This window comes from Bactrocera tryoni, chromosome 1 (genome assembly GCF_016617805.1).
Source record: "Bactrocera tryoni isolate S06 chromosome 1, CSIRO_BtryS06_freeze2, whole genome shotgun sequence".
Classification (NCBI taxonomy): domain Eukaryota; kingdom Metazoa; phylum Arthropoda; class Insecta; order Diptera; family Tephritidae; genus Bactrocera; species Bactrocera tryoni.
This window is the reverse complement of record NC_052499.1, coordinates 38,351,183-38,495,361: the sequence shown is the minus strand read 5'-3', so window position 1 is coordinate 38,495,361 and position 144,179 is coordinate 38,351,183. Positions and strand designations below refer to the sequence as shown.

At 36.4% G+C, this 144,179-nt stretch overlaps 8 protein-coding genes across 23 annotated transcripts; 7 read left to right on the top strand and 1 right to left on the bottom strand.

Moving 5' to 3' along the window:
- The first annotated feature begins 50,867 nt into the window (after window positions 1-50,867).
- Window positions 50,868-54,739, top strand: LOC120766476. Its single transcript, XM_040092018.1, has 2 exons — window positions 50,868-50,887; window positions 54,215-54,739. Exons 1-2 carry the CDS (start codon window positions 50,885-50,887, stop codon window positions 54,656-54,658), a joined length of 447 nt encoding a protein of 148 aa, XP_039947952.1. The 5' UTR covers window positions 50,868-50,884; the 3' UTR covers window positions 54,659-54,739.
- Window positions 54,740-63,633: 8,894 nt separating this feature from the next.
- LOC120766928 lies at window positions 63,634-65,575 on the top strand. The gene is made up of 3 exons (XM_040092675.1): window positions 63,634-64,285; window positions 64,769-64,934; window positions 65,515-65,575. Exons 1-3 carry the CDS (start codon window positions 63,634-63,636, stop codon window positions 65,573-65,575), a joined length of 879 nt encoding a protein of 292 aa, XP_039948609.1.
- Window positions 65,576-65,735: 160 nt separating this feature from the next.
- Window positions 65,736-69,932, top strand: LOC120772371 (DNA-directed RNA polymerase II subunit RPB2). Its single transcript, XM_040100948.1, has 7 exons — window positions 65,736-65,894; window positions 65,993-66,216; window positions 66,288-67,209; window positions 67,275-68,297; window positions 68,357-68,808; window positions 68,866-69,187; window positions 69,252-69,932. Exons 1-7 carry the CDS (start codon window positions 65,876-65,878, stop codon window positions 69,818-69,820), a joined length of 3,531 nt encoding a protein of 1,176 aa, XP_039956882.1. The 5' UTR covers window positions 65,736-65,875; the 3' UTR covers window positions 69,821-69,932.
- A 3,525-nt stretch (window positions 69,933-73,457) lies between these two features.
- Window positions 73,458-78,210, top strand: LOC120771146 (nicastrin). 2 transcript variants are annotated; one of them, XM_040099021.1, is made up of 7 exons: window positions 73,458-73,606; window positions 73,849-73,950; window positions 74,035-74,748; window positions 74,824-75,631; window positions 75,691-75,902; window positions 75,998-76,208; window positions 77,978-78,210. In XM_040099021.1, the coding sequence occupies exons 1-7, from the start codon at window positions 73,546-73,548 to the stop codon at window positions 77,997-77,999; spliced, it is 2,130 nt and encodes a 709-aa protein (XP_039954955.1). In that variant the 5' UTR covers window positions 73,458-73,545; the 3' UTR covers window positions 78,000-78,210. The 2 variants fall into 2 exon arrangements, with proteins under 2 accessions (XP_039954955.1, XP_039954950.1); XM_040099016.1 differs by having other exon boundaries at window positions 77,195-78,210.
- An 864-nt stretch (window positions 78,211-79,074) lies between these two features.
- On the bottom strand, window positions 79,075-80,939 carry LOC120771128 (histone deacetylase 11). 3 transcript variants are annotated; one of them, XM_040098988.1, is made up of 5 exons: window positions 80,570-80,939; window positions 80,404-80,514; window positions 79,879-80,345; window positions 79,608-79,734; window positions 79,075-79,551 (listed from the first exon to the last, which is right to left on the bottom strand). In XM_040098988.1, the coding sequence occupies exons 1-5, from the start codon at window positions 80,804-80,806 to the stop codon at window positions 79,396-79,398; spliced, it is 1,098 nt and encodes a 365-aa protein (XP_039954922.1). In that variant the 5' UTR covers window positions 80,807-80,939; the 3' UTR covers window positions 79,075-79,395. The 3 variants fall into 3 exon arrangements, with proteins under 3 accessions (XP_039954922.1, XP_039954932.1, XP_039954941.1); XM_040098998.1 differs by having other exon boundaries at window positions 79,626-79,734; window positions 80,570-80,937; XM_040099007.1 differs by having other exon boundaries at window positions 79,398-79,551; window positions 79,618-79,734.
- Window positions 80,940-81,183: 244 nt separating this feature from the next.
- Window positions 81,184-90,577, top strand: LOC120771054 (DNA-directed RNA polymerase II subunit RPB1-like). Its single transcript, XM_040098861.1, has 8 exons — window positions 81,184-81,534; window positions 81,599-82,405; window positions 82,512-83,192; window positions 85,100-85,519; window positions 85,575-86,307; window positions 86,367-86,945; window positions 88,130-88,705; window positions 88,764-90,577. Exons 1-8 carry the CDS (start codon window positions 81,184-81,186, stop codon window positions 90,425-90,427), a joined length of 5,811 nt encoding a protein of 1,936 aa, XP_039954795.1. The 3' UTR covers window positions 90,428-90,577.
- A 764-nt stretch (window positions 90,578-91,341) lies between these two features.
- LOC120771064 (2,3-bisphosphoglycerate-dependent phosphoglycerate mutase) lies at window positions 91,342-112,850 on the top strand. Of its 10 annotated transcripts, XM_040098882.1 has the most exons (6): window positions 94,517-94,702; window positions 97,611-97,689; window positions 109,112-109,254; window positions 110,534-110,769; window positions 112,051-112,312; window positions 112,439-112,850. In XM_040098882.1, the coding sequence occupies exons 1-6, from the start codon at window positions 94,681-94,683 to the stop codon at window positions 112,609-112,611; spliced, it is 915 nt and encodes a 304-aa protein (XP_039954816.1). In that variant the 5' UTR covers window positions 94,517-94,680; the 3' UTR covers window positions 112,612-112,850. The 10 variants fall into 10 exon arrangements, with proteins under 10 accessions (XP_039954868.1, XP_039954842.1, XP_039954816.1 ...); XM_040098934.1 differs by lacking the exons at window positions 94,517-94,702; window positions 97,611-97,689 and adding an exon at window positions 91,342-91,448 and having other exon boundaries at window positions 112,439-112,848; XM_040098908.1 differs by lacking the exons at window positions 94,517-94,702; window positions 97,611-97,689 and adding an exon at window positions 94,476-94,510 and having other exon boundaries at window positions 112,439-112,849.
- A 2,148-nt stretch (window positions 112,851-114,998) lies between these two features.
- Window positions 114,999-142,299, top strand: LOC120770477 (alpha-1,6-mannosyl-glycoprotein 2-beta-N-acetylglucosaminyltransferase). 4 transcript variants are annotated; one of them, XM_040097993.1, is made up of 12 exons: window positions 114,999-116,423; window positions 134,348-134,460; window positions 134,575-134,706; window positions 135,423-135,554; window positions 135,625-135,800; window positions 135,959-136,111; window positions 136,206-136,294; window positions 136,379-136,524; window positions 136,591-136,751; window positions 137,109-137,453; window positions 141,692-141,906; window positions 142,011-142,299. In XM_040097993.1, the coding sequence occupies exons 2-12, from the start codon at window positions 134,454-134,456 to the stop codon at window positions 142,237-142,239; spliced, it is 1,785 nt and encodes a 594-aa protein (XP_039953927.1). In that variant the 5' UTR covers window positions 114,999-116,423; window positions 134,348-134,453; the 3' UTR covers window positions 142,240-142,299. The 4 variants fall into 4 exon arrangements, with proteins under 4 accessions (XP_039953927.1, XP_039953919.1, XP_039953939.1 ...); XM_040097985.1 differs by having other exon boundaries at window positions 136,352-136,524; XM_040098005.1 differs by lacking the exon at window positions 137,109-137,453 and having other exon boundaries at window positions 115,000-116,423.
- Window positions 142,300-144,179: the final 1,880 nt, after the last annotated feature.

The window sequence follows — 144,179 nt, the reverse complement described above, 5'->3', positions numbered from 1 at the left end:
TGAACGGAATGAGTACTCTAATTACCTATTATCAATAGGAATATGTGGCTTAGATGGCATTTCTGGGCAGAGCGAATATAAGCAGAAATTTGAAAATAATAATTTAGAAGACAATAATTTGCTTGTCACGACATATGTCCCTGTACAACTGATAATAAAATCGCAAAATGATGAAGAGCACAAGCAAATTTGGAAAAACTGCATACCTTCGTCCACCCGCTATTGCCGTCCTGTTCAAATTCAATTTCAAAAGGAATCAGTTCAAAATGCACTAGATTTGCGCTAGATCCTGCAAAGAGATTAACTTCAAAATATTCCTGGTATTATTTTGCTTCGTCAGTCTGTAATATTTTAATTCTGACTAATTGCTTTTGAGCTCAAATCCTTTCTTCACTAGTCAAAGAAAACTATCATGCAAAAGTCAATCAATTTTATTAAAATCAGTTTTTGATTTAGTTAAATAATATTCACAAAATTCGTTTTTTCTTTTATCAACTTTTTTAATTTAATATAATTAATTAAAATTTGTTGAGAAGGAGACTTTAAAAAGCTTTGGCAAAAGTTTCAATTTTATATAGGCAGTGGAAGTATTTTTGACCGCTGATCCCATACAAGACCGACCACTGTGCAACGGTTCTAATGAAAATTGTTTCGCCAGATTTTTTGATATAAACAACCTTTAAGCTGATTAAATTAATAAGGGAAAACATTTAACAACGAAGATTTTTTTCCTTTTTATTATATCATTTCATTTTCTTTAATAAGGAAAATAAATTATTTTTGATCGAACAGTTTGAATGGCACCTACATATATGCTGTGATGGTCCGATCTGAACAATAATTTCTAATACTGGTTGCCTTTTGCAAACAAAAACCAAAGTCTTCAAACTATATTTATTTCGAAAAAAACTTTAGCCCTTCCACTTGGCCACACATACAAGATCGGTCAAGCATCTAGCAGAGATGCAGTGATGTATCCGCCAATTATACGTATACAAATGTGGCAACCTCTTAGGATTGTTGACCACATTAAATTTGGTGCGAGAGCAACTATATGCCCAGAACCGTACAATTTTGTTTAGTTGAAGAAACCTTTATAGAGCTGGTCGGCTCCCACGGTTTTAGAGTTAGACAAACAGTCTAAACCTCCAAGACATAACTTTTACGCATATACGATACGTCGACAAAATAAAATTTTTTAATAGATACCAGTGCGGACGTTTCCATTATAATAAAGTATCAAATTTCGAGCTCTTCATCATGGCACGACCACGTCGTCTTTCATCAAAAATGCTCCGTTAACCGTTAGTGAACGAGACTGTTTTGTGCTCTTTTGCAAAATTTTGGTAGAGTATAAAAGTAGGCTAGTTGATCTCTCCACAGCAGCAATATCGCCTTCGGTGCGCACTGTACAGCGTCTCTGAGAATGCTCATTATTCAAAAGAGTAAGCATAGTGCGACCGATTCATCACAAATTATCGGCTCCGTTGGGCGATTATATCGACCGAATATGGGACACAGCGCGCGAACCATTATTTCGGTAATAAATTGGCACGATTTGCAGTTGTTCCGGAGTAAGTTTGTTCATTATCAATCGTCTTTGGAATACAGCCAAGAATGATAGAATACAAGATTACGACGACCGCCATTACGAAACGTCATAATTCCGTATTGAGAAGAACAAGAGTGAAAAACTGTCAAATGGCTTGCAAATTGTAAACAGAAAAGTAAACACTTTTGTAAATTCGCAAAATATTATTAATTCTTTCGATTTTAATGAAAAGTTTTAGTGAAGCGATTGAATATTGTTGAGTGAAAAGATTTGAATCATTTCTAAAGAAATATATCGGCCTATTGATAATCAAATTGTCTATTAAGTTGTGATTCAAATGGAGAAGACGTTTCTTTTGTTGTATATAAATATATACATATGTATATTATAAGTTCAGATGTATCAGATGTATGAAATTATGATAAAAGAATTGTGAAATTATTAATTTAGTATTAAATATATCATTTCTTTTGCAAAATAACACCCATTTTTTGGCAACTTTTAAATCGGCCGGAAAACTGAAAAAACTCGTTTTCGATCCTTTATTTGCATAATAATTATTACAACAAACCACTGCACATTTCATTTTAAAAAATTAATATTTTTATGCTTAGAAATTTAAATAAATACAACAGTACACTTACACTGGTTTTCTTCATTTGAACAATTTCCACACATGCTACTCTATTTATTGTGGATGTGCCTAAAACTAATTATATACATATTTTGTCGCAACAATATTCTAAACATTCCACTGAAATTTTTCCTGCAAAGACGAATGAATTAATATTATTTTGGGAATTTCAAAAAGTGTTTACTTTTCTTGCTTGTTCTTCTCAACGCAAAACTGTTACGTCACGAAATTGTTGAACAATGTATTTGTTTTTGTAAGAATTGTCAAGAGCTAAACCGACAAAAACTAACTGTAAACTAGTGTCGTAATCTTGTATTCATTCATTCTTGAATACAGCTTTAACCAGGGTTCTCATTTACTACTCCGTAGCAGCAAAATTTCTAAAATTATTGCTATGCTATCGCTACCGCTCTCACTTTGTCGGGAGCCGCAGCATAGCCTTAGCATAACAATGTAAAGTATGTGCTCTACTCTGCTCCGAGTTTTGTTAGGTAAAAAACTATAGCTGGAGCGGGAGCAAAAAAATTAAATTCTGCGCAATGCTCTGGCGTAAGCGGTAGCAAAAAAATTGGGAGCGGTAGCACAGCAGAGCAAATGAAAATTTTCATGTGCTACAGCTCCCGAATGTGTTTGTTGTTTTTTTTTTCTTTTTGCTATTTTCTGGCATAATATTTGAATTAATTGAATAATTCTAACAAAACAATGTTATGCAATCATTTTTGGCACTTGTTGCGTCAAGTGCCTTTATAAATCTAAAATCAAATATTTTAAGAAATATATTAATAAAGTGAATTAGATAATAATTGAATAAATTATAAATTTTTTTTTATTATGTAAAATATTTACCATTTTTATATTACCAAAAACATCATCTATTCCAAATTTATTACAATCCTCAATTACTATGAATTTTCGAAATTAATTTTAACTACATATACTTTCCCCCTATTTATATACATTAGGGTGTTTTTATTTTTTTGAATTATTAATTTTGTTCAGTCCCGTCACGAAATTTCCTTGGAAATAGCCCAAAAAAAAAAATTCCCTGAAAATTTTAGCCCTACATATTAACATTAAGAACTGGACCAAGGCATGTAAAAATTTAGTATAAAGAGATAAAATGTATCCTATGTCCTTACCATGCTTCTAAACTACCTCCCCACCAATTTTAAGCCAAATCGGTTCAGCCGTTCTTGAGTTATAAACGACTTTCTTTTATATACCAACTTGTACCATACTTGTAAATGCCAGAAAATAGCAAAAAGAAAAAAAAAACAAACTAAACACATTCGGGAGCTGTAGCACATGAAAATTTCATTTGCTCTGCTGTGCTACTCGCTCCCAATTTGCTACCGCTACGCCAGAGCATAGCGCAGAATTTAATTTTTTGCTCCCGCTCCAGCTATAGTTTTTTACCTAACAAAACTCGGAGCAGAGTAGAGCACATACTTTACATTGTTACACTAAGGCTACGCTGTGGCTCCCGACAAAGCGAGAGCGGTAGCAAGAGTAAAATGAAATGCTACGAGAGTAGCGTAGTTTTTCAAACGCTGGCTTTAACCACAAAATCAAAAAATTGCATTTTCTTCTCAAAAAGATAAGCCGATTGATAAATGATTCTGCCACAAAGAATTCACCGCCATTAAAACTTTTTCAATCCATTTGTGAAGTAAAAAAAGATTGTTTTCTATTTAAATTGTCTTCTTTGTAATTCTTAAAACCATTTTTCTGTGTGCAATACATTCCACTTGATGACATATTGGTGATATCACAGTCATCGGTCTCAAAAACACTGCACATTCTGCCGAATTAAACCGACATCTTTGTGCTGAGATTACAAATTTTTTGGAGCTATCGTTAAATTTCATTTCTGCTGTTACAAGCTTTTTCTGTTTTGAGTCTGTTTCACAAATCTTAAACGCTGAACACATAGAGCGCGACAGACTGCAAACGACATCTGTCAAATATTAAAATACACACGTTCTTATGGACACTGTTATTTTGACAGCTGAATTGTGTGCATACAAAATGGACAGCTGCGTTGTTTTGTGTACATGCCGGCCATTGTGTTGTTGTTGCTTCTCACAAATGTACATGTAGTAAGATGCAAAACGACGTTTTCAGTCCACTGTCGTGCTGCTGCAGTCTGCCGCGCTTTATGTGTTCCGCACTTTAGGCTTCAGTATATAGTGCAATATCATGCTAAGCTGAATAATTGAACATAAGCTACCACAATTCGTTAAAAATAAGTAGAAGAAAATGTTTATAAAGAATACGAAAACATGTAAACACAAACGAAATAAAACGTTCCACAAAGCAAACAATCAATGAAATGAAAAATGCACAACGGCAATTCGCCATTATCAGGCCGTAACACGAAGGCGCAATGGACATAAGTTCACACTTTCTCTTTCTCAACATCGCTGCCTTATCGCCAACAGACGGCACCGCAGTCGAGGTTCCGCAGTGCTTGTCAAAAGGGGAAAAAAGTCTGAATTGATAATTACGAATGCGGTGTGGCGGCAGACGACCGGCAGACGGCAGGTGACATGCGGCAGTCCTAAGAAGTGGTCCAGACAGTTGGCGGCCACAGACACTTGTCCGTGATAGCATCTTTCGAATACTCTCTGATTTATCTGTGTACCGTTATTTACTTCTGTACACTTTATCTGAGCGAGTGTGATTGGGCACATCGCAAGCCACACGGTGCCATCTTTGTAGTACCGCTAGTCAACGCCATTTGACCATGAACTTGGCCGAATGCAGCACTGACATTAACTCACACACACAGCCAAATGCACGCACAAGCACATTAATATCACACACACTTGGCTGCAAGTCTCTTCACATATTTGTTGTTTTGTTGTCTTCGGATTTGTTTGTGCCTAAATTATTTATTTATTGTTTGTACACAAGTTTGTTTTACCATTTTCATTGCAAACAGTGATTTTGACTGGCTGCCTTTTGGTTTTTATTGATTGCAAATATTTATCCAAGCAATTTATGTACCAAATGTTGTAAGTAATGTTGGACATTAAGTTTGAAAGTACCCCAAATAGAATTCTTTTAGTGAGGAATAGCGCGCGGCACTGCAGATGTGACTAAATTGATTACTTCATAGAGAGAATTATGTGGAGTTGTAGAGGAGAGTAGAGAGAGTTGGATTCTGCATTACCGTCACCTATGTATACTTTAATAAATGTTAAGATTATTTTAAATTTCCAATCGCTCAGAGATTAATTCTCCAACACTTGCCTGACGATTTTCCAGCACCATATCTTTCACTTTTTTAATATTTTTGTCAGTTGAAGAGGTCGAGGGTCGTCGAGAACGAGGCATGCTTCAACGAACTCACGATCGTCTTTGAAGGCTTTTTACCACTCGTAGGTTATTTTTTTAATTTGATTAGAATTGTCGGTGTAACGCCCATCGTGCAAATTTAACTGTAAGCTCCTATAAAATTCTTTCGTGCCACCAAGTGTGTAAAATTTTACGTCTCTGATGTATTTAAATAAGATTAGAAAGAAGCACAAAATGTTAATAATAAACAAAGGAAGAAATCATGAATTTGAAAGGCTTGCAAACTTCGATTGAGATGTATGTATATACTAGCGCTGAAAGTGATAATGAAATGGAAAATATTTCCACAGTGCTGGGGAAGAATTTTGAGGAGATTGAGAAAAGAATAAGGACTATAGAGGCTTTCCTGCTGTACTGGTGATAACTGTTCATAAGTTGATTTCAAGTCTGAAGCTTTAGAGAGTATTTATAAAGAGAACAATACTTTTAAAACCGATTATGTGAACTATTTTTTCTCCTCATGTGATGAAGAAATTATATACATACTAGCTGACCCCGCAGCCGTTGTCCTGCGTGAAATTATATGCTTTGAAATGAAAAAAAGTTGAAATTATATTGTGTCGAAAATGATTTATTTTCGATTTTTCTACATTTTTTTAATGTAGCGCAGCTTAATAAACATAATTTTTTTGATTTCTATTCTGGTGCGTAAATATACAAAGAAGATGGGTTTCCAACTCGTCAACACGCCACATATATCTGGCCAATTTTCCCTGGAAATTGAATACGTTTGAAATGAAATGGCTGTCCCTTGTATTCGATAACTGCGTCATAATCAGTCGGGTTCCATTACACAGTTTCGGCGCATGAAGATTGTGAAACACAATAATGACATATCCAACTTTGAGACGCAAATAATGCTGGGGCATACCAAGGCTCTCCAAAGAATTTGGAAATTCCACTGGATAATTTACGGTTTCGTCTTCCTTGTCAAGACGATCGATCGATTTATATGAGCGCAAACCTCCCGGAATTTGACTTTGAATCTTCCAGTTTAAGTCATTAACATCAGAATTTTTGGCAGCTAAAATTGCGCGTGCACTCAAGCAATTACAGTTACGATAATTTGGCCAATGTTCGGATAAACATTCGTGATGAGTTCATCTTCCGTTGAAATGAATTGACAAAAGGGAGGTGAAATTGATATCAAACCACTGGAAGTATCAACCGAAATTTGCCCATTTCCAATTCTTAGCGAATACAATGTAAAATGTCATCGGAAATGTCATTTTTTCGTATCCCATAATTAACGCGAATTTGAAGGCTGATATGTCGAAATGATCTTCGCGAAAAGTATGCGAACTTCAGTGGCATGCGAAGTAACTATCGCATTGTCCTTCGTCTGTTTCCAGTGATTATCATGTTCCAGCAAATGCAACTGCTGGCATGCTTCTCAAAAAGTTGCACACACTGTACCATTCACAATAATTAATGACTCACATAAATGAAGTTGAACCGCGAGACGCACAACAGTCGGAAAACTTTCATGAATTGCAAAAGTAAATATCCTACAAAGCGCTTTATTGCAGTTCACATATCGACCCATTTGATACTGCTGATCTCATATCGTTCAAGGCCAATAACCGCTATGTTGCTTTCTTTGGTGACGTACTTGCAAACGTGTTTGATCGATTTCACCAATCTGCAATATTGATAGGCTTTGGATAGGCGGAATAAAAAGCAAGCGACCGCAATTGAACGATTCAAATAATTTACAAATCAAAATATTGAAAAACAAAACAAACAAAAATTGAAAAAAATGTGTATGGAAAGTGTTACTTCTTGGAATTGTCCAATTTTCCGACTTCTCCTCGTGAAAAGTATAAGGTATTTTGTTTCTAAACCTTTCCCGATCCACAACAAACAACCTTTCAATTTCAAGATTGGTTCAACCGTTCTCTTAGTGTTACTAACAAACAAACATTCATATTTATTGTAACGTTTGTAAGGGGAAAAGAAAAGGGCTGTTTTTAGGGGTTTTCTGGAAACTATTCGAATTTTTCTCGCCGTAAAAACCATCCTTGAACTTCAACAAACATTTAAGAAAAAGAATTGGCCAAATTGATCCAGGCGTTATTGAGTTATGCGCGTACATACATTTTTGGTATTCATTTTTATTTACATACATACATATGTATATAGATTTGTTCACAAAAATTTGTATGGGATGCAAGAACACGGTACTTGCTTTGGAACACAACTGTAAATGCAATCGGGGATTTAAACTTTGATAAACTTTCCTGTTGCAATGTAGAGATTAGCTTACGTCGGGAAGCCTTCTGATTGCATTCCAAACGTAAGGGTTTAAATTGGGCTGCATAATAAGGTCAACCATCGTTCAAAAACTGATTTTTGACTTGAATCATACATCACAAATACGTGACTGCTTAGAAATGCTTAAATGGGAAATATCAACACAAAAGCAAATTCCCTTTATATAATATAAATCTCATTAAGATCCTTTAAAATTTACTGCAACTTTTTCTTTCGAAAAAAACCCCTTAGAAGGAGTAGCAATAACTCCCTTAGAAGGGAGTAGCAATAACTCAGACTGCCCATCAATTAGTATGTCTTCTCTTCAGTCAAGAAAGTACAGCATCTAGCCGAATCATTTAAAGTGAAAGTGTTACGCTGTTGAAATGTTGATTTTTTATAACTTTTTATTCACCACCATGGCTCAAGTTTGCTCATAAAAAACTTTCGTGGCTTTCAAATTTTAAATAAATACTTCTCAAAAACTAAATAAACAAGAAAAAACGTTAACTTCGGTTGCACCGAAGCTAAATACCCTTCACAGGTGCATTTCTGTTAGTAACTATGTGTTCAGTTTGTATGGAAGCTATATGCTATAGTTAACCAATCTGATCAATTTTTTCGGAGATTACATTGTTGCTTTAGAAAATAATATATTGCAAAATTTCGTGAATATATCTTGTCAAATGTGAAAGTTTTCCATACAAGAACTTGATTCCGATCGTTCAGTTTGTGTGGCAGCTATATGCTGTAGTTAACCGATCTGAACAATTTCTTCGGAGATTACATTGTTGCTTTAGAAAATAATATATTGCAAAATTTCGTGAATATATCTTGTCAAATGTGAAAGTTTTCCATACAAGAACTTGATTCCGATCGTTCAGTTTGTATGGCAGCTATATGCTGTAGTTAACCGATCTAAACAATTTCTTCGGAGATTACATTGTTGCCTTAGAAAATAACATGTACCAAATTTCGTGAATATATCTTGTCAAATGTGAAAGTTTTCCATACAAGAACTTGATTCCGATCGTTCAGTTTGTATGGCAGCTATATGCTGTAGTTAACCGATCTAAACAATTTCTTCGGAGATTATATTGTTTCCTTAGAAAATAACATGTACCAAATTTCGTGAATATATCTTGTCAAATGTGAAAGTTTTCCGTACAAGAACTTGATTCTGATCGTTCAGTTTGTATGGCAGCTATATGCTATAGTTAACCGATCTGAACAATTTCTTCGGAGATTACATTGTTGCTTTAGAAAATAACATGTACCAAATTTCGTGAATATATCTTGTCAAATGTGAAAGTTTTCCGTACAAGAACTTGATTCCGATCGTTCAGTTTCTATGGCAGCTATAAGTTGTAGAGGTCCGATATCGACAGTTCCGACAAATGAGCAGCTTTTTGACATGGACATGGCTAAATCGACTCAGCTCGACATACTGATCATTTATATATATACTTTATAGGGTCTCCGACGATTCCTTCTGGGTGTTACAAACTTCGTGACAAACTTAATATACCCTGTTCAAGGTACAAAAAGGAAGGAAGAGCTAAGTTCGGGTGCACACGAACATTTTATACTCTTGAAACTTGCAAGAATCAAATCCAGGTAAATACTTTAAGGTGTAAAACCAATAACAAAGAGTAAAGACAGCCGGATGTTCGAAAGTACCGATATTAGTTATATTGGGGCTAGGCCAAGTTTTCGCTCAAATTTATCTACTTTCGGCACAAAGATACACTGTTAGGAATAAAATACTTAAATATATATAATAAAATTTAAATATCTGGATGAAACTTGGTATGCAGGTTCGTTAGTCCAAACAAAATTACTAGTTCGAAGATGGGCGTGCCAGGGGCACCTATGGGCAAATGATTTTCAAAAAGTGTTCCTCTAATCAGATTAATGTACATATCTCCTAAACTACTAAAGCTATAGTAACCAAATTTGCTCAGCGCAAATATTGTAAGAATTCTACCGACAGTGTTAAAGTGGATGAATATATATGAATATAACGGTACTGTTCAAAATTGCTAAAAGCGCAATAAATCAACAACTAAATACGCCAGAGACATTAAATATTACGCCCGAGATGGTACGGGAAGGCTTTATAGGAGCCGTTTTGAAAATTGGACGAAGGGCGTGGCACTGTCCACTTGGTAAAATCATAAATCACGGGACCCGACACAATTTAGTACACCGAACTTTTTTTATAATTATATGTCACAGTGTGAAAATTAGCGAAATCGGACTACAACTACGCCTACTTTCCATATTATAGAGTAATAATTAATATAACAGGATACAATTTTACACTAATGATTCCTTCAAAGTATGGCACTTTATGTTTGAAAATTGTCCAAATACAGCCAAAGCAAGCACCTAGGTACCGAATGCTTATGTGGACCCCAGTATCTATTGTTGACTTTTGACCGCTTATTGGTCAATACGTGAGAGATATACAATTGAAATTCAGAAAGATTTCTTTCTTCACAATAGTATTTCTGTATATCAAACAAGGGTTGAATCGAGTCAATACTTCCCTAATACACAAATTTGGAACTTTCAGGAGACTTTTTGCTGGATATATTTGTCAATATTTTAGTTATCTCAATGGAAACTACAGAGCGTGTTTTACTCATAACAGTCCTCGTATGTCTTTGTACCCAAAATAGATATAATTGGATGAAAACTCTACCTAGCTCCCATATAACTATTACTAGGACGTTCGAACATCCGACTGACCTATAATGACTGATAATAGTTAATATATAATATAGTGACATTTACTATTCCAACACCCACATACTACATATCGTCACCTAAAATTCAAAATACATAAAATTCGAAATTGAGTGTTTGATTGATTATGACCTACTACTTCAAGTTACAGACATATACATAAGTCCAGCATTTTAAGTTTATGCTATCAGAGATAACCCAGTTTTAACCAATGTTTAATTTTTATTTCACTCACGTTCCATTTTATTACGTATTTCATTCTTTCTCCTCTAATTTTCCGAAAATGTTGTTACGTTATTTTGCTTTTTAGGTGACGATATAATGATTTTCGTTTTTCTAATTGACCTTACGCTGAATATGCCAGTCATTGTTTAAGTTTTATACAGTATATGTATGCATGTATAAAGTTGCTACAATTCCGATCCTCTGGTTGACTTTTTTCATCTTAAGGTATTTCTCTGGCTTTGCTTCGTGCAAGTTGCAAAAGTATAAAATACTCGGTTGCACCCGAACTTAGCACTTCCTTACTTGTTTACCTCAACATCATAATTATTTTATCACCAACAACAACTCAGGGGAACCAGTTGCTTTGCTGAAACATGAGTTGTTAAGATTCACCCCTGTCAGTCCCTCTTTATACTCTCGCTACAACATTCTCATAACTTAAACTTAGTTATGCTGACGAAATTTTCTTAAGCACTATGTTATGTCGAGTTCAGCGTTTGTAATATTTTACAAAAATAAGTACATGCAAATTTTCTCTCAGTCCTTCTCGTAAATTTTTGTAGCAATGCGCCAAGAATTGATTTACGTCATTTTATCTCACAGGATTTTCGCATTAACATGGAGTTAAGCCTCAAGAAAATTCAATTAAAATTCACCAATTTATTTACAACTACATGTTCGCAGAATAAGTGAGTGCTGTCACACACAAACGTGTTCCATACCAGCATATGTATTAAAAGGATAGTGCAGGGAGACTGCAGCACAAACGTAATAATTCCAACGTTATGTCGAATATCGTTGAGTTATTGTACGTAGGTTGGCTTTCATATTTAGTGATTTGGCGACGCTAGTGTTTCTATCAATTTTATCGTAAAGTTTGACAGTTTTGTTGTTGTACATACTCGAACATTTTAGCGCCAATTGTGTTGTTTACAGTAACTTAAAATTTTCTTCTCTACCAACAATTTTTTGACAACTTTCGACGTAGATTACTCATCAACAGTGCAACTTAATTGAATTGAAGAAGCTCCATCAAGGACCAGTCTTTATCGATGGCTTGATAAATTCAATCGAAGTCGTAGATTACTCGAAGACAAATCAGTTGTTGTTTCGGAAACTATTGGTGCTGTACGCAAACTAATATGCAAGATCGTCATATGACCTATCATGAGATTGAGATAACAATGGGCATTAGTAGAGCTAACATACTATACATACAATATTGTATAAACATTTGACTGTAAAAAAATGTGTTCAAAAAAAGGCTCGTGTCGATTGGGCGAGAGAAATGTCAACAAAACACGATAGCGGTAATTCAAAACCGTCTATGGCATCGTGATAGGTGAATGAGTCGTGAGTTTACGCATAAAATCCCAAAAGTAAAGAAAAGTCGACTTTATGGGTGTTTCAAGATGAGCCGTATCCAACAAAAGTTGTCCGCACACGAAGAACTTCCACGAAAATCGTTGTCTGCCTTTTTTTTTGGAAAAACTTGACATGTTGCAACCACACTACTGGAATAACACAGAACACTAAATTTTGTGTGGTACACAATCATTTGTTTGCCAGCTGTTTTTCAAGAACTCAGTAATACCAACCGCTGAGGACGAATCACTCTTCAGCACGACAAAGCCAGTTCTTAAACATCAACTAAAACAGCTTGATTTTTGAGCGCTCAAAACATCGATTTGAAGAGTCATTCTCCGTATATAGTTCTGACTTGGCACGGAATGACTTCTTTTTATTTCCGTTCGTAAAAATAGACTAAGAGGACAAAGTGTTTCGAAAACTGGATAGGCGGTTTATGCGTTCAAAAAACATGTTTTGGAGATACCTCAATCAGAGTGGAAAAGTACTTCGATAATTGATTCAAACGCATTCAAAAATGTATAGATCTTAATGAAGATTATTTGGAAAAACAATAAAGCGATTTTCGATGATTAAAATTTGTTTTATTCTCGAGTCCCGAAATATATACAATATAAATGCTGTTATTGTATTAAAAGTTTTCGTTCACTCTTATACAAATCCTGATCGGTGCTCAAAGGTGGTAACTCAATTTTGAATAACACGCAACATCTTGCACAAAGTATAATTGTTTGGCTTACCTACCGTGTTTTTGTAAAACTTTAAACCAATCGGGATTTCCATATCAAGACCAAAATCATCTGGATGACGAATCGAATTTAATTCAACATTATCACACTTTGGTTTAAATATTGGACGATGGGTTTTTACTGCCAACTTAGAAGCACTTCAACTTTACAATGATCAGCGTTACCTTACACATTTAGCTTAGAGATGGACGGATCTGAATAAAATGTAGAGAAATTATTTCGCATAGTACTTTCAATTCTTCACCTAGCACATTGCCAAACTTGTCTTTAAAGTATTGTTCAATACATCAATTACATTTTGCAGACACCTTACAATTTTTCACGGCCTCCTAATACTTGCACTGCGAAACCACCATCACAAATAAAAATCAGGCTCGAGCCTAGCCTTTCTTTACTTGCTCTACTTGGTTTGGTGATGTTGGCGTTTCTTTCAATATATTGATTAATTATTATTAATTCGCTTTAATTGATGTCAAGAACTTTCTTGCCACTACTTGGAAAGAATGGTGTATAATTGGACTTTGCATCTTCGTTTCTTCATTCTTTTGGTCAGTCAACGTCTCAACAAACAATCTTATACCTACAAACCCAAACGACAGGGATGAATAGGGTTCTGTTGTTGATAAGAAGAGCCTTAGTGAGTTCCAACAACTCTATTGACGGTGACTTTATGTAAATATATCCTTAATAATTGGTACGATAGTAACGAAACAATTCTGGGAAGCACTGAATCTGTTTGATAGCACCACAGAGTGTTATTGGATTATTTACTGCCGTACGATGATAAAATGTCAACGGATATTCAGAAAAATACGGGAATTTTAAAATTTAGCAGACTTGGAGAGTTCAAATATTAAAACTTGTTTTATGTTGATGTATATCCTAACCATTTGGTTTTTTTCGCTTTGTACTCTGAAAATATCAATAAATCGAGTTTGAGAAGTGTTGCGACGATTGGAAGAATCGCTGACGAAAGATATATTAAATAAAAATTCCCGTTATTTTCGATGCATCCCGATGTTTCTTTTTCATATTGATGCAAATGTTCATTGATAGGATATTTAGGAAACAAATATTATTGGATTTTTAAAAGGAGCGCTAACCAAAACCGTTTTGTTTTATTTAAAAATTTACTTTTGTAGCGCTCTTATTGATACCCACTCTTAAAGTTTAAGCCACTGACTCCGAATTTCGGTTAAATTTTAATAATTGCGACTCGTTGTTGGGTCGAATATCTCATAATGAAATAGCAAACCGTAGTGAAGAGAAATGTCAAAAGAGCCGGGAAAAAATATGGCGTCGTTTTCAGCCACTATCGGTTTACTTTTGTAGCATCCCTATTGAAAAAGTCGTTATCATGTTCAGGGGTGTTGTGGAATCTGATAGTTGTCGGAATCAGAATTGAAACCGATCAAAAAAGGTAGTACGTGTCATGAATTCAGATATTATTGGTTTGATATTCGAAACAGAATTTGTATCGGTTTTGGGTTTCACGGAAACCAATTTTATCGGTTTTGCTATCAGAAACAAAGCAAGAAGATAGTCGCTCACAGATTTGAAATGTAAGTTAAGAAATCAAGTTACTTTATTATTTCGAATTAATTTATCTTTATTTCTATAGGGGAAAACATAAAATGTCTTAATTATTGAGTTTTTGAAAAATAATCCGGTTATTCAAAGATATTAGATTTACAAAACGTAATAAACGTAATTTAACACCCAAATACGTCTTTATTTATTCGATAAATGTTATCTCTTTAAATCTTTCTTATATTCGGAACTTATTAAAAACTTGAATAGAATTGCTTCCAAATGTACCTATTCATTTGCAAGTTTTGTCACATTAGTACACAGCTGGTTCGAATATTGGTTTTGCGTATGTTCGAAAAGACGAGAATCCAATCAGATTCTGTGACACCATTTGGTTTGCAATTCTGACAGCTAAGCATTTCTGTCTTGGATTCCACAACACCCTTTGTTTAGCTTTTCATCATGGAAAAAATTACACCTGAGCAAAGTTTACAAATCATTCGATGTTATTATGAAAATTCTCGTTCTGTAAAGAATGTATTTCGCGCGCTTCGCTAAAATTACGGTCAAAATAATCGGCCTACTGAGCGTACATTATTGAAAAATATTTGACCGAATAGACCACGTCCAGCACGTAGTGAAGAAAATATATGTAGCTGTCGTTACCAAGAGTGTACACGAAGACCATCCAGAGTCGATTCGGCGCCGTTCGTAAAAACGTTGAGATCCGGTTGACTGCCTTTCTGTCCGTCCGTCCGTGCAAGTACTTGAGTAAAAATTGCGATATCTCTATGAAACTTGGTATGTGGGTTCCTTAGTACACGGCCAAAAAATTATGGGAACCAGTGTTAAAATTGGAAGATGGACGTGGCACCGCCCACTTTTTGGTGAAATCCCTTATCTCCTGACCAACCGATTTCGGCACAATTTAGTACGTGGCATTCTCCTTACATTCTTATGTCACATTGTGCAAATGAACGAAATCCGATAACAACCATGCCTACTTCCCATACTAATCAAAAAGCAGTTAATATAACGGGATAAAACTTTGCACGAATAATGTGTTTCGTATATGCCAACTTATGATCAAAAATTGTTTAAATCCAATAAAAATTGTTCAAGCCCCTAGGTACCGAATATTTAGACTTTAGCGAGACTTTAGAAAATATCGGTCAATGTGTGATATATAAAACTAAAATTAAGGGATTAATCCTACTCTTGTAATGGTATGTCTCTCTGTAAAAAATGGGCTCAATCGGACCAATACTTCCCTTAGCACCATATACTTAATCTAAAAATTTTCGAACTTCCGGGCGACTTTGTACCGCATATAACGGCCAATATCTGAGTTATCCCAATGAAAATAAGAGAGCGCATTTTACTCATACCTCTGCATCTTTGTGCCTAAAATAGACAAATTTAAGCGAAAACTTGGCCTAACCCACATATGTATATCGTCACCTAAAATGCAAAATAACGTAACAACATTTTCGAAAATTTACAGTGGCGTGAATGAAACACGAAATAAAATGGAACAAGAGTGAAAAAAATTTTTAATATTGGCTAAAACTGGTTCATATATGAGCGCAGAACCTGAAAATATTGGACATATGTAATATTATGTATGTAATTTGAAGTAGTGAATCGTAATCAATTGGATACTCAATTTCGATTTTTTTGATGATACGTTATTTTGCAGTTTAGGCGACGATATGTAACTAAAATCAGCATTTTCGAACATTTGGCTGACATTACTCTATATGATTGGTTTTACAAAAGTATGGGTTTCACCCAAACTTAGCCCTTCCTTACTTGTTTATTTATACTTTTATTGGATTTTTAAATCAGTAGGGAAATTATAAAAAGTGAGCTTCGAGAACTTAAAGTGCATATGTTTAAAAAATTATTAATTTTCCGAAAATTCAATGGTATCATTACTAATAATAGTGGGGCCACTACCACTTTTTCAAAAATTTTTGCCCACACGTGCCCCTGGCTACTGCGATCCATTGTGCCAAATTGAAGTTTAATATATTAATTTAGTGCTGAGTTATGGCACTTCATAGGTTTTAGGTTAAATGGGATTTGTGGGAGTGGCAGTGGTCCCATTACGCCCATCTGGGAACTCTTAATTTTTTTGTACTAAGGAACCCACATACTAAGTTTCATCGGAATATCTCAATTTTTACTTAAGTTACAGCTTGCACGGGCGGACGGACAGACAGACAGTCAACCAAATTTCAACTCGTCATCCTGATCATTTATAGCGACCCTGCTGAAAATTACGTAGTACCAACTATTTGAAGGAAGCCCATCAGCCCGTATTTGGTGGTTGTAATTTTAGTTTCCCCGCTGCTTACTGGCCAACCCTTCTTCATGCATGTACTGTTTTAACCGCTTTGCTTTCAGTCAGCTTCAGCTGGTTGTTATTTAGATACAAAAAGATTTCAGCAAACGCCGTCGTTCGTTGCACTTTAGATTTGTATTACCACAAAGAGCCAAAACTTTTCAACAGATTTCCAATTTAGAATTCGACATCTACAACTTCAAATTCATTTCAGGCACAATGGCAGAAACTTTGGTAGCCAAACTTGATTTTCTATTTGCTGCAAAGCTTTGTTTGGAATGACGCAGATTTGAGCGAAAAGTTGGACAGCTCGAAGAAATAATAAGAAGCCATATTACTAATGCAGAAAACTACTAAAGCGGTACAAAACCGCAAAATATAAAAGCAATAATCGAAGCTTGTATGAAACAAAATGGAAGCAGATGCAATTGTTTGGGCAACTCCACAAAGAATAGACTATTGAGTGAGTCAATTGAGTAAATGAACTAATGAACTAATTTTAAATGAAGTCGATTTATTTCGATCGATTTTATTAACTCACATATTGACCGCGCGAAAATCTTTATGTCAGGTATTTGGGAGCTTAAGGAATTATTGATCTGATTCAAACCATTTTTGACATGCAGGCATACTATTATCAAGAAAGGAATCTCTTCAAATTGCTATAATATATCTCACAGATTGACCGATATTTTCGAGAGGAAGTTCGCAATAAGAACTGGGGTCCACATATTCAATATATAAGGGATGAATAGTTTCAGCCCGATTTGAACATTTTTTGGTCTTTATCTGGATACTTTGAATGATTATTGATTTATATACCGGAAAGTGAAAGAATTGTATGGAGTTTAAAATTGTGTTATAGGAAAAGTAAGCCTGGTTGTTATCCCATTTATCGCCCATTTTCGCATTTGGTTGAAATTGGAGAAGTAGGAAATACAAGATGCGTTCCAAAGTAAACAGGATTTAAAAAAAAAACAGAACAAATGGTTTTTTCGGCAAAATCAATTTATTTTATTCAAAGTAGTCTCCTTCTGCTTCAATACGGCTTTTTACACAGTCCGAAAGCATGTCGAACGAGTGTTTTAGCTCATTGAACGGTATGGCCGCCGGTATGCAGGTGCAAGCCATTCACTACGTCTGCATAACGCTTTCCTTTCAGGGCAAATGCATTTTTCCGAAAAGGAAGAAGTCGCACGGTGCCATATTAGTGAATACGGGGAGTGGTGGAGTGGTTAATGGTTAAAACGTGTTTTTTCGTCAAATAATCGGTCACAAGCGTCGATCGATGAGACGGCGTTTTTGGTCGTCAGTCTATTTGTGCGGAACAAACCGTGCACACACCTTTCCGAAGCCCAAATGTTCGGTAAAAATGCGATAAATCGATGCTTTGGAGATGTTCAATTCCATTTCCATGAATTTCAATGATGATTTTGGCTGAATTTTGATGAATTTGATGAAATAGCAAACCGTAGTGAAGAGAAATATCAAAAGAGCCGGGAAAAAATATGGTGTCGTTTTCTGCCACTATCGGTTTACTTTTGTAGCGTCCCTATTGAAAAAGTCGTTATCATGTTATTTTTGTTCAATGTTGTTTAGCTTCACAAGCGTCGATCGATGAGACGGCGTTTTTGGTCGTCAGTCAATTTGTGCGGAACAAACCGTGCACATATCTTTCCTAAGCCCAAATGTTCGGTCAAAGTGCGATAAATCGATGTTTTGGAGATGTTCAATTTCATTTCCATGAATTTCAATGATGATTTGGCTGAATTTTGATGAATTCACGCACAGTTACGACCGGAAATTGGTAATCACGGAATTTGATTGGCCCACATGTTGATCGTCATTTATGTCCTCAGGACCATTTTGAAAACGTTGAAACCACTCGTGCACTTTGCTACGGGATAGGCAATCATCGCCATAAACTTGTTTCATCAATTGAAACGTTTCGGTAAAATTTTAACCAATTTTAAAATAAAATTTAATGTTGGCTTGGCACTTAAAACCCAATAACTTCACTTCCAATCGATGAAATGTTATGAAATTCTCACTGGACAATCGGTAAAGATAGCAGATTTTAACGCACCAGTCGACATACTATTAGTATAGATGGCGCCACCAGGGGGCGCTAGATTCAAAAAGTCCAGTTTACTTTGGAAATCACCTTGTATGTAATTTCAACAAAATATGGGCGGTGACACCCATCGTCCCATGACCCCGGATCCCATAAAGCCCTTTTGTGCGAAATTATAATCCGATTTCATCCATTTTCACGCTGTCGGTATTTGTTCTTATCAGAATCACTCTAAGCAAATTTGGCTACAGTAGCTTTAGTGGTTAAGTATATATGTGCATTAAACCTATTAGTTAGTGGGGCCTTAAATTTACACAGGACAAATCTTTTCGTTTCTTCTCAAAGCAGGTGAAGTCGGATGGTAACCTCGCTCACTCCAAATATAACGGCAATAAGAAAATGCGTCAGAGACAGTAAATTTTACATCCGGGATGGATGAGGAGAAGCTTTATTGGAGCGGATGTAAAAATTGGACGATGGACGTGACCCACATAATCACATATCTCCGAAACTGCTCGACGAATTTCAACCAAATTATATAATGTCTATAGCTCAGAATGCAAACACGTTTATTTCCCACAGTTTTAAATGTCATATTTCCCGTACACAATTCAAGCACCAATGAATATACCGGAACAAATTTTTGTACAATAGTGCCTCTGAAGTTTACCATCTCAAACATAAAAATTGTCCGAATATGGCAAAATTAACCAAACCTATGATATGATATTGATAGATTAAAGCAGGAAATATGTGAATTTAATCTATGAATTACCCCACTCCAATGCATACATACAATGGATTTTCGAATTTAGCTTCTTCATTAACGCGAACTAAAATATAGTAATAAAACTCAATGAGTACATGATCTTCAATATAAGTTAATAAGGTACCAAATTTGATTTTTATTTATTTATTTATTTATTTAATCAACAGGATACAAAGTATATACATAAATAGTATGCACCTATAGAGGTGTTACAGTTAACACCTGTTCATAGGCCTGGAAAACAAGTTACTACAATTTTCTTATATTTGTATATAAGTAGGAATGTATTTCTCGGCTTTGACCTTTGCAGGTTGCAAGGGTATAAAATCTTCGCTTACACCCGAACTTACCCTTCCTTACTTTTTCTTTTAGTTTGCCTGTGATAAAAATAAAATCACATTAATTTTTCTGTCACACCTTAGATTATCCACTGTCTAACCAAATGTCCTTCATTTAAATCAAAAACCGTAATAAGAACTAATAAAATCTCTCAAACCCAGGAAAGCTCTTTAAACGCGATAACAAAAGTAGAATTAATCTCAGCGGCTAAAGATTACAAAATTTATTGCCACACACAAAAATTTATGTACGCACATAAATATATTTCAAACACCAGCAGCATCATCTGGCATACAGACACCAAACATTCAAGTGGAAAATGTGAAAGGGAAATTAGAAAGTGAGATTAATGAAAGTCGAACAACAACATGTTGATGCCGCGATTTGGCGACCTTTAACCAGCGGCGAGAAATTCACTCTCTATCGCCAGAAAACGGTCAAAACACAAATATATAGTATATCACCTCTGTATTGAGACCATCTTTGCTACATCTCAGCTGTTGCAACACTAAATTTTCACCACCAGAGACCTCCCATTCAATCTAAATACTTATGCTCAAAAGCTACACTTCTCAAATAACTGTGCAGTGCGCAGAATCAGTAATTGACGTTATTCACCATATTTTGTTGAGCAATTAGAGCAAATATCGTTCTCTTTAAATTGAAATACTGCTCTCTCGCCATTTACTTTTTGTTCTCAATGCACCTGTTGTATCCATTGCTTCAAAACCTAAATCTTACCTATCTTATACCCTTTTCACATATTTGTAAGCACATTTTATGGGTCTGACTTTTCTGTAGCTTAGTCATATCACTTCTTTATGATATCCTCTTTATTCAAAACTCCTAAAACTGTCCGCCTCTACTGAATACAGAGCACTATCTAACATAATAGTATTCTAAAATGGTATCTCCGATAAGTTTAAGACTGAAATTTGCAGTGAGAGTCCTTTACAATAACATTATTACATAATCGTGCTATTACTAATAAAATCATGATAATATTCCAGTATCAATTTATCGAAGGATTTTGTCTAAACGATTTAATTCTCCAACTTCAAATACTTGTATATTTCTTAATTCTAAATTAAGCTGAGTTATTAAATTTATATGGACGTTGAGATACTATACTTTCGTGGTCTTTACTAACATTTGAGTCGGCAAATGTACCATAAATTGAGTGAGTCAAGGCCGGCTTTTGAAATTCTGTTTGTTGGAACCTTTGGCCCCCTCTCTTGTAAATATCAATGTCTGAAAAGCGGTTATTCCGAGGATATATTGAATTCAAGTTTTGATCAGTATCCGCGATAAAAATCACAAAAAAATGTTAAGGATAAAATTTTTTCTAACTAAATTTAGTTCTACCGAAACGAATTGTGAAATAAACTTTTTTCTTTTTCAAATAAATGTTCTACTATCGCTGTCTAAAGATCACCCACGATCGCTTTTTAGTTTAAAAGAGGTTAGGTTAGATTTGATTCAATGGCTGGTCCAGATATCGCACTTGGACTACTGTATTCAGCCCTTTGCGAAGCCATAAAAAAACGGAACTCTTCTATTCGATCTTTTAATTTTCAATACAAATTTACTGGAGCGTTTAATTTCTATTCCCACCAGCTCGGTGGAATATCTAAAATTGTGAGCTCTCAAGTGTTTAAGCATTTATCACGCAAACACTAGACGAAAGTGTTGAGACGCATGGACGCCAACATGTTAAAACTCCCACACCTAGGAAAAGTACAAAAAGCTCACTGGATCTTCAACCATCGGTCTTGCGACAGCGACTGAACCGATGGCAGCCCAGTGCTAGCCAAGCTCTCGAGAAATCCAGGTATCTAGTAGCAGGGCATACAAGAAGTGGGGAGAACCGACTCGTTCCCATTCTCCTGATAGCGGGGCTAGCGTGCCTTTCCTTGCCATTTTGTCAGCTTTACAGTTACCTGCGATCCCCGCAAAACTAATACGGCTATGTAAACTTACGTTGAGCAATACCAAAAGCTCCGTCGGGATCAGGAAGGACCTCTCCGAGCCGTTCGATACTAAACGAGGTTTCAGACAAGGCGACTCCCTATCGTGCGACTTCTTCAACCTGCTGCTGGAGAAAATAATTCGAGCTGCAGAACTAAATAGGGAAGGTAATATCTATAACACTTGTCAACAGGTGCTACTTCGGACTGAGTAGCCAATTGAGAAGCAAAGTCCTCTCTCGACGAACAAAAACCAAACTCTATACATAGGTCACTCATTATTCTCGTCCTGATGAGTCAACGTTACGAGTTTTCGAGAGAAAGGTTCTGCGGAAGATTTATGGTCCTTTGCTCATTAGCAACGGCGAATATCGCAGTCGATTGAACGATGAGCTGTACGAGATATACGACGACATTAACATAGTTCAACGACCATATAAGTATTCGATGCAGTACCCGCCGAGGGAAGCAGAAGAAGAGCAAGACCTCGACCCCTTTGGAAATACCAGGTGGAGAAGGACCCAGCTTCGCTTGGAATCTCCAATTGGCACCTCATAGCAAAAAGGAGAAACGACTGGAGCGTAAGCGGTGTCTATACCAGCAAAGTAGAAGAAAAAGTTACCTGCGATACCGCTGTAGCCTAAAACCCATAAAAGTTTTGTCGCAAAGTGATTCGATGTCGTTAATATTGTGATTAATCATTCCTTAAAGGGCGCTGGATGCACGGTTAGTGAGCTCAAGGCTAGTACCACCGCTCTGCTATTATAGCTGAAAGTCTCTTCTCTCTGCACTACTGCTATCTTAACAGCAGCAAGCTCGGCTTGCGAAACGGTACAATATTCACGATTTCTAAGACTGAATTTGTCATCCGTAAATAAGATCACTGCTGCTCTCCTTCAACCGCTTCCACCAACCCACAACTCCCTCACACCAATAAGGGCAAAGAAAAGTCGCAAGAGTTTGGTTCAGCGACTATATGAAAATCAGGTATAAAGTCAAAGCGTGCAAGGATTTTCAAATGTTCAGACACGTGTAACATTTTGAAACTCCTTTTAAAGATTGTAGGGAAAAATTATTTCATGTGCATCACAGATAACTTTCTCAGCTGACGGTTGTCCGTACTTCATCGCAAATGGTGACCAATCCCAATCTATTACATTTTGCGGCAATCCTTAGTCTTTCAGTCTGTTTTAAAGGTCCACTGGTACTATTGCCTTCGGAACTGATACAGTCTCTACAGAATTCAGCTAACCATTTACGAATGACGCCTGCGTAAAGTGCGGATAAAACTTCTGCGTTCTGTTTTGTATCAGAACGACTGTATATGAAAATCCTTTTCAACATTATTTTTCAAAATACCAAATCTTGCTTACCTCAAAATGACATAAGTCACAACCAAATTATTCGACAGCTGTGTAAAAAATATGCACGTATTTTTTGGAGATATGTTTAATTACTCGATTCTCACTCTATATGTAAATGTATGTCCTATGTCAACTCAGTTTCTTGACCGTTTTGGCGAGTAAATGAAAACTATACACAATATTATTAATCCATATGTTTGCTTGCAGTAAATTCTGGCGTCCAAATCTCACCGATAATAGCAAAATATTACATTTTAAATAGGATAATAACTCATATTAGCATAACTACCCTTTGTAATATTCAAATCTTCTGAAGAGTGTCTACCATTCCAATCAATTATTATAATTAAAGTGGCAAATTCTCATCCCATCTTTACACCAACACATCATAATTACAACAAGAATATTTGCGGTCTCCTCAACTAAGGAACTTAACGGCATTAAATTATTCCCCCAAAAAAGGTTTATGCAAGATGTGCTTACACAAATCCCTAAAACATGTGACAGATGTGTGACTGTTACCAAGCAACTACAATTAGTTATAATTCCACCTTAAGGTCATCCTAAAAACAGGTTAAGAAGGAAACTTACATGTGTATACATACATATGTATATGTGTCATAAAGAGTGTGTGGGTGTGGTTGTAGGCGAATATGTGTTACCACAAAATAGAGGTTACGGTTTCTGATTTTCACTCTTTATACAAATTTATATGCGGCCAGTTTCCCATATACTCAGATAATTTAACACTACAAACAAACTGGTCCAAAATGGATCACTTTAAAAAATCAACTGTTTACCAATCTACATATATAGTACTATGAGCAAAAAATAGTAAGACTTTGTTCATAATTTTAAAATTCTTAATGTATCTTCAACAATCTAAGTCCTCCTCCTCAAAGTAATAATCCTTGGCCCCAATACACTTGTGCCAAGGTTTTTTCCAATCCTAGAACCGGTTGTTAAGTCAATACGATTTACGTTTAAGGTTTCCCCGGAGCGGTCTTTTGAGTTTGGTAAATAGCCAGAAGTCAGTTAATGACCCTCTTTTTTGAGTAATTTCACTCATCGTAAAAATCGCCGAATGCTTTATATGTGCTTCAGAAGACAAGCGTATAATAAAAAATATATTTTGATACGACATTTGGCACAGATGTCACTGACAGTTATACTAAGAAAAAAAAATACTTCGAAGAATGAGTTTTTGCGTGAAATTTAAATTTCAAAGTCTTACTATTTATTGCCTACAGTATATATCGTCATCAAAATAGCAGTTTTTGATTTTTTGCGAGGAAAAGTTCTAAAAATTTGGTAAATTTGGAGAGAATTAGTTTGATTTAGTAGCTTATTATAACTTAAGTGACAATAACAATACAAAATATTAATTTTAGTGGACAGAGGACATCACTGCTCCAAAGCTGATAGGCTTCTGGTTGTTGAGCTTAAAAAGGAAGGAAAAACATGTAAAGAAACATGAAATAATTTAAAATGTTCTGTCAAGATCATTTTTCATCCCCTAAGGAAATAAAAACGGAGCTGAGGCAGAAGATCAGCGACGTAACCTTTCGAAGACTGGTGTAGAATGAAAATTTTAATGCACGAAGCCCATGAAAGGTGCTTTACTTAGCCGATGACATCTCAAAGGACGGTTGAGTTTGCCAATAATTATTTAAACTGGCCAATATTAAGATGGCGTAAAATCCTTTAGACAGATTACTCCAAATTGTTCTTGTTTGGTGGAACAGGTTCTAGTCAGTATGTCCTTTGACCTTCAAATGTGAAGTATCTTCCATATTATACCCTGAAAATAGTAAAGCGCAGTGATCTTAAAATTTTGATATGGACATGTCTAAGCTTAATCGACTTTACCCCGACGATTTATATATTATATTATAGGATTTCCGACGTTTCATGGCAAAGTTAATATACCCTGTTCAGGATATACAAATTACTAAAGTTTTTTTTTAATTTAAAGCATACATAAAAACGTTATCTCCTCCATTATTTACCCAAAATCATGTCTATTAATTTGGAACATGGACTTTTTTAACATAAATTTATATGTGCTGTATCATATGAGACTTCAGTCAGCTCTCTAATAAATTTTTGGCAATACCAAACAACGCGGTCCACTTCTTTAGCGTTTGTTGAATCAAACAATATTTAAAGTGATTTAAGATGGACTGATTCTTTTTCCAATACCCTTCCCACTAAATATCCAAATATATATTTTTTCAAATTCAGTTAATACATATTTAGTATCCCAAAAGTAGTATTTATTCTGAGCTATAATCACGGCATTGAAGCAGACGATTTATTTCAGGACAAGAGATGCAACGAAATTCTTCTTTTTCTGTAACTTTTCAAGACGAACTCTTCACCCCCTTTTTAATACAGAAACTTAAATGCATTCATCTAAATTGATCTTTAGTTGATGAATATGGTTAAATACTTTCTGATAAAAGTACGTATAACCCGCATTAGCTGGGTCATAAGCTAATTTACTAATGGGTTTCAGGCGATTCGCGGCAAATAGAAATGAAGTTTCACAGAAATCACACTTACAGACATATGGGGATGTGGAAGAAGAGATAGCAGCAACTAAACCAAAGAAGGCAAACTTGATTAATAATTGACAGCTGGCAAAGAAAACAAAGCAACGGGGTAAGCGTTGAGACAGGACAGGATAGAGTTGGAGGTATACACGGACAAAGTAAAGCGCGTCAGCTGCCTGTCAAAACATACGTAAATATCTACACAAACGCATACACATACGCACATAAGGTGTTAATTCCTACATTAATATTTCATGTGTGGGGTTCTGCCGAGCTGATCGACCACCTGTGATGCTGCACATAAATGTCACATGCATACTAAACACCAATTTGCAAATGCGCACATACATACATCCTTACACGAGCCTGTACAAATAACGCTTGAACCATTGTCGCAACACGCCAATCACACTTGCCATTTGTTGCTCATACGCAGCGTTGAATGTAGTTGCGTTCAGGTCAGCTTCGAAGGTGTCAGGATTGTTGAACACGAAAAAAGGTAGCATTAGTGCAGCCTACCGACGAGTGTGCCAAGTGTTGGATAGAGGTCACCGTGCGGTTAAGTCTCTGCGGTTTGTCAACATCTTCGCAGCAGCGGCACCAGCTGTGCGTCTACATCCGCTTACAATTAAGCCCGATGCTTTGCACGGTTATGTAACACTTTTGATTGCAAGCATAACAGTGCTTATGCTCATATGTACGTGTGTATTTATGCAGCTTCGCAAGTCACATTCATTTGTCATCGCTTCGCTGTTCACTTCTACGTGATTGCGTAGGTGACTTTAAGCCATTTGCGGTTTGACACCAAAGTGACATTCATTTGACTTGTAAGCTAAAAGATCAGTCGGAATGAGCCTTTGAGATATCCCTTGCAATGCGCTATACTTGGCTGTTGCAGCAATCAGGCTTCGTATTCTGAGACGTCTATTTAGACTATAATACATATCTCTCAATATTGTTAAGCAAGAATTTCTTGAGAATGTAAAATAAAACAAATTGAAATTATCTATATTTTCAGGTGTGTCCTGTGCCAATCTATGAACCAGTGGGGCTAACCCAAGCATACAAGTACATCGTACTAACGTAGGCAAATTCAAAACTACTCTGGACAATAAGAGGAACTGAGATGACTCAACTCTAAACAAACAGCTAGGAGGAGGCATCATAGCATGGTATACCGATGGTCCGTGAGTGCACGTGCAACGAATTGCTGCTGGGATAGTGAGAGGAAGAACGAAACACTCGACACATATGGTCCGTTGACCATTTGAAGCTGAAGTCTAGATCTAAGTAAGTGTACCGATATGTAATAAAGCGAAACTATCACAAAGCACGAACTGTCATATTTAGAGATAGTCAAAATGCACATCCAGCAATTTCGTCATATGAAAACAGTAGACTGGAGCCAACTTTTCTCACTTTCTGGTTAAAAGAAGATCTGTAAATAGGGTAAAAAAAAGGGTTGACTTTGATTGCAGCGAAGCTATAATTACACCCCTACAAGTTACAAAGTATTTCTTACAAGAACTTGATTTTGATTGGTCAGTTTGTAGGGCAGCTAATTGCTATATTGACTCGACCTGAACAATTTCTTCGGAAACTCCACCGATGCCTTAGAGAATAATCAATGGCAAACTTTAGTGAAGATATATCTTTAATTGAAAAAGTTTTCCGTTTAAGCATTTTATTACGAACGTTCAGTTTATATAGCACCTATATGCTATAACGATCCGATCTAAAGGATTTCTTCGGAGTTTGCTTTGACAACAACCCAAGCCAAATTTCGAAAAAAAATCGTCAAATTTCGTGAAGACATCTCGTCTCAAATAAAAATACAAGCACTTGATGGCTCAGCTTGTGTGACGTCAGTATGTAATATGGGCCGATAAAAAGATGAATGCAGAATTTTAGAATAATATCTCAAAACCCGAGAGACTGGTTCTATTTATAAAGATGGAAAGACGGACAAACGGACGGTGATAAATTTTTCGTCAATGAAAAGTCTTCCACAACTTCTGAAAGGCGCACAGAGAACGAAAAAAGGAGGCTTGAAGTCATTAGAATAGCTATTAAAGATGGGCCACATTCCTTCATAGCAAAAGACTAGAGTCTTAATTAGTTCAAACGACGATTAGGGAACCAAAATGTTTTACTCTAGGCAAGGAAATGGGATTATTTTATCGCTTAGAGTGGTGCAACGTTTCAATTCTTGCTGGGTACATATATGTACATGCATATATGCACATGTCTGCATACTAAATGACATTGACAGTGGCATTAAACGCTGTAGGGTTTTAGTTAGAAAACTATTTTCATTAAAAGTTCCACTTTAAGTAGCTCACATGAAAGCTGCTAAAATGAATAGAATTGTTGATAATTTAACATTCGCTAAAAATATACGTTTGTATTTTCGCCCAGGATTATAGAAATAAAACGAGCGCCGAAGAGCTGTTTAAGCTTAAGTATGGGATGGTTAGAAATGCACAAATGTATATGTGACCAACTGCTTGGGCCCAAATATTCACACTTTTACAGTTATTTATATTAAACATTTCGCTTATATACAGCAACTATTGCATTATTCTTTGGTGGTCATTATCAAAAAACAGACTCGTTTATAAAAAGAATGAAAGCTGGCTTTAAAATAATTATTCCACAGAGTCAGGGTTATTTATTACGCTTTAGGGCATTTAAAGGTGGCATGGCAGGGATATTTCTTAATGTCTTAATTAATCGTCTACAATTTATGTTTGTAGATGCCATACAGACCACGTGGCAGGCTCTGCATTCATAAACCTTTCAACTTTCTTTTACAATAAGATTTGCTTTTATTTTTCCATTGCTAATTAAAAGTTCTACGATTGATGTAGAAACACTTCAAAGGGGCGAGGCGGAATCACTTCCGCCTCTACTGACGCCTTTTGCCAAACTGAAATTGAAATAACTCAGTAGACATTTCCTTGGTGAACCCAGCGAAGTTGCTGAGATTGACATCAACCCTGTCCTCCACCATTTCCCTCTTCAAACATTCCATTAAAACTATATAGTAATCGATATTTATATTTTTCCTCTTTTCAAGAGAGTCTATAATAATTATTAATAAAGCATTTCACAACTCTGCTACTTGAATGTTGCGTATTCTCACGTTTTTAATTCGGTTCTCGAGTAACTGTCGTTTGAACTTCGTTGTCATGTTTTATCCGCAATCATCAGCAGTGAAAGCTGTTTTTGGTCGATTCGCATAGCATCCGCTTAGCACAGCGATCTCACGTACTTATTTTTGAAAGATACATACTTCCGACGCGTTAATCTTTTTTTTACATTTAGAGTGTCTATTATTTCAATTTCATTATCATAAAGAAATTCCGAAACATTCTGAAGATTACTGTGATATGTTTAACTGCAACGATCTCTATTGAACATTCAGTAGGGTCAGCGTCTAAGCTGATCATGGAAGGAATAATTTTGCTGAGCCCACATATCCTAGTATCGGCATATTTCGTTGCTTTCTATACTCTACCAGTATTTTAATAATCTGTTTAAGTGTGTTTTGGCCTGACATTTTGGTTTGATACAAAACTATTTAAAATGCAACAAGTAAATATGAGTAAAAATAAAATAATATTAACATTAACTTTTATTTAAACACAAATTATAATAAAAATTAATCAGGGTAGCTTCTCTTTTGTGTAGTTTTTTTACAGTCTGGATAAAGATTTCTATGTCCTGAACCCAACGCAACAAAACCTATTTTCTTCCTTCGATGGGATATAGCGTTTGGCGTAATCTGAATTTTCGTCTCTGTTAAATTATTAATCATTTTTGCCTTGGTTTTGGAATCAACTTCTTCATCAAAGAGTGGTAACATGACTGTTTCTTCACACAAATACCATAAATGATGAACAAACTTGCTTATGGATGCCTTGGAACCTGTCACGTCTACTTTTTCATATTCTTTTAGAGCATTCAAAAAGCTAAAGTCTTGGTTAAGTGCTTTAATTGCCACTGTGTAATCGAGCCAAGGTTCAGTATACAAGGTGACGATAAATAAACAAACATCTTGTAGAGCATTTTTGTCCTTTGTAGTAGTTTTCAGTTATTTAACAAATTTGTTGAACAGTTGAAATGGATTTAGCTTGAAGTTTTCCACAAGAGCTCTCTAATTTTGGTACAGCAAGATGCTGTTCTCTATCGTCAAATGAAGCAATAATCGGCAAGCGTTATTCTTTTGAACTTCGTACATCCAATCCAGGTAATAGTTTTCCATCCCAATGGACTGTGACTACGTCAGGCAAATTATTCTGGAAGTCAGTTTTTATTCTTTCTGCCCTGGATTTTCTCGCCTGTGTACGAAGGCGCTGAATCGACGATTTTTTAATAGGAAAATCATCGCTGTTCAGACCAAGCGCTTCTATAACCGCATGGAGAGTGTAAACTGAGTCCCTTATGCTTAATTGCCGTCGATCTAAATCTGCTACCAGTTGAGGAGTTATGAAACTTTTTGTGCCTCTTTCAGAACTCTTTCAGGGCAAGGAATCTGAATACTAAGTTCAGAGTTCGAAATCTGTTCCTCATCCGAATTCTCAAGACATTCCAAGCTATCTATCGAAAAAGTAGAAGCAACAGCTGATAACTCTCTTCGTTTTACCTTTCTTTCCTCTTCTTCCAATCGTATTTGCCTAACTTGTTCTTCTTTCTCCGCCAATTTTTTGTTAATTCCACCTGAGCATCTCGGTCGACCTGGCTCTCTCTGTTTCCTTAAAAATTCTTTGTCTTCCTCTATCTTCATTCTGTCGAAGGCATCAGCATGGGCAATATCAAATAAGTTATCAAGGTCTGCTACAAAAGTATTTGCACGGTTCTTGAACGTCATCTGAGTTTTCTTACAGGTTTTTTGCAGCTCCCTCCAAACATGATATAAATCAACAAGTTTCTTCACGCAGTTAGGAAATGTCTTCGTAGGAATTCTGGCTTTTTCCCAAAATATAATGCAATCTCTTATAACAAGATTGGCACTTTCACTAACAGGCAGCTTGACTTCACGAATATTGTAAAATAAAACGGTGAGTACTTGTCGATTAGATGGTAATTTTGCACCATTTATCTGGTGGCTTGGCAGTCCGATAAGGACAATATTTTGTTTATTATTTCCACAGACATCTTCACACAATAAACAACAACGCACTAATAATGTTAGAAATCTCGTATGAAATGACAATTGAAATTCGCAGTAACAGGTCGTGGCGCTGCACCCGCGCAAATTGTATGGACAAGTTAAAAACTCAAATCGGCACGGGTTATCGTTTATAAATCGGGCTAATATTTATTTCTAGGCTATATTAGGTCAATACGAAAGTTTTTAGAAGGTATGCACAAAAATATATCGAAATTAATATTTAAGGGACACCCTAATGTACATATCATATAGCATATGTTTAACGGTACACACCTGTCTTCGGGGTTCTGCACATAACTGACCTACTTGATGTAAGCTCGTCCATACCACAACACCAATGTCCACACTAAGGCGAACTGTCAACAATTACCCTTCTACTCTTATATTTCGCTTGCTCTTAGCCTCGTGGGTGTTGCGGCTTTATAATATTTCTAAAGTGGATTCTCTTTTGCATAGTTCACGACCTGGTCAATGGACTTTAACTTCCTTCTTAAATGTGCACTATTCTCTGCTATGCGGGCGCTTCGTTTATGATTAATTATGGCCTCGACGTTTGTAGGCCGGCAGCGAAGCGGCAAAGCAGGAAGGCAGCAAACTAGATACAAAACAAGAAAACAAAAAACTATAGAACAGGAGGAAGAACATCAAAAGCGAGAAGAAAGAAGGCAGGGCCCGGAAGTCAAGTAGCTGTAATTAAGCATGGAAGTGGAAAAATGCTAATGTTCTTGTGTGTGTTTGTTGAGGTGTATGTGTGAATATACATTTCCATACTTACTTATATGAATGCTTACTATTCTCATCAAACAGCAGGTGTGTGTGAATGTACGCGACAGTCCGTAAAATCCCGCAAGCCAACTCACGCGATTGCTGCTTGTGAAAATAATTTTTCATTTTTTCACTTTCATTTCACCACCCACCCCCACTTTATCCTCCTCTGTTGCAAAATGTGGTAATTCTTGTCTACATGACTTCCTATCAGAAATATGCCAGCCAACTACAGAGCCGGTGGGTCAGACAAGCAAAAAACACGTCCATTTAAAAACAACAAGCGCCAAATAAATAAAGTTCAGGCCAGCAGTGAAACACAGTACATAGAAATTTTAAAAGTGAAACTTTATGACCCACAATCCCACACAGCCTATTTTGCCACCCCTTGTGGCATTTGGTGCTGGCATGCTGGCATGCGGTCATTACGGGTCAACATGGGTCAAATATTATTGTTGTTTTTAGTTTAGCCAGTTTCGTAGCACACACTGCACAAGTGTTTAGTTATTTTCAAGATAATAAAAGCTGATGTTCTGTTTAATTAACATAAGTAATGGCATGCAGTTAAAACACAATCAACAACTGCTGCAACCCATGAAATATGCTTAGCTAGCTGATCGGGGTACATAATTAAAAATTCTCCAACACATTTGGTTTGAAAAGAAAATGTTCACAACTTTACTGTTAAGAACAAGCATAATAAAATATCCGAGCTCTCAATTAACGACACGGAAAGGAGTAAGCAAGAATATATGTAGTAATCTCAGGAAAAATGTAATCGCTCCACATAACCCATTCCTTAGGACACAGAGAAGAAGCTAACTTCGCAAAACTTATAACTTCCCATTCTCTCGCTCACTACATATATTGGGTTGAAAGTTGTCAAATATCGATATAGTCCTAACCATGAAAGAACTTAGTTACAAATACATATTTTCATCGAAAATTCTCGCATATTTTAAATACTTGAAATTGTTAGAGTTACTCAGATGAACTCTCAGCTATTCGTTTTGAAATTATTCAGGCACTTGAAAATTCTTAAATTCGTCAAGCAGGCTTTCGGGAGTATATTTGTAACACCTGAAACTAATCGAGATAGATATAGAGTTTCAGACTGAGACAATGAGTTGAAATAAAGTTGACTATTCCTCCGTCTGTCTATCCATGGGGTTCGCTGACTTCTTACTGAAAATGCCGGTAAATTTATAAGGTATCTTTTTGAAAGCTGACAGCCAAAAATGGATCGGTTCAATGATACACCTAGCCCTCATATACCTTATGTCAGAAAATTTATAACAATTATATAGATATTTCAAACTTCCGGTTGCCATTATACCGTATATATCGATCAATATATAAATTATTTTTACAAAATGAGGTGAATATAAAATAATGGCTATGGTTTAGTTTCTCTCCAGCCCACATATAAATAAATTGAAAGTTGAGGAACTGCGGCATGCGAATTATTGTGCCTTGTCCTGTAATAATAAAATTCTTCTAATCCAGTCTAAGCAAAACGGAAGCTCTTGGGTTGAAACTGATTATATTCTTTTTCCACCGGATTCATTTTCTCGATATCCCTACACCGTTTTTGCGATTGTGTCTATGCTCTTTGGTCACGGAGACGACACAGTACCCTAATCTGTGCAGATTATACTTGAGCTAGCAGTGACCTGTATAAAATAATAGTTTCATAACTCGTTTTGTATCGAACTCCCCCCAACTCCAGCCTCGAAGTTTCCATTATTTGTGAAATATTATTCAACAATGAAAACAAGTTCAAGCTCCGTTTTTATTAAGCTTGAACTGTCAGCTGTTGATTTTCTTTTTTTAGGATAGGTGGCACCCATTTTGGATCCATCCCATAGCTTTCAAACGGTCTGAAATTGTTTGTTGTACAGCCTTTAACATGGTTGCCATTTGCTTTTGACTTAAAGTATCATCTTCAACCAATATTTCTTGTAGTTCAGCGCCTTCAAACTTGTTTGTGGTTTTCCACGTTCTTCATTTCTCACATCGTTTGCATGATGCTTCTGATAGAATGTGATCACATTCACATGCCTGGAAAGCCATGAAAGGAAGCAGAAAATTAATGCTTTCTGCAAATCATCATTTTTCGGTAAAAAATTTGACATTTCCAACACAATAAAAAAATACATATGATGTTGTTTGTTCAATGATTGAAAGGTTATTGAATATGTTTGACAGATGGCATGCTAACCAAACAGAAAAATTATTAAGGCTCGTTCACAACAAATGTTCTTTACCAACGCATTCGTAGTATACAACATAACTCCTTCTACTGTTGTTTTATCAACAACAGCGATAGTAAAACTGCTTTGATACATTGCCATGATTAAGAAGAACTTTTTCTACGTGATTTAATTGACATCAATATAGTAACATAGTTCAAGTGTGAACTGTTAAATGAAGTCACCAAATTTATCGTACATCGTCTTTATTGCAAATTAGTTGACGCAACATATACATAATATGCAATAACTTACATTAGATTAGATTGAACTAGCTGGCTGAAAAGTTATGTATAGACCAGCTCGTCCTTTGTACTGTCAGATGGAGGTATATTAGTACGAGCTGAGGTTTACGTCGTGCAGGACGTCAGCGCTTTTTGCGAAGTTTAATTGAGGCTTGATATCTACTATAATTCTGATACTTCATCCAGTCGCTTGAAGCTTCTAAATATCTAAGACTAATTCTGGATAAGAGTACACATAAGCAGATAGGTGTCCCAGCGTCTCTCTCATACCTACTTCCCGACACTTTCTACATGTGTCATCGTTAACAATCAGCTTTTTCGTTTCCCGGAACGCTCTTGTGGCCTGAAACCCAGTATACTTCCCTGCTTTTAACGACATTTTTAGACTCAAAGCGATGTGAGATTATTGCTTTAATTGCCGCTTGGCTATCGGCCTATATGTTGATATTCTTGATGTCATTTCCTGCGTTGTTAGCTAACTCAGCCGCTATTCTGACCACCAGGACTTGCAGCTGGAAGATACTGCAGTATTCCGGCAGCTTTAAGAGTTCCCTGAGTTCTAGCTCCGCTCATTAGATCCTGCAACCCACTCCAACAGTAATTTTAAATCCGTCTGTGTATATCTTAAGATTTCCGCTCTTAGTTAGCGTGCCCCTGAACTCAGCGTGCCAAGAATTCACCTAGGGCTGCCAATATTAGTGCTCCTAGCATTTTTTTACAATCGTAAAGAGCACCACTGGCCTTTTTTACCATCTCCTCCACATTGAGTTTCCACGTCAGTTTACTGTCCAAATTTGTCCAAGGTACTTGATATGATCTTTAGTAGTTAACTCTACCCTGTAGATTCTGGGGGGTTTCTATTACTTATTTTTTTTACCAATTTTCACCAAGCTATCATCTTAATTTAATTAAAAATTTAGCAGTCAACAATTACGATCATTACTATTTTCAGCTCAAAGGTGTCTCATGAGTTTGATTTGCACCTAAAATATTGAATTATGAACTGTAGGCAACCCCTTTAGAAAATGCTTGCATTTCTATACGCCTTTTTAAACATTCGTTTATTAGTTATATTGCACTGTTTCTTTATTTTATAAAAAGTCAAAATTTCTAAACAGATGTTAAGGGATCGTCTCAGTGTAATCACTGATTTTCGCGATTTTTGGTTTTTAATGTTGAAATTAAGTAATCGGTCCGTTTTTTCATATCCTTGCAAACAGTTGCTGCAGAGTTTTGTTCACCTAACGGTTGTACGTACCACCTAAAACTAAACGGGATAGATATAAGGTTATATACATATATATAAATGATCAGGATGACCGGAAAATTTGAAATCCGGTTGACTGCCCGTCTGTCCGTTCGTCCGTGCAAACTGTAACATGAGTAAAAATTGAGATATCTTGATGAAACTTCGTATGTAGTCTCCTTACCACAAAAAAAAATTTCGAGTCCTTAGATGGGCGTAATCGAATCACTACCACGACCACAAATCGCCATTAACCGAAAACATATAAAGTGCCGTAACTAGTTTGTACTAAATTAGGTTATAAAGCTGTAATTTGGTACAGAGGGTCGCTGTAGCAAAGGCACATTTTGAAATTTTTTTTGGAAAAAGTGGGCATTAATAAGTTTAATGTATATATCTCCTAAACCACTAATAGTACAGCAACCAAATTCGTCCAGCACGAATACTACAAGAGTTCCTACCGACAGTGTGATAATGGATGAAATCGAATGAAAATCCCGTTCACTCCCCATATAACGGTCCTGTTCAAAACTACTAAAAGCGCGATAAATCAATAACTAAATGCGTCAGAAACGTAATTATTAATAATTTGCCGCCGGGATGGTGTGAGAAAACCTGATGGGATCCGGTGTGATTAGTTTTTTAGTATGTGGCATGTTAATAGTATGTGGTATCGAGAAAAATAGATGAAATTTGGTCGATACTACCCCAAATTCCATATATAGTACTACATATAATGGTTTTCATTTTTCCAACAAACTTTATGTGTCTGCCAGCATGTGAATTATGTATATATAGTATATATATGGTATATAAAAAATTGCTTGGATTTCGATCCTCAGGTTGCCGTTTAACATCTTAAGGTATTTCCCTGGCTTTGATTCCTGCAAGTTTTAAGAGTATAAAATGTTTGTTTGCTCCCGAACTTAGACCTTCCTTACTTGTTTATTAGTAAATACATTCATGGCGAATACAAAATAAATTTTTTTATCTTTATTTATTAGGTGTATAATAGTTAAAAAAATTGCTGAAATTACACGTAAAAAAAGGTCCGCAATTGTGGACATCCTACACTGCTTTTGCATTGCTCGCATTGTTAATCCGAGTAAAAGGCGTAGAGGTAAAAATGCAAAACCTATAGAATATGATTCATATGATTTGACACGACCTGTACCTGAGCCACCGATAAAATTATGGCAAAAAAGTAGCTCATCTCTTAGTTCTCACAAAAGTAATACTGATAAGGAGTTTTTATCGACACCAGAACAGCCAAAACATCATTTATTCACCACAGAAGATTTTAATGATTTGATTAGAAATTTAAATTTGCCAAAAAATTAAGCAGAGCTTTTAGGCTCTCGCTTAAAATAGTGGAATTTGCTTGATGATGTTAATATAACGGATGAGCGGACTAGGCATGAAACATTCTCAACATTTTTCACAAAAGAAGATGACCTTTGTTTTTGCAATGACAGAATAGGTTTAAAGTATTTAGATAAATTCAAAAACAACATACATATTTAGGGTTTATTAAGAGAGTGTACCTATGAACATAAACGAAAAAGTAAAAGTGTGCAAGTTATTTTGATAGTAAAACTTAATAAAAATAATAAAAATGTTTCTTTAAGTGATTTCATTTTCAATAAAAATTAAAAACACATATTTTAAAAAATATCGTTAAATCGGTTTCCTAAATAAAAGAAAACTAACTTTTTCATGGCATTTATTTTTTTCGTCTAATTACGACCTAAAAAATGAAAATTTACTGCTTTAAAGTTATAGTCAAATTTTGTGTTGACCCGTGTTATTATCTGAAGGAAGTCGCTATCCTACTATTGAAGCTGTTTTTTTTTTTTTTGAAATTTGACAAAATAGCGGCGTTTGAACAAAAAGTATCGAATTTGGCCCTTTTTTCGACAGCTTTTCGTAGAAAAAACTAAGAAGATTCCAAACAAAACAGCTTCAATAGCGCGACAGAGAATGACATTAATAATGTTCTTTAAATTGGAATCAGATATCTTCAAAACATTTTCTTTGATAGTGGAAACCGTTTTTAAATACACTATTCTGAGATAAACGCGTTTAAAGATTAGTGAGATTGTCCCCCACTCTATTCCCCTTCTACAAGACACGCTGTAGTGACCGTAAAAATTTGAATTTCGATTTCAAAGTTTGAGAGAATGCTTATTAGAGTGTATACCATCAGATAATGCAACAAAAAAATCGATTTCTCGAAAATTTCACACTCAGAGGATCTCTTAATATTCTGTGTATCATATTTTGTACAATACATCCAACATTTTTACTCCAAACAAGTTTCACTTCACAAATACCATACGTTATGTCTCATCACAGTAGAAATTCACATGAAGATAATGGCGCTGTCAGTTATTATCTGATTGTATGTTATGCTAATAAAATACTTTATTATGAGTAATAAATGAGGAATACTGGCAGCCTTCATGCATCAACTGAACTACAACTAATGTATTCAATTGCATTTATAATTCATTATTTGTAGGCGGCGAACACTTGATAATTTATGAATCAAATCAGTCGGCGGCACTTCCTTCCGTCGTGGGCATAACCAATGCGATAATTTCTATCTTCTTTCTGCTGTTCATACTTACAACTTGATGACAGAATCAATTCCGTTTTATCAGCAAAAAAAATGAATTAAAATTATGACAAAGTCACGGACAATACCTCAGTAAACTCAGAAATAAAAATTAAATACTACTTCCAATATGTTTGCATTCACATTTATTTCACAGATTTAAACATTTTCTAAGTAAACACGTTGCATTAATGCTTGCAAAGTGTCTCACAGCGTCTTATGTAATTTTAATACTACTCTTTAAAACAAAGTAAAACAAACATGATTTTATCTTTTATGCAACTCAAGCAAATCGAACAATCAATTTTTCGTCATTTACTTATTATTATTTCTGTTTTCGTTTTGTTGGACACTCTCTTTTAACGTACGGCAGTTCGAAACAAAAGCAAGCAATGGAGGAATAGAAATAAAGCCGAGGCGTATTTTTAAGAACCCAGAAGCAAAAGGACAGAATAAACGCTCATATCAAAAAATATTTAAGTGGCTTATAAGAAAATCATTTCGATTTCGATTTTCCAAAGCAAAATAAATCTGTTTCGATTTGTTTATGCAATAACAAAGCAACTTACGGATTTATACATGTCAACATACATACATTTACACAGATTGAACGTATTTACTTGACTTTCTTTTCTTGGCCAGATCGTATTATACAGGAGTGCTAGACCCAATTAAACTGAACTTTAAAAACTCTAAAATTTATTATAACGGGTGATCCAAGTAGAGCTACTTTTTTCAAGCCTGAGTCGTGTCAAGCTGTTTTGTTATTTTTGTTCAATACTGTTTGGCATTTCATCATGAACAAACTTAAGCCTGAACAACATTTACAAATCGTTGAACTTTATTACGAAAATTCACGTTCTATAAAGAATGCGTTTTGCGCGCTCAACTTATGGTCAGCATAATCGGCCTACGTTATTGGATAATATTCGACCGAATGGACCATGTCCAGCACGCAGTGTAAAAAATCTAACTGTCGTAGCTGAAAATGTGCACGAAGACCGTAGAGAGTCGATTCGGGGCCGTTCGCAGCAACTTGCACTGATGTATGGACTCGGCGCATTTTACGTCGAAATCTTAAATTTAAAACGTACGAAAGACAGCTTGTGCAAGAACTGAAGCCGCTCGACCTTCCAAGCGATATCGCTTCGCTCTATGGAAAAGTTCCATGCCGATCCGACAAAATTTGATGAGGCCCATTTCTGGCTCAATGGATATGTAAATAATTAAAATTGTCACATTTGGGATGAAAAGCAACCTGAAGAGATTCAAGGGCTACATATTTCTTCAAAAATTATGCCGGTGGTGACTGTTATCGCGCCTTGATAACCAACTAGTTGATGACTGAAATTGAAGCTCGTGCTCTCGGCGACATTTGGTTTCAACATGACGGCGCCACTTCTCACATATCGCATTAATCAATAGATTTATTGAGAGAACGATCGGTGAGCAAATAATTGTCCTTTAGCCACCAAGATCATGTGATATCACACCGTTAGGCTTCGCCGATATGCAACGTCTAAAGTCCATGTGGACAACCCCGCTTCGATGCAGGGCTTGGAGCAAAACATCACGTGTGTCGAAATGCTCGAAGGACTCATTGAAAATTGGACTCAATAAATGGACCATCTGAGATGTGGCCACGGCCAACATTTAGAAGAAATTATCTTCAAAAAATAAATGCGAAAGAATGTTCTTTCGAATAATAAAAAAAAAAGAATTCCCCATTAAATTTGAAGTTTCTGTACTTTTTTTTTAAGTAGGGAATCTCAAAATGGATCAACCTTTATAATAAGATATTTTTTCGGCGATTGTAAGGTATATTTTTAAATACATATACTTTTGTTTTTCAACACGAAAGTAGACTTGGTATACAACCAAGCTTTTCGCCTGCAACTTCTTCTTCAAACATATGATTTCAAACTTATCGCAACCTATAAACCTTTCATAAATGCCTATCTATTAATTTTGAACATAATGACTAGAAAAAACTTTATTTTTTGTATAAAACTTAGAAGCCCATAATTACGGGCTGTTCGGATGTAAGTGAATATTTTATACTCTTGCAATTTACCAGGACCAAAGCCAAGGAAATATCTTAAGATGCAAAACTCCGAAGATCGGAATCCAATGAATTTTATTGTAATTATTACGCAATTTGTAAATTTCGATTTCATATATTTATAGCTTCAACAGGGTATATTAAGTTTGCTACGAAGTTTGTAACACCCAGAAGGAAGCGTCGGAGACCCTATAAAGTATATATATGTATAAATGATCAGTATGTTGAGCTGAGACGATTTAGCCATTTCCGTCTGTCTGTCTGTATATATACGAAGTAGTTCCTCAATTTTAAAGATATTGTTTTGAAATTTTGCAAACGTTATTTCCTCTTCAAAAGGCTGCTCGGAACTGCCGATATCGGATCACTATAACATATAGCTGTCATACAAACTGAACGATCGGAATCAAGTTCTTGTATGGAAAACTTTCACATTTGACAATAAATCTTCACAAAAGTTGGCACAGGTTATTTTCTAAGGCAACAATGTAATCTCCGAAGAAATTGTTCAGATCGGTTAACTATAGCATATAGCTGCCATACAAACTGAATGATCGAAATAAATTGCTTGCATGAGAAACTTTCTCATTTGACGTTATATCTTTACGATATTTGGCATGAGTTATTGTTCATAGAAATAACGTAATATTGGAAGAAATTGTTCAGATCGGCTCTCTATAGCATATAGCTGCCATACAAACCGAACGATCGGAATCAAGGACTTGTATGGAAAACTTTCGCATTTGACGTAGTATCTTCACGAAATTTTACTTGATTTACTGCTTAAGGTAATAATATCTTCTTCTTCTTAATAGGCGTAGACACCGCTTACGCGATTATAGCCGAGCGCGCCAGTCGTTTCTTCTTTTCGCTACGTGGTGCCAATTTGATATTCCAAGCTTAGTTAGGTCCTTCTCCACCTGGTCCTTCCAACGGAGTGGAGGTCTTCCTCTTCCTCTGCTTCCCAGGGCGGGTACTGCGTCGAATACTTTCAGAGCTGGAGTTTTTTCATCCATCTGGACAACATTACATAGCCAGCGTAGCCGCTGTCTTTTAATTCGTTGAACTATGTCAATGCCGTCGTATATCTCATACAGCTCATCGTTCCATCGAATGCGGTACTCACCGTTGCCAACGGGCAAAGGACCGTTAATCTTTCGCAGAACTTTTCTTTCGAAAACTCGCAACGTCAACTCATCAGTTGTTTTCATCGTCCAAGCCTCTGCACCATATATGTAGCAGGACGGGTATTATGAGTGACTTATAGAGTTTGGTTTTTGTTCGTCGAGAGAGGACTTTACTTGCCTACTCAGTCCGAAGTAGCACCTGTTGGCAAGAGCAATCCTGCGTTAGATTTCCAGGCTGACATTGTTGGTGATGTTTACGCTGGTTCCAAGATAGACGAAACTATCTACAACTTCAAAGTTATGACTGTCAACAGTGACGTGAGTGCCAAGTCGCGAGTGCGACGACTGTTTGTTTGATTACAGGAGATTTTTCTTCTTGCCCTCGTTCACTCCCAGACCAATTTTCTTTGCTTCCTTGTCCAGTCTGGAGAAAGCAGAACTAACGGCGCAGGTGTTGAGGCCGATGATATCAATATCATCGGCATACGCCAGCAGGTGTACACACTTATAAAAGATTGTACCTGCTCGATTAAGTTCTGCAGCTCGAATTATTTTCTCCAGGAGCAGGTTGAAGAAGTCGCACGATAGGTAGTTGCCTTGTCTAAAACCTCGTTTGGTATCGAACGGCTCGGAGAGGTCCTTCCCGATTCTGACGGAGCTTGTGGTGTTGCTTAACGTCAGTTTACACAGCCGTATTAGTTTTGCGGGGATACCAAATTTAGACATCGCGGCATAGAGGCAGCTCCTTTTCGTGCTGTCGAAAGCAGCTTTGAAATCGACGAAGAGGTGGTGTGTGTCGATTCTCCTTTCACGGGTCGTTTTTAAGAGTTGGCGCATGGTGAATATCTCGTCGGTTGTTGATTTGCCGGGTCTAAAGCCACACTGATAAGGTCCAATCAGTTTGTTGACGGTGGGCTTTAATCTTTCACACAATACGCTAGATAGAACCTTATACGCGATGTTGAGGAGGCCTATCCCACGGTAGTTGGCGCAGATGGTGGGGTCTCCTTATTTGTGGATTGGGCAGAGCACACTTAAATTCCAATCGTTGGGCATGCTTTCGTCAGACCATATTTTGCAAAGAAGCTTATGCATGTTCCTTATCAGTTCTTCGCCGCCGTGATTGAATAGCTCGGCCGGCAATCTATCGGCCCCCGTTGGTTCGTTGTTCTTCAGACGGGTAATTGCTATTCGAACTTCTTTGTGGTCAGGCAATGGAACGTCTGCTCTATCGTCATCAATTTGGGAATCAGCAGGCTGGAGAAGTGTTCTCTCCATAATTCAAGTATGATCTCGGCATCGGTCACTAGATCACCTTTGGGGGTTCTACAAGAGTATGCTCCGGTCTTGAAACCTTCAGTTAGCCGCTGCATCTTTTCGTAGAATTTTCGTTCATTACCCATTTTGGCCAGCTTATCAAGCTCTTCATACTTTTTCATTTCGGCCTCTTTCTTTTTCTGCCTGAAAATGCGTCTCGCTTCCCTCTTTAACTCTCGATATCTATCCCATCCCGCACGTGTTGTAGTCGATCGTAACGTTGCGTAGGCAGTCTGTTTTCTCTGCGCTGCAACACGGCACTTCTCATCGTACCAGCTGTTCTTTTGCATTTTCCGAAAACCAATGGTGTCGGTTGCAGCTATACGTAGGAAGCGTGAAATGCCGTCCCACAGTTCCCTTATACCGAGTTGTTGACGAGTGCTCTCCGAGAGCAGGAGTGCAAGCCGAGTAGAAAATCGTTCGGCTGTCTGTTGTGATTGCAGCTTCTCGACGTTGAACCTTCCTTGTGTTTGTTGGCGTGCGTTTTTTGCTGCACAGAGGCGGGTGCGAATCTTAGCTGCAACAAGATAGTGGTCCGAGTCGATGTTAGGACCTCGGAGCGCACGCACATCTAAAACACTGGAGACGTGTCTTCCGTCTATCACAACATGATCGATCTGGTTGGTGGTTTTTCGATTCGGAGACAGCCAGGTGGCTTGATGAATCTTCTTATGCTGGAATCTAGTACTACAGATAACCATATTTTGGGCCCGGCGAAGTCGATCAGCCTCAACCCATTTGGGGATGTTTCGTCGTGCAAGCTGAATTTACCGACCGTAGTGCCAAAGATACCTTCTTTGCCCACCTTTGTCGCCAAACACGATTTTGACAGTCGGGGCAGCTCTCATAAGTGCGCTCCAAGCACTCATAGAAGGCATCTTTGGTCACTTCGTTCTTCTCTTCGTCGGGGCGTGGGCGCAAATCAGCGATATGTTGAAGAACCTTGCTTTGATGCGGATTGTGGCTAGACGTTCATTCACCGGAGTGAATGATAGTGCTCGGCGATGGAGTCTCTCTCTCACCACGAATCCCACACCAAACTTGCGCTCCTTTATATGACCACTGTAGTAAATGCCACAAGGACCTACTCGTCTCAGTCCTTGTCTCGGTCATCGCATTTCTTGGATGGCGGTGATGTCAGCCTTCACTCTAACGAGGACATCAACCAGCTGGGCACCGGCACCTTCCCAATTAAGGGACCGAGCGTTCTAGGTGCATGCCCTTAAATCGTCATCCTTTTTTCGTTTGCCATGGTCGTCATCAAAAGGGGGGTCACTCATCCGAGGCTCGTTGTTTTTTTTCAGGGGGAGTGTTTTTTACGCTGCGAGTCCCAAACCCAGCGCACAACCCTATGTAGGGGATGTTTCGCCTTCTCACTTTAGCTCGCCTTCAAACGAATGTTCTTAGGCTACCCAGAGGATACTTGATTAAAGACCGATAGTCGTGAGCTTCTTGAGCTATGTGCAAATTCAGCCTAATGTTCGAAATTACTGATATTAAAATTCTGCATAAATTTATACACCATGCATTGACCGATATTTTCGGTGAAAAGGCAACTCTACATACAGGGGTCCGCATATTCGCTAATTATCTTAAACAGTTTAGTATCGGTTTAGACAATTTTTGGCCATAAAGTGGTATACTTTGAAGGCACTTTTTGTGCAAAGTTTTATCTCGTTATATTAATTGCTTCTTGATTTGTATACTAGAAAAAGAAAGACATAAAAGGAATTTAAAATAGATATGGGAAATAGCCGTGGTCCGGTAGTCCGATTTCGCCCATTTTCACACTGTGGCACAGGAATGTTGCAATAATATCATGTACCGGGATTTCTCCAAAAAGAGGGCCCGAGTTCATTGTTTAATTGCGATACCGGCTCTGATAGGACTGTATAGCACCACCTCGGTGGTAGAATTTAGAATCTGGATTTTTCGGTAATTGATTTATTACGCTTTTAGGAGTTTTTAACAGTACCGTTATATGGGAAGTAAGAAGATTTATGATCCGATTTTATTCATTTTCACACTGGCGATAAGGGTTCATATAAGATTTTCCAAGTATCTTCCAACAATTGTACCGTCAGAAGGAAGCAATCGCCTAGAAGTGGCTAGCTTTGGCCAAAAGGGAACGAAAAAACAGCATATTGTAAGATTAGAAAGAAGTGCTTATTAAAATATGATTTTTCGCGTATGGAAGTATTTCTTCTCCATTGCTGCTTTTTCTCATAAAACTGGATTTTTAAATTTTATTTCAATTGTCGTTATGATGGTATCGTTGCATTTTTCTTAACTGTCAAATTGCTCAGTGTTTCCTATCAATTGATGCAATGCTTCCGAATATAAATATGTGATGTTCGCCCAATATTTTTCAGTACTATATTTGAACAGCTGATACAATAGCTCAATTTAGCATTCTCCAAACTTTAAGGAACACCTACATTTCTAGCTTTTTACTATATTTCATTTGAGTACCCCCATAGTCTTATACATACATATGTATATACATTCCATTCCAGAAAACGTTCGCCCTTCCTTAGTTATTCACTCAAGTGGGGCCACTTACTTCAACCATCGAAAGCAATTAATACAATCAATTACATATGCAAATATTAGCCTCGTCTGAGTTGAAGTATCACGTAGCATAGAAAAAACAAAAGTCGATAAATATCTGCCATTTACATTATTTTTTTTCGATTTATACGTTTATTATTTAATTTTGCGCATATCTCAAAAATACTTCAATTCAATTGCCAAGCGAAAAGATTAGAAAGATAAAAATGGACTCAGAAAACGTTGAGAAGAGTTAGTCGAATGAAGTGATTGTCTTACACCTCGCACGCGCAATCTCTGCCGATTTCACTTTGCGAACTCCGCAATATTTAAATATATTTGCTACTCTTAGCTTCCGAAGTACAAACAATCTTTAGGGCACTTACTGCAACGCTCAAGCACAGTCTTCTAAATGATAAGTGATTTGCAAATTATGCAAAATCTGCGGATAAGTTTATTTGTTTTTGCACAAAACCTCAACCAAGAGCTGCAAATCGTGGGCGATTAATTCATTTCCAATTCAGATTTGCTGTCGCCAGATGTTCCACTCAGAAATCGTTTGTGGGTTTTCCCTTTTCATTACACAGAAAGCAGCTCCCATTTCTTAACTATTTGTGCAGAAATTCACTTTCACTTCACACTGATTTCATCTGTTTTTGGAGTATCTGTGACAATTTCAGTTTGCTTGTTATTCAAAGCGGCGTTCGCTCATTGCTGCTGGCCAGTCTGGCTCTACAAAGACGTGAATTGGTCGACGTATGCTATTGGCGTATTATAAATCCATGTAAACAAATTTTGGGTACTTAACATATTACAGAACTGGGCAGAATTTTAAGTATGTAGAAGCGTTGAAGAAGAAAAAAAAACACAATCGCTTTTGAAATCGCTGTAGTAGATGGAGGGCACAACAAGTAGTGAGAGGGTTTTAAAAAATTTCTCTTTTCCTCAAAACATGAGCCTATTTAGGAGTGTGGATTAAGATATACTTTTTTATAAAAAACATCTGCTGTTGTAGTGTTGAAAGCACCCTACCCTAATCGGTCTTATTCTGAATCATAATATTTTCATATATGTAAGTAGAACGTTAAAAAAAATAACGTTTTCGTTTTCCAAAGAATATATGGTGTTTATTGAGTAAAATTGGTGTTATTATAGAAAAGACATTGTTATGTCTTAGATTTATTCAATAGGTACTCGTTCCAATCTCCCGCCTTGTCTATCATAGCCTGACATAAGTTGCCATTACAACTAAATATGCCGCTTATTCCACAGGAAGCGACCACCAGGTATTTGGGGTAGCCGAATGAAATCTTTTGTTGCCGTTAAATGCTTAAATACAGGTAGTCTATTATGAATATTTTTGCCGTTAAGCATTTCCGCCTACTTCAGTAGGACCTTTTTATACAATTTTATCATTCTAACGTCGTTGAAGTTTTCTATGAGGCACCTCAAACCGCCATTAACCGAAAACTTATAAAGTATCATAACTGGGAACTAAATTAAGATATAAAACTCTAATTTGGTAAAGGACATCGGAGTAGCAAGGGGCATTTTGTGGGATTTTTTTTTTTTTAAGTGGGCGTGGCACCGTTTTCTAATAAGTTTAATGTACATATCTCCTAAGCCAATAAAGTTACAACAACGAAATTCATCCAGCATAAATTGTATTATAAGAACTCCTACCGATAGTGTGAAAATTGATGAAATCGTAAGATAACCCCGCTCACTCCCCATATAACCACTCTGTTCAAAACTGCTACAGGTGCAATATATCAATAACTTATTACGCCAGAGATGTTAAAATTTACCTCTGATATGATATGAGGGGGTTTTATGGGAGCCGTTGTGAAAATTGGAGGATGAATGAAATCCTATATCTCGGAGCCCGACCGACAAAATTTATAGATGGAACAGTACGAAAATGGACGAAATCGGATGACAATCACGCCTACTTCCCATATAGCACAATTTTAAATTCCATTGGATCCTTTCACTTTCCAGTACGGAAATCAAGAAGTAATTAATGGAACGGGATGAAGCTTTGCTTAAATAAAACTCTCGATGTATGTCACCTTGTGACCAAAAATTGTTTAAATCCAAATGAAACTGTTCAACTGCTCCTAAATACCGAATAGTTGGACTCAAGTACCTATTGCTGCCTTTTAATCGAAAATATCGGTCAATGTGTGAGATATATAATTGAAATTCAGGTATAACCCTACTCTGATAATGGTATGTGTATGTGTAGGGCCAATACTTCCCTTAGCCCCCATATACCTAATTTGAAGATTTTCGAACTTCCGGGTAACTTTGTACCGCATATATCGGACAATATGTGAGTTATCTCAATGAAAATGAAACAGCGTGTTTAACTCATAATAGGGTATCGATGTGCCTAAAATAGATAAATTTGAGCAAAAACTTTACCTAATCCCCATATAACTAATATCAGGATTTTCGAACTTTCTTTTTTAGTATGTGGTATGTTAATAGTAGGTGGTACTGGGGAAAAAAGATAAAATCGAGTAGATACTACCCCACCTCCCATATACTACATAAAATGATTTTCGTTTTTCTAACAAATCTTATGTGTCTGTCAGTGTATGAGTTATATATAGTATATGTATATACATACATATAAAATTGTTTGGATTTCGATCCTCTGGTTGACGTTTTACATCTTAAGGTATTTCCTTGGCTTTGATTTTTGCAAGTTGCAAGAGTATAAAATGTTCGGTTACACCGGAACTTAGCCCTTCCTTACTTATTTCAATATGTGTTTTTGAAAGTAGGCGTTTGATTATAGTACTACTGTTCTTGAAATCTCTTTTTAAACAAGGGGCCAAACCACGTCAGGTGGATCCTAAAAATTTTACTAAAGCACCGACTTTGAAAATTCAAATAATCAGACGCATACCCTGTGATATAAATATGTCGTCAAAAAAACATTTTATTTGAAAAATTGTTTTGACCCAAAATTTTTAGCTTCCCTACAGATACATATGTTCTCACTTTTAAATGTCACGTAATTCCTCCCTCTTCGTGGCTATCACATATGTTTTCGGTATCTCCATAATGTTCAGACCACCTCTACACAAATGTAGATCGCATATTTAAATAATTTTTAATAGTCTTTTTGGAATCTTTAGGATGCTTCATTAGAAAAGCGGTTTCAAGCGGTTATACTGAGCACTCAGTTTTCTTACTTCTCAGCGCGATGTGACACTTAGATGATCGAAGGAATTAACAGAAATGTATTGATATTTTTTTAATGCACTGTATATGTAAGGTGAAGGTTAAGTACTGAAAACAAAGGTCTTTCTAGATATAAGTACTTCATTCAAAATACACTTTCCTGAAATTATTTAATCTTCTGAACGGTAACAATATTTTTATTGTACTAAGATATGCATACTATAGACAAAGCTTTTGAATTTCGACTTAATTTATCAATTCTGGCTGTGAATTGTGCTTCCTCGAAATCTGGAATAATTTAGTCGTTTTTGGCTCAGTCTTTCGGTCCAATCAACCGAGGAGATAAAAGAAAGAATAGTTCAAAAGAATGATAAATAATAGAGTGTTAAATGATATGTGGATAAATGAGGGATTTTATCGGTAAAATATTTAAAAGGTAATATTTAAAACAATTTTGATAGATAAATCAAGCCGCTAAAAGCATCAACCAAATGCAAATATTACTTGATTTTATATACGAAATTTAGTTGTCTTACGGCAATTATTTGTTGTTAATTTAGAGAATAAACATTTTATCGTCAATTAATATCAGAAGTACGCGGAAAGAGACAAATTTATATCTGCACACTACATGGAGGGTAGGACATTAGACGCGCCGACAATTAGGCAGTTTTTACATATGTACATATATAATAGTACATGAGATATATGTATGACAGATTTTATGCTTTTTAAAATTTAAAGATGTGAAAATTTGCATAAGCAATTATCTAACTACTAATGCTTGTGAGTAGGTAATGTTCTTGCCAATATTCGCATTTTCTAAGCGTTTGGCTATTATTTACACTTACTTGATTTCTTCTAATATATGTACATGTAAATACGAGGGTTACCGACCGGGTTTGTTTCTCCATAAAAGTTTTGTAATTGATCCGAAAAACATTCAACTATATTGAATGGGTCAGACGCTTGCAATACGAAAGCATATGGTTGGTGTTCATTATAAATCGCTTTGATTTAAAATTATTTTTTCTATAAGCATTACATATACGCTATGTTTATTTACATAGTTGGGATATTTATACCCACAGTTACCTCCTATTTCGCGGTCGGCAAATGTCACATAACAACTTTTTCCTATTCCAATGGGTTTTTAGATCCGGTACATTTTAAAATAATCGAATCATATAAGCCCCAAAATTATTTCCCTTTTGTTGTGTGATCCGAACTTCTCGAAACTGTTCAAGTGGTTAAGCGGGAACTTTTTGAACAGAAGACATACATATGCATGTTGGATATACCGGGGTCATGTATGCATAACTATGGAGGAGTTCAACCTATTGCAATTCGGGGGGTTAGAAGATCACTTTTGTCTCTGGGCGCCAACTCGAGCTCTTCTTCTGCAATAGAACCTTTCAATAGGCAATTCCGACGAGAACCAGTTGTGCGTATCGGAACTTACTCGACTTTTCACCAACTGGGTCCGTAGTGGTAAGCGGTAAACTTATCAAATTGGCACCCTGTGTCCAAATTATTATCTACTTCATTTCCATGGAACCACATTTTATAACTGCTAGCAATATTTGTTTTTGTTTCTAGTCATCGCTCCAAAGCGACTTCTCTTTGTTTATGCATCCATAGTTATGTGGGTAACGCATACTCGCATTGGTGGCAGTGTTATATTGAAAGTGCATATCTACATACACATTTTTTGCTTCAATAAGCTCTTACATTTTTTACCGAAATCAAAATAGCTTTTGGTCACTCATATTCGAGGAAACGTTCACACCTGTGTATGATTGGATAAACAAATTGAAAAAGGTCGAAATCACAACACAAATATGGTAAGCGTGTGGTCCGTCTTTTCCTAATGACAGTGTCTTTTGTTCATATTCTATTATTACTCTTCGCTATTGAGTCACAATTAAGCACATGGACTAAAGTACGAAATGTGTAAATGTCATATACACACAATGTATACAACCGTGTGCAACTACAGATAGTCAACAGTTACGATGCTTAGCATCAACGATTTGCAAACACTTGATCACTCCGATGGTTGCTGCTGTTGTGTTGTTGTTTTTATAATTCCAACTATTTTTCATATGCTTTGTCGCAAATATTTATCACCTAAATACAAGCATATGTACTTGACGGCATGTGAGCGTGTATGTTGGCTTGTATGAGTGCATGTATGTATAGGTGCGTGCAAAATTGTTTGTTTGCCGACGCGTTGACTTCTGCGAGACGCTGCGCAGGCGCTTTGCAGTAAATGAAGTTACAACGGCCTTGCCGGAGTGCCAGTTAACGTTTGACTTTGGCGCGCAGCTCACGCAAGCTTTCGCAACGGCGGCGATAAGTTGTTAATAAATTTAATAAGGAAGGACGCTCAGTTAATTTAAAGTGATTTTTAATAATAGAAAATAATTTTATTTTTTTACAATAAAATAAATTAATAAATTATACGAAATATATCCACCGGTTCACACTACAAAATGGTACGCGCACAGATTTTTTTAAACTTTAATAAAAATGGTTCCTTATTACTATTATTATTATTTATTATTTTTAAAATAATTCTCCAAATCCTTCGACGCGCGCAGTAAATTCAAATATCTCCTTATTTTTGGGGCACGGTAGTGTATCTACAGTTTGTTTCGTAAACAAGCTCGGTGACAAACTGAATTAAAAAAAAAACAAGGTTAAACAAAATGGAAAAAACTTGAAAAATCAATTTTTTTATAATTTTTATAGCATTGCATAAAACTGCTATGAATGTTATTTTGAAATATTACTGGACGAAATCCTTAACCCAAAGAGCACACAAGCACAAAATCAAATTTGAGAAAACTACTAAAAATGACCGCTTCGTGTATAGAAAACACAGAAAATGTATTTGAATAAGTTCGATATTGAGTGTATGTAACTGTAAAAACAAATTAAGAATAATGGGAAACAGATTACGATAGTTTCGTGCCAATACTTATTTGGAGAGCACTTGACAGAAGAGTGCACCAATCTGCGACGTCATAGACGAAAGGATCGAAAACAAGTGAACACGTTACTTTCTATATAATACCTTCGCAAGTGCATATTTTATAGTATAAATATTTATAAGAAGATCCTTAACTGGAGATATATCGATCAGTTCGAATCGCAACTATATGCTTATAGTATTCCTAACTGAACATGTCTACTAAGATCGTTGATTGTGCAAAATTTCATGAAGATAACTTTTCAAATAAAAAAGTTTTTCCATGCAAGGACTTCAGTTTGTTCGACTAGTTCATATGGCAGTTATATCTTACAGTGAACCATATCGTCAGTTCCGACAAATGGGTAACTTTTTGGGAAGAAAAGACGTGTGCAAAATTTCTGATTGATATCGCAAAAACTGGTAGGCTAGTTCGCATGTATAGAGATCATATATGTATATTTTACAGTGTCTCCGACGTTTCCTTCTGGATGTTAGAAACATCGTGCCCTATTCAAGATATGAAAAATGCTAAATTTACAATTACTAGGAAAGTTTGACAGCAACATTTTGTCCATAATTTTTACTGAGAACTTCAAAATATTATTAATTTCCTTAGAATTATATGGCAAAAATAATGATTAGGGTGTATGTGCAATTTTTATATTTCCACCGTGATCAAATAGTAGGATATTTGCATTGAAACTATAATCAGATTATGGTTGGTATCCTGCGAGAAAAGAAGAACAATGCCCGAAATGACTGAAATATAATATAAAATGATAATAGTATAAATCAATTATAAATTGAATAATAAATTATAAATTGATCTACATATAAGTTATTTTGTGTATTTAATCATGTCATGATCGATTTCTTCTTTTAAGACTCAATACAAATTAATACAAATGAAAACCAAAACTAGAAATCAATACTACAAAAAACGATATATTTTCTAAAGTATTAAATCTCATTTAAATTGATTTTTATCAATTATTTTTTTCATAACAACATTTAATTTCAATATGACACCAATTTTAAATGGCACTGAACGTGTTAAACACACAGCCTCACCAATGCCGCAATATTACTCGCTTGTAATTATAATGATAGGTGTGAAGAGCACAAACTATTGTGACGTAAATTATAAACCTTTTTACCGTAAAATACATTGCCACCAAATAGTTAACACAATGAAGCGTGCCAGTAAATTAAACCGTTAAAAAAGCAAAAATACAGGTGTTAAAAGTCTGACCTTACATACTATTATGAAATCGTTCAGCGCAGGTATTTCAATATTTGAAACTGTGTGCAAGTTACACGAATGATTTCTCAAAAATTGCAGTCGTTTGCTTACTTCTGGATTTCAAAGGGAGGCGAGAAGCAGTTTTTTGTAAAACAATACACCTCATAGGTACTATATAGGTAACGGGTGATCCAACTATATTTAATAGCATTTTCTTGACAGATACAGTATTATTTAACATTTCATCATGGAAAGTCCTACGCCTGAACAAGCAAAATTGCCGCATTTGGAACAAAGGACAATCTGAAGAGATTTAAGAGCTACCATTTCCTCCAGAAAAAACAACAGTTGGGTGTGGTTTGTGGGTTGGTGGAATCATCGGTCCATTTTTTTTCAAAAATGATGCCGGTGAGCAGATAACCGTCAATGGAGACCGTTAACGCGCCATCATAACCGACTATTTGATGCCTGAAATTTAGGCTCGTGATCTAGGCGACATTTGGTTTCAACAAGACAACGCCACTTCTCACATCTCTCATCAATCAACGCTCGAACGAGTCGTCGCAAAATTGAACTCAACGGCTGCACCATCTGCGACGTAGCTGCGGCCAACATTTGAAAAAGATAATCTTCAAAAAATAAATCCCAAAGAATGTTCTTTCGAATGATAATAAATATTCCCCATCAAATCTGAAGTCAGGATTTTTATTTTTTGTATTGAGAAGAAAACCTCAAAAACAAATTTAACTTCGAAGCTATATGGGTATTTAGATATGGGAGCTATTTTTGTCAGTTTAGCAAACGGTGGTGGTTTGACCCTTACACCCCTTGACTACAACACAAAAAATCCTACGTGTTACGAAATTTTTACTATCTTTTTCGGTTTTAGCAACCCATAACCTCTAACCTAGCCTCTAACATCACAGTCGCAAAAATAACTGTACCATAAACTAGTGTGATGATTCAGTGTGTCTGCTAGCTGTATATATATATATATATATATAGCCGATCGGAACATCTTCGGCGATTATACCGTTGTCTTGAAACATAAATTTTTTTAAAATACTTTAAGAAGAATTTGAGTTTTATCGTTTCATTTGAATAGCAGCTACAAGCTTTAGTATTTAGATATCAACGCTTTGGACAAATGAATATTTGCGGAGAAAAAGATTTGTGCAAAATTTCATATCGATATTTCAAAAACTGAGCAGTTCGCGTATATATTCACTATGGTGGCGTGTCGGAACCATGCGACCTCAATTTCGTTGATTTGTATACCTAAACAGTTTCCTGCCAAAGAAGTAGAGTTCTTCTTAAAGATTTTACTTCCCCTACTTTTTATAGCCCAATTTTTTATTGTGTTTGAATATTTTAACGCACTCAATAAAGATTTCAACCAGTCATACAGATTATACATGAAGTAAGGTAATATAATTAATTTGTACTGAGAAAGAAAGTTAAGGGTATATGTACATATATCTGAAAATAGTCCAGGTAGTAAAAAATGTCCATTAAAACCGAAATCGATATATGCATATTACCATGTAAGCCTACATATATTCAATACTAATTAATTTCGCTATGTTTTCACCAACTTTCAAACAGCACAACAGTCACCGAATCATCAGCTTTATCATTTATCTCATGGCACAAATACTCGTGACCTTAAGCACACCGTTGCCCACAATAGAAACATTAGGACCAATCGCGGCATTGGACTATGCGCAACAACCCAATGAAGTGTTACCCATCCAGCCGCTGCTACTCTATCCGATACCACGAAACTTGCAGCTACAGGGACGTGAACTCGACGACGACGACAACGAAATAATTTATGTGAAACTATTGAAGCGCAAGGCCTACCGCCCAGCGAAGCAGCATCCCAACGAAGTAGAAGATGGGAGCAACAGCCCGCGTGAGCTCACCATGAAGGATATATTCTACGTGAAGGCGCTGACCAATGGCCAGTTCAGTCATCAGCGTCTCAAATTGTATCGGCTACCGGAATTCTATGCGATTAGTGTGTTCAGAAAAGCAGCCAAACTGTGAGCACTTCTATTTTAAGAGACACTCTGCAGTAGAACTATAATTAATTTGTTGTATTTTATTTTTACATTGTAGATGATTAGTTATAAGTGCTGACTTATTGTGATTGATTTCTTAATTATAAACATATATGTTTTTATAAATAAATATTTGAGTATATAAGCCAAACGATTGTGCGATTTGATAGATGTGTTTAATGACTTGTGCGGAGCGGTGGGCGTGTGTGTTTAGTGACAAGCATAATGAGGCCATTAATTTGGCGACCTGAGTGGCAGCAGCCGTCGTGCACGACGAGTGGCCGTTAAGTGGCCACAAACAAATAAACAAATCTGATATTTTTTACATTTGTCGAGTTTATGCGCAACTAATTGCGGGAGCTTATGTAAATATATACGAGTGTGTTTCACGGCGGGAACCTAAAGGCAAGTGGTCATCAATGGGTCGTAATTAAGCGTATGAATTTCGACAATGAAATACGCACACACATAAACATCTATGTACATGCAAATGAATTTTGTGGCCGCAACAATTGATAGTATTATGGTCCCTGTGTTAACAACGAAAACAATTAACTGAATATTAATTTGTTATGCTTACCGTTTTTTGTGGCTTCGCTTTTTTCTTGTTTGTATGATAGCTGCTTACGAGTATTTGTTGTTTTTTGGTATTTTTTGTTTGCTGATTCGCGCTCATTTATGTGCCACTATGCCAGCAGCATTGTCAGGTGTTAAACGCAGACCAATTAATTTATTATGTTTAATTCGTAATTAGGCATAATATAGTCGGAGGCTACTGTGCGCTCTGCGTGGAGCTATTTGTTGTCAGCTCGGTTTCTCCGCTGGACACCGGCATTTGCGGTGATTTATGATAATTTTTGTGGGGTTTTGTGAACTTAATTAGATGTTGTCTCAATGAAGAGCAGTGGGAGAGAAAGTAGCAATTACTCGACGAATTGAGTGCAACTTTTCGCATGGATTTTTCAAATATGTGATTAATTACGTTTGACTGGTCGGTGAGTAGCTCAATCGATTATAAGCTTCAGGTTTGACAGCTTGAAATAATTGCATTGCTGCACCGAAGCTATAATACCCTTCACAAATACATAAAATTCTTTATAGGAACTTTGATCGGTCAGTTTGTATTTCAGTTGCATATTTTAGTGACTCGATCTGAACAGTTTCTTAGGAGATGCACCGTTGCCTTGGACGACGAGTTAAGACAATATTGGTAAACATACTTCGTCTATCCAAAAAAAAAATTCAAAACAATGGCTTCATTTACGTGATCGATTTGCATGGCAGCAACACCTCATAGTGCTGCTGTTCCGACAAATGAGGAGCTTCTTGGAAAGGAAAAAGGTGTGCGTAGATTTAAATCGACTCGGTTCGTCACGCAGATCATCTTATACGTCGACGTTTAATATAACCTATTGGGGGCATGAAAATAGAGAAATGTGAAAAATATTTTTGTAATTAGTTTTTGTTTATACTTAGCGAACAAAAGAAAAACGAAAATTTTGGAAAAATAAACGGCAACTTCATAATACCCCCCTCCTTATTTGCGAAGAACTCGGACAGCAACTTTTCACAAGCCTCTTTTAAGTTCAACTTTACACCAACAAGGGCATTCGACATGGACATGAAAAGGTGGTAATCACTTGGCGCTATGTCCGGGCTATATGGTGGATGCGATAAAACTTCCCATCCGAGCTCCCGTAGCTTGACGAGTCATCAACGAAGTGTGTGGTCTGGCACGTCCTGGAGGAAAACTACACCCTTCCTGTTGGCCAATTCTGGACGCTTCTGTTCGATCGCCTGCTACAAGCGGTCCAATTGTTCGCAGTAAATGGTAGAATTAAGCGTCTGGCCATATGGGAACAGCTCATAGGGGATGATTCCCTTCCAATACCACCAAACACACAGCAAAACCTTCTTGGCCGTCAATCCCGGCTTGAACACTGTTTGGGACAATTCACCGGCCTTCGACCACGATCGTTTTCGCTTTATATTGTCGTATGTGAAACATTTTTCGTCGCCAGTCACCATCCGCTTCAAAACTTCCCGTGAAACTTCCGTTTCATCAGCCAGAAGGTTTTTTGCTTCAAATCATGCGGCTGTTTTGTGTATCCAGCCTTCTGCAGATGGTTTAAAATGGTTTGGTAACTAACACCACCAACAATGTCAGCCTTGAAATCCAACGCAGGATAACTCTTGCCAACAGGTGCTACTTCGGACTGAGTAGGCAATTGAGAAGCAAAGTCCTCTCTCGACAAACAAAAACCAAACTCTATAAGTCACTCATAATTCCCGTCCTGATGTATGGTGCAGAGTCTTGGACGATGTCAACAACGGATGAGTCGACTCTGCGAGTTTTCGAGAGAAAAGTTCTGCGAAAGATTTATGGTCCTTTGCGTGTTAGCCACGGCGAATACCGCATTCGATGGAACGATGAGCTGTACGAGATATACGATGACATTGACATAGTTCAGCGAATTAAAAGACAGCGGCTACGCTGGCTAGGTCATGCGTTGTCCGGATGGACGAAAACACTCCAGCTCTGAAAATATTCGACGGTACCCGCCGGGGGAAGCAGAGGAAGAGGAAGACCTCCACTCCGTTGGAAGGACCAAGTGGAGAAGGACCTGGCTTCGCTTGGAATATCCAATTGGCGCCACGTAGCGAAAAGAAGAAACGACTGGCGCGCTGTTGTTAACTCGGCTATAATCGCTTAAGCGGTTTCTACGCCAATTAAGAAGAAGAAGAACTAACTCCCATCTTCTGGGCGATGTCACGAGATGTCACATGTCGGTCTAACTCGATGTTTTCCATGATTTGATCGGTATTCGTCGTCACAGGTCGTCCATCGGCTGGTGTCCATGGAGTAGTTTTCACCCGCTCTAAGTCGTCGAAACCATTCCTCCACAGTTATTTAATCCATTAATCTCACGGAAAGTTTCTCTAGCGGGTTTGCCCTTAACGAATGAAAACTTTAAAACAGCGCGAATGTCAGCGTTAGGGAACGTCAATAACTGTTGAACGCAATATACAAACTAATCTTGCATAGCGTCGTTTTATAGGATATGTCAAGACCTTTCAAAGATGCATAGTATTGCTAGATACGAGTTCTGTAGCGCTTTATACATAGCTGCGAAATTCAAAAGACAAAAGGGCGGAACGGTCACAACATAGTCAAACAACACCAAATCTGACAAATACAATGGATGGGGCAGTTTTTTTTATAATCTAATCCGATAAATTGGGCCGTGCCGACGACGAAGCTGTGAATCGGAAAGCATTTTTTTCTTTGTCAAATGGGCAATTCGGCGTTAAATTGGCTCAATTTTTGTATTTCTCGAGGTAGTCGAAAGAGATTTCACCTTGAGAATACATGAAAACGGTGGAAATCATCTTTCTGAACAATGTGTTTCGACGGTTCTGTGGATCCATGTTTTGTAAACCGTAATGGAAAGTCGCTTCCCCATGTTGCCAAAGCAAATCTGCACATACTTTCTTTCCAATAGTTCCAACATTGGGCGGTGAAGTAGAAAACCGCGCCGCCACCCTTAAGGCAACGGCTTGCAAATTTTTATAAAAAATCGTTAATAAACACAATACAGCCGAAGAGTATGAAGCAAATACCAAATCTATCACAAGAAAGTTGCAATACATTCCACAACATAATTTAAATATTTCATTTAAATTCGCATTGCAACCTCAACTTTGCTTTGTATCTGTCTTTCTTTGAAACTGTGTTTATATGTTATGTTTCTACTTATGTTTGTAATTTGAACACCAACTGCATGTTTACGAATGTCATTCAAATATACATATCCGTAAATGGTAGAAAGTCTGAAGATTCTCCTAAGCCAAGCAGCGTGACTTAAAATATGCAAAATTCGTATAAAACACGCGAAGAATAATAAAAATATTATTTATGTTGGAGCAATTCAAAAGAGATCTGTGTGCTCCTTGGGGTTCAAAAACCTTTTAGTTATGTATCTCTTTGCATGCGAAACAAAAAAAAGAAATAGACTTTATTACTTATTCTCATATTTTTATCAAAACATTTTGGTTTCGAAGAAGTCTTTTTGCCGTCTAATAATATCAGATATAATTAATTTCTTATGATTTAATAATACATTAGTAAATCAAAATTTATAGTTGTTTTTATCTATAATAAGCATGTAAATGTATTCTGTAATTGATCATATCATTACACATATGTATATCCGTATTTGTATTATCTTTAAAATATTGTAAAGACGATAGCGAAATAGACTTTGATAAATTTAAGAAAACACAGTGGATCCCAATATTTATATCTTTCGACCATCTGTTTACGTGTTAGTAGAACAGGTGAGTGGGCTATTGCCTGCGGATAGGCCACTTCAGGCCAAAGCAAGTAGTCAAATGTCGGTCAGCAATGCTTATTATGCAAATTAGCCTTCAAAGCTTGAACAAATATAATTTGAATTTATCTTTCTCAACACGCAATTAATCTAAAAAGCTTTGAAATTGTAAGGGATTTTAGTCCAAGCAAACATCTAATGATAAAGTATTCTACTATCAAAAATGTGAAATTTAAATCTGAAAGCACACTTACAAAGGATTAGTTTTCGACTTCTGTTTGGCCTTATAATGTATTTCTAATTGGACATAAGTATACCCGTATACTTACAGTTACTCAAACATGTTTGGAAGATGACTTCGTTGAACTGTATTTAAGCTAAACTATCGAGGACTACAGGAAAGTTTATATCAGATACAGAAACGTTTTTTGTGTTAATAGTTTCTATTGTCAAAGTGAAGTATATATCAGAATGAACTCACGTGAACAGTTTTTTATATATTCTAAAATGATGATCTCACTTTCAACCATAAATCATCCATTTCCGGTGTCCCACCAATTGCTCCTTTCAGAACATTCCTGAGATGCGCTAGAGGATTAGATCGGAGTATTGTGGAGACCAACGAAGAAGTCTATACCAATTGTCTTGCAGCCATTTACTGGTAACTTTAGCCGTATGTTTTGGGTTCTTATCTTATTGAAATGCAAATATTATATGTAAATATAGATGATCAGGTTGATGAGACGAGTTGAAATCCGGGTGACTGTACATCCACCCGTCCGTCCGACTGTGCAAAAGAGCTGCACCACTCGATAATTTAAAAAAGTACCAGCATTTGTATCGATAACTTTTCCCGTTGAAATCTACATACAATCAGCGCTTGAAAAACTACGCTACTCCCGTAGCATTTCATTTTGCTATTGCTAACGCTCTCGCTTTGTCGGGAGCCATAGCAGAACGATGTAAAAGTATATGCTCTGCTCTGCTCGGAGTTTTGTTAGGTAAAAAACTATAGCTGTATGAAGTCAGCCAGATGTTCGAAAATCCTGATTTTAGTTACATATATGGGGGCTGGGTCAAGTTTTCGCCCAGTTTTATCCATTTTAGGCACAAAGATACACTGTTATGAGTAAAACGCGCTCTTTCATTTTCATTGAGATAATTTACATATTGACCAATGTATGTACAATGTCATATATGGCATAAACTCATCAGGAAGTTCGAAAATTTGTATATTAGATAGGTCAGGCTTAGGGAAGTATTGAGCGGATTCAAGCCAACATACTATTATCAGAAAAAGATTCTCTGAATTTCAATTACATATCTCTTGATAGATATTTTCGGTAAACAGCCAATTATAATTACTGGGTCCACATATTCGATACCAAACGACTTGAACTGTTTTGGTTCGATTTGGACAAAGGCACTATGCTTGCAAAGCTTTATCTCGTTACAATGATTGCTCCTTGAATTGTATGGGAAGCGAAGTAATCAAATGGAATTTTATATTGTGTTTAATTGTAGAATGTCATATACCGAATTTGACAAATATCAATCCATCTCGATCTCCCTATATCTATCTCGATTAGTTTTAAATGATACAAACAACCGTTAGGTGAACAGAACTATTATACTCTGTAGCAACATGTGGCAAGAGTATAAAAATAGTTAAGACAAAAAAGCACGCGGAAATTGTAATTAATTTCCCCAGGTTAATGCAATTTCAAAAAAATGTACTTTGCTAAGTTGGTAAGATAGCCTTAAATCCCTTAAATGAGCATCCTCCCGCGGATATCTACACATACACCACACTATCACACCACATCAACTCAACTTCACAACACTGACACGCACCTTCACCACATTCACTTCACAAATCATCAGAGCTTACAACACCCCAACCAACCACATCACACCAGCTGATTCCAGACACAAAGGGAAAAAAGGAACCAAAAGGAGATCAGTTTCTCACATGGTTTGCGACTTTCACAGCGACTTGAACGCCTGTGCGATAACCTTTTTTTCGGCCGCTTCGATCGGTGTGCATTTTTTTTCGCGAGTTATTCACTGCATGCTCGACCGGAGTTTTACGTCACATCTTATATAAATTAACATACAGATTCTTTTATATTGTTCTTAAATCATTTTTACTAAACCCCACTGGGAAATTGCCTATTTTGTACAACCCTACGCGTGTGCATAGACACTAACTTAATTTTGTGCGGTGGTGTAAAAGGTGAGTGCGGAGCAGTTATTACTATGCAAAATATAAGCGCGATCTGTCAAACCGGTTTGTTTAGAGCAGCTGTCGGTACACCTTAGTAGTGCATTGCGATTTTTAAACTGAATAAAAATATCGACCAAAAAATATATCTCACGTTATGTATTACTAACCAAAATTCGTCTTTTTTTCAAAAATAGAAAAACGAATGTCACCGAATTTAAAGCCAAAAAAGGCAATGAATACCAACGTATTCACCAGATTTGGCTTCATATGATTTTTTTCTTATCCTCCAAACTGAAATTGCCGCTCCGTGGAACCCGTTTTCAGTCGATCGAACCTCATTATGTAAAATCACATATCTCTCAACCTACTAGACGAATTTCAACCAAATTCGGTATATAATATTATCTTGGTAATCCTATGTCAACGTGTGAAAATAGGCAAATTCGACAATCCCATATAACACAATTTTAAATTCCATCTGATTATTTCACTTTTCACTATCAAAATCAGGATCAAAAAATGTCGGTAATCAGACTAAAACCGTCCAAGCCTTAGCTCCTACGTAATACCTCTGCCTAGTTTCATTAAAATTAAACATTATATTGGCAATCCAAGTGTGTTAGAGGTTAAATATTGCAAATGTGTTTTTATGTTATTAAAATATTGAAATTTGCGGCCGCCTCCCGAAAATAAATCTTACGGGCCTGTTCGAATACTTTCAAATTTCCGCTTGGCTTTATACCTTATATATCGCTCAATATGTAAGATATCTCAACAAAACTTAGCGTATATTATTGAATATACTATAGTTAAATACCAAAAGTATTTAATACTCGTCTACGAATTATATATGTATGTATGTATGGTATATAGATTTTCATTATTCCAACAAACTTTTTGTCGAATATCTGAACCAGTGCGTGAGATTATGCTTTCGAGTATACCTAAGCAATATCAAAGGAGGATGGATTTATGTGTGGAGGATGGAGTCATGCGCAGAAGTTCACGCAAGTGAGTAAAGTTCTCTGATTGCCATTCACTTAGGAGTGGCCAGAAACGATTATTTTACATATGGATCAAGCAGCTCACGACTTCCGGTCTTTGACAAAATATCCTCTGGATAGCTAAATAACACCCTTTCGAAGACGAGTTAAAGAGAAAAGGCGAGCCATCCCTCCCCAGAGTGCGCTGGGTTTGGGACCCGCCACGTAAAAAACGCCCCAATGAAAACAAAGCCCACGGAAGACCACTCATTCTTCCCGTCCTACTATATAGTGCAGAGGCATGGACGATGACAACGATGAGCTGTATATGTATATACGACGACATTGACATATGTAGTTCAGCGAATTAAAAGACAAACGCTGGCTAGGTCGTGTCATCCGAACTGAAGAAAATACTCAGCTCTGAAAGTATTTGACGCAGTAACCGCCGGGGAAGCAGAAGAAGAGGAAGACCTCCATTCCTTTGGAAAGACCAGGTGGAGAAGGACCTGGCTTTCCTTGGAATCTCCAATTGGCGCCACCTTGCGAAAAGAACAAACGACTGGCGCGATGTTGTTAACTCGGCTATAACCGCGTAAGCGGTGTCTACGCTGATAAAGAAGAAGAATGTCAAAGCTTAATGCAACAACCTCCGACCTTTGCCTGCACCCAATATAATCTGTATTCCCACGACAGCCGGTTCTACGCACCGGAATGGACTCGGATTTTATCCGACCAAGGGCTGTTTTTTCGGCGATCTAACCCCGGTGCCATTTCCCGTGAGTGGAGTGAATCGTAGGTTGCCCCATGCTGCAGGAGTCTGCCCCCGCAACACACAACAGTGGCGTCGCCAACCAACACCCCAGCGCGACTACCGCCCCTGCGGGTTCTGCAGCTGCAACAAATACGACCCAAACATCACTCCCTCACCCCCAACATCACCCACGGACACCCGCGACAAACCCGTGTACTTTAATTTAACTGCAACGGACTCCAGAGTAAGATCGAGGAGATAGTTGCACTTATGAATCGGGAACGCGTATCGATAGCTACGGTCCAAGAAACCAAGCTAAACAGCTGCTCAGATCTTCTGAGTTGTGCAGGTTTCAACGTAATACGTAAAGATCGCGAGCTAGATAATGGTGGTGGCCTAGCCTTCATATTGCACAACACGGTGCAGTATCGATATCGTTTAATCGATGAAGATATCAACCGCAGGGATACTACCCTCGAATGTAAGAGTATACCTATCCGGTCAAGCGAAGTCGAGCTCGAAATGTTTAATATATACATCCCCCCAGTTACAGGATATCACCCGAATATAGGCGCGCTACTTCGTAGTGAAAACCTTTTGGTACTAAGCGACTTTAACGCGCACCAAGATCTTTGGCATTCCTGCCTGTAAAATGATCGTAGGGGGATGGAGCTGGCGGAACAGATTGACGATTCGACATTCTGCACAATGAATGACGAAGCCCCCACCAGAGTTATGGGCACCTGTAATAGCTCGCCCGATATTACCATTGCTAGCGGTGGTCTGATAAATAGCATAATCTGGCGATCTATGCTAACTCTCGCATCAGACCATCTGCCCATAATTATCTCGATCGAGAAACCTCCCGATTTCGTTTCTGTTGACAACCGGACCTTCATTAACTTAAATAAAGCTAACTGGGTCGGCTTCACAGAATTTACTGAGAGCACCTTTAACGCTTTACCCATTCCTACGGACGTATGCGTTGGCGAACGTCGATTCCGCAAGGTGATCGCAGCAGCTACCGCTCGCTTCATCCCGGCTGGAAGAATAGCGGAAATCCGCCACAATTTCCCAGCCGAAGCAGCCGTTTTAGCTAACGAGCGCGACACCTTACGCCATGCCGATCCCGGGGATCCCCGAATAAGGGATCTCAATTTGGAGATTCGGCGTATGGTAAATCATCATAAGCGGACGAAATGGATAGAGCACCTGAAGTCCCGCAACCTCTCCACCGGTGTGAGTAAGCTTTGGGCTACTGTCAAAGCTTTGTCTAATCCGAAGAGACACGACAACCGAGTTGAGGCTCAATTCAATGGTCATGCCTCTTCGGACCCGAAGAAGTGCGCGAGCTACTTTAGCCGTCAGTTTACACTGCACCCTTCGGTAGACAAAGCCAAGAGATGTGTTAACCGACGGCTGCGCAAAATGCCAAACGACTGCGCGCCACTTACTTTCACCGATGAGGAGGTTCAGAGTGTCATCAACAAAGCAAAATCCATTGGCCCTGATGCAGTTAACATGCTAATGCTAAAGCATCTATGCTGGACGGGAGTAGGCTATCTCACCAAGGTCCTCAATCTGTCGCTGACCACTCTTCAAATACCCGATGTGTGGAAAGTCGGCAGAGTGGTCTCACTACTGAAACCTGGGAAACCTGTCAACAAAGGGGAATCTTATCGTTCGATAACTCTCCTCTCGCCAGTAGTGAAGACACTTGAGGCCTTGCTACTCCCGACCTTCACTCATCACCTAGCCAGCCACCAGCATGGATTCCGAAAAGTGCACAGCACCACCACAGCACTTAGCGCCATAAACGCTCAGATAGTTCGTGGCCTCAACCAGAAACCACCTTGCGAGAGAACGATCCTCGTAGCGTTGGACTTGTCAAAAGCTTTTGATACAGTCAACCACACAACGCTATTGCAGGACATTGAGAAAACCACGCTTCCTCAAGAGCTAAAGATGTGGACCATGAACCCTTTTCCACCCTTTTCCCGTCGAAACAGCACGTTTCCTGGGCCTCCCGTCAGATGACGTCGATGACAACACAGATAACCCTTACCATCTAAACGGGGATTGACAACCGTTAAAACAACAACAACCTGTATACTGATTTCCGACTTTTCAGCTGACTTTAAGCCATTTAGGTTCGTCAAAATGTGTGATAGTTTAATGAAAGATGAATGAGATTAGTCTTTAATCTTGGTATAAAACTCATATTGCCATAGCAGATCTGAAATCATTATAATGGTCTTAAGATCAAGAAAAAGTATTTCCTCAATTTAATTGAAATCATCCGATATGCACGGAATAAAGTTAGCTGCACGACAGTTAAGTTTTGAAAATAGTTTGCGCTTAACGGACTATAACTTGTTCCATACATTGAATAACACTAATATATGTATGTATGTACATAACATTATTGTTTCCTACCTAATTATTTTTATTAAAGGAAGCCAAAGAAAGAACCCACAAAATTCAGCTCATTCTTTGTCTATATAAAAGTTTCAACGAAGTTAAGTAATTATTTTTTTATGTATTTAGATGTAAAATGTTTAATATCAAAATTCCGATATTCATCATTCAAATAAATTTCATCGGTTAAATTTCTTCCGAGCATTGTCACTCAAAATTCTTATTAATATTAACGACAAAATGTTCAGCCATTTTCTATTTTCAAGAGAGAATATATTAATTTGACGCCGTTAACCACATGCGGCGGAGAACTCTTAACAGCTGTCAACAGGCCAAATTTGACATTTCTACAAGTGCCGCTTTTCTGTGGCTAAAATCGTAGCGTATAATTTTAATTTTGTGAAATTTCGTATATTATTATTAGTTTTGTTAATATAAGTTGTAAGGAACAAACAATTAATTAGCCAAAAGTATTTTGCAACCCAGCAAAATGATGTACGAAGATGATGGTAAGAGTTTGATCTTAATAATATAATATATGTAAGCCACCTGGGTGCTCCGATCGCCATTGTTAAAACGAGTTTCGTTTATTTTTCTTAAATCGCAGAGATGTACGAAGAAGAAAATGCGGAGGAAATCTCCCACGAGCTGTGGCAGGAAGCTTGCTGGATTGTAATTAACGCCTATTTCGATGAAAAAGGTTTAGTACGACAGCAATTGGACAGTTTTGACGAATTTATACAAATGTCTGTGCAACGCATTGTAGAAGACTCACCGGCAATTGATTTGCAAGCTGAAGCCCAACACACATCTGGTGAAATTGAAACACCCGTGAGTTTATAATCAACTTTTGTTTAATAATCAAAACTAATAAGTGACAAATGTATATATTTTACGAATAGCCTCGCTTTCTACTTAAATTTGAGCAAATTTATCTATCTAAACCTACACATTGGGAAAAAGATGGTTCTCCAAGTCCTATGATGCCAAACGAAGCACGTTTACGCAATCTTACTTATTCTGCTCCACTCTATGTTGACATAACTAAAACAAAAATTGTAGAGGGTGCCGATCCAGTAGAAACGCAGCACCAGAAGACGTTTATTGGAAAGATCCCTATTATGTTGCGTTCCACCTACTGTCTCCTATCTCAGCTGACCGATCGTGATTTAACAGAATTGAATGAATGCCCTCTCGATCCAGGCGGTTATTTCATTATTAACGGTTCAGAAAAAGTATTGATCGCCCAAGAAAAAATGGCAACAAATACTGTATACGTATTCAGCATGAAAGACGGCAAATATGCTTTCAAATCGGAAATTCGTTCATGTCTTGAACACAGCTCCAGACCGACTTCCACTTTGTGGGTAAACATGATGGCTCGTGGTTCACAGAATATCAAAAAATCTGCCATTGGCCAGCGCATAATCGCTATCTTACCATACATTAAACAGGAAATTCCAATAATGATAGTGTTCCGAGCTTTAGGTTTTGTGGCCGATCGCGATATTTTGGAGCACATCATCTATGATTTTGATGATCCTGAAATGATGGAAATGGTAAAACCATCACTTGACGAAGCGTTCGTTGTGCAAGAACAAAATGTAGCCCTAAATTTTATTGGCGCTCGTGGCGCACGACCGGGTGTAACAAAAGACAAACGTATAAAATACGCAAAAGAAATTTTACAAAAGGAAATGTTGCCTCATGTAGGCGTATCCGATTTCTGTGAAACAAAGAAAGCATACTTTTTGGGTTACATGGTACATCGTTTGCTGCTTGCTTCACTCGGTCGTCGTGAGTTAGACGATCGTGATCACTACGGTAAGATAAAGATATATAACAGCAATAATGCAACATGCTAATTACAACGAATTTTTTTTGTACAGGCAACAAACGTTTGGATCTTGCCGGACCCCTATTGGCCTTCCTTTTCCGTGGGCTATTTAAAAACCTTATGAAAGAAGTCCGCATGTATACACAAAAATTCATCGATCGTGGAAAGGATTTCAACTTGGAATTAGCTATCAAAACGAATATAATCACAGACGGCCTGCGTTACTCTCTGGCCACTGGTAATTGGGGTGACCAAAAAAAGGCACATCAGGCCCGCGCTGGTGTGTCTCAGGTGTTGAATCGTCTAACTTTTGCATCTACATTGTCACATTTACGGCGAGTCAACTCACCCATTGGTCGTGATGGTAAATTAGCCAAACCACGTCAATTGCACAATACACTCTGGGGCATGTTGTGCCCCGCCGAGACACCAGAGGGAGCTGCTGTCGGCCTGGTAAAGAATTTGGCTCTTATGGCGTACATTTCCGTTGGTTCGCAGCCTTCGCCAATTTTGGAGTTCTTGGAAGAATGGTCCATGGAAAATCTTGAAGAAATCGCCCCCTCTGCCATCGCAGATGCAACCAAAATTTTCGTCAATGGCTGCTGGGTCGGCATACATCGTGATCCGGAGCAGTTGATGGCTACATTGCGTAAATTACGTCGTCAGATGGATATCATTGTCTCGGAAGTGTCAATGATCCGCGATATTCGCGATCGTGAAATAAGAATTTACACAGACGCCGGTCGTATTTGTCGTCCGCTATTGATTGTTGAGAATGGCTCACTGCTGTTGAAAAAAACTCATGTTGACATGTTAAAAGAGCGTGATTATAATAACTATAGTTGGCAAGTTCTGGTCGCATCGGGTGTAGTGGAATACATTGACACTTTGGAAGAGGAGACCGTGATGATTGCGATGTCGCCATATGATTTGAAACAAGATAAGGACTATGCATATTGTACAACTTACACACACTGCGAAATTCATCCCGCGATGATTTTGGGCGTATGCGCCTCCATTATTCCATTCCCCGATCACAATCAGAGTCCGCGTAATACATATCAAAGCGCTATGGGTACTATGTTTTGGAAATATGTTTTAAGCAATGTCTAACGTAAATAATTTTTTTTATAGGTAAACAAGCTATGGGTGTCTACATTACCAATTTCCACGTACGGATGGACACACTGGCACACGTACTCTACTATCCCATGAAACCGTTGGTCACTACACGATCTATGGAGTATCTGCGCTTCAGAGAGTTACCAGCTGGCATTAATTCAATTGTTGCCATTTTGTGTTACACCGGATACAACCAGGAGGATTCTGTCATCTTGAATGCTTCGGCAGTGGAGCGTGGCTTCTTCCGTTCAGTTTTCTACCGCTCATATAAGGATTCTGAGAACAAGCGTATTGGCGACCAAGAAGAGAACTTCGAGAAGCCCAATCGCCAGACTTGTCAAGGCATGCGCAATGCTCACTACGACAAATTGGACGATGACGGAATTATTGCGCCTGGTATTCGTGTATCAGGTGATGACGTGGTTATTGGAAAAACAATTACTCTGCCTGAAAATGACGATGAGGTATAATATTATTTTCTTTGCGATTTGCAACAAATTTTCTTTATGCCCTTTTTATAGCTCGATAGCACTACAAAGCGTTTCAGCAAGCGAGATGCTTCGACTTTCCTCCGTAACTCCGAAACGGGTATTGTTGATCAAGTCATGTTGACTCTGAATAGCGAAGGTTATAAGTTCTGCAAAATTCGTGTGCGCTCAGTGCGTATACCCCAAATTGGTGATAAGTTTGCCTCACGTCACGGACAGAAGGGTACTTGTGGTATCCAGTATCGGCAAGAGGACATGGCATTTACCTGTGAAGGGCTTGCTCCGGACATTATTATCAATCCTCACGCCATTCCATCTCGTATGACAATTGGCCATTTAATCGAGTGTTTGCAAGGTAAAAAATTATGGGATGCTCTTTAAATTCTCTTTTATTACAATAAAATTTTGTTGATTTATAGGAAAGTTGGGCTCGAACAAAGGTGAAATTGGTGATGCTACGCCCTTCAACGATGCGGTCAACGTACAAAAAATATCCACGTTCTTACAAGAGTACGGCTATCATTTGCGTGGTAACGAGGTGATGTATAACGGTCATACCGGTCGCAAAATCAATGCCCAAGTATTCTTGGGACCTACCTATTATCAACGTCTCAAGCACATGGTGGATGACAAAATTCACTCTCGTGCACGTGGTCCCGTACAGATTTTAGTGCGCCAACCTATGGAGGGTAGGGCACGTGATGGTGGTCTACGTTTCGGTGAGATGGAACGTGATTGTCAGATATCTCATGGAGCTGCACAATTTCTGCGCGAACGTCTTTTTGAGGTCTCCGATCCATATCGTATACATGTGTGCAATTTCTGTGGCCTCATTGCCATTGCTAATTTGCGTAATAACACTTTTGAGTGTAAGGGTTGCAAAAACAAAACTCAGATATCACAAGTTCGTTTACCGTATGCCGCAAAGTTGCTGTTCCAGGAGTTAATGTCGATGAACATTGCTCCGCGACTGATGGTTGTTCAGTAGACATGAGACTGAACTTGACAGCGCTGACATTTTATACTTCTATTCGAAAACATTGTAGTACTATAATTAACAAATAAAGTCAAAGTAAAAAAGTTTAAAACTCTAAACAACATCCCTTGCGTTCTAGTATTTCTTTTAATGCACATCCTAAGGGACATTGTGTTCTCAAGTACTAACAAACACTAATAACCATTATTGAAAATGGGAAATGGATAAAAAGGACAATTTTATTTATAATTTCAAACAATTTTATTTAATTATTTAGTACAAATCCATAGAAAGGTGAAACATTTTTCCAGCTCATGGATAAAAATACCCGAACTGAACAAAACAAGCTACAATATGGAAACATTAAAATAAAATTTAGGGACCGTGGGAAATGTTTCGAACATAAAGATTATCGATTACTCCTAGAAATATACTTTTTGAGTAAAATTTAATTTTTGAGACGTTTAACTCCTTTGAATCATTGGTGTTTTATCCAAACCGCACAAATATGGTGTTCATAATACAGTTAAACTTCCCTATCTTGAATCACCAAAATCAACAAAAAACTTCGAGTTAGAGAGACTTTGAGTTATAGAAATTTTCAATTAAATTTTTGAAATTCTCCTGCTTTGCATAAAGCTTTTTGTGTATGTTCATAAAACATGTATTCCGTAATTTTTGGCTGGACAGTTATTTTTTACTTCATAGAAAAGAGATTATAATCTTTTTAGTTCTTTGTTGTTGTAACGGTCGAGGTCATCCAACGGTAGGACAAGGAAACGTGCTGTTTCGACGGGGTCGGACCAAAGGAGAGGGGTGTCAGATGGCAGAGTTAGCTGAGCATGCAAAGATGTGGTTAGAGTCATGCGGAGACTCGTTGCATGCTGAACATATATTTGGTATATCGGCGCCGATTCTTCATAAGTAGGTAATACGTTACATTATCCAGAATGAAGTTACACAAGATTCACTCTCAATTCTCGCGCCAACTCAAGTTCGTCGGCTGCAATGAGGCGTGGTTTGACTCTAAGTACGCCATTTACTGAGAGGGAGTCAGTGAAGGTGTTCATGGCACCACTTTAAATGGCGATCAGTGCATGTCTGAAATCTGGTCGTCAAATTGTCTTGTGTCGTCGTCATAGTTATGGAAAGATCTCTTGATGTTCCTTGAAGGCGGTTCCGTTTCAAGTAACCGACTGCCGGTATGGTTTCTACGATAACACCCTAGCAGATGGGATGGGAGCATACTTGCTTCACTGTGAAGTTGTTCGATCCGAGATATCAAGAGGTGTTCCGTTATAGTCCATAATGCAGTGTTCCAAGTCTGAAGCTTCTTCGTCTACGTTTCACTGGATCCAGGCGACCATATTGGTGCGGCGTAGTTGAGGATCGGCTGGCCGATTGCCTTACACGTTGCCAACAACGTTTCCTTTTCCCCATGTGCTGTCGGCTAGCGACTTGAGGATTTTGTTACGGCTCTGTACTTTGGCAATAATTGCGGTCGTTTGAGGAGTGAAGAAGCACATGCTGTCTAGTGTCACGCTTATAATCTTACGGTTATTGACAGTCGGAACCATCGACTGCATCGATTATACTCCTTTGTCCGGTTTGTGAATATGGTCGCTGTGAATTTAGGAAGGAGAGCGTTAGGCTTCTTGCACCGAAGAAGTAGAAAAGGCCGAAGAAATATGAAGAACGTCCTCTCGCAGTTTTTTTTGGTTTAGGCCAGGAACTATTTAGGCGTTTATGACGCTAAGTGCTTTTCGGAAACCGTGCTGGTAGTACATAGTTTGGCTTTGTCACGCACTTCTTCGGAACCGAAGAGACGTTCGCCTTTCTGTTTCGCCAACACCATCCCCTTACGATCATTTGACAGGCTGGAATGCCAAAGATCGTGGTGCGCGTTAAAATCGCCTAGTACCAAACGATTTTCACCACGAAGTAGGGAGTATATTCATGTTATATCCTGTATTTAATATTTCGAGCTCGACATCGCCTGACCGGATAGCCATAACCTGACATTCAAAAGTAGTATCCCTGCGGTCGAAGTCGACATCGATAAGACGATATTGTAATGTGGTGTTGTGAGTGGCAGCCCCGTGCGCGAACTTGGTGCAGATTGCACAACCGTAGAGGCTAATATCGCAGTAGCGCGTTAGCCATGTAACTCGTGGTCCAATCCCGGTGTATCTTAAGGCCATTGCATGTGTTACACCTAACCGAGATGGAGTTTGGCGCAGACACAGCAGAAAAATTCTTCCGGTCCAATATCACCACGAGTAACGATGATATGGAATAACTCTGCTGCAAAGAGTTACTCCAGTGATCAAATCAGCCCTTGACCGGATAAAACCGAGTCAATTCTGGTAACGTAGAATCGGCTGTTGTGGGAATTGTAATGGATTGTAGTGTTCGTCTGTTGTATTCATATTTATATTTAAATGGGAATTTAAAATTACAAAGCAATGCCTACATACATAATTTTGGAATGGCGGTTTAATAATCTTCTTCACAATTCTAACCATTTTCCATGGGGCTAGAAGTCATATTCGTAGGGTCTGAAATAACATTTGTTAAAAATTCGGCTTAGTAAATCTCAATGTCCACCTCAATATAATCTGTAATAGTAACATTTTAAAGGATAAATTCGCGTGGTGACGTGAGCACCTGTTTACAAAGTGAGATTTCCCGAAAAATACTGCTTAGGGAATCACATGCCAATTTAAAAGACCGTTATATGGAAGGAAATTTTTATGACTATAGACTTCTATTGCCGATTCAAGAGTTTGAGTTATGGAGACATCAAAGTTATGAAAATACAAGTATATAAGTCAAAATTAAAACCAGGAATAAAATCTGCTAAAACTAAAACATAAAAGTGGCATACACGACACACATGTGCGTTCGATCGGTATGTGTTCAATAGCGATTTACTCGTGTATGAGCTTGTGCGCATATTAATCCATGTTCGCGAAAATGTTTGATTTTTTACGATCGGCGTGCACAGATGTATGTCGTGACTACGTGCTGTGAGCGCACAAAATCTCATTTTTCTCGTGTCACCGAATAGGAAAGATCGCGGACGAACAATTTTTCCCTTTCTTGTCGCACATCTTCACTGTTTGAAGAACGAACGCAAAATGGATTTGAATGTCGTGTATGGCGAAACGATTTAATACAGATCGAATGTGTGTAGTGTATAGCCACTTTAAACTAAATTACAGGTATTTTAACATCAAAATATTGTTTTTCAGTATCTTATTTTTATAACTATTCTTCCTTTTCTAAAATATTGTTTTATATTAACTTAATTGTATAAATATTTACAAAAACTAGATGATGAAAATCCAATTTCCGAACACATTGCAAATATTCATACAGTTCGTGCAGGTACAACCCTGGAAAGAAATGTTAATTTGCTTAGTAGCGAATTGTTTCGAACAAAAACACAAACAAGGCGCCCCGCACGATAACTTGGTCCCCTTAACCATTCCTTGCCATCCTTCGACAACAAACTACGAATTAGGGAAACAAAAGTCTTCTTGTGTGAACGCAACTATATTACACTCAACATCACTTAACATACCCAATACAGTATAAAGTTGTGACATGGTTTGAACATAATTTTTGGCATTTATCACAAAAGAAAACAGTCGTCAGCTGCAGCAAGTGAATTGCATTCTAAATTTCCTGCAAACTTTCTTGTCTTTCATGTTTAAAGCGGCTTAAAGCGAGAAATGGATCTTCGAATAATCTTTTTGTTCATCTTACAACTGATTGGTTTCAACAATTTGCTTGGTAAGTTTTAAATGCATAATTAAATCATTTGCAGTAAAATTTTAGTATCTGTAAATTGTTGCTTATACAAATGGTCCATTATAAAGCCTACACTTTTCGTTGTCCGCTTGTAAAAAAATAGTGATATAATTTATAGGCTTCGCATTTATTAGAACTTTACAAGTAGGCGTAAAAATTGTCAACAATGAGTCACTTTATATTACATTTGTTTTCTTATCGACATTATTACACGCTACAACTAGTTACAGGCCAAAGTCAACGCATAAAAGATGGAATGTACACATCTATAAGTGGAGCCAGCTGCTTCAGGCGCCTAAATGGAACCCATCAAACGGGGTGCTCATGTGAGTTTAAATTAGAAGTTTTAGAAATGCATGCAAAGACAATGACAGTCGGTAATTTAATACTTTGTCTCTACTTTGTAATAGCCAGCCAATTTGGTTCTGTAGGAGCACTACATCTTATACAAGTTGTGGAAGATTTTGAATTTTTACTACGAAACCCACCTGCGCCACCATATGCGCCCATGATACCACCGCATCTCTTCACTCGGCAAAATATGCTGCGCTTAAAAAATGAAGCACGACAAAATATAACTGTAGTATTGCTCATCAATGACAACGAAAAAATGACACAGTTTTCACATGAACTCACTTGCCCGAATCAATATAGCGGTTTATTGCTGCCAAACAGCAAAGAAACGGCAACTTGCGATACCCAAATTGCTGATAATGCTTGGAATCCTTGGGGAACTGGACTCTTACAAGAAGACTTTCCATTTCCCATTTATTATATAGCAGACGAAGAAGAAGTCTACAAGCTAAAGTCGTGCTTTCAAAAGTTTAATAATTTTGATTACAGTGGCCATGCCACGCGCAGTCTTTGCGCTGTTGAAGTAACTACATTTATGTCGGCAGCAGTCAATTCTGAAGTTTGCATTCGTCGTTCGAACTTCATTAACAACCTAGCACGAACTAGATACTGTGATCCTCTGGAAGGAAGCAGTGTTTACGCCACAATGTACCCTCGTAATTTATCTAGTTCCATAACAGAAGAGTCTTCAGAAATTCGTTCAGACCCGAACGAGAAATTTATTCTAATATCGTGTAGAATGGATACGGCGTCCATGTTTGATGGGTTAGGTATGTAACCTCTTTTTAACTGTATAAGGGGTTTATATATTTTTTATCAATATTTTTCATTCATTTGCTTTCAAGGTTTGGGCGCGATGGATTCCCTGACGGCCTATGTGACATTGATGAGCATTGCCAACACACTAAAGCAATATCTTCCTAAGAATTACTCGGAATTAACAAGAAAACTGAACATACTTTTAGTTGTATTTAATGGCGAATCGTATGATTATATCGGCTCACAACGGTTTGTATACGATCTAGAAAACTTGGATTTCCCCTTACCATCAACACTAACAGCTCCAATTTCTTTTGAAAATATTGAGTTAATGATCGATATTGGTGTATTGGATGAAATCTCGGCCATAAATGTACACACCGTAAAGACATCTGCAAAGGCTGAATCTTTCGCAGCTGCATTAAATGCGCAAAGTCAAAACTTCGATATTAAGTTTGAATTAAAAGTGGGAACTACTATACCACCCACATCAGCGCAATCTTTCCTGCGCAAAAATCTGTCATTCCCTGCCTTGATATTAAACTCAAAGCCGCAGAACAGATACTATCACTCAATATATGACAACGCGGCAAATCTTAATTTCACATACGGCAACCACACCGAACAAAATTACACAAAACTCATGTCCACTGAAGAGGCGCTGCAATATTTCTCAGCTGATTCAGTTCAAATGAAAATACGTAATGTGTCAACGAGTATAGCCTTGGCCTTGGCACAAATGCTTTTTAGCAAAGGACCTCTCGAGAAAGTTTACGCAAGTCCTGTATTAGTAGATGAGCTACTGCATTGCTTTCTACAGTCTGCTGATTGTAGACTGTTTAGAGATGCATCACCAGTCAATAGCCTGCCAGGACTACCATTTCCACCATCTCGGTATGTGCAAATTTAAACTTATAACTAAATTGCAAGAATTAAACATAAAATATTTACAGCTATATCAGCGTTGCCGGTAGCCCACAGGATTCATCTGGTTGGACCAACCGCGTTTTAGGATTATTATTGTCAACTGAAGTAGCGGATACCGTGGAAGAGAAGTGTGGTCCATTGCCATTGCAGTGGATTGCTGGGCAAAAGGGTGCCGGCGAATGTCGCCTGACAACGCAAAATTATACTCACGCTCTAAGTCCTGCGTTTTTGATAGATGGTACGTTCACGAAATCAATTGAGAACTTTCATACTTAAGGAATTAATTTTATTTTATTGTTTTTGGCTCATCAAAATATCCGTCTTTCTCATTAGATTACGATTGGAAATCAGGTCAATACTCAACCTGGACTGAATCAACATGGGGCGGTCTCAAAGCGCGTATGTTCCTACGACCGTCCAGAGTACACGAGATCGTCACACTCTCCATTGGAATTGTTGTGTTGATCATATCATTTTGCTTAGTCTACATTATTAGCAGCCGCTCAGAAGTACTTTTCGAAGGCGCAACGACAAGTTCCGATGCGTAAGTAATTCTACAAAGCAATTTGGGAATACTGGCTTATTTGGCATGTTTATAGTATTTCACAACTCATCAGTTAATAACTCAAGTTTGTATCCTGAATTTGTACATATAGTAGTTCCGATTTGTCTACTCGTTGTTAGACTTCAGATTCATCACACTCGAATGTGGATGTGAAAAAATTATACATTCCTATATCTTAGTTGTTATATTCCGTTATGTCTGATTTATACATGTTTCATAATCAGGGTTGCAAATAATCCATTAAAAAGTTAACTAATATTTTAATTATTTGATTCTTTTTTTATTTTATAGTCTCAAATACGGGATTAAAAAATAAAAAACGAATTAAAAGTTTAATTTTAACTCTTAATTCCAATGACGGGATTAAAAAAATTAATCCCAAGCACATAATTCAAAATTAAAAAAAAAAAAATTGTTTTAGAATTGCCGTTTGTCGGGTTTGCTTTCTTCATGTTCTACCAATTTGAACTAGAGTGCTCACAGTCATCGTCTTCAATACTCTAGAGCACTGGTTTGTAAACTTACTCATTCAAACAATTTCTAATTCTGATTATGGGTTTAAAAATTAAATTTTCCTCTTTTACTATTAAAATAAAAATTTAAATTTTTAAACCAAATTCGAAATTAAAAATTGAAAATTAAACTTTGAATTTAATTTTAAGTACCGATCTAAAAATAAATGTTTAAATTTTAGCTAAATTTTTAATGCGGATGTTGAGATTAAAAATGTCGAATCTAATATTTATTCCAAAACATTTGAATAAAAAATTCGCAACCCTGATCATAATATTATATGCGTATTTATGCTGACTTGTTTGCATGCATGTTTGGAGGATTTCAAAAAGGTCGAAATGTACCGCAAAAGGCATGCCTACTAAACAATCATCATCTCAGCTGGAATGCATTGTGTATATTACCACAGTTTTATTGTTAAAAGATTTGTAATATTTGTTGCCTTTTTCTAGGTTAACGGCTCCGACTGCTTGTTAATAACCAAAGCATAAACAAAAGCAATATGATGTAAACATAAATGACAAGACCGTCTCTATAATTGAAATTATTTATATATATGTGCTTAATTGGAAAAGTCGAAACATATACATTCGGTAAAACAGCTAATTAATGTATCGTCCGCTCATAACCATCAAGTCACCACCATCACCATCACCAATCCTCTCCACTAATGTCCCGTCTTTTATGATTAACCTCTAGAGCATTCATCATCAGCATACACTAGAGCACTCGTTAATTGGTAACCTAATATGTACAACTCGACACAAGCTGATGCATACTGAAACGCACACTACTGTTGCCGTACATACTACACTCAAAGACTGCTGCCAAGTTGTTACATTTTTACCAAAATAGAAACCATGATATCATAAAATATAGTTAAATTAACGAAGAGATTTAAATTCATAAATTTAAATTGTAAGCTATGCTGTGTTTAGACATATGTATGTACGTGAAATCAGGAGTTCAAAAGCATATTTTAGTAAATACAAAGGGTTTATGCGTTGTAAAATTGTTTAATGCAAATGAATTCTCTTATCTACTCACTATTTGAATGCACTTTTTATCAGTTATGTGCACTTGGTGTATGTCCCATTCGCGTATAATCATTTCTTTTGTTTTGTCAACTAATTTTTATTAACACAATAACAAACTAACCTAGATGTTTATGTATACGATAATATGGTATTCCAATTTTTAACTAATTAAATTTGTATTACCAAATATGTTTCCAGATTTGCGTATACTGCATTATAGTTAGGATAATGTCTGCCAAGCTAATAGTTTGTTACAAATATTAAAAGCAAATGTTTGAGTTTTTGTTTCAAGTAATGTAAGCTACCCTATTTTGATAACTGTAAATCATATTTTTCGCTTTTCATTTTCCCTAACGGATTTATATATTTGATATTCTATGTATAGTTATAAGTTAACTTTTTATTTTTCTCTATATATTAAGACGAATTAAATAATTAATATATATATTAATATATATAAGCGCCTATAACTTTAGTGCAGAGCAAATGAAATAAAACAATAATGCACATACATATGTGCAAATATATAAGAAAAGTCCTCAACAGGCCACTCCTCACATACCTTATTTATCATTCATAATATAAAACAAAATAAAAAACAACAACATTGTAACAATTTTTACGATTCGAAAATGTGTTTTGTCTCGGAAATGCGTAACTCCATGCATACAATGTGTTTCTAGTATGAACAATAATATTATATACTGCTAATTTATGAGAATACGAAATAAAGCCAAAATAATTTTTATGAACTGAACATCTTTTTAGATCTTTCAATGATAGTTTAATGTATACAATATTATTTATACTTAAAAAAAAACGTTTTTTTTAGTTAATTGTATCATTCAGAAGTAAAATTCATGAAACGCTGTTTTTAGATACTACAAGTATAATCATAATATTTTCTGCAGAGACATGTGTACGAACAGCCATTTTATATCCTGAGCAGAGTTTATTACGTTTGTCACGGTGTAGTTTTTTATTATTCTCCTCACTGGCATAATGTTGAAAACCGTAATACCATAAGCAGAGGCGTAGAGAAGCAACCGAAGTCCGGAGATGATTTTAGTGGGTTTTTGGAGAAAAGATTTGCAAAACATTGTTCTCCTAAGAACACTAAAGAATTGTGGCCGATTGTTTTCTAGTTAGATGATACCTCAACCGAAATTTTTTCTTGCGGACTGATATTGAATTTATTGTTGAATTTCAAAACTTTACAGATAAGTTGGAAAGGCTTAAATATTGTGTGGGAAGGTATACTGTATCTAGTAAACAGAAACATATAGAAACGTAGGTTTACTTTTGCGAATGCTTCCAGTTTATTTCATTGTGTCTTTTTTCAACAATCCCAAATTTTAGGTTAGATTATTACAGCCAAAATGTAGTTACAATTACTTAATTTTTATAATATTATCTTTTTATATATTTATATTAAAATAAAATATTTAAATATTTTAAAACAATTTAGTTCAAGAAACACCTATTTTAGTAAACTATACATATGTATGTACATACATTTGTTCCAATTTAATTTAATGCTATCTGAATTAAGCGTCACAATTATCAATTGCCCAAAGTCATTAAGTCAGTGTATCAAACTCAAAATAATATAGAATTTAGCAGACAAGCAGACCTTTCGTTTTGAGATTAACAATTGATTCGGCAATAACCTTAGCAGAGGACTTTAAATAGCCACCGCTGAGCAACATTACGATTGGAATGCGTTCCTCACGACAAGTAGCAAACACGAATTGATCTCGTTCCATAACACCCTGTATTTGATGATATAAACAACATTATTGAAGATTTACAATTATAATAACATTACCAACGCATACAAAAATACCTCTGGTGTTATACATAAATGGCCCAGAGGATCGCCCAAAAGTATATCCGTACCAGCATTGTATACCAATAAGTCTGGACGAAACTCACTCAAAGCGTATTTTAGAGATCTGTGTAATATAATTTTGAAAATTTCAAATATTTTAAGATTTACATAAAACATAGTTAATACTAGAAATTGATTATAAAAAACTAAACAATAAAAGAAATTAACTGTAACACAATCTTTTTTTTAGTTCTTGTGCAAATTTTACCTTTTCAATTTTTTCAAGTAAGTTCCATCCGCTGTGCGTGGTTTGAGTTCCACCGCACAACTTATGGCCAATTTGGCTTCATGATCACGTGGATATATGGAAGCGTTGTACATATCCAAAATGAATACTTTTTCATTCTCGTAAAAATCACGTTCGTGTCCATTTCCCTGATGTGCATCCAAGTCCACAATCATTGCTGTCTCGACATTTGGCTCCTCTTCTAAAGTTTTTGTGATAAGCAAAGTAATATCTGCATAGGGGCAGAAGCCACCACCTTTGTAGGCACAACAATGATGAAATCCTCCGCCCAAATTAATAGCCCATCCATAACGTATTGCCAGACTACCGGCTAATATAGACCCAGCAGTTTGAAAGCGCATGGGACGCAAGTAGCCACGCTGTACAAACGTGTTAGGTACAAAGAGTAGCAAAGGAATTTCCGATATCTTAGCTGCATTCACACTCCACTTTAATAAGTGATACGATAGAGTTTAACACAAATATTTTCTAAAGGAAATATTGTACCTTCAAGCTGCGTAAATATTTGCGTGTATGGACCTTTTGAAGCTCAGTCTTTGTTATTTCACTAGGCTCATAAAATCGTCCGGGACGAAATATTTCATTCTGAAGTAAGAACTGCAATAGCGGAAATTTTATTGATTTCTATAAAAAAAACTAAATATGCATTTACTTTAAATACATGTGATCCTTTAGCGGCATCAAAAGGATGCAGTTTTTCCATACCGCAAAATCGCACACCATAACTTTTTGAGTACACAATTGGTGTTTTAAGAGAATCGTCTTCCTGTTCCTCATTTGATTTCCGTTTTGAAACAGCTTGATCTGATTGTTCGTCAACATCCTCGCGCATTACCCAAACCACCTCCTTTTGTTGCTCATGATGCACTTTCTCTGTAAATCGTTTCATTCTATGTTCTTTGCATGATTTTATGTAAATAATACAGAACTTTAATTACACATCTAAAATCATCTGATTTATTCATTGTCGTTGAATTATCATGAATTCCTAATACACGAATTTGATGGTTAAGTGACGGAAGTTGAGAAAATGACAAATGTCAAACATTCAACATACGCGTCTTTTGCCACTGAACATACCCCACGTAACCGTACAGCAGTTTCAAAATGAAATATCCGCTTCGTTAATTCTTATTTTGGGAAAATTAGAAAATCGTGATTTAATTTGTGAGAAACGTTAACAAAGATCAATTGAATTACAATAAAAACATTGAGTTTAATAGATTTTGAATTTATATCAGCACAATTTGAAAATCAAGAAGAATCATGAATGTCAGTTGTGTTACGCGGAATGTGAAGGCCATACAATTTGGAGTGCTTTCCCCGGATGAAATCAAACGATTATCGGTAACGGAAGGTGGTATCACACGTGCAGTTATTGTAGAAGATGGTAAACCAGCATTAGGTGGTTTAATGGACCCTCGCCAAGGAGTTTTGGATCGAGAGTCACGCTGCCTTACATGTGCTGGTAATATCGTCGACTGTCCCGGCCATTTTGGACATATTGAATTAAGCTTACCAGTATTTCACATTGGTTTCCTTCTAAAAACAATTAAAATATTACGTTGTGTGTGCTTCTCTTGTTCCAAACTGTTGGTGTCACCGACAAATGCAAAGGTATTTATAAAACCAAACATTTCAATCACATTGCGCACTTAAATAAAAGCTTGTCACTTTTTAGGTTAAGGAAATGCTGAATCGCACCAAAGCACGTCCACGCATGCGCTTAAGCCTTATGCGAGAATTGTGCAAGTCCAAAACAATATGCGAAGGGGGCGAAAATATTGACATTCCTATCACATGCAACAACGAACGAAATATCTCAGATCATGGGGGCTGCGGGCATCATCAGCCGCGAATTACTCGAAACAAGTTGGAGCTATTTGCCACTTGGCAACGTTTAACCGAACATCGACAAGAACGCCAAATCATATTGACAGCGGAGCGGGTATTAGAAATTTTCCGAAATATCTCCGATGAAGATTGCATTTATTTAGGTATGGATCCGAAACACTGCCGGCCTGATTGGTTGCTCATTTCAGTACTGCCAGTACCACCACTTTCTGTGCGACCATCCGTTCTGATGTATGGAAGTTCACGTTCGCACGATGACCTTACACACAAATTGGCGGACATTATCAAAGCAAACAATGAGCTAAAGAAATGCATTGAAACAGGCGCCGCAGACCACCTAATTAGAGAGTGTTCGTCCCTGTTGCAATTTCATGTAGTTACAGTAATCGACAATGAAATGCCTGGCCTACCACGTGCTCTACAAAAGTCAGGCCGTCCTTTGAAGAGCATCAAAGCACGTCTAAAGGGTAAGGAAGGACGTATACGAGGCAACCTAATGGGAAAGCGTGTAGACTTTTCAGCACGTACCGTAATTACGCCGGATCCGAATTTAAATATCGATCAAGTGGGTGTACCGAGATCTGTTGCGCAGAATCTGACTTATCCCGAAGTAGTGACACCATTCAATATTGAGGTAAACACTAACTTAATTGGAACATCTCTTTAATATATAACATATATTATATAACAAAAAAAATATTATACCTACATATACTTATATATATATAATTTAAAACCAGCTTATGCAAACCCTTGTTCAACGCGGCAATACGCAATTTCCCGGCGCTAAGTATATAATACGTAGCAATGGCGATCGCATCGACTTGCGTTTCCACCCAAAACCCAGTGATTTACATTTAGAGTTTGGCTACAAAGTCGAACGCCATTTACGCGATAACGATTTGGTGATTTTTAACCGCCAACCAACGCTGCACAAAATGTCGATGATGGGTCACCGCGTCAAAGTACTGCCTTGGTCCACGTTCCGGATGAACCTCTCTTGTACCTCGCCCTATAACGCAGATTTCGATGGCGACGAAATGAATTTGCATGTTCCTCAGAGCATGGAGACACGCGCCGAAATTGAAAATCTCCACCTGACACCACGACAAATTGTCACACCGCAAACGAATAAGCCGGTTATGGGGATTGTGCAGGATTGCTTGACAGGCGTATGCAAGATGACCAAACGCGATGTCTTCATAACACACGAACAACTGATGAATTTACTGATGCACATGCCGTGTTGGGATGGTGTGATGCCGAAGCCATGTATTTTAAAACCGACATTTTTGTGGTCGGGCAAGCAGCTTTTTTCCTTAATCATACCGGGAAATTTGAATATGATACGCACTCATTCAACGCATCCTGATGAAGAAGACGATAGTCAATACCGTTGGATTTCGCCGGGTGATACCAAAGTACGTACAAATTTAACACAAACCAAGGTAGGCCAATTTTCGAATGTGTTTATTTCTAGACAAATGAAGATTTTTCGACCTAATTATTTGCGTCAGCAAAATCTTACAAAATTTCCTCTTTCTTAATTCTAAGAATATCTCCCACCTTATCTAATGAGTCCTAGTGGGACATCTTGTATCATTAATTTGTAAGCTAAAATTTGAGGTTCAGCAAACTTTTGGTGTAAAACCACGTTCGAGACCCACTTCATCGAAAGCTTTTAATTATATTGTTAGTAAATTATCTTGTATAGACAACTTCAAACCAATATTCGTAATTTTATTAGGAGTAAGGAAAAAAGTATTACATATGTTTTATAATTTTAACGGTATATTTATACATATTTTAAAAATACTCAGTAAGTTAAAAAAATACGATATATCGAGTTTCGTGCGATCTCCAACGGCGCTAAACAAAAAAGGTCCTCCACTGGCCTTCTCCGTGGACGAAACCTGAAAAATTAAAAAATTGACAAAATAGCGGCGACAAACAAAGGCAACTTTGGTCTGTCAAAATTCGATTTTTGATCAGATAAACAAACTGTTTGGCCATTGTACAAAAACGATATGCAAAACATGCGGAAGAAATTTGATAATGATAAGATAGATAAACTGATGGGCCTAATGGAACTATTTGAACATGGAAGGCTGAAACTCCAAAACTATTTGAGATATCGAAATATAAAAAAAACTTTTTTTTATTGTATTTCAAATTTGGTGTGCCCCGTAAGGGCAGTCGAGACATTTTAAAAAAATGAAAGTGAATTTCAGGATTCAAAAACATTATTTTTTAATTATTAATTTTTGGAAAAAATTAAATTCTTTTTTCCAACTCTACCATTTTGAAATAGTGATGTAATGCTGAAGAGCTTATGTTGTGTAAACCCAAATCCCTTTTATTTTGCTTCAAGTTTCATGTGTTAGCCCATTATCCGCTAATTGTGAGAATCAACTTGTTTTTACTCCCATATTAGATTCCTTCTTCCTTACTGCTAATGTTAGGCCGAGTTTGCGGGCTCCAGACCTAACTAACCCCTTGAAGTCAGATATGATGGCAATGTTTAAGAGGAGAAATATATAAATATATACAAGGTGCTTTCCAAAGTAAACAGGACTTAAAAAAAACAGATCAAATGGTTTTTTCGGAAAAATCAACTTATTTTATTCAAAATACCACCACGTTTTGTCACCAGTCACGATATTGTAAAAGAGGTTTTCGTCCTTTTTGACCTCTTTAATAATGTCCTTCGAATGTGCAATTCTGAGCAATTTTTGGTTGTCAGTCAATTTGTGCGGAACAAACCGTGCGCCCACCTTTTGTACATAAGCCCAAATATTCGGTCAAAATGCGATACATCGATATTTTTGAGATGTTCTATTCCATTTCCATGAATTTCAATGATGATTTCGGCTGATTTTTGATGAATTCATGCACAGTTTCGATGGAATTTCTGGTGATCACGAATTTTTATTGGCCCACATGTTGATCGTCATTTATGTCCTCTCAGCCTCTTTGAATACGTGGAAACCACTCGTGCACTCTGCTACAGGGTGGGCAATCATCACCATAAACTTGTTTCATCAATTGAAACGTTTCGGTAAAATTTTAACCAATTTTAAAATAAAATTTAATGTTGGCTGTTACTGACACTTAAAACGCAATAACTTCACTTTCAATCGATGAAATGTCATGAAATTCTCACTGGGCAATCGATAAAGAAAACAGATTCTAACGCACCAGTCGACATATAGATGGCGCCATTCGGGGGGGATTGGAGGTTGGATTCCTGTTTACTTTCGAACGCACCTTGTAGATAGCAGAACTTGGTGGCCTAATTAACGAGCTTAATTAACATAAATCATCACAGGTAATTGTCGAATACAGTGAACTAATTATGGGTATTCTATGTAAACGCACACTGGGTGCCACCGCTGGATCCCTCTTGCATATTGCTTACATCGAGCTTGGACATCAAATCGCCGGAGAATTTTACGCAAATATACAAAAGGTTGTCAACGCTTGGCTTTTACTCGAAGGTCACAGTATTGGAATTGGCGACACCATTGCCGATCCGGCCACTTACAAAGAGATACAAAACGCCATTGCCAAAGCTAAGAATGATGTAATGTTGGTCATACAGAAGGCACATCACATGCAGTTGGAGCCGACACCGGGCAACACGCTGCGCCAAACATTCGAAAATCAAGTCAATCGCATTTTGAATGATGCACGCGATAAGACGGGTGGCTCTGCAAAGAAATCGCTTACAGAATATAACAACTTGAAGGTAATCAAAGCAGCTGTGATTGTGAAATATTTTATGCACACTCAGGTATTTTCAGGCCATGGTAATCGCTGGTTCCAAGGGTTCTAATATTAACATATCACAAGTGATTGCCTGCGTTGGGCAGCAGAACGTCGAAGGTAAACGTATACCTTACGGTTTTCGTAAACGGACAATGCCACACTTTATCAAGGACGATTATGGGCCAGAGGCACGCGGCTTCGTCGAGAATTCATACCTAGCGGGCCTAACACCAAGTGAGTTCTACTTCCATGCAATGGGCGGACGTGAAGGACTTATCGATACAGCCGTGAAGACTGCAGAAACGGGTTACATACAGCGGCGTTTAATCAAAGCCATGGAATCAGTGATGGTTCAGTACGATGGCACAGTACGCAATGCTGAGGGTCAAATTATACAGCTACGCTACGGCGAAGACGGCCTCTGTGGTGAGTCGGTGGAATTCCAAACGCTGCCCACCATACAGCTTTCGAACAAGGCATTCGAAAAGCAATTCAAATTCGACGTCACTCAGACACGAAATTTGCGTAAATATTTCAACGAAGAGACTGTTCGTGATATCACCGAATCTACGGAGATTATTGCGCAACTGGAGGTTGAGTGGGAGCAATTGTGTCGGGACCGCGAAGCCTTACGTCAAATTTTCCCAACCGGTGATTCAAAGGTGGTATTACCATGCAATTTGCAGCGTATGATTTGGAATGTGCAGAAAATATTCCATGTAGACCAACGTTCTACAACTGCTCTCAATCCATTGGACGTTGTAAAAGGTATAATTCTGACTAAAAAAAAGTTTTTAAAAATAATTCATGACTTTTCGCTCTTCCAGGCGTACGTGAGTTGCTCAACCAATGCGTCATTGTTGCAGGATCCGATCACATATCGCAGCAGGCCAACGACAATGCCACTTTCCTCTTTCAGTGCTTGGTTCGCTCTACTCTCTGCTCCAAAGTGGTAGCCGAAAGCCATCACTTAACGCCAGAATCTTTTGAAATGCTGCTTGGCGAAATTGCTAATCGTTTTCAACTTTCGCAAATTTGTCCTGGCGAAATGGTGGGCGCACTGTCTGCCCAATCATTGGGCGAACCAGCGACACAAATGACGCTGAATACTTTTCACTTCGCCGGTGTTTCCGCAAAAAATGTGACTTTGGGTGTGCCACGTTTGAAAGAGATCATCAACGTGTCTAAACGCCCACGGTCACCTTCATTAACTGTCTTCTTAATAGGTAAGCCGGCACGAGATGTGGAGAAAGCCAAAGATGTGCTGTGCCGTTTGGAGCATACTACGCTCAAGAAAGTTACGGCTAATACCGCTATCTACTATGACCCAGATCCAATGCGCACTGTCGTGCGGGAAGATCAAGAATTTGTTAATATCTACTATGAAATTCCTGATTTTGATCCTAGTAAGTTCTGCGCATAAGCCTAAGCCTTTTTTCATTGTAGAATTGAGATATCTTATTGAAAGCTGGTACACGTGTTCCTTAGTAAAAAAAAAGTGGGGTGAGTTCGTAGATGGGTATAACGGACCACTGCCACGCCCACAAAACGCCATTAATCGAAAATTCATAAATGGCAAACATAAAACTAAATTAATACATAAAGCTGTAACTTTGTGCAGGGGATTGCAGTAGTAAGGGGCACCTGTAGACTAAAAATAAAAAAAAAACGTGGCCCGCCATCTTATTTAATATATAGTAAGTACGTGCTTCCTAAACCGCTAAAGCTACAATAACAAAATTCGCTAAGGACAAACCTTATAAGAACCCCTACTGACGGTTTGAAAATTTATGAAATCGGATTATAAATCGGAACTCAGGGTCAAAATGGGACAATGGAAGTGGCATCGCCCACAATTAGGTGAAATAACATGTCTCCGCGACTACTGGAACAAATTCAACCAAATTCGGTACATACCATTATTCCGACGATCCCATATTACACAGTGAAAATGGGTGCAATTGCACTAGGACCACGCCTACTTCTCATATACCACAATTTGAAATTTCATATGATTTTTCCCCTTTCCCGTACTAAATCAAGCACCAATGAATATATTCGGATAAAACTTCGTACAAATAGTGCTTTTCAGGTAAGCCATCTCGTCTAAAAATTGCGTAAAACGGCCCCCACATTCCGAATATGTGAACTCCAGTGTTTATGGCTGATATTCAAAAATGAATCGACTCAAAATAAAGATTTTCAAACTTCCTGTTGGATATATTAGATATCGGTCCCTGTGCAGTGTGAAATTGAGGAAGGGTATTTTTCTAATAACAATGTACCTTTGGACGTAAAACGGATAAAATCGGATAAAAACTTGCCCTACACCTCATATAACTAACAAATCTTATATATATACCTTAAAAATTTTCGGTTACACCCGAACTTAGCCCTTCCTTACTTGTTTAATATAAAGTTTTGCCAGAACCTAAAGAAGTTTCCCGTGCTCTGAGTATAAAATGTCCTGTTACACCCGAGTTAAGGCCTTACTTATTCTTGTTTAAATTTTTTTAAATACTTACACAATTACATCTTATACTTAACATCAATCCATAAGTAAATTAAAATGTTCAAACCCTTCTTACAGATGAAATCTCGCCATGGCTCTTACGCATAGAGCTCGATCGAAAGCACATGACCGAAAAGAAACTCACCATGGAGCACATTGCCGAGCGCATCGCTGCCTCCTTCGGCGACGACTTGAAGTGCATTTTCAATGATGACAATGCAACACGTTTAATAATGCGCATACGCATTATGAACACTCCTAACTCGGAGAACAAATTTCAAGCTGAAGACTTGGTAGAGGAGGAGGCGTCTCTCACTCGCTTAGACGATAACATGTTTTTGCGCTGCATCGAGAGCAACATGTTGTCCGACATGACTTTGCAGGGTATCGAATCCATCTCGAAAGTGTATATGCACCTGCCGCAGGTGACAAATAAGAAGCGTATCTATATCACGGAGACGGGTGAATTCAAATCCGTGGCTGAGTGGCTCCTGGAGACCGATGGCACCGCGTTAATGCGCGTGCTCAGCGAGCGGAACGTCGACCAAACGCGCACCTTCAGCAATGATATATGCGAAATGTTTACGGTGTTGGGAATTGAAGCGGTGCGCAAATCGATTGAGAAGGAGATGAACAATGTCTTGCAGTTCTACGGTTGGTAACATCTAATTCTGAAAATTTATTTATTGTTTAAACATTAATAATTCTCCAGGCTTGTACGTTAACTATCGGCACTTGGCGCTGCTCTGTGACATTATGACGGCCAAGGGTCATCTGATGGCTATTTCACGCCATGGCATCAATCGCCAACAAACCAGCCCTTTGATGCGTTGCTCTTTTGAGGAGACGGTGGATGTGCTATTGGATGCTGCAGCACACGGTGAACGTGATGCTATGCGTGGCGTGTCGGAAAATATTATAATGGGTCAATTGCCGCACATCGGCACCGGTTGCTTTGACATGATACTTGATGCATCTAAATGCAAACTTGCTATGGAAGTAGATTCGATAAACAACAAGAACGCCCTTTTTTATGGTTCATTGTTTACGCCGAATATTTTAGCTGGAAGTGGACGCAGTGGCATGCTTGAGTACTCACCAGGCCTAGGTGGTCTAACTCCACAATCTGCACGTTCTGTCTGTTTCTCGCCTTTGTCGAATATGAGTTCGCCTACAATGACCGTAGATGAGTTTTGTAGCTCGCCATATTCTTCGCCATCAACTGCTTCGATCAAATCATACTATGGTGGTGGGTCATACTACTCACCCATTTCGCCAATATATGACCAAAAAGCATTTAGAAGTTCAAATATATCCAGTAACTGCAGCCATTTGTCATGCACCAATGATTTATTAACCACTATTATGCAGTCTCCTAAGTACTCACCTAGTTCACCAGAATTTTCACCACATTATCAACGCTATCTACAAGTTCATTCACCACAATCACCTTCAAACAGCAACAGCACATTTTATTCACCAGACAGTTCAACAATGTCTTATAACAGCGTCACCGGTTCGTCGCGTTATTCACCGACCTCACCCGGTTACTCACCGCAAACTAATAACTATTCGCCCACTTCACCGTCCTATTCACCCACCATAATGAGTTCAAACCGGTGCTGCAACAGTTTTTCACCAAGCTCACCCACTAGTAATAACGATTCGTTATATTCACCTTCTTCCCCGCTGAACACACCCGATCATCTAACTGATAAAACGGCAACAGCAACTGATAGTTGCTCTCAACGTACAGAACCCAAAAAATATCGATCTACTCCGTATTTCTATGCGGAAAGTAATGGCACCCCTTCTAGTAGTGCAACTTACTCACCCACAAGTCCTATCTACGCTCATTACTCGCCATCAAGCCCGCATTGTATTATGCAAACACCACATTATTCCCCTTCCACTCTTAGCTATAATCCTTCGAGTCCCAGCTATACACAAATCAGTCCATCGTTTACTATTAATTCACCTCAATACTCGCCGCTAAGTCCGAAAATCAACTATTCCCCCACAATCTCTTCGCCGCAAATGCATTTCATTTTACCACGTACGCCACAACAACAATACTCTGCTTCTATACAGAGTCCACGCTATCCTAGTAGCTCCTCGATCACCTACTCACCAACGTCACCGAAGCATTCACCGAACTCCAATCGTTACTCCCCCAGTAGTCCGCAATACTCAAGTAGTCCAGCCAGCCCCAATTATTCCACCGCGTCTCACTCAAATGTGGTTTACTCTCCGCATAGCCCTAGTTTTTACTCATCCTCGCCTTCGAGTCCCGTTTATAGCTCCAGCGAGTCTCCAATGTCACCTATGAGCCCCAACAGTCCGGCTAGCCCACAGTATTCCCCGACCTCAAACTGAAATTGAAACAACAATATAATTACATTAATAGACATATTAATAGCACAGAATAGAATAGTGTTACTGTTTTTGTTGAAATTCGCTATATTTTCATAATAAAATAATTTCTCAATAGCTATTAATTAACTATAATGACCTGGAAATGAAATCCGTAATTTAATAATTCCTCGTTAAAAAATATTTAATTAACTCTTTTATACTCATGTAGTATTATTTAGAATTAAAACTGAAATCGCATTGAATTGAATTTTGAATTGATAAAATCTGAATTTTGAATTTAATTAATTTTTTTTTCATACATATGTACTTCAATATTTGCGTTTTATACTCAATATACTTATGTCTTGCAATAATCCTACAATTTGAATAAAAATCAGACAACAACACACAAAAAGTATTTTTAACTTTGAAAGAATTTCTTACAACTTTGCCACTTGCACACAAATTAAGCTTTTAAATTAAATGTGCATTATTTTCTTTCATAGAAGTATGGGTGTCATGTTTGTCCCAACGAAAGTTTTTCTCATATTTGCGTTACAGTGACTTGAAAGCGATCCTATATCGCACGTAATCACTCACCTAAAACCCAAGAAGAGTAACAAAACACATCGACAATGTATAAATTGCAATTTTCATATTTCACAGCCGTACAAGCTCGTTCGTTTCATCAACATTTTTTTTTATATCTAGTCCTAGGTTGTCCTTATAAACTTGACTGGCAGCATTGTCTCTTTTCAATTCGTGAAAAGCTGTCCTTATTTTTTTTTGCGAATTGTCACATGTCCAAATGCGAAAATGCGATGACGCGGACAATTCGGTCAGTTTTTCAATCATCTTAACGTGTTACGTCTTGCCATGAAATAAAAAAAAAATATGTTCAATATAAAAAACTTCAAAACGTTTTCTAACAAAGAATCGTAAATGTTCCAAATGGACTATTACAAAACTACAAAGTATTTAAATACGTTAAGAAGAGGTGGTCTGGCCATTATAGAGGAATCACGTAACATCTAAAAGTGAAGTGAAGTGAAGTGAATTGAAGTAATTTTACATATACGTATACTATATGTATGTAACTCATACACTGACCGACATATTCGGTATAAGTCGTTCAAAGTAAAGAAATCATTATATAGTCACCTAAAATGCAAAATAACATAACATCATTTTTCACAAGTTTTCAGGAGAAGAAAAAGACGGTATAAAACAGAAAATCTTCTAATTGAAATAATGAAATTTGGTTGCAAAATGGTTATATGTACAGGATGGCAGAAAGTGTAAATTTTGTAGATATATAGTATAGGGAATCGTTATCAGAAACTCAATTTCAATTTTTTTTTAGACGATATGTAGTGGGAGTTGGATTAGTAGCGACCCCATTTTTATACTCTTGAAACCTTTTGCTACAGAGTATTATGGTTTTGTTCACCTAACGGTTGTACGCACCACCTAAAACTAAACGGGATAGATATAAGGTCATATACATATATAGTATATAAATGATCAGGATGATGAGAAAAGTTGAAATCCGGTTGGCTATCTCTCTGTCCATCCGTCCGTCCGTGCAAGCTGTGACATGAGTAAAAAATAAGATATCTCGATGAAACTTGGATGCAGATTTCTTAGTACAAGAACAAGTTCGAGTTCGTAGATGGGCGTAATCGGACCACTGCCACTCCCGCAAATCGCCATTAACCGAAAATATATAAAGTGCCATAACTAAGCACTAAATTAAGATATAAAACTGTAATTTGGTACAGAGGATCGCAGTACCAAGGGGCACCTGTGAATAAAAATTTGAAAAAGTGGGCTTGGTCCCGCCCTCTTATAAGTGTAATGTATATATCTCCTAAACCACTGAAAGTACAACAACCAACACTACAAAAAGCGCGATAAATCTATAACTAAATATGCCAGAGGCATTAAATTTTTCTTCCGAGATTGTAGGAAAGGGCTTTATAGGGATCGGCGTAAAAATTAGACGATGGGCTTGGCACAGCCCGAATAACCGATTTCGACAAAATTTAGTACGTGGCATTCTTCTTACCTTCTTATGTCACAGTGTGAAAAAGGGCTAAACCACATCTACTTCTCATACAGCACAATTTTAATATCCATCTGACTCTTTCCTTTCCAGTATATAAATGAAGAAATAATTAATATAACGGGATAAAATTTCTTTATTGTGTGCCACCTTGTGACCGAAAACTGTTCAAATCCAATAAAAACTGTTCAAGCCCCAACGTACCAAATACACTCAGTCCTTTTTTTACGCGATCTCTTTTTACGCTATTTCACTTTAACGCGGTTATTTTTGCAGCGCAAATTCCTTTTTTTACGCGAATTTCTCACTTTAACGCGATTGCTTTTTTTCGTTTTTGCTTGGTCTTAAACTTGCAGCAGAATTGGAAAATTATTTCGTAGCAAATGATAGTGATGCCGAACGTGCACGAATTTTTCAAAAAGAATTGAGTCTCTGCATGTTAAGATATAAAGAACTACATCGGAATTTATTGGGTCCAAAAAGAAGCATTCAAACCAAATTAACTGAATTTATGGTGCAAACTCAGACGGAGATGCTAAGTCAATCAGAACATCAATCCATAGTTCTTACTATTGATTCTGATACAAATTCTAGTGATATCAGTGCCGGCCATCAAAATAAGCGGCTAAGAATAATTTCCACTATGGATAATGACAGTGATTAAACAGCATTCAACGGTTTTTTCAATAAATCTACCTATTTTCTATTTTCTTCTCTTTTATATATGGTTTTTGTTTTATATTTTTTATTTTGTTATGAATGAATAAATCATAAGTCTGAAATTTGAAACTTATTGTATTGTTTTTGAATATTTTTTTGCGCATATATTTTGTTATACATTATGTTCGGAACCAATTCGTCCGTTAATATTGGAAAACTAACCATTTTTACGCGATTTTTTTTTACGCGATTAGTGGCAGAACCAAAAATCGCGTAAAAAAAGGACTGAGTGTATTTACAACCCGGTACCTAAGTTGACTTTTGATCGAAAATGTCGGTCACTGTGCGAGATATATAATTGAAATTAAGGGATAATTCTTCGCTTATAATGGCATGTCAAAAATGGGTTGAATCGGACCAATACTTCCCTTAGCCCCCATATACCTTTGTACCGCATATATTAATGAATATGTGAGTTATCTCGACGAAAATGAGAAAGCGTATTTTACTCATAACAGTGTATCTTTTTCCTAAACTAGATAAAATTGAGCAAAAACTTGTCCCTATATAAATAATACCAGGATTTTCGAACATCCGGTTGACTTTACTATATATAATTGATTTTTTAGTATGTGGTATTGAGAAAAATAGATAAAATCGGCTTGCTACTACCCACAACTCCCATATACATATTATATTTATATGTATAGTATATAATGGTTTTCGTTTTTCTAACGAATCGTGTCATCTGGCATTTACCATATACACGCGCCTTTTGAAGACCTAGTGCCATCTACGCGTCAGGTCAGGGGCTTTCAAACTCGTTCACCTAATCCTTCTCTATCTCTCTACAATATTATAACAATTAAATTGTATTAACAATCGTACACCGACTGTTTATTGAATAGAGCTTGTAAATTCCACGTTTTTTGAGTTTACCAAAAGTCAATAATTAGACGCTTGAGTGATCTACAATATGATTTAAAAATATGTAATTAAAATGGAAAAATGGTTTTGAATTTACACATGGAGGCTTTTGGACCTACCACAATTCCACAGCATTTCCCATATTTCGCTGTTTCTCAAGTCAGACATTTGTTGCAAAAGAAAACATTGAGTTGAGAAAGAGCGAACAGCGCGCACTTCAGCTGGAGAGTGAACAGCTGCCAGCTTACGAGGTTGTTTACTTGCCAAATAGCAATTTGCGCTCTGAGTTGACCATACAACAATCACCTATTGATTTTTCCCAAAGTAAAAAAGGCATCGTCGCAAGCACAGAGGTAGACTCACAAATATATCAGTCGTCAGTCGAAGTTCATTTACATTGCTTCACGAAGCAAAACCAAACATTTGTGCCAAATGCTCGTAACACTTCACAAGTAAAACTTCGAAATTTTCTCAACCAAATAAACAATTACTTTTACTGCAAAACATGCAGTAAAATGTCAAAACAATAAAAAAAAATATTGTAAAATTTAAAATGTAAAATTGTCATAAATCCATCTGTGAATAAGACGCAATAAAAGTATATTAGCGAAAAACTATGTGAATGTGTATGGAGATTAAAACTTGTGAGCTCAAAAGCTATAAAAAGTGCTTAAGAGATATGAAAATAAGCAGAATCGGTGATATAAGGGCTTAAGACTTGTTGACAACTCTTATACATATTATAAACAAGAAATTACCAAAAATCGGTGTTACGGAAATATATTATTGTCCAGGGAACCCCTATGCGGTTTCTCAAGTCAATTGCTTGCAAAATGTAATTGCCACCATACAGAATCCACTACGATGAGTTTAATGTTAGTTTGTGCTGACGAAATTAACACACAATTCAAACATAAATAGGATATGAAATAAGTAAGACACAACACCTCTTGGTCCTTGACTGTTGTTACTGCATTCTACACCCTTGTGTTTAAAAAGCTAGTTTTGTAACCAATCGCAAGTAGACTTATATATGTATATAACTGTAACATATTGCTTTATCTATATTTAAATCGCACCAGGCTTGCCCACATAATGACATTTACCATCGATAAATCACTTAACGGTTCACATGATATGTGGTTTAAATTAGGATTGCTTAAAAAAATTCTTTATAGTAAAATTGTTAGTGCCGACAACGGCTTTTCTATTTAGTTCATTGTCTATCGACAAATGTTCAAAACCGGTAATTTTTCCTCATTGTTTAAACTATGAATATAACGGACTATAATCGAAAACATTTACTACCATCAACCATCGTGAGCTTGGGCTCATACATATTATATATGTACATATATCGGACGCTAAGGTCGTATAAGCATATAAAGTATTTCCCGTTGAATAACATTGAGCTTTCTTCAACCATGAATTTTCTGTTATTTCTGTTAACTTCTATTAATATTCGTTTATCGCATCGTTCATCTACATGGGACATGTTCTCAGTTTTATTATATGTCATCCACATACTGGGTTAAATTTGCTGGACTTAGTATGTTAATCCCCTTGTAATGGTTTGTTTTACGGGTCTTTCTAGAAACATTTATTACTTCGAAAAATTTTAAATAACACATTTTGTTAATATATTTAACATCTGTACGATCTCTCCCAACTCTCAACATGAACGATACAAACAATTATTGAAATTACATGGACATTTCCATCAGAAGGTCTTTCACAGATGAAACATTGAAAATTATAAAAATTGCATTGTTTTAGCATATTCTAGGAAAGTAATCCAATTTAATATATGTGCGATTGTCATGTTCCACATTGTGGAAATGGTTGAAAACTTAGTATATTACTTTTCCTGCGCAAATGATATTTTTATTGTCTTAACAGTTTAAAAAAATCTCAAATAGGGTACACTGATGACGATAACTCGTCCTTGTTCAGTTAATAATACGGGTCAAACTGGAAATTCTCTGATGAGAAAGATTCTTTAAAGAAATTACATTTTCTGATTAATTAATATTTAATTTCCTTAGGTATGTAAAACCATTTACATACCTATGTATATACATATGTACAATATACATACATATATGTATACATATGAGCAATATTATAGCATTTTACGTCTCCTAATAACCTCCCTAATTGGAACATCAAACTAGCCAGGACTTATGCAATTTACAACTAGACATCACTGTCTAAAATAAGCAAAAAAGCATCAGATGAATCATTTTATTAGATCAGTCGTTCTGCGCTATAAAACGAGTAGACATTTATATGTATATGTACATATATATTTTTTTAAAACTGCTAATATGACCAGCTTCCGGATTTCTAAGGCAGATAATAATTATCTTTGAAGGCACTAAAACGTAAAAAACACCCACTGTTTGTTTAAAAAATGCAGATTTGCGGCTTGCGGTTGATTTGATGCAGGGCGCAGTATTACTATTATAACGGGGCATCTCGACAGGCTAAAGTTTATTGCATACTAACTGCTAAACTATTGCCATTGCCGTTGCCAAATCTGTACGTGGGCATTTGTTATCATAACATAATCATTTGCGAAAAGACGTCGGGTAGGTAGAGGTTCGAGCTGATGTAGCGCATGTTTTGAGCTCTTGAACTGTTTAAAGTTTTATATGGAAACTAAAAAAAGGAGAAATATACTTTTTTCTACAAATTTATTTCTTGTAAAAAAAGATTTTATATTTTCGCACTATTATAATTATAGCATAAATTTTATATATTAATTAAAATAATAAATTTGATATGAGCAATGATATTTTGATTTATACTTGTATATTGGCAATAGGCACGCCAATACAGTTAGTATGCAATAAAAGTTTGCCTGTCGAGATGCCCCGTAAAGCGGGTTTATCAGCTGAAAAATTAGCTGAGAAAATGCATACGTACATAGTACATACATACATAAACATAATTTGTTAGTCAATGAACGCGTGAGTTACGCCTCAATGAACCCACAAACACTAACGAGGTACGACACATCAAATAAGCCAAAATCGAGGCGACAAGTAAGCAAAATGCTGCTTGTTATTCGCTTAATTCCTTCTCGTCAAACAATCAGAGTATCATCAAGGAAGGCTGCGCCTGCATGCATATGCATGTATGTACGTGTGCCTGTTTGTTGAAACTGTGTATGTTTCCAATCAATTGCTATGATAATCAATAGCCCCAGCATGGGGAAATTAATTTTGACAGTTTTGGCGCCAACTAAATTCACTTCCACACACACAGCCCTTCATTATTAACAAGTTCAAATTAGAAACCTTGCACAAATCCTAATCACTTTATGTACCTTTACAGCCTTTCAGCTTCACTGTCTTTCCAAGTGAGAAGCAAATTCCACATTTTATGATATTTGACTACCGGCATCTGGCTGCCGCCGCCACAGATTAGTTTAGAAGTACTAGGCGTTCTCTCATATTTGTTTTTCTTCGTCTGTGTGCAAAATTAATTACGTATTACATTTACATATAATACAATTCTTATGTTGTGTATCATTTCTTTCTTCACCAGACACTACCAGCTTACCAACATTTCTGTTTCATTGTCAGCGTCGTAATATCTTGTTGATCGCTACGCTCATTGGACAAGAGTATGTAGGAATGAACACAACTACATGTTTGTATGTAGATGTACGAGCGCATATGCACTGTAAATATATGCGTATGTTTCTAAATGAATAGAATGTGTCACTTGTTGGCCAATGCGTATATAAGTGAATGTGTAAATACGAGTACATCAGTTGATACTCGGCATGAAAGTGGTTAAGACACAGCAACAAATTGCATAAATAAGTATAATAAATTTTAAGGCATTTATTGCGAAGCGAAGTTATTTGCAGAAGTAAGGTATATACGTCTAAGCGAATTACTGTGACGCATTCGGTATTATTAACGGTATTAAGTGATTATCAATTAATAACATTGCATATTTTAAGGCGAACAACATAAGGAAAGTGGTAACTGACTTGGTAGCTATTTGAGAAAGCCACAATGACTACTAAAGTTAAATGAGAAACAGTGTGTGCAGATAAGACACAGTTGTTAGTCATACATCCGCGAAGTCTTCCTTCGATATAAACAAGCATTTGTTATAAGTATTTGTATGGCGAAGTCCTACGAGTGTCTGTTGCCAGGGTTCGATAATAATATACATATACATACATATATGTATCAGTATTGTTTCGCCAAAGTGATTCTGCTCTCCTGCCTCCCTCTACTCCTAAACTAGAACTTTTCTTGTCTAGTTTGATATTTATTTCGTTGATAGAAATCGTGAACAAATTTTTACATATAAATGTTCTCAGGTGCTGATGTAGCAGTTACCATATTTCGAAAGAAAGTTACTTTTATTTATAACTAGCTGACCCCGCAGCCGTTGTCCTGCGTGAAATTATGTGTTTTGAAATGAAAAAAAGTTGAAATTATATTGTGTCGAATATGATTTATTTTCGATTTTTCTTCATTTTTTTTAACGTAGCGCAGCTTAATAAACATAATTTTTTGATTTCTGTTCTGGTGCGTAAAGATACAGAGAAGATGAGTTTCCAACTCGTCAACACGCCACATACTTATATCTGGCCGTGTGAAAAACATAACATTTCCCGATTTCCTTGTGTCCTGTTGATTGTCAACGCAAAGAAAAAATTTTCCCTGGAAATTGAATACGTTTGAACTGAAATGGCTTTCCCTTGTATTCGATAACTGCGTCATAATTATTCGGGTTCCATTACATAGTTTCGGCGCATGATGATTGCGAAACATAATAATGACAGATCCAACTTTGAGACGCAAATGATGCTGGGGCATACCAAGCCTCTCCAAAGAATTTGGAAATTCCACTGGATAATTTACGGTTTCGTCTTCCTTGTCAAGACGATCGATCGATTTATATGAGCGCAAACCGCCCGGAATTTGACTTTGAATCTTCCAGTTTAAGTCATTAACATCGGAATTTTTGGCAGCTAAAATTGCGCGTGCACTCAAGCAATTGCAGTTACGATAATTTGGCCAGTATTCGGATAAATATTCGTGATGAGTTCATCTTCCGTTGAAGTGAATTGACAAAAGGGAGGTGAAATTGATATCAAACCACTGGAAGTATCAACCGAAATTTGCCCATTTCCAATTCTTAGCGAATACAATGTAAAATGTCATCGGAAATGCCATTTTTTCGTATCCCATAATTAACGCGAATTTGAAGGCTGATATGTCGAAATGATCTTCGCGAAATGTATGCGAACTTCAGTGGCATGCGAAGTAACTATCGCATTGTCCTTCGTCTGTTTCCAGTGAATATCATGTTCCAGCAAATGCAACTGCTGGCATGCTTCTCAAAAAGTTGCACACACTGTACCATTCACAATACGCAATGACTTAAATGAAGTTGAACCGCGAGACGCACAACAGTCGGAAAACTTTCATGAATTGCAAAAGTAAATATCCCACAAAGCGCTTTATTTCAGTTCACATATCGACCCATTTGATACTGCTGATCTCATATCATTCAAGGCTAATAACCGCTATGTGGCTTTCTTTGGTGACGTACTTGCAAACGTATTTGATCGATTACACCAATCTGCAATATTCAACATTGACATGAGTTTTGAATGTGAATTAGACAAAAGTGGAGAATATGGCTCGATCCATGTGTTGTCAACTTCTATGTGTTGTTAACGTCGATATTCACGCCTCTAAAAGGTAAATGTTCTGCCATTGTCGTCTGATGAGCGACGCCGATAGAGTGAATATCCATCATTTGCCATTTCCGTTTCCGAAAGAAAAGCACATGAGTAGTGTTTCGTGCATTTATTGTCAGACATACAAACCAAAGTGGGATTGTAAGGTTCGCAAGGTCCATGAACCATATTGGTTCTCACCACTTCGTATAATTCTGGATCTGTCTCTGAATCAGGAATTTCCGCTGAAATGATTTCATCAATTTGATCTGGTGTAATCACCATCCGCATCCAAAGAAGAATGTGTGCGTGCGGCAACACGCAACAGAATACATTCAGCATCTAACAGCACCTTATATACCATAGGTTGCTTCAAGATAAAGACCGTCAAACATCGCAGTTATTGTTTAAAAAGTCGTGCTGTGATATGTTACGATCGCTAGCTGATTGACCACGATTCATAATTCCGCACGTATGTTATCGCATTTTGGGAGTACTTCTTGCCTTTCCTTGGGCTGCCATACGTTGATGCCAAAAAGAACGCCGACCAATATTAGCGCGACCTCTTCGTGGCTTCGTAACAAATTTCAATCTGTAATTGATCATTTCGTCTGAAAGACACATAAAGTTTTCACTGAATAATTTTCAATAATTTTTCCTTTGGATAGCCGGAATAAAAAGGAAAGCAACCCCAATTGGACAATTCAAATAATTTACAAATCAAAATATTGAAAAACAAAACAAACAAAAATTGAGAAAAAATGTGTATGGAAAATGTTACTCTTTGGAATTGTCCAATTTTCCGACTTCTCCTCATGAAAAGTATAAGGTATTTTGTTTCTAAACCTTTCCGAAACCACAACAAACAACCTCTGAAAATTTCATCAAGATTATTTCAGCCGTTCTCTTAGCGTTACTAACAAACAAACATTTATTCGTTTGTATGGGGAAAAGAAAAGGGCTGTTTTTAGGGGTTTTCCGGAAATTATTCTAATTTTTCTCGCCGTAAAAACCAGCTTTGAACTTCAGCGAACATTTAAGAAAAAGAATTGGTCAAATTGGTCCATATTATTGGTTATTGAGTTATGAGCGTACATACATTTTGACGATTCATTTTTATTTATATAGATGATAAGGATATTGCTTTACTCTAAGAGTTAAGTTATTAGCGCATACACAAATATTCACACAAAAGATATAGAGTGGTAACGTAAAATTTGTTTAAGTCAATCGGTAAGCTTTTCAATAAGATAAGCATAAAGAAATGCCCACTTTTATGAGATATTCGAGCACCCTTTTACAAAAAATTTTATTGTAAAATCAAAACGGCAAACCGATTTTTGAATATCTTAATTACTCAAACTGTTTCATTATAAATATTATTATTTTCGTATATTTTTTTTTCGTCTGAAAGAGCGAAGTACTTACTTGTACGAGTACTTGTTCCTTAAAAATCGTCAATAATCGTGAATAAAGTAAAGATATTAAAAGTTATATATTTTGAGTGAAATGAAGGTGAGTGAAGACTCGCAAATCTAATTTTTACGAATACTTAAGAATTAAATTTTGAATCTCACTTCAGCGTATACGATTTTTTCAAAAATACGTGCAGTGGCTTAGAGTGATCAAAGTTCATATATCCCTATTTTCTCTTATATAAGTTACTAGAACAAACAGCTGTTCGTCTCCTTCCTACAGAATAATTATTAAAAGACCGTGTTATTAAGTGAACATTTTTTATACCCTGGATATATTAAGTTTGACACGGAGTTTGTAACACCCAGAAGACATCATCACGAGATCAGTGAGTTAATTTAGCCATGTCCGCCTGTTTGTCTGTATACATATGTACGTGAATTTGTCCCTCAGTTTTAGAGATATCCATCTTTAACCACCGAATCTTCACTAGGAAATTCGTCAACGATGAAGCTGTGGTAAAGAACTCCAGTCTCAGCATAGTAGCTTAATGAGTGTTAACCGGGATCAGATTTCCTAAATTCAACCTCCAGCAAATGTCCAAAAAACTCGTTACAGACAAAAATGTCGTGAAGACCCCAAATTGGTCGAAATAACAGTATGTGCAAAGGTATCAGAGGAAGAACTGTATCATATCGTTCATAAATATTTGGGTACATGTCAACTCTATCAAGTTGGACTACCGCGCGAGGTCACAAACGACCAATTCAGTGGGTACCAAATTATTCCAAACGAAAGCAACATAGATTCCGCCAGAAATTGTTTCTACAATCGATATGTTTTTCTGTTCCGACCCCAACGCCTTTTTCCTTTCATCAAACCTCAAGATAATAATAAGAAATGTAATATAACAATCGAATATTTTTTTACCACAATATTTTCATAACCATGAAGAACTATAAATAAACAGAAATTCTTTTCCGATGAATATAGTATATAAGTATGCATAAAAAGCGTAGACAATAAGCCGCAAGGGCAATGGAGGAGCTAACTTACATTCCTATGCATAGCAAACACCAATACCAATAGCACGAAATAAAACTTATTTAAATAAATAACCAATTGTGGGTTATTATGAATAAATTATTAGCAAGCATTCGAGCGCCAAGCGCCAAGCGCCAAGCGCAAAACGCTCAACTGCGCAGACCGGCAGTTCGAATAACAAAGAAAAATACTATTAAAATAAATAATGGAAAAATGCTATAAACAAGCTGGACAAAAGTGTAAGATCTAATAACGTATATAGTCATAATTATACAAAACCACGCATATGAAATAATAAGCGTGGAAACAGTAAACAATACACATATGCAGCAGAGTGGGGTGCAGTCAGTAGCGAAACTCTTGTCTGCTTTGATCTGTTAAGTCGCTGTATATCCTATAGTATGTACAGTGAGCATCAAAATAAAGTATACAGCACACTTTAAATACTAGTATTGCGATAAGTTCTTAGTCTTACCACCCGTTGGTACCACCATCCAGGAAAGTATCGTGGGCGGCGACTCAGTCGAATCGCATGTAATCGATTGATAATTTATTCTTGCTTTTAAAAGATTAAATCAAATAGCGTCTGGATGCTGCATACAAAGACTCTGCTTATTCGATTCCATAAAAACTTGGTTCACAGTTTTACCGTGGCGGGAGCCGTTTTTGATTATTTACTCCAAAAAGTCTACAGTTCGAATAATAAGTTTAACTACGACACAAAGCTTCCTCCAGAAAAGGTACTGCAAGTCCTAACTTCAAGTGCTCCTCATATAGGGAGGAACTACCAACAACATCTAGAATAAAAATTAGTACCATAACAATGAGATAATCATGCAATGCTTGATGTATTTGAATTAAAATTCCCAGAAAAGCGTATGAAATGGTTATCTACAAACTACATTTCAAACAAATATAAAATGTTATTTGGTATGGAGATGGAAGAATTAGGAGTAACAAGAGATCAAATGGAGTCGGTAAATCCGTATTTATTGAGAATACAAAAAAAGGCAGACAAAGTTTGCTACGAGGGATGGATCTATTTTCGAGACGTTAATGATCACAAACAAAAAACTAACACGGTTATCAAATCACCCCCACCAATCACCAGACCTAAATCCTAACCGCCATTGCTCTTTGTAATAGACTTTGCTGCAAGGGGGGCAAAAAATATCTCCTTACATAATAAAGTTAGTGATATCGAAAAATCAATGAAATAAGAGCAATTTATCAGGCGAAAAAAAACCAACAAAATATTGAGCATTAATAAACAATTATTTATTTATTATACAGGTACATTAAGTTTACCAATATACTACTGTGATCAAATCGAAAGATGAATTTTGTCCATTTCATCTCCTTCAAAGTAATCCCCTCCCGCTGCAATACACTTATGCCAAAGAATTTTCCAGTCATCATAGCACTTGGAAAAATCCTCCGTCGATTCAGCTTTTATATCCTCAATTGAGTCAAAACGGTGTCCTCGAAGTGGGCTTGTGTATTTGCTGAATAGCCAGAATTTACACGAAGGTAAATCAGGCGAATTCGGTAGTTACGGCACGATATTAGTTGAAAATGTAGCGAAATATCCAGTGGCGTAGCTACAACTTCGGGCGCCCGGGGACAAGGTTGTTCTGCCGCCCCCTTTATCTACCTACCTACAAGTTTCATAAGGTGGTTCGAACAAAAGTGAATTTTTACAAATAAAATTTAGGAACTAGAAGCCACGCAAATTCTGAAGTTCCAAAATTCTCACAATACGGTTTTTGAGGAAATTGATAGTAAATTTACAAGACATCTTATTAAAATCCACAGAAAAAACCCATTTCCGCCCTATATCTTGCACACTTTTGACACAATTTGCAAGAATTTTTGCCCGAATTGGAGTTTTTAAATACCATTTTTGAACATTTGGAGAAATAAAAGTATTTGTTACATTCAAAGCAAAGGGTAACTGTGAGAGTGACACGTTAAATTATAATAAATTTTGTAAAAAAATTTGTTGACGTATTTTTCTGATTATTAAAAACCAACAAAGGTCGTTTTGCCGCCCCCAAGACGTTGAGCCCGGGGCGACGGCCCCCTTCGCCCCCCTCTAGCTACGCCACTGGAAATATCGGACCCCAATAGTGTTTAGCTGTAATAAAAATTGATCGATACAAACTCAGTCACTGTGTGGAAATGTTTTTATTAGACAAGATATCTTCACGAAATTTAACACGGCTTGCTGAACAAAAATAAGTAATTTTTTCTCACAATCGCTTTTTAAAGTATTGCAACAAAGCAGAGATGAATACAAATAGTCGTGTACACTTCATTTTGACGCTCACAGTTTGTTTGCCCATATTTACGTACTCGTATAAACGCTAACAACGGATAGCTAAATCAAAACAGACAAATAACAATAAAGTTTAGAGCAAAAAAAGAACAAATACAACAATAATCTATAGTTCTCGCATTATCAGCAGCGACTGACGTGACCACTGCTTGCATCAAAACGCGCCAAAACTGCAATATTCAAAACAACAACAAAATGACAACGCTCGCACAAAGTAGTATCGCTGATCTTATAAATTGCGAGATCTATAAACACACGTGCATGCACTTACATTCAATAAAAAGACTACAAAGCATTATACGTATGTTCGTAGATATGTATGAGCGCAAAAAGAGAACTGGTAGCTAAATAGCTCGGAAACAGTGTAGCCAAGTATTTAGAACCAGTCATAGTCTACGTTGAGTCGGTCCACAGTCAGTTTTCCACCGTCCAACACAGAACAAAACAATGCAGAACACTTGGACCGCGTAAGTTTCGAACATCTGAGCATCGCTGCTGATCCACAATTCACGCTGGAGTGCAATTTTTTGCATTTTCACTCAAATCTGCATACATATGTATGTATGTACATATAGTAACTGCACGCTTACATAGTATGTGCAGATATATAGAGGCCTATGTATTATACATAAGCATAATGAAAGCAGTGTTTCTGAAGGAGGTGAACTTAGCCTACATTTTTGTGACATTTGGCCGCGCATTACCTCGATCTAATCAGCTCCCGCTGGTACCCAATGTGCATAGTTTTAAAAAGAATAAGAAGTGAATACATTTGATCTTGAGATATAATTAATTAATTCTGATTTGTTTTTGTCGTCAGAGGACTTTGCGAGCATTTTTCATGAGTGAAAAAAATTTGTTAAGGCGCGTGGTTGTTGTGGGTGCAGCGCTGGTGGCGGCTGGAGCTGGCACGCTACATACACGCGCCCAGGCAAACTATGGTGGAGACAGACGGTATGAGTTAACAATTTTACAACTAATGACACTATAATTAGCGTGTAATCAAATGACATGAAAGCTGATTGCAGCGTTTACTTCCAAGTGATAAGAAAGTAAACTGTGAGAAAAGTTTCGGCATAATATTATATGTACATATGTATATGCTACATTTAAGACCATAGGTCCAACAAAGTGTTGAAGCCTAAAAGTAAAATAAAGCTGAAAGGAAGTGCAAAAAAGTCAAAGTCCGATAAATATTACTATCCACATTGAATGAAGTAACTAATAATTTTGTCAACCTGTGTCTTTTCTAGCTGTTGGAAGTGCGACCAACCACGGCACGACAATTAGATTTTAGCTTCCGAATAATATCAAAAAAATCTTTTGTATAAGATCAAAACCTATACATTAAATAAGAGGAAAAATTCTCTAATCAGCTGACAAAGTTGCAATCGCAAAGTACATGCATACAGACTATGTACATACATACATATATGTATATACAGTTGCGTGCAACTAATTAACAATGATATTAGTTCAAACAATAGTAGGTTTCTTTTATCTGCGATTTAAAATTTGAAACTTTGCCTTACTTACAAGTTCCTAAAAAATATACTTATATCCACAATTCGCATCTCGAAGAAAACCAGTCCTATTGAAACTTGAGTTTTTAATAACTTAAAGAAAACTCGCCCTACACCCCATATAACAGGCCTGAAGGTACCTTTCTGGCTTGTTTTTTTTAGTTCATACTTGTTAACATGGCAAAGCTTCACAAATGTTTGTTGTTTTTGTAGCGGGACAATTCTGCCGAATATAGTTCTTCACCGAATAAAAAATTCGGGTCCGTTCCAATTATATGGACCCGACTGACGTGGAAACGGCTTTCTAGCCATTTCGTATACATCGTCGACGTTTTACTTACTTTTTTCAGATGAGAACAAAGGTTATTAGAAAGTCTAAAATAATTATTAAATTATCCGGAACTACAGTTACTAACGATTTGTATCGTTATCTTACTGGTACTACATATGTATGTATACTCGTGAAGTATATGTAAATAAATTGGCCAATTTGGCCACCAATTTTTAATAAAGGCGAGATACCAGATAATAAGATTGTACCCCAAAGCATTATATTGCAGCCACTAAGCTTCAGTGTTTGGGTAGTGTATCTAGGATCCAGCTCTTTTCAATATTTGGGCTTAACATAACTTTGTATCATGAGAAAACTGTTTTTTTAGGCGGTATTTTAAATGATATCCAAACGATTTTGTGTATTTCGATCAGTAAACAGTGGCTTCTTCCTCGAGACCCTTCCAACTAGTCATTTCTCATTCAAACACATAGTACACATATAAGGGCATTATATAGGGTATGCCGCTTCTAAAAAATTGTAATTATGTATACTTTCCTGTGGAATGGAAACCGAAAACTACCCATGAAATGCAATAAAAATCTCAAAACTTATTTCTATCCATAGTGTTACCATGTCAAATGTTACAAAATATGTACATTTTGTCAGCGCTCTCCCGAATCAAACAGTTTCAGTTATCCATGGTTATATTGCTACAGTGCATTAGACTCTATCGTTGTCGCAATTACCAGCGCTTTTTCGATTTCACCGTTTGATTAACCAGCTCATATGAACAGACTAAACAGTTTTCAAGAGATATACTTTAATGTGAAAGAAACTATGAGGAACAACTTTTATCCCCTCCGTATTTTACAAAGAGTTGCGAATTATTTACGGCCTTTCGTTGTTAATTAGTTGCACGCAACTGTACTCGTATATATGAAGGTATGTATGTAAGTAAAAGCGCGGAAATAAAAAATAATCTTATTGGACGGACGCCAAATGAAAGCCGGCAAGCGGCACGTATTGACCAAAATTTCGTCGAAAAGGAAAAAGGAAATGCTTCCGACGTTGGAAAAGGTCATAAGCTCTAAATATTACTGCAACTGATAAAATGTCTTAGCCAAAGTTCAGATTCTTCTAATTCAAATTAAAATTTTTAAACGGTACATTATATTTTGGTTCATTTGGTACCATCGTTACATCTTAAAACAAATATATTTATTATATAAATAGCACACACATCTTACATTTGCGAGAATGCGGCATTTCTTGTTAGAAAGAATTAGGACGGTCATTTAGGGGCATGCTTTAACATTATTCAGCGACATAAGTATGTATATGCTATAGTGATGAGATATCAGCGGTTCCAACAAATGAGCAACTTCTGGGAGAGAAAAGGATCTGTCCAAAATTTCACAGCGTTATCTCAAAAATTGATCAAAAACTTAATATACGCCGTTCAGGGTATGAAATATTATATAATGAATATCCTGAAACGGCCAAATAGTTTAAAATGCTCTTAACGTTAGGCGTCTGAATAAAACTGTTAACAAAATTGTTACACATGTAATGGCATTAGAATGAGGTAATAGCAAATGTATTTAAAACAACATAAACGCTTATCTGTAAATGGAATTACAACAAGTAAGGAAGGGCTAAGTTCGGGTGTCACCGAACATTTTATACTCTCGCATGATAAAGTGATAATCGAGATTTCATTATCCGTCATTTACATATTTTTCAAATACCATATTTGTGTAAAGTTTTATTCCGCTATCATCATTGCTTCCTAATGTATATATATATTATATAGAGAAGGCATCAGGAGGAATTCAAAATAGCGTTATATTGGAAGAAGGCGTGGTTGTGAACCGATTTCACCCATATTTCGTATATGTCATCATAATCGGTTGAGTAGTTCCTGAGATATGGTTTTTGGTCCATAAGTGGGCGACGCCACGCCCATTTTCAATTTTTAAAAAAAGCCTGTGTGCAGCTTTCTTCTGCCACTTCTTCCGTAAAATTTAGTGTTTCTGATGTTTTTTGTTAGTCGGTTAACGCACTATTAGTGATTTTCAACATAACCTTTGTATGGGAGGTGGGCGTGGTTATTATCCGATTTCTTCCATTTTTGAACTGTATATGGAAATGCCTGAAGGAAACGACTCTATAGAGTTTGGTTGCCATAGCTATAGTAGTTTCCGAGATATGTACAAAAAACTTAGTAGGGGGCGGGGCCACGCCCACTTTTCCAAAAAAATTACGTCCAAATATGCCCCTCCCTAAAGCGATCCTTTGTGCCAAATTTCACTTTAATATCTTTATTTATGGCTTAGTTATGACACTTTATAGGTTTTAGGTTTTCGCCATTTTGTGGGCGTGGCAGTAGGCCGATTTGGCCCATCTTCGAACTTAACCTTCTTATGGAGCCAAGAAATACGTGTACCAAGTTTCATCATGATATCTCAATTTTTACTCAAGTTACAGCTTACACGGACGGACGGACGGACAGACAGACATCCGGATTTCAACTCTCCTCGTCACCCTGATCACTTTGGTATATATAACCCTATAACTGACTCTTTTAGTTTTAGGACTTACAAACAACCGTTATGTGAACAAAACTATAATACTCTCCTTATAAAAAGTTGTTCAACGTCTAGCAATGATGTTTACATAAAATAATTATTATATTATATGCATATTTAATAATATGACTTTTCTTATCTTTTGCATTTACAGTTTCAAGTCAGTGTGCCCGGGGGCAAAGGCAAAACAACTAAATATGAAGACGAACCAACTGGTGATCATACGGCATGGTGAGAGTGAGTGGAATAAGCTAAATCTCTTTTGCGGCTGGCATGATGCCGACTTGAGCGAACAAGGTAACTAAAATACAGCAAAGCAAATACACATACATATGCATGGATATTATCTTATGAACTCTACCTTTTTCATTCTCATTATATTGCAATTAATTAAATATTTCTTTTAGAAGTGTATTTATGTACTTCATCTCTGTGTTTGTTGTTTGCTCATATTTGCAAAGTGTATACGGTCTGTTTGATGGTTTTATTGAAGAGAATACATTCGTAGGCAGAAATTAGCTTTTTTTCTTCTTTTTACATACTATGTTGGAAGCTTTTCCACTTGTGAACATGCTGCATAATCATTGTTGACCTTGAGAGAAGCATGGCTTTTCTAAGTGCACCGCTACTACTTGTAATGGCTGCCCTAATGCTATGTTTATAATAACAGCAAAGCTGAAATTGACTGATTTTTATCTGTTTCTTTATCTGGAATTGCAGCCCAAATAATTTTGTCGATTTGGTTAGAAAGTAGCTTCTAGCCTGTATTTCTGCCAAAATAATTCCTCTCGCCTGTGAATATTCTTGTGTTTCTCTCTCCCTAAAATCTCCGTATTTCCCCCCACCGTGAATCCGCCCCTGTAAGTTCGTTAGTAACCTAAAATAGTCGACGACAGTGTATCCTAGAGGCAATTGATTCCAACCTTCATTTAGATATTTCCCCCAACCTGGGTTATATGCAGAGACAATGGTTATTGGCACAGAAACAGATCCACATATACATAGTATAGTTATTCTAAACTAGAGCTGAGGAGGTGAGGTTTGTACTCCATAATTGTTCATACTACTTTGAAATGAAACTTAAATACTGTTAGGAATAAAATATGAAAAAATTGAATGAAGTGTTTGCTTATGTTAATTTCACAAACCTGGCATAAAACAACTAATTCCTGTCATATATCAATTTTAAAAGTTTCTAGATAACGCTATTGTAAGGTTGCAGTTGCATTGATTCGTTCGATAGTTGCCAGATGTCGCCCGATTTTGTTCGATCCGTCGTTGCCCGACTTGAAAAATAACGTTTCGAATAAAACGCTTTTAACACCGTTCGTGCTGTACACCTAGAGAAATGACAACAGTTGTATTATTCCTATTACTATTTTTTGCTCTGGATATAGCTTACTGACCGAACGCTTCAACACTACTGCAGATTGAAAATTAATTTTTTTACTGCGACCAATTGAATAACGTTTTTAGGGCACTAAGTGTACTTTAAGCCAAATTATCGATTTTTTCAAAACCGGCTTAACATTATTTCAAAACTAAAGAATTTCCTTTCTCTTCTACTCTGCCGTAGGTGCCAAGGACGCAATTAACACATCTGCTGTAGCCCTACGTGAAAGCAACTTAAAATTTGACATTGCATACTCGTCGGCGTTAATACGCGCGCGGCAATCTCTCAGTATCATTTTAAAAGAATTGAATCTCTGTGATTTGGAAGTCGTTAGTGATTGGCATTTGAACGAGCGACACTATGGCAATCTGACAGGTTACAACAAACGCGATATGGCCGACAAATATGGGGAGGAACAAGTAAGTTCAAGATCGAAAAGTAGAAATTAGTCTTTCAAAATATTTCTCGAATCTCAATGTTTTTAACAATATACGATGAAAATAGTACCAAATAAAACCTGAGCCTGTTATTGTGTTTCCTTTTTCCACTCATTGGTCTTAAAACATTGGGTGGTGCATTTGTACGAGTACACTTGGTAACTGAATTAAAATCTATTAGTTTTGACACTGACCATGAAATTTCAATAGTTTAGGTCGTAATTGGTGGAAAAACGTTAACTTTGGTTAAATACCCTGCACAATGGTAATACATGCGATAGTGGTCCGTGCGACTTCTTACATCTACTGCTGGAGAAAATAATGCCAGCTGCAGAGTTTAATCGAGCAGGTACAATCTTCTATAACAATGTACAGCTGCTAACGTACGCCTATGATATTGATTCATTGCCTCAAAATCCGCGCCGTTAGTTTTAACGTCACTGTTGACAGACATAACTTTGAAGCGATAGATAATTTCGTCTATCTTGGAACCAGTACTAACACCAACAACATGGATGAAAACGCTCCAGTTCTGAAATTATTCGGCGTAGTACCCGCCGGGAGAAGCAGAGGAAGACCTACAGGAGGAGAAGGACCTGGCTGCACTTGGTATCTCAAATTGCCGCCAAATTGCGACTGGCGCGTTGTTGTTAACTCGGTTACGCCATTAAAGAAGAAGGTCCAATCTCAATATTTGTTCAGATATTTTGGTATTGCTTTGGATAATAAAAAAATGCGATATTTCTTGTACATGTTTTGCCAATCAAAATTTTCGTTACGAGAACTTGATTCTCATCGTTCCATTTGCATACCAACTATATGCTATAATGATACTTGCGCAGTAAGCCATGTCAAGTTTTTTGAAGTTATTTCGTCGAATAGAAAAATGTTCTATATCGACGATTCCAACAAATGAAAAGCTTCTTGAGAAGAAAACGATGTGTGCAAAAATTCAGATCGATATTCTAAAAGCTGAGGAACCGCCGATATTGAATCACAACCATGGAACCAAGTGCTTTTATGGAAAACTTTTATCTTCACGAAACTTGGACGAGTTATTGTCATAGATAAAGAAATTCCTGAGATCGGATCACTGTACCATATAACTGCCGTACAAACTGATCGATCAAAATCAAGTTCGTGTAAGGAAGGGTACATAGATTCAGTGCAGCCAACGTTAACGTTTTTTTGTATTTATTTAATTAACTCTATAATTGTACGAATGAATTTCAAGAATTAACAATGCGAACTAATTGCTTATAGGTGCAATCGTGGCGGCGTAAATACGATGTTCTTCCACCACCTATCACAGCAGACAATCCGTACTATTATTCCATACGTAATAATCCGAGTTTCAAAGATATACCAGCGGCGGAATTCCCAGACACCGAGTCATTGAAGGTCCTAATGCAACGCGTCATACCGTACTTTGAGAATGTCATATTTAAGCAGGTGCTAGGAGGCAGGCGAGTTCTCATCATAGCACATGGCACTGTGGCACGTGCCCTGATCAAACACATCGATAGTAAGTGCGACTATTATTGTATTTTTTTATAAGGACATCACTCAATGTTTTATATATGAATATGCACATGTATTTGTTTTTGACTTATCAGATCGTACGTATGTTTATGTACTTGTATAATTGCAGAAGTGTCAGATGAGAATATTTCTACTGTGAATGTACCGAATAGCATACCCTGCGTATTTGAATTTAATATGGAAACAGGGGAAAAAGTCGGAAAAACTACATTCTTAGCAGATGAAAACTTCTTGAACGAACAGATACAAAAGACCGCTTCGATTGGGGAGTCCAACAAATGAAAATGTACTTAATTGTTCAAAGCTAAAAACTTCTTGAACTCAAATAAATGTGTGTATGTATTTTATGGAAAAACTGCGAAAAGAGACTATTTAAGTTAATGTTAAATTATTTGTAATATAATCGTAACCGTTTGTATATCTACCTACAACAATACATGTATAATTTGACTTTTATTGTATAATTTGTAAATTTAAGTGATTTGTGAACGCACAATAAATATTATCTTATCTTTTATACAAAATATAAAAATGTACTTTAATTATTTGATTTTAAACTACAAACTACTAAATGAAATAAAATTTCACGAGTATACGAAAATATAGATAGAACTTAGCTATTCCTTACTTGTCTCGTCATCCTGATCTATATACAAGTATATATATCTCGATTAGTTTTGGGTGATACAAACAATTGTTAAGTGAACAACGTTATTATATTCTGTAGCAACATGCTGCAAGAGTATAAAAATTTTGCGCAAAAATTCAACATTGACGAACTCGAGAATGGATTATAATAAAATTTGGTGTCTTCTTGACTTATATTGACGACCATTCACTTATGTTGGACTTAATTTTATTGCCAGATTTGAGTTCGCGTCAGCAAAAATTATAATGAAAACATCTTCAAATGATATATGTTTATGTGATATAAACTCGACCAAAGAGGCTAACTTTAGTATATGTGACCTGGTCTACGAAAAGGGAGCTAACGTGCGAAAACTAGTTTTCTGGGAAAAGCTGTTAAAAATAATCGTCAGTTTCTCGTTATCTCATTAATTGTTCTCCTTTTTTTGACACCTAAGCCCCCTTTCCGTAGACCAGGTCACATATATTGAGTTTGTGCGGTCAACATTAAGATCGAAATTCATTATATTAGCGATATGAGACTTAGACCAATACAAATTCCATTCTAACTCAGCGCTAAATAACATAATATTTAAGAAAAATTAGTTTCATTAAAATATCACACATTTTGACCAAGCTGAACAGTTTAAAGTCAGGCGAATAGCATTATATATAGTATAGTATATGGAAGTTGAGAGTAGCGATTTTATCTCTTTATGCCAATGCATACTACGAGTATTAGTATGCCAAATACTAATAAAATGTTCCTTGGGTTTAATTAAGGTACCTCTCATACCTTCACCAATCTACATATACATACATAAGCATATGGAGTAAAGTTTTCATCCAATTTTAGACACAAAGGTACATGTATTGTTATATCTCATTTTCAGATTCAGATTTGAGATAACTAACATATTGGCCGATACATTCGTTATACATAAAGTCACTCGGAAGTTCGAAATCTTCATATTAGGTATATGGTGGCTAAAGGAAGCTGGGTTTCGCTATTTGCGATAAAAAGTCAACTATAAGGACTCCGGTCCTCGTTTTCGGTACATAGGGTCTTGAACAGTTTTGGTTTGATTAGGACGATTTTTGGTCATAAAGTGGCAGGTATGAGTGCTTAAGGAATTTAACCTGAGCGAATTTGGTTATTTTAGCTTGAATGATTTTGGAGATATGTATTTAAATCTATTAGAAGGCGGAATTATGACCATTTTTCAGTTTTAGTCCACAGGTGCCACTTACTACTGTGATTCCTGTGCTAAATTACAGTTATATACCTTAATTTAGTGCCTAGATGTGGCACTTTATAAGTTTTCGGTTAATGGCGTTTTGTGGGTGTTGCTGTGATCCGATTACCCCCATCTACGAACTAGTCCTTGCTTTTTTCCAAGGAGCATGTGTATCAAGTTTCATAAAGATATCTTAATTTTACTTCAAGTTACAACTTACACGTGAAGACGACGGACATGTGGATGGACAGACACCCACCCAGATTTTAACTCGTGTCTCGAACTCGTCTCTTCATGCTGATTATTTATAAAAATTGTTCGCAGAAAACATAAGATCAATCGAAGGAGTTATCCACTCTATGTACTAGCTACTGGGTTCGCTACTCATCAAAGAGACTTGCAAGCAGTTCATGCTCTCTCTCGTTTTTCGCCAAAAAGGGACTGAGCATACTTTTTGTAGGGTGACTTTTCATTGGCATATGTATACATTTTCTAGTCATACACCTGAATTCGCAAGAAAAGAGAGAAAGAGACATTCATTCATAAACTTTTTTGTAAACACAATAAACAACAGTAAAGTAAACAATTCGACCGAACGAAATAACGAAAGCAAACATAGCAACGCTAAATGTCACACACAAAACGAATTGCCAAGGAGAAGCAGAGGTGTCATGACAACAAAGTCAACAATTTTACATACATACATAAGCATATATTCGACCGTGCAGGCAAGAGTGGGTATGTATCTCACAGATACCAAATAAAAAGGCCGAAATGATTTTTCGCATTCGTTTTCTCATTGAGATTTTTAATTTAGTTTGTCTGGGAAAGCCGAATTGAATAAGCGTAGCGTTTCGCGGCGCGCTGGTGCTCCCGGTTATAAAAAACTTAAATAAATAAATGACAAAACCAAAAGTCAAGGAAAAGGCGTTTACAGTGCGATGCTAAAAAGTCACGGTACAAAAAATTAATTGAAATCTAAAAACGCTTTACATACTATGTACAAATATTTGTATATAATCGCGGCATTATATTAATGCATGGAAGTTCGGATAAGAGTTCCGACATCGCCAACTGACACAATTGGACGAATTCGTCAGGATTTAACCTTCTGATTTTCACCGAATCCGTTTTGTGTGTGATGCATAAGAAAATAATTTCATTATGAAATAAAATTGAATATTAAAAAAATCAAATTAATTAGTGCAGCGCAAAACGGTGAATTGGTTTTTGCGTAAAAAGAAAAGGAAATTTCACAAATTCGCAATGAATTTATGGAAAGGAGAACTGAAGTAATAGCGCAGTCAGTGGGAAGAATGTGCGTATATGAAAGGTGCATATACTATATGTACGGGTATATGCATATAAATAGATAGTTACATATGCGTGTAAATACAAGCATGTGCACAAATACATAGCATGGGAACGCGAGCCAAAAGCTTAGGCATTCCATGCATAACTACAAGCTAATAAGCAAAGTGGAAAACAACAAAAATGAAAAAATAAGAAAACAAAATATTTAATGTGGTTGGTAGGGTGTAGATCTCTGACAGATGGGCACTCGGTCGGTGGATCTTGTGTCACATGTGCTTAGGAGAGTGATACGCGTTTGAAATCATAATACAAAGCGGAGATGAACATCTCAAGTCGTTATCTAATTCCACAACTAATTGAATATATTCACGAGCACAATAACAACAAATTGAACGCATTCGCCAGCAATCAAAGCAGCAGCAACGGCAACTACAATTACAACGAAAACTGAATAGCATACACACATACATACATATGGATTGTATCAGCAAACACTAGTCTATGTAGGGGCATTGTTGTCCCAATGAGACCAGATGACACAAATAACATTCAACTTCCATAAATATGCAATTAGAGTTTGAACGTCGAACAAATAAAAATGGCTTTTCCTATACATATGAATCAAAAGAGAATACCAAGGTGTGCCAATTTAATCTAGCGGGTTTCAACGTTTAATGGATAAAAACATATTACAGCTGCATTACTATTTAAGGTGAATATCGCAAGTACGCAGCGGCTGAAAGGAAATTCAGGAAAATCGATTTCTCATTGTTTGACATACGAACCACAAACGCACAGAGGGGTCAACAACTAAAGGAAAGCAGTCACAAAGATGGGGTTGTGCTCACGAAAATTGCATAGAACTAAAATATCGGCGAATACAAAATCGAGGCATGATTACAACGGAAAAAGCAGGTAAATAATTGAAATATTTATGCGTCATTATGTATTTGAATTATCTACAAAGCGTTTGCTAATCTCCACTTACCGGGTGCAGCTGTTCTTCGCAGAAGTTTAGCTCACCTGAGCCGTGACCGTTTTCCCATGTTAACTAGTCTTTTCTTACCGTCACGAATGGTGTTGAATTCCGTAACCAAATCTTGTCTGGTCATTATTTATACTTGTATCTTCATTTTATTGTTATATCGGTTACTATTGATAAATTATACCATTGCATAAAATTGGGGTACTTTTTGGGGCGGCTACAAGAGTATTTATGTATAAATGAAGCCTATTTAGTCGAATAATTATAGTTTTGACTCAGCCCTGCCTTAAGTTAAATAGTCACCTTTCACACAAGCCCTCAAACGATTCGGCCATTGATCAATAGCAACACGCATAATTTCTATTGGTATTGACGACACTGCTCGAGCTCATGCTATAACTCTCCAAATTTCTGTGAAGTATTCGGAAGCCATGTTATCCAACCAAACATTTTGTCATTGGATTAAAATCTGGGCTTCCACACCTCCAATTATGCGCAGCTATGAAACCAGGAATGTTGTTTTTAAGCCATTGCTTGGTGGGTTTTCAAGCAATTCAATAAATTATAACTCACACACTGACCGACATATTTGGCATACGATTTTTATAATAAATTCTAATAAAACCATTAGATCAGATCAATTGATCCTGGCACATTGATGGTGATACTAAAATTAAATCCATACGATGTTTAGTTAGCCCTAGCCTTCAAAAGGCGCGTATATAAATTTTTGGATCAACAGTGACTATTACATAGCGTCATTAGACCGATGGACGAAATGGCCGAATAACGGCCGCATTTGCAGAAAAAGAAAGTGCTGTTTTACCAAAGCAATGCAACGTGCCACAAGTCAGTGAAAAGGGATCTTCGAATTGCTTCCACATCCGCCGTATTCTTCATATCTGACCCCAAGTGACTATTTTCTATTCTCGGATTTCAAAAGAATGCTCGCTGGGAAGAAAATTTCGTCGAATAAAGAGGCGATCCCCGAAGCGGAAAACGTTTTTCCCAAAACAAGTAAAGAAGGGCTAAGTTTTGGTGCAACCGAACATTTTATACTCTTGCAACTTGCAAGATACAAAACCAGGGAATTACTTAAATCACATATTGGCCGATATCGCATATATCTCCGGAAGTTCGAAAATCTTTATATTACGTATATGGAGGTTAAGGGATGTATTAGTCTCACCAAAAAGAGTGCGATGCCACGCCCATCGCCCAATTTTCACACCGTTTCCATTAAAACTCACTCATACCATTTTGGTGGTAAAATTTAATGTCTCTGGCGTATGTAGTTATTGATTTATCGCGCTTTTAGTACTTTTTAACAGTAACGTTATATGGTGGGTTATCCTCGATTCCATTTTCACCCTGTCTGTAGAAGTTCTTATAAAATTTGTACTCAACAAATTTGTTTGATGTACATACCTTAAGTGGTTTAGGAAATATGTACATTAGACTTGTTAGAGGGCGGGGCCACGTTCACTTTTTCTAAAAATTTTGCCCCCAGTTCCCCCCTGCGATCCTCTGTACCAAATTACAGCTTTATACCTTATTTTAGTGGTTAGTTATGGCACTTTATACATTTGTTTTCGGTTAATGGCGTTTTGTGTGCGTGGCAGTCGCATTTAGGAACTCGTACTTATTTTTTACTAAGGAACCCACATACCAAGTTTCTTCGAGATATCTTAATTTTTACTCAAGTTACAGCTTCCACGGTCGAAGAAAGATTCACCCTACAACCTTCTCCTTGAGCTTCTATCGATTCGTGATAATGCTCGCTGCGCCTCTCCACCAGCGACTCCTCCCCATCTAGATATCCCATGAAGGTATGTGCGCTGAGGAGATGCCACTATAAGTAGTTTCCAACTCGTAGTGGTCCAAGTTATCAGGAATGCGCTCGAAAGGAAAGAGGATTTTGGAATGCTATCTATATACTTATAGCACTATAGAATGGCATTAATTGCCTAACCTAACTTAACGTAAACTGCAAGTAATTAAGGTACGAAAATTATTCGTAAAAATTGTTTGCTCTGTTATACCATTTACACTTATGAATTCAAAACTACAAGGACGTTCGAAAGTAAACAGGACTTTTTGAATCTAGCGCCCCCTAGTGGCGGTATCTATATGTCGACTGGTGCGTTAGAGTCTGTTATATTTACCGATTGTCCAGTGAGAATTTAACGATATTTCATCTATTGGAAGTGAAGTTATTGCGTTTTAAGTGTCAGTAACAGCCAACATTAAATTTTATTTTAAAATTGGTTAAAATTTTACCGAAACAATTTCAATTGATGAAACAAGTTTATGGCGATGATTGCCTATCCCGTAGCAAAGTGCACGAGTGGTTTCAACGTCTTCAAAGTAGTCATGAGGACACAAATGACGATCAACATGTGGGCCAATTAAATTCCGTGATTACTGGAAATTCCATCGTAACTGTGCGTGAATTCATCAAAATTCAGCCGAAATCATCATTGAAATTCATGCAAATGGAATTGAACATCTCCAAAGCATCGATTTATCGCATTTTGGGCTTAGGAAAGGTGTGTGCACGGTTTGTTCCGCACAAATTGACTGACGACCAAATATTGCTCAGAATCCAACATTCGAAGGACGATTATTTGACCAAAAATCACATTTTAACTATTAACCACTCCCCGTATTCACTTGATATGGCACCGTGCGACTTCTACCTTTTCGGAAAAATGCATTTGCGCATGAAAGGAAAGCGTTATGCAGCCATTCAAAAGGCTTGCACCGGCCAATGAGCGTTTGTACACTCGTTCGACATGCTTTTGGACCGTGCAAAAAGCTGTACTGAAGCAGAAAGAGACTATTTTGAATAAAATAAATTGATTTTGGCGAAAAAACCATTTGTTCTGTTTTTTTTTTTGTAAGTCCTGTTTACTTTGGAACGCACCTTGTATATGTTTATACCAACGAGCGGTCGCTCTTTAGAACGCTGCCATCTACAAAATGTTCAAGATACGATCTTGCCAATTTCACAGAATTTGTTTGGAAATACAAACATCGAAAAAGCAAACAAAATTTTTTTTTTAAGTTTCACATTGGTATAGCCCATTAAAGAGATATTCTGGGGGAAAAAAATTTCTTTCAAAATTTTTACAGTTAACCTAGATAGTTCGCCCCATTGCACCCGCTTCGTGAGTAATTGAAAACTTGTCAATATACGTATGCTGCCACTTCAATAAAATATGTGCATATTGGCATTTGTGTATCGTTCGTTCATTTAAAACGCATTAACGCTTATGTTTAGCAGTTAACACAGAAATAATAGCAAAAAAACCCAGCTAGAAGAAAATACATTTAAACTAGCAAACCTCGCTTAATGTTAACCCCAACTGCCATATACTATTATATGTAGTATAATGGTTTTCATTTTTCTAACAAACCTTATGTGTCTGTCAGTGTATGAATTATATATAGCATATGTATGTATGTATGTATATATAAAATTGCTTGGATTTCGATCCTCAGGTTGACGTTTTATGTCTTAATGTATTTCCTTGGCTTTTATTCCTGCAAGTTTCAAGAGTATAAAATGTTCGATTGCATTCGAACTTAGCCCTTCCTTACTTGTTATAACAAGGGTATATTAAGTTTGCCGCGAAGTTTGTAACACCCAGAAGGAAGCGTCGGGGACCCTATAAAGTATATATTTAAATGATCAGTATGTTGAGCTAAGTCGATTTAGCCATGTCCGTTTGTCTGTCTGTCCGGCTGTCTGTATATACATATACGAACTAGTCCCTCAGATTTTATGATATCGTTTTGAAATTTTGCAAACGTCATTTTCTTTTCAAGAAGCTGCTCATGGAAAACTTTCGCATTTGACGATATATCTTTGGTATGAGTTATTGTTCATACAAATAATGTAAAGTCCTCTGCTCTGTGTTTTATAAAGCAAACTGTAAATATGTAATAATATATAAATATTATAATTTTTTTCCATTAAGTTTATGTTATTAATAATTCTTCTTCGTCGTCTAAAAGATCCATTTTCTTTATTAAATAACCTTAATATTATAAAAAACTAGTAAAATGTTATTCTTTGGATGAAAACCACTGGCCGGTTACGTCTTTAGATTTACTTAAACACATAGTTACTAAAAGAAATGCACCTGTGAAGGGTATATTAACTTCGGTGCAGCCGAAGTTAGCGTTTTTTCTTAGACAATAAGAATTTTCAAGACGCTTGTTTCGTGGGCGTCGAACGTAACACACGCCATCACTTCCTACCAAATTAAATTTAGACTCTTCACTAAAAAGAACAGTTTTCCACTTGCACTGCAATCGTTTTAGTTGGTTACGTTTGCTAAAAAGCGGTTTCTTCGCTGGTCGGTAACTGCGTAAATCAGTGTCATTCAAGCGACGAGCGACCGTTCTTGAGCAGATTGGTAACCCAAGCTCCTTTACCAATTGCAGAGCGCTTTAAAATGGACCTCTCTTACAATTTAGCTGTCAGTTTTTTCATCAGTTTTTCTTGGTCGGCTTCCACGATATTTAGCTAATAAAGCTAGAAATTAATATGTAGTGAGGTTGATGACTTGCGAATTGTGTACTTTTTAGAAATTTCTTTTTAAGAAGTTCCGTTATTATAATCATCAATAACACGTGCTTGCAGTGCTTCACCGAATTTATTTGAAGCCATTACTTTTTTGCAAACAAAATTTAAATGAAAAGAAAAAGAAACGAACAAACAGAGTTGCAATTGTTTTGTCGCGGCGGATTGCCATAAATTTTAAATTGTTTTCAAATATAACCGGCAAAATAAAAAGAGATGGCAACAAACATTGCAAAATATGCAACTTAAATGCTGTAAATTAAAAACAAAAGAAACAAAAAACATAAAGCCCTCACATACCATCTCGGGTGCGAGGGCACGCCCACCTTTTCAGTTAGTAAACATCATTAAAAACAACGTACTGAAACAGGACTATGTAATTCCACACCTGTACTAGTTTAGTGACTATGGTTCGTTGGAACTTGAATTCAACTGCAATGCTATACAACTCATGTTTGTACTTGTTCTATTTATACTTGTATGTACAATTAATATACATAGTTTTTGGTCCAAGAAATTATAGTGAATGTTTGATATATGTACAAACATTAATATGCAGTCTTCACACCTGTAAAATAAATTGCAATACTGCAAATGAAGTTACATTAATAACATCTTCCTAATTCCATGTACGAATATAAATCTTAAAATGTTCCGGAATTTTAATACAGAAATACAAACCTGCAAATGTTTGAGGAACATGAAAGGCATATATATATATATTGTAGTATGTACATACATATATTCGTTTGTATAAAAACATGCACTTTGAATAAATGTTCTTTTGACTTGTGTGCGGAAAGCTTTACGAAAGCTAATTAGCAGGCTTTGTCGCACAAACCAAATGCAGAATGGAGGCAAACATCTTTGTATCCGACAGATATGTATATGTACGTGTCTACATATCATATACAAATATAAACAAGTAAGGAAGGGCTAAGTTCGGGTGTCACCGAACATTTTATACTCTCGCATGGTAAAGTGATAATCGAGATTTCATTATTCGTCATTTAAATATTTTTCAAATACCGTATTTTTTTGTAAAAGTTTTATTCCGCTATCATCATTGGTTCCTAATGTTTATACTCGTATTATACAGAGAAGGCATCAGATGGAATTCAAAATAGCTTTATATTAGAAGAAGGCGTGGTTGTGAACCGATTTCTCCCATATTTCGTACATGTCATCAGGGTGCTAAGAAAATATGATGTACCGAATTTCATTGAAATCGGTCTAGTAGTTCCTGAGATATGGTTCTTGGTCCATAAGTGGGCGGCGCCAAGCCCATTTTCAATTTTTAGAAAAGGCCTGGGTGCAGCTTCCCTCTGCCATTTCTTTCGCAAAATTTAGTGTTTCTGACGTTTTTTGTTAGTCGGTTAACGCACTTTTAGTGATTTTCAACATAACCTTTGTATGGGAGGTGGCCGTGGTTATTACCCGATTTCTTCCATTTTTGAATTTTATATGGAAATGCCTGAAAAAAACGACTCTATAAAGTTTGGTTGACATAGCTATAGTAGTTTCCGAGATATGTACAAAAAACTTAGTAGGGGGCGGGGCCACGGCCACTTTTCCAAAAAGATTACGTCCAAATATGCCCCTTCCTAATGCGATCCTTTGTGCCAAATTTCACTTTAATATCTTTATTTATGGCTTAGTTATGACACTTTATAGGTTTTCGGTTTCCGCCATTTTGTGGGCGTGGCAGTGGGTCGATTTGGCCCATCTTCGAACTTAACCTTCTTATGGAGCCAAGGAATACGTGTACCAAGTTTCATCATGATATCTCAATTTTTACTCAAGTTACAGCTTGCACGGACAGACGGACGGACGGACAGACGGACGGACAGACGGACGGACGGACAGACAGACATCCGGATTTCTACTCTACTCGTCGCCCTGATCACTTTGGTATATATAACCCTATATCTGACTCTTTTAGTTTTAGGACTTACAAACAACCGTTATGTGAACAAAACTATAATACTCTCGTTAGCAACATTGTTGCGAGAGTATAATAAAACAGCTAAGCTGGAGGGAAAATGTCTTACTTAATTTATCATATGCCGACTTAGAATAACTTTTTATAGTACTTTCATGAATAAATTCATAATCTGGGCATTTTAAGACATCAAGATTTGTTAACATATCCAAGCCAACAACAAAAATTGTTTTGTAGATCTGTGTTATTATTTTTATTGATCTGCAACATATAAGGGGGATTCGATTCAAAACAGTCTTGCGGTATTTTTATTGAATTATTTTTTTTTATGACTCATGCCCAGCTCTTGACCGATGCTACGGCTGCTACTATGCCGGTCTCTTTCGACCAATTCAGCGATTTTATCGCAATTTTCGACGACAGGCCTTCCGGAGCGTGGCGCATCTTTGACCACTTCTACACCAGAACGAAAGCGTTGAAACCATCATTGTGCGGTGGAAATGGAAACTGTATCGGGTCCATAAACTGCACAAATTTTATTAGTGGCTTGAGATGCATTTTTGCTTTATCGTAGTAGTACTGTAAAATATGCCGTATTTTCTCTTTATTTTGCTCCATGTTTGCGACGCTATAACTCACGAACGACTTAAAAGAATCGACAATCAATCAAACACGTGTTAACGCGTGAAATGAGCTTTCCAAAAAGGTATAGCATGACCCGATGCGATGAATAAAACTAGAACTACGCGCTTTCAACGCCAACTAGCGAAAATACCGAAAGACTTTTTTAACAACCTAATATATAAATGATCTGAATGACGAGATATCTGTATACGTACCTAGGCCTTTCGGAGGCTCATATCCTCGCACTCTGTTGTCTCCCCTCTGAACCACCACGTGCTTCTGACGATGTCCATCAGTCCATATCTGAAATATCATCAAGACCTTTCATTTGCATAGAACATTCCTCTAAAGTTCGTATGTCAGTCCTTTTAATTTTTAATAGTCGGGATGTGTGACCCTTCTTCCATTTATGCCTAGTACCCATATACCCATTGAGAAGATTTCCCCAGTGTAAGGGCTTACTACGCGGTCAGTTGCTTACAGAATAAGGGTGTGTTTCCTATTGAACAATACTAGTTCCCTCTTACTAGCATTTAAGTTTAGTCCGCCCGATACGGCCTAACTATTTATGCTATTTAATATTGTTGCAATATGTTCGCTCATAATTCCCGTCCTGCTATATGGTGCAGAGGCTTGGACGATGACAGTAACCGATGAGTCGACGTTACGAGTTTTCGAGAGGTTCTGCGAAAGATTTATGATCCTTTGCGCGTTGGCCACGCCAAATATCGCATTCGATGGAACGATGAGCTGTACGAGATATACGACGACATTGACATAGTTCAGCGAATTAAAAGAAAGCGGCTATGCTGGCTAGGTCATGTTGTCCGGATGGACGAAAACACTCCAGTTCTGATCAATACCTAATAGAAAAAATTTCGAACTTCCAGTTGTTTTTATACCTTTTATGTATATCGACCAATGTGCGAGTTATTTTACAGAAAAAAGAGGGTTTTTTTTCTTATTTGCTACATTATTAAGGTATTAGTCCAGTTCCTTGTACATTGCAAATTTCGATTACACGCACATTTGGCCCTTTCTTACTTGTTAAGTACCAGTATAACGCATAAGAAATTAGGCAATTTTCGTGAATATTTTTAAAAGAAAGTACTCAATGGAATATTTCGAACTTCTTTGGACGTAATAAGGTAGATTTTTAGCTATATTTTAAGGTTTTTTCTTTACAAAAATATTGAAAAATAGCGGAGTTATGTGCTATCTTCGGAGAAGCCAAAAAAAAGTGACATGATTCCGGCTGAATGTGTAGCTGAAACAAAAAAATTCCAAAATTTTAATAAACTTAGAGATATGTACACATTTACTACACAATGATCTATAAATTTTGAAAATATGAAAAATTAATAAAATGGCGTTAGTTTGAAAAAAATTAGTTTTTTTAGGTAAAAAATTATCGTTTTTTAATGCCAAATTGACAATTTTCAACCAATAAAAAAGATCGTAGGTTATTATAAAGCAAATGTATTTAACAATACTCAGTTTGAAGTCGATAGATCAATTTCTCGTTGAGTTATGATGTCAGCAATTTTGAAAAACGTCGTTTCGAGAAAAACGCGTTTAAAGTTTAACTTATGCTTCTATCTACGAGCGGTCGCTCTTTAGAACGCTGCCATCCAAAAACTATTCAAGATACGATCTTGTCAATTTCACAGAATATTTTTGAAAATACAAACTATCGAAAAAGCAAAAAGATGTAAAAACTGATATTCGAGGGTAAAAAGATTTATTTCAAAACTTTTGAAGTTAACCTAGATAGTTCGCTTCGTGAGTAATTGAAAACTTGTCAATATGCTGCCACCTCAATAAAATATGTGCTTATTGGCATTTATGTATCAGTCGTTCATTTAAAACGCATTAACGCTTATGTTTAGCAGTTAACACAGAAATAATCGTAAAAACCCAGCTAGAAGAAAATACATTTAAATTAGCAAACCTTGCTTAATGTTAACAGCACTCGCTAACTCAAATAACAAAAATATTTACATATATATGTTCTTATTTCTGTAAAAAAAACTGTGAGTATCTTACAATGCTTATACAGTAAGGCCCCTCTTAAGGCTGTTTCGCTTTAGCGCTCTTTTATTTCAACTCGGAGATCACCCGAAGTCTTTCTAATAATGAGCTCTTGGAATGAGGCTGAGCAAGAAGAAAACAAAATATTGACAGTAGTGATTTCGAAGAAGAGCAAAAGGAACTTTCGAAGGCGTTTGTAAAAAAGAGTTTGAATGGCATAACCCCATTTATGGACCAATTTTTTGAAAATTATCCAAATTTTGACTGGAGTCCAAAGCAAGGCTGGATGTTATAGATGCTTTATCCACTGATCAACAATTTCTAACAGAACGCGGAATGAAAACACAAACTACATTACTTGCCTTCTTGAAAAAAATGCAGAAAATAGGAAACACAAAATGATCTGACTGACTAAGAATTTTACTGGTTTCAAAAGTTTATTCGTTTATATTATTTTTTTAAATAATTGCTTGGTTTTATTGTTTTTTTGCATATATATTAAATGTAATACCTAACCAATTTTTCTTCCCCTATGGGGTTACATAAGGTTCAGACACCCTCGTTAGCGCTGTTTCGCATAGCGCACTAGTTTGATAAAACGAACACTACGAGTTAAGCGGGGTCTTACTGTATCTAAATTATTATATTCATATACATATGTATGTATACCCGGCCAACATTTGGAAGACTATTCGTCGATTTTTTCACGTCCGAGTAGTTTGCGAATTGCGTTGGGAAGCATTTGACGATCTTTCTTTTTCCCTAAGAATGCAAATTCTTTATTACTCTATTATTACTCTTCCAAGCAATGACGTTATAGTATCGTCTATGAACCAAAACACAAAATATGGCAATTGTCAACATATCCTCATGAAAGTCAGTTGGGAATTTCTTGCTCTCGCCGTTCTTGTTGCAAATACATATTGTAAAGAGAGGAAATAAGACAACAATCGGAGAGTCACAGTTTGTGCAGTGGAGAAGTGTGTGAACGAGAATGTTTTTGTTTTCATTATTGTAAATTATATTAGCAAAGCATTTTCGAAACATATCGCTTGGAATAGTAGCCTAAAACAAGTTTTTTCCCAGGCAAGTACTGTAATTTCAACATTAATTTTTTTTTGACACTCTATAAAAAGAACAAATTTATGGTCACATATGTGAAGTATATATATGTAATAACTACGGTTAGTTTTAGGTGATGCACACAACAGTTAAGTGAATAAAACTAGTACATACTTATATTCAGTAGCAACATGGGGGCTCAAATATAAAAATGGCTGCTTCACATTAAGCATTCTTTGAGATATTATATTTCTTCTAAAAATGAGCTCAACCCATTATCATGATGTCTCGGTTTCAACCCGCGTTCCCTTATAAATAGACAAATGGACAGACTACAATATATCAACTCGAAAGATGAATATACAGAATACAAGTACCTATACCCACCAATTTTAGAAATTAAGAACATGCGTTAGATGAACTATAATATGTGTCTTATGTTGCGAGAGTATAAAAAGTAACAGATTTATCAAAATATTTTGCATAACTTTACTCCATAGATATTGTAGAAGTACTACATGCTCTGTTCCACCCGATCTCCATTCTTCCTTACTTACTTTAATATATGGCTGTACTCAACTTGTATTCATGTGAAAACTCCTATTTAACTAACCAGAACATTATTCTTCACCTCGTGACAATTCCATTAGCGGTCATAAAATATTGAGGAGCTAAGTATCATTTAACTCAAGTGTGGCTATTATTAGCGAGAACATTTAGGTATATTTTAGATTTATAGTATGTATACATACATATATGTTCATTTAAAGATAATTATTCGGGAAGCGTGAAAATTATATACATCCTATAAATTGATGCTAATAAAAGGGGTGGAGTATCATACACACACTTACAGTTAAAAATAAAATTTGCTCATTTGAATGTTTAGTGCAAAATACCGCTATGTATTGCAGCAATTAATTAATTTTTTGATTTGTATTTTCATTTAAGGTATAGCACTTCAACTTCGTTGACCGATTTCTAAATACGAAGCACAAGATAATTTGCAATTAAATTCAACTTACTTTAAGATTATATTAAAAGTTTAAGATCACGTCATATCATTTCCAAACACAGCTCTTACTTGGCAATTAATCCCTAAATGAACTAAAACCTTAAAAAGTCTTACATTCCCATTCGTACAATTAACTAATCGTCTCATTAATATTTATTTGACGATTAATTTGTTTAAAAAACCTTTTAGTTCATGAAGTCAAATGAAAAATACTCCTGCTTAACTCTGAAGAATTACAATGCTTTTGTTCTTTTTACATAACTCAATCGAACCGAATTCAATTGTTGACACAAACAAAACAGTTTTTTAAATAGCTGTCAAACACTAATTGTCTAGGTCACATTGGGTATGATTGGAAACCCAACAAAATCTGTCAATTTATAATATAAATTTTATATAAAAAAACTAGCTGACCCCGCAGCCGTTGTCCTGCGTGAAATTATGTGTTTTGAAATGAAAAAAAGTTGAAATTATATTTTTCTTCATTTTTTTTAACGTAGCGCAGCTTAATAAACATAATTTTTTGATTTCTGTTCTGGTTCGTAAATATACAGAGGAGATGGGTTTCCAACTCGTCAACACGCCACATATATCTGGCCGTGTGAAAAACATAACATTTCCCGATTTCCTTGTGTCCTGTTGATTGTCAACGCAAAGGTAATTTTCCCTGGAAATTGAATACGTTTGAACTGAAATGGCTGTCCCTTGTATTCGATAACTGCGTCATAATCAGTCGGGTTCCATTACACAGTTTCGGCGCATGATGATTGCGAAACATAATAATGACAGATCCAACTTTGAGACGCAAATGATGCTGGGGCATACCAAGCCTCTCCAAAGAATTTGGAAATTCCACTGGATACTTCACGGTTTCGTCTTCATTGTCAAGACGATCGATCGATTTATATGAGCGCAAACCGCCCGGAATTTGACTTTGAATCTTCCAGTTTAAGTCATTAACATCGGAATTTTTGGCAGCTGCGCGTGCACTCAAGCAATTGAAGTTACGATAATTTGGCCAATATTCGGATAAACATTCGTGATGAGTTCATCTTCCGTTGAAGTGAATTGACAAAAGGGAGGTGAAATTGATATCAAACCACTGGAAGTATCAACCGAAATTTGCCCATTTCCAATTCTTAGCGAATACAATGTAAAATGTCATCGGCAATGTCATTTTTTCGTATCCCATAATTAACGCGAATTTGAAGGCTGATATGTCGAAATGATCTTCGCGAAAAGTATGCGAACTTCAGTGGCATGCGAAGTAACTATCGCATTGTCCTTCGTCTGTTTCCAGTGAATATCATGTTCCAGCAAATGCAACTGCTGGCGTGCTTCTCAAAAAGTTGCACACACTGTACCATTCACAATAACTAATGACTTACATAAATGAAGTTGAACCGCGAGACGCAAAACAGAAGGAAAACTTTCTTGAATTGCAAAAGTAAATATCCTACAAAGCGCTTTATTGCAGTTCACATATCGGCCCATTTGATACTGCTGGTCTCATATCGTTCAAGGCCAATAACCGCTATGTTGCTTTCTTTGGTGACGTACTTGCAAACGTATTTGATCGATTTCACCAACCTGCAATATTCAACATTGACATGAGTTTTGAATGTGAATTAAACAAAAGGGGCGAATATGGTACGATCTATGTGTTGTCAACTTCGATGTGTTGTTAACGTCGATATTCACGCCTCTAAATGCTAAATGTTCTGCTATTATCGTCTGGTGAGCGACGCCGTTACAGTGAATATCCATCATTTCCCATTTCCGTTTCCGAAAGAAAAGCACATGAGTAGTGTTTCGTGCATTTATTGTCAGACATACAAACCAAAGTGGGATTGTAAGGTTCGCAAGGTCCATGAACCATATTGGTTCTCACCACTTCGTATAATTCTGGATCTATCTCTGAATCAGGAATTTCCGCTGAAATGATTTCGTCAATTTAAACTGGTGTAATCACCATCCGCATCCAAAGCAGAATGTGTGCGTGCGGCAACACGCAACAGAATACATTCAGCATCTAACAGCGCCTTATATACCATAGGTTGCTTCAAGATAAAGACCATCAAACATCGCAGCTATTGTTTAAAAAGTCGTGCTGTGATATCGTTACGATCGCTAGCTGATTGACCGCGATCCATAATTCCGCACGTATGTCATCGCATTTTGGGAGTACTTCTTGCCTTTTCTTGAGCTGCCATACGTTGATGCCAAAAAGAACGCCGACCAATATTAGCGCGACCTCTTCGTGGCTTCGTAACAAATTTCAATATGCAATTGATCACATCGTCTCAAACACACATAAAGTTTTCACTGAATAATATTCAAAAATTTTTCCTTTGGATAGTCGGAATAAAAAAGCAAGCGACCGCAATTGAACGACGATTCAAATAATTTACAAATCAAAATATTGAAAATCATAACAAACAAAAATTTAAAAAAATGTGTATGGAAAATGTTACTTTTTGGAATTGTCCAATTTTCCGACTTCTCCTCATGAAAAGTATAAGGTATTTTGTTTCTAAACCTTTCCCAATCCACAACAAACAACCTTTCAATTTCAAGATTGGTTCAACCGTTCTCTTAGAGTTACTAGCAAACAAACATTCATTTTTATTGTAACGTTTGTATGGGGAAAAGAAAAAGGCTGTTTTTAGAGGTTTTCCGGAAATTATTCGAATTTTTCTCGCCGTAAAAACCATCTTTGAACTTCAACGAACATTTAAGAAAAAGAATTGGCCAAATTGGTCCAGGCGTTATTGAGTTATGCGCGTACATACAGTTTGACGATTCATTTTATTTATATATGTACATATGTACATAGATAAATTAAAACAAGAAAAAACGTTAACTTCGGCTGCACCGAAGGTAATATACCCTTCACAGATTACATTGGTGCCTTAGAAAATAATTTATACCAAATTTCGTAAATATATCTTGTCAAATGCAAAAGTTTTCCATACCAGCATTTGATTCCGATCATTCAGTTTGTATGGCAGCTATATGCTATAGTAAGCCGATCTGAACAATTTGCTATAGTTAACCGATCTGATCAATTTCTTCGGAGATTACATTGTTACCTTAGAAAATAATCAATACCTAAAATCATGAATATATCTTGTCAAATGTGGAGGTTTTCCATACAAGCATTTGATTCCGATCGTTCAGTTTATATGGCAGCTACATATATGTTATAGTGGTCCGATATCGGCCGTTCCGACAAATGAGCAGCTTCTTGAAGAGAAAATAAAGTTTGCACAATTTCAAAAGGATATCTTAAAAACTGAGGGACTAGTTCGTATATATACAGGCAGACGGACGGACAGACAGACAGACAGACAGACGGACATGGCTAAATCGACTCAGCTGAACATACTGATCATTTATATATATACTTTATAGGGTCTCCGACGCTTCCTTCTGTGTGTTACAAACTTCGTGACAAACTTAATATACATACCCTGTCCAGGGTATAATTACTCAATTAATAAATGGTGGGAATATGGTAAACAAAAAAAATTAAAATCAGATAGTAGTAAAGGACACTAGGAGGATGGAGTAATGTGTAGAAGTTCACGCAAGTGAGGAAAGTTTTCTGATCGCCATTCACTTGGGAGTGGCCAGAAACGATTCTTTTACATATGGCTCAAGCAGCTCACGTCTTCCGGTTTTAGACCAAGTATCCTCTGGGTAGCCTAAGAACATCCGTTTGGGTGTGGGACCCGCCACGTAAAAAATGCCCCCAATGAAAGGATATCAACTGCCTCGGATGAGAAACCCGCCGGGGGAAGAAGAGGAAGATGAAGATCTCCACTCCATTGGAAGGACCAGGTGGAGAAGGACCCTACTTTGCTTGGAATCTCCAATTGGCGCCACATAGTGAAAAGAAGAAACGACTGGCGCGCCGCTGTTAACTCGGTTATAGTCGCGTAAGCGGTGTCTACGACAATAAAGAAGGAGAAAGGACACTAGTAATTTATCAATTTAAAATAGAAAACGCATTATCATCAGAACAGTTAGGCAGAAAATATATAAACTCTTTTTTACTTATTTCGTTATTAATAACTGCAGGTTATACTTCTTATCTATTCTATTTAGTTTTTTAATATTTTTTTTAATACTTATGGATCGGATTCTTGAGAAATTCTCTGATGTGCAATTATTGCAACTTAAAAAGTCAGCAAACTCAGCTAAAGGAACACACCAAAATATCCCAATTTAAAAATATGTGTGCATATCGTTGTAATTCTAATTTCTGTTATATTCGCCTTTCAACATCGTACTTTACTTTACTTTAAGTGCTAGGCTCATCGCTTGAGAAAATATGCATTCCAGCCCAATCCATGGTACGAGCATTAAAATATTCGATCATGCTTTTGATACCTTTGCAGGGCGTTCATAGAAATGTTCGTGTGAGCTTCTTAAACCCAGAACAGGTTATATTAAAATAATCACGTGGTTTGTAACATTCAGAAGGAAATGTTGGAACCCTTCAAAATATGTAAAAAAAAGTAATGAAAGGCCAAGTTCGGGGGTAAACGAACGTTTCATACTCTCGCATGATAAAGTGATAATCGAGATTTCATTATACGTCATTTACATATTTTTCAAATACCGTATTTTTGTAAAGTTTTATTCCGCTATTATCATTGGTTCCTAATGTATATACTCGTATTATACAGAAAAGGCATCAGATGGAATTCAAAATAGCGTTATATTGGAAGAAGGCGTGGTTGTGAACCGATTTGTTAACAAAATATTATGTACCGAATTTCATTGAAATCGGTCTAGTAGCTCCTGAGATATGGTTTTTGGTCCATAAGAGGGCGAGGCCGCGTCTATTTTCAATTTTTAAAAAAGCCTGAGTGCAGCTTCCTTCTGCAATTTCTTCCGTAAAATTTTGTGTTTCTGACGTTTTTTGTTAGTCGGTTAACGCACTTTTAGTGATTTTCAACATAACCTTTGTATGGGAGGTGGGCGTGGTTATTATCCGATTTCTTCCATTTTTGAACTGTGTATGGAAATGCCTGAAGAAAACGACTCTGTAGAGTTTGGTTGACATAGCTATAGTAGTTTCCGAGATATGTACAAAAAACTTGGTAGGGGGCGGGGCCACGCCCACTTTTCCAAAAAAATTACGACCAAATATGCCCCTCCCTAATGCGATCCTTTGTGCCAAATTTCACTTTAATATCTTTATTTATGGCTTAGTTATGACACTTATAGGTTTTCGGTTTTCGCCATTTTGTGGGCGGCCAGTGGGTCGATTTTGCCCATCTTCAAACTTAACCTTCTTATATGAGCCAACGCAAATACGTGTACCAAGTTTCATGACGACGATATCTCAAGCTTTTACTCAAAGTTATTGCCTAATGCATCTAGTGCACTTTCCGATCAAAATCGAGTTCTTGTAAGAAACCTTCTATATATGTGAAGCGGTGCAGTTGAAGTTAACGTTTTTTCTTATTTTTTATTTTGAAATTCAGTTCACGATGTTCGATTCTTATAGGAAAAACAATTGCAACCCTTAAAGCTATTTTGACCTAGTCCTCTTACAACTTATAGAATTGAATCATTATTAGAAAAATGTAATTTTTAATCATAATAATAATAAAAAGAATTCAGAACAGCTTATTTTGACGTCAAGAGTGAAAACATTTATGACGTCGTATTATTTTTGTGCTAACAACCCAACCTTCGATTTATATACATATGTATGTACCATATCTATATTAAGTTGAATTATGTTCGAAGATTGTAGTATTCCGAAATTTTGTTATGTCTGGCGCATATGGAGATTGGGACATCGTTGAATTTTGGCCAAGAGCTCACGAACAAATTCACTGAGGTTGTCTACTCAAAGACAGAATTTTGATTGTTCAGATTGTATGGAAAATATATGTTATAATGATACAGTATCGGCGGTTCTGCCAACATTTTCGTGGAGAGAAGAGGATGGATGCAAAATTCAAATGGATTTCTTAATCGAGGGAATAGTTCGCGTATATACTGACAGACGGACGGGCAGCTGGACAGATAGACGGAAATCGCTAAATCGATTCAGGTCATCTTTCTTTCTTAGTGTTACAAAGTTCGTAGCGAATTTAATATACCCTGTTCAGGATATAAAAATATATATGAATGAAGAAATGTCGGCCTGTAACCTAAAACAAACAGACCTTGAAATTATTTGTTACATTGCTTCTAGGTAGTATGACACGAGTTTTGTTATTCTCATTTCTAAATTAAATAAATTTGAGCTCAAATATTTTGCGCAAGCAATTATAAAAGCACTTGTTTCAACAGTGCGCCACGAAGCGAAGTTAGAAAGAGAAGCAAGAAATAAAAAAATATGAGTAAATAATTAATTTTTTTCAATCCATTTCTCACCTTCTTGCTATTCTGTGTCGTATTACCAGACTTTAACGTGCCTAGGATAGTACACTCGTACATAGGAGCGGGAAATTCAGAGGTTCTGACAACTGTTTGAAAGTTCTTATTACCGCATGCCTTGCTTCAAAAAGTGTTCAGAACGTTACTATTAATATAATTTATAATTTTTCCCTCTTTTTTACAGACATGAGGACTCTGATTACTAAACATTCTACGAATTTATTGTTGAAGTGTAATTAACCACCATCGAAACATCAACAAACGCAAAGACCGTTGTTGCGCTATCAAAAATGAGGGGTAAGTTATTTCTTGAGATTTTTTGATTCACTTTGAGTCATTAGATATTTGACCTTGATGGCTCAAGAAGCGTTTTATAATTGATTTCTTTCGCCCATTCAATCAAATATGTAGTTCGCAAAATACCCCTTCCGTTGCCCAACACGGGGCTGATGCATCGAAAAAGGAACACTTATTACATACGCGTAATTATCGGTGTAGCGCTAATCGTATTCGTACTAATGCAGTTGCATGTCTTTAATTACAGTAAGTACTTAGTTTATGGATAAATGATTTCTTTTTTATACAAACACGAATTTATATTATTTTCATGGAATAAAAGCAAGACGTTCGTAGTTCGTATATTTCAGCAGAAATATTATTTTTTTATTTTGATTAATAATAATTTATATTTATGCATATATATGACAATGTGTCCACACAACCCAACAACATTTCTTAAAATTCCGGTTAATATGTACGTATATTTCAAATTTGTCAGTGATCTCAAATTAATCTAGACGATTTTACATCCAAAGTTTCTCAAAACATCTGTATTGACCACAAGTCCGAGCTAAAAGGTAGTTATTGTCAGTTATACGTATGTTTATCGTGAAGCTATAATGAAAGAGTAACTCTTCCGAGACACCGTGGGGTTACTCAGCACGGCTACGCAATCTCAATTGGTAAAAAGTGGTGGCTTTTTAAGATTATAGGCGAATAGGGTCTACATATTACGTAAGGCGACTAGTGTTAATCTATTAGTTCTGACTGCTATTAGAGGGTTTTATATTAATTATCAGAATGATTGCTTTGCGTAGTAAAAATGCGGTTTTAAAATTTGTAAAATGTTGTCGAAATTTCAGCATATTCGCCCCTTGTTAAACTTATAAACTACACGAATTTGTTTATTATTCGAAATGAATTATAATGATAATTAAGATACTAATTGCTTTCGTACTTTTCACATTTTCGCTCACCAGCGGATTCTCGTGAAATGTCGATGATTGGTGAACCAACAAATGACTCAATCGACGCGATGCTCTCCATGGTGCCCTCTGTGCTGCATAAGTTCTTAACGCCCAAATCGAGAAATCAAACAGCCGCAGCTCACAGTAAGCTAACAAAGAAACTTGCCTTCATACATACATATATTTTCCTTATTCTTTATTTTTTAAATCACAGTGCAGCACAATAGCACCAGTGGTGGCAGGTATAACGGCTCCTACACGGATTACTACCATCCGCCGAATATTACGGAGATAAAGCAACAAATCGCGAAATACAATGAACTGCAAATAGTTTTAAATGAGGACACTTATGGTCCCCTACAAAATGATTCTGTGATAATCGTAGTACAGGTAAAAATCACTAAAAAATATTTATATAAGTAAAGTGTTAGAATATTCAGAGTAAACTACATATGTACATACTTATATTATGGATTAGTGCATCTATGTATCAAGCAAAAAAACTACTGCAGATATAATTAAATAAATTCATATTTTTCTCAATTCAGGTGCATACACGTATAACTTATTTACGCCATTTGATCGTTAGTCTGGCGCAGGCTAAAGATATTTCCAAGACTCTATTAATATTCTCCCACGACTATTACGATGATGACATCAATGATTTGGTGCAAACAATCGACTTTTGTAAAGTGATACAGGTAACACAATTTTTCTATCAAATAAAAACAAGAAGCCATAAGGCCATCAAAGATTAGATATTTTTAATAATATTTAACATTTATATATTCACAGATATTTTATCCTTACTCAATACAAACACATCCGAATGAGTTTCCCGGCGTCGATCCAAACGATTGTCCGCGGGATATGAAAAAGGATCAGTGAGTGTCAAAATTTGTACAAACTAACATTTTTATATATCCACGCTATTTTCTTAGTAATATTATCACCTTCTTCATAAATAGAGCTATAATACGTAAGTGCAATAATGCGCTATATCCCGATCTATACGGGCATTATAGGGAAGCGAAGTTCACGCAGACCAAGCATCATTGGTGGTGGAAGGCGAATCGTGTGTTCGATCAATTAGATGTGACCCGTTATCATACTGGTCAGTTGTGTTTTAATATTGTCAAAAAAATATAAACAAATTTATAAAAAGTATAAATGTTTACAGGTCTGGTTTTGTTCCTAGAGGAAGATCATTATGTAGCCGAAGATTTTCTTTATCTGCTCGAAATGATGCAATCGTCGGTCGGCAGTCTGTGTCCGCAGTGCGATATACTCTCATTGGGCACATATTTAAAAACATTCAATTACTACACCTACAACAGCAAAGTAAGTCTCATATATATACATACATATATTATATAACCAAACTATTTTGAAAAAGTGATAATTTCTAACAGCTGAAGTTTATTTTGTATATCACAAGGGTGCTTAACAATGATTTTTGCCAAAGACTATTTAGATATTAACATATTAAAAACAAGAGAACGCTATAAATTAATGCTTTCGAACTGCTTTTGTGCTCATTAACCTATTTCTCTCTCTTTCTCTCTTTTTTTACTGTTACAAACATATTTTCGTTTGAACTTCCTTCACATCACTACGCTACAAAATTGTCCCAATTAATTTGTTTATTTTTATTTACTGAACCATTTAAATTGTGGTAATGTTCTTTCATGGCGACAGACTAATAAGAAATCCCCTAGCAGCCAATATGCTTCCTCGCTGCTCACTTCCAGCAATTTATTAGGATATAATCGCAATAAAAATAGAAATTCACTGCAAATGTCATCGCACGCATCGTCATCGTCATCGTCCACCTCAGCTGCGAATAGTTTTAATAAAAAGTATTTTAACGAAAATAATAAAGACAAAGTGTATGTGGGTGATACAGCCACCAACACCAACGCACACATCACTAACAACCATAATACCATAACCACTTCCACCACAACCACAACAGATAAAAGCGCCGCACAGCAATCGTGGAGTTATCACGTGCTACCATCACTATATTCTATCTATCAGAAGGTAGTTAAGCTAATAAAAATAGCTACAAATTAACCTAGCTATGTACTCGCATGTGTAACTCCGTTCATTTATTTATTGTCTACTATTACTTATTTCAGTAATCGATATTGCTCGTTTGTAATTTAATATTCGTACTGCATTCATTTCTATTTTGATTTGTACGTTTATTAGTGTAAATAATTTGTAGTTTGTGGCATGCGAGCTTGTCTTGCGTATTGTCTTCTTATCAGTTTATTTAGATTTGAATCGCTGTTATATTATAATAATTATACCAGTCTCTTTATATGTAGTTCTATTGGTTAGTTGCACGCAACATTGTCATATTGTCTATTTGTCATGTTTTAGGTTGTAGTGCCGTTGTAATTAGCATTTAAAGAGTATTGGATTGCTTGACGTCATATTAATTGACATCATTAATATTTCGACGAGATTCATTTTGACCTTTTACCCAAATGACACATATGAAGGAAGCCAGGAAGCACAAATAAAAAAACTGTAACGGTTGGCTGCATGTGTCAGCTCACCTAACACCTTAAACACCTACGCCTAAATAGAAATAGATCATACGTAGATATTTGAGTAACGTCTTAAGAATAGACAACTGACAACTAATATCTTTGTGCGTTATATTACGCATTTATTATTAATATTTTGAAATTAAATACGGCTTACATCAAACAGAAAACGTTTTTCTACGTTTGATGTAGATAACCTTAAAGATATAAACAATGTATTATATGAAGATCGTTATTTTGATTTTGATCAGTCATTTTGAATGGCGTCTATAATAGAATAATGTACACTATAGTGGTTCGATCTGAACAATATATCGGAAGTTTGTAGCGCTGCCTTGGACAATAATCTAGGACAAATTTCGTAAAGATAATTTTCATAAAGTTTTCCATAGAAAAACCTTATCGGTCAGTTTGAATCACAGTTATATGATGGCAGTGTTGTCTTGAACAATAAACTATACAAAGTTTCTTAAAGATAGTTTGTCATAACAAAATATCAACTCTATTTTGATCGTTCGGTTTGTATTAAAGCTATATGCTATAGTGATCCAATATCAGCCGTTTCGATAAATGAGCAGCTTCTTGGCCGAAAAAGGAAAAAAATTAAAGGACTAGCACAGAGTTCAGCATTGATCACATTGATCATTTATTTATGTTTATATATGTACATATATTATTAGATATATTTATATACACAGATACTCGTATTAGATATATTATATACATAAATAAATATATAAAAAGATAGAGAGAGATCCTCTGTACATACAAATATATAGAATATCTGAGTCATGTTTTCAATTTTGAAAATCAAATGAAAAGTCAATGTATCACCTCGAATGCTAATTAAAAATAAGATTAAGAACCCATATACATATACATATATATAACCTTACAAAATCCACGCATATTAATATACAAGTACATACATATATGTATGTTGTCATAACGCATTGTAAAGTCATAAAATCACAAATTTTTACACTTTTTTAAAAAATTATTGTTATATTACGTACAAAAATTAGTTCACTCAACTATAATTCTCAACGCTGTGTTTTCGGAACCCCTTAGTATATAATGTCACTTTATCATACCATCATTAAACACCATTTTATTGTCATTATTTTATTATTCTACTTTATATACCCTATCATTTACTGCTGAATTCAGTCTCATTCATCAAACGCTTTTGCCTTAGTAATTATGATAGAAATCTTTCCTGCGAGTTTTCTAATTTTTATGTGTGTTAATGTTTATTGGTGTGTTTAATACTTGCTTGTAATTATCTAATAAAATGAAAATGTGCAACAGGCATATGCATATGTTAATATATTTTTATGTACTTTAATTGTTTAGATTGTTTACCGAATGTCTCATATGTCAAAACCACCAACACAAAATAGGTTCCGTGAGGTATCTAATAATTCGTATTTTATACTTACAAGTACCGAGCTTGCTCTAGCCAAAGCTAAATTTAATATAATATAATCTTTAGTTTGCAGACTTCACTGTACATAATTTTCGAAAGAGTTGATAAGTAAACTACTCTTATAGTCAGCATATTTGCTAGATACTTATTACTAGATTCTTATTACTACTTGTTAACCTTGTTTTGTTGTTTTTAAGTGTATATCGTTCATTTGCTACAAGGCGTCGAATCAAAAACTCGATAAAATGTATTAAAAATATCTAAAGAGTATACTCTGGAGATTCCAAGTGTAGCCAAGATCTTCTCCCCCTAGTCTTTCCAACAGATTGAAGGTCTTCCCCTTCCTATGCTTCGTCCATACTTCTGCACCATATAGCAAGACGGGGATGTTGAGTGACTTATAGAGTTTTGTTTTTGTTCATCCAGAGAGGTCTCAACTTCTGAGTTTCCTACTCAGTCCGAAGAAGCAGCTGTTGGCGAGAGTTATTCTGCGTTGGATTTCAAGATTGACATTTGGTGTTAATACTGGTTCCAAGATAATTGAAATTATCTACGACTTCATGTTATCACTATATACAGTGATATGCGAGCCTAGTCGCGAGTACGACGACTGTTTGTTTTCCTTCCTTATCCAGTCTGGAGAAAGCAGAACTAACAGCGCTGTTATTGAGGCTAATGATATCAATGTCATCAGCGTACGCCAGCAGCTGTACACTCTTATAGAAGATTGTACTTTCTTTATTCACAACTTCGGCTCGTATCGAATTTTCTCCAGGAGTAGAATGAAGAAGTCGCACGGTGGGTAGTCACCTAGTCTGACACAGCATTTGGTATCGAACTGCTCGGAGAGGCCCTTCCTGACCCTGACGGAGCTTTTGATATTGTTCAACGTCAGTTTACATATGTCATAAGTGTCCTCTGAATAGCCAGAAAAAACATCCGTTTGAAGTCGAGCTAAAGTGAGAAGGCGAAATATCCCCTCTCCAGTCTTGTGCGCTGGGTTTAGAACCCGCCAAGTAGAAAACACCCCCAATGAAAAAATACTATAGTATATCACTACGCATATAATTAAAATAAATTCAATTATTTTATAACTAAATACCTTTTATATATGTATATGACTTATATTTTACCGAAGAAATTTTAAACCCAGGGGAACTGATTATTATCTGAATAGCTTGATATGAATATGACGATGTATGTATAGCTATGACCGCGTCTTGATTATTTTTGTATGTCAGCAAATGAGCAAGGTGTACACAAGGCTTCTTATTTTCATGATAGCACGCCCACTAGTCAGCAAAACAGAACATAAACTATATATATTTATCCGCATAGTTCCAGTAGAAGTATAACTCTTTACCATCGGCTTTGCAGTTTGGTCGTTTCAGTGTTCATTACGCTCTAGCAAATTTCTACTAAAACAGTTTTCCCTTTCCTTTGATTGATTCAGACTTCTCAGACTTCTTAGAGTAATCACAATATATACAGAATCGTGTAAATCAAGCCACTATATTTCGAATTTAGGCATACTATATTGAGATAACTCAACTAGGTTGGCAATACTACATTTCTCTATTATATGATGAAGCCTTAATGAGAACTTATCCTGAATAAAATTAATAAACTTTTTGCAAATGAGATTTCTAGTGATTTTAAATACTTTTATGGGAAATTTATCAGACTAAAACCAAACCTGGTTATTTTGTTGTAACAAAAGAAAAGGTACCCAAAATACGTTGAAAGTGTTACTGAGTCTATCCCGGTTATGTAACCGCTTGTGTAAATTCATAGAAGATATTATGAATGGATTCTAGTCACTCCCAAATCTGTTTTTATTCGGAAAATTTGGAGAAACGTGAATATTGTAACGCAAATATGTTATCTCTATTGAAAATTTCTTCGAATTAAATAAATTAAAAGTCCGAAAAATTAAATAACATAATAAAACAGAACGTTGTAAATATATATATCCTAAGTATTTTTTTATTAATGTCTCCTTTTTCATCATGAGTCACAAAGTGATGTGATGTAAGATTAAAGCTTTAAGGCCGCATGATTCGCCTCTTTTGCATTCTTATTTATATAAATTTTGCATCCAATTCCATCGTAATTAGTTAAAGCTTCGTTCAAAATGTATACATATGTATGTAATTGAAAGACATTAAGTAAATACCTGTACATACATACCCGATGCTATATAGGCCTACACACCTAGAAAGTTACGCTTCTCCTATCGTACAACTATTTTGAATAATAATCTGAGCTGTTTTTATTTTTGTCTCTTCACGAAGGTCGAAGTGATGCCCTGGATAAGCAGTAAGCACAACATGGGTTTCGCTTTCAATCGCAGCACTTGGTCGACCATACGAAAGTGTGCGCAACATTTCTGTTTTTATGATGACTACAATTGGGACTGGTCGCTGCATTATGTCTCCCAGCAGTGTTTGCAGAAGAAACTGCACGCGATGATCGTCAAAGGTCCCAGAGTCTTCCATATTGGCGAATGGTAGGCGGTTGTTTAATAAAAATAAGTTTAATATAAAAAAAACATTCATATATCGCACATTTCCTGCACCAATTAAAAATCTCCATTTGTATTTTCACTTGCAGCGGTGTCCATCACAAGAAGAAGAATTGTGAGTCCAATCAAGTGATAGCGAAGGTGCAACAAGTCTTACGTATAGCTCGTAAGTCCAAACAGCTTTTCCCACGCAGCTTATCGCTGACAGCGGCGAGTTTAGTGAAGAAAACCAAATTGCGAAAAGGTAACGGCGGTTGGGGCGATCGTCGGGATCACCAGTTATGTATGAACATGACTAAATCAATGCATGAAAGTTGAATTCAAACCAAATAACCAGAAAAACGCAGAATTAGCAAAATTTATACACAAACATATACACAAAATAATCGCAAGAATCACCAAAAATTATACCGTTTGGAACGGGTAGTAAATTAGAGACTTTTTAACTAATTAGATTATATCTAGAACAGTTTTTCAGAACACTGTAGGAGATCTAAACTAATTTGAAGGTTAGGTTTTCCTTTTTCGTAGCAATATTCACATATCTAGCTGTAATGTTAACTTTATTCACGACTTCAAAAAATCTCATTAATTTTATTATCAATACGATGGCAATAACAGTTTTTATCATTTCACACTTCTAGTAGGTGCCATGCATAAAAGTAACTTTTTTTATTGTTTAAATACCTTTAGTTGAGAAATATTACGAAATTTTAAATATGTATAATGGTTATTTAAACGCCATACTTTCTGGTTAATATAAATAATTTTTTTCCATTTCTGCAGTCGCACAGATCTAAAATTTTATTTTGGTTATAGCTGTTTAAGTTTCTATAACATTTATTATGGGAGACATGTCCATATATCCGATATATATATTTTTCCCCTTTCGCTTAATTTCTAAACACTTTTATTTATTTTTTTTAAATGAATATGTCGCTAATATCGTGTAGCTTTTTAAATAAAAAAATTGGAGTTAAAGAAGCGGAATTATAATGATTTTAAGCTTTTATGCATTCGTTTACTAGATTATTTGTTTATTGTTGTTATTTATTTTCTTTTTTTGGAAGAACAATTGAATATTAGTATAGAAAATATATAAAAAAAACAATTCTCATGCCCTTCAATCACAAAAACCGTTAAACTACTTTATAAATACGTATTTTTTAAATCTACCTGTCATTCTGGAATTTTTGTTTTGTTTTACTAATAAAAATGTATTGAACAATTATTTAGTTCTATTTTATTTTGTTTTACTAATATTGTTTTCTTTTTTAGCTTTTTTAATTGCATTTATTTTTATGTTTATATTATATTTCACTTATCTCACTTTTAATGAAGTGCATTTGTAACTAAAAATATGGGTTTTAGGTTTTTTGAGCAGAAGGTTATTCTACAAATTGTTTGTAATATTCCAACATAGTTCGTACTAAGGAATTAATGATTTTTGTTTAATAATGAACTATTTTTTCTAAATGTTTAACAATATCTAGCAACAACTTATTAGCCATTCAGTTTGATCTTTTCATCTTTCAACTTCTCGGTGCAAAACATACAGAGTTGTATTTACTCAAATTAAATTAAACAACTTTCGTGCAATATAAAATGAGTGATATGATTTCGATGTATGTAAATGTATTACTAGACTAAAAACAATATAGAGTCAATATATATATATATATATTAATTAACATTCTGGCCAGCAATTTTACTGTGACTATCTACGATTCTGGAGTGTTCTGAAATAAAAAATTAATATACATATGTCCATAAAATAATATTATCTACTTATCACAATTTCTTTGGGCAGCGGTGCTAACATAAAAAAACATTATTTTGCTTTATAATTTACTTTAATACATAGCGTAAACATATTTTTACTAGATATTGTAGTTGTTGCTGGAAATTTGATTTTTAAATTTCGGTCACATCTGCTTCAAAGATTAGCCTAACCTCTACGAAATTTATAGTCATACGTTTTTACATACATCCTACATACATTATTATGAATGACATTTGTTTTTTACTGCAGCAGGAGTAATACTATAAGCTGACCTAACATATGTACGGCATACTCTGTCCTTTGTTCAAAAATATATCAGTAGATTAAATAATAACCAAATATGTATGACGTGTAGCTATGGTAAATATAACCTAATACTACGAAATTCCAAACGAATTAACTTATATGATTAGTGAAGCTCTTTTGGTCTCTAGAGACCCACCAAAAACTGTTATTAATTAAAATGGCAATAATA

Coding starts and splice junctions, on each gene's coding strand:
- LOC120766928 (XM_040092675.1), top strand. CDS start 63,634: ATGGAGCTGGCGGAACAGATTGACGATTCGACATTCTGCACAATGAAT. Junction 64,286..64,768: donor AGTTGAGGCTCAATTCAATG/GTCATGCCTCTT, acceptor GCACCACCACAG/CACTTAGCGCCATAAACGCT. Junction 64,935..65,514: donor CTTCCTCAAGAGCTAAAGAT/GTGGACCATGAA, acceptor TTATGTATTTAG/ATGTAAAATGTTTAATATCA.
- LOC120772371 (XM_040100948.1), top strand. Junction 67,210..67,274: donor AGACGATCGTGATCACTACG/GTAAGATAAAGA, acceptor TTTTTTGTACAG/GCAACAAACGTTTGGATCTT. Junction 68,809..68,865: donor TGCCTGAAAATGACGATGAG/GTATAATATTAT, acceptor CCCTTTTTATAG/CTCGATAGCACTACAAAGCG.
- LOC120771146 (XM_040099016.1), top strand. CDS start 73,546: ATGGATCTTCGAATAATCTTTTTGTTCATCTTACAACTGATTGGTTTC. Junction 75,632..75,690: donor CTACCATTTCCACCATCTCG/GTATGTGCAAAT, acceptor AAATATTTACAG/CTATATCAGCGTTGCCGGTA. Junction 75,903..75,997: donor TCCTGCGTTTTTGATAGATG/GTACGTTCACGA, acceptor CTTTCTCATTAG/ATTACGATTGGAAATCAGGT.
- LOC120771128 (XM_040098988.1), bottom strand. CDS start 80,806: ATGAAACGATTTACAGAGAAAGTGCATCATGAGCAACAAAAGGAGGTG. Junction 79,735..79,878: donor TACTTGAAAAAATTGAAAAG/GTAAAATTTGCA, acceptor TATATTACACAG/ATCTCTAAAATACGCTTTGA. Junction 79,552..79,607: donor AGGTATTTTTGTATGCGTTG/GTAATGTTATTA, acceptor CATCAAATACAG/GGTGTTATGGAACGAGATCA.
- LOC120771054 (XM_040098861.1), top strand. CDS start 81,184: ATGAATGTCAGTTGTGTTACGCGGAATGTGAAGGCCATACAATTTGGA. Junction 83,193..85,099: donor TTTCGCCGGGTGATACCAAA/GTACGTACAAAT, acceptor AAATCATCACAG/GTAATTGTCGAATACAGTGA. Junction 85,520..85,574: donor CAGAATATAACAACTTGAAG/GTAATCAAAGCA, acceptor AGGTATTTTCAG/GCCATGGTAATCGCTGGTTC.
- LOC120771064 (XM_040098873.1), top strand. CDS start 105,414: ATGAGTGAAAAAAATTTGTTAAGGCGCGTGGTTGTTGTGGGTGCAGCG. Junction 105,527..109,111: donor AACTATGGTGGAGACAGACG/GTATGAGTTAAC, acceptor TTGCATTTACAG/TTTCAAGTCAGTGTGCCCGG. Junction 112,313..112,438: donor CCTGATCAAACACATCGATA/GTAAGTGCGACT, acceptor GTATAATTGCAG/AAGTGTCAGATGAGAATATT.
- LOC120770477 (XM_040097985.1), top strand. Junction 135,801..135,958: donor CTGTGATAATCGTAGTACAG/GTAAAAATCACT, acceptor TTCTCAATTCAG/GTGCATACACGTATAACTTA. Junction 141,907..142,010: donor GTCTTCCATATTGGCGAATG/GTAGGCGGTTGT, acceptor TTTCACTTGCAG/CGGTGTCCATCACAAGAAGA.